The 144,179-nt window shown below is 39.1% G+C and overlaps 1 protein-coding gene, 1 long non-coding RNA gene, 1 other non-coding gene and 1 pseudogene across 4 annotated transcripts; 2 read left to right on the top strand and 2 right to left on the bottom strand.

The window, feature by feature from the left end:
* The first annotated feature begins 6,280 nt into the window (after nt 1–6,280).
* Nucleotides 6,281–6,427, top strand: LOC139033057 (U1 spliceosomal RNA; annotated as a pseudogene).
* A 6,110-nt stretch (nt 6,428–12,537) lies between these two features.
* Nucleotides 12,538–100,370, top strand: MOXD1 (monooxygenase DBH like 1). 2 transcript variants are annotated; one of them, XM_070461404.1, is made up of 12 exons: nt 12,538–12,886; nt 38,504–38,650; nt 40,354–40,521; nt 40,696–40,779; nt 77,280–77,459; nt 77,744–77,846; nt 79,227–79,393; nt 80,449–80,640; nt 82,155–82,214; nt 86,391–86,533; nt 98,461–98,629; nt 99,112–100,370. In XM_070461404.1, the coding sequence occupies exons 1-12, from the start codon at nt 12,623–12,625 to the stop codon at nt 99,277–99,279; spliced, it is 1,845 nt and encodes a 614-aa protein (XP_070317505.1). In that variant the 5' UTR covers nt 12,538–12,622; the 3' UTR covers nt 99,280–100,370. The 2 variants fall into 2 exon arrangements, with proteins under 2 accessions (XP_070317505.1, XP_070317506.1); XM_070461405.1 differs by lacking the exon at nt 12,538–12,886 and adding an exon at nt 17,094–17,198.
* Nucleotides 24,789–24,895, bottom strand: LOC139033064 (U6 spliceosomal RNA). Its single transcript, XR_011485701.1, has one exon. It is a non-coding gene; the product is annotated as a U6 spliceosomal RNA (small nuclear RNA).
* A 19,052-nt stretch (nt 100,371–119,422) lies between the features above and the next one.
* LOC139032965 (uncharacterized) lies at nt 119,423–128,172 on the bottom strand. Its single transcript, XR_011485581.1, has 3 exons — nt 127,622–128,172; nt 126,250–126,415; nt 119,423–121,576 (listed from the first exon to the last, which is right to left on the bottom strand). It is a non-coding gene; the product is annotated as an uncharacterized lncRNA (long non-coding RNA).
* Between the last annotated feature and the right edge of the window lie 16,007 nt (nt 128,173–144,179).

Raw genomic sequence — 144,179 nt, forward strand, 5'->3', positions numbered from 1 at the left:
GGTTTATAGGGTTGTGTAATCATGATGATTTCTTAGGAAGGTTTTGCTCTACTATACAGGTGAAAATCTTTTCATCTTCTCATGAGCATCCACTGCTCTGATAATTTTTATAATTTGATTTATTTATTTTGGCTGTGCCAAGTCTCTGTTGCTTCAGGGGCTCCTCTCCAGTTGCAGTCTGAGGGTTTCTCGTTGCGGTGACTTCCCTTGTTTCAGAGCATGGACGCCAGGGTGCGGGAGCTTCAGTAGCAGCACGTGGGTTCAGAGGTTGCAGCTCCTGGGTTCTAGAGCACAGTAGTTGTGCTCAGTAGTTGTGGAGCACAAGCTTTCTGTTCCATGGCATGTGGGATCTTCCTAGATCAGGGGTTGGATTTGTGTCTCCTGCAAGAGCAAGGGAATTCTTTACCACTGAGCCACCAGGGAAGACCTGATCATTTTTAATAATTGGTAAAAATCCAGAAACTTATAAATTCTGGTAGCTATTCACAAAAGACTGACTTAAAAAAAAAATCAAACTTCTCCATTAGAGAATGTCTGCTGTGAACATTTCTTTCTATTAAATATTTGAAAACTGGAAAATGTCAGTTTTTGTTCCCATCCCAAAGGAAGGCAATGTCAAAGAATGTTCAAACTACTATACCGTTGTGCTCATTTCACATGCTAGCAAGGTAATACTCAAAATCCTTCAAGTTAGCCTTCAATAGTAGGTGAACTGAAAACTTCCAGATGTACAAGCTAGATTCAGAAAATGCAGACGAATCAGATATCAAGTTGCCAACATTCTTTAAATCATGGAGAAAGCAAGGAAATTTTAGAAAAAAATCTGCTTCTGCTTCATTGGCTACTCACAAGCCTTTGACTGTGTGGATCACAGCAAACTATAGAAAATTCTTAGAGTTGGGAATACCAGACCACCTTACCTTCCCCTGTATGCACGTCAAGAAGCAATATTTAGAACTGGACATGGAACAACAAACTGGTTCAAACTTGACATCGGAGTACATTAAGGCTGTATATTTTCACTCTGCTTATTTAATTTCTATGCAGAGAACATCAAGCAAAATTCTAGGCAAGATGAATCACAAGCTGGAATCAAGATTGCCAGGAGAAATATCAGCAATCTCAGATATGCAGATGACACCACCTTTGTGGCAGAAAGTGAAGAGGAACTAAAGAGCCTCTTGATGAGGGTGAAAGGGGAGAGTGAAAAATCTGGCTTAAAACATTCAAAAACCTAAGATCATGGCATCCAGTCCCATCACTTCATGACAAATAGATGGGGAAAAATTGGAAACAGTGGCAGATTTTATTTTCCTGGGCTGTAAAATCACTGTGGACATTGACTGTGGCCATGAAATTAAAAGATGCTTGCTCCTTGAAGAAAAGCTATGACAAACCTAAACAGCATATTAAAAAGCAGAGACATTACTTTGCCAACAAAGGTTCATCTAGTCAAAGCTATGTTTTTTCCAATAATCAATTATAGATGTCAGAGTTGGATCATAAAGAAGGCTGAGCACTGAAGAATTGATGCTTTCAAATTATGCTGGAGAAGGTTCTTGAGAGTCCCTTGGACATCAAGAAGATCAAACCAGTCAATCACTGAATATTCACTGGAAAGACTGATGCTGAATCTCCAATACTTTGGCTACATGATAAGAAGAGCCGACTCATTGAAAAAGACCCTGATACTGGGAAAGATTGAGGGCAGGAGGAGCAGGGGGTGACAGAGAATGAGATGGTTGGATGGCATCACCAACTCAATGGACATGAGTTTGAGCAAACTCTGGGAGGTAGTGAAGGACAGGGAAGCCTGGAGTGTTGCAGTTCATGGGGTCTCAAAGAGTCAGATACAACTTAGCAGCTGAGCAACAAATATTTGAGTAGAATTTCTTAATGTTTTTGGTGAACAATTTTTATTTTATTATTATTTTTTAAATTTACTTTTAATTGGGGAATAGTTGCTTTACAATATTGTGTTGGCTTCTACCATACAACAAGGTGAATCAGCCATAAGTATACATATGTCCCTTCCCTCTTGAACCTCTCCCCACCCCCATGCTACCACACGCCTCTAGGTTGTCGCAGATTACCATGCTGAGCTCCCCGTTCTACACAGCAACTTCCCGTTAGCCATCTATGAATATTTTACATATGGTAATGTATATGTTTCATTGCTACTCTCTCAACTCATCCTACCTTCTCCTTCCTCAGCTGTGTCCAAATCTGTTCTCGGTCTGCACTTCTATTCCTGCCCTGCAAATAGGTTCATCAGTACCATTTTTCCAGATTCCATACATATGCATTGAAATACAACATTTGTTTTTCTCTTTCTGACTTACTTCACTCTGTATATCAGGCTCAAGGTTCATCTGCCTCACTAGAACTGACTCAAATGGCATTTCTTGATTTTATAATAAAATGTTCCTTCTATAAAAATCACAATTTTGTTAAGCTTTCAGATTTTAGAGTTCTGGTGCTCCTCGACCTAACATTTTTTTCTATCAATGGAAATCTTTCTTCTAACCAAAACTTCCTAGAGGACTCCTCACAAATCGGACATCACATCTCATATATATCTTGAATTTTATTTTAATCTTAACTTTCCTTTTCAGGCTGGATGTTTAGATAAGCTATATATGACAAACCCACAGCAAGCATCACCCTCAATGGTGAAAAATTGAAAACATTTCCCCTGAAATCAGGAACAAGACAAGGGTGCCCACTCTCACCACGACTATTCAACATAGTTTTGGAAGTTTTGGCCACAGCAATCAGGGAAGAAAAAGAAGTAAAAGGAATCCAGATAGGAAAAGAATAAGTGAAACTCTCTCCGTTTGCAGATGACATGATCCTCTACATAGAAAACCCTAAAGACTCTACCAGAAAATTACTAGAGCTAATCAACGAATACAGTAAAGTTTCAGGATATAAAATTAACACACAGAAATCTCTTGCATTCCTATACGCTAACAATGAGAAAACAGAAAGAGAAATTAAGGAAACAATACCATTCACCATTGCAACAAAAAGAATAAAATACTTAGGAGTATATCTACCTAAGATAGAAACAAAAGACCTATACATAGAAAACTATAAAACACTGATGAAAGAAATCAAAGAGGACACAAACAGATGGAGAAATATACTGTGTTCATGGATTGGAAGAATCAATATTATCAAAATGGCTATACTACCCAAAGCAATCTATAGATTCAATGCAATCCCTATCAAACTACCAACGGTATTTTTCACAGAACTAGAACAAATAATTTCACAATTTGTATGGAAATACAAAAAACCTCGAATAGCCAAAGTAACCTTGAGAAAGAAGAATGGAACTGGAGGAATCAACCTGCCTGACTTCAGACTATACTACAAAGCCACAGTCATCAAGACAGTATGGTACTGGCACAAAGACAGAAATATAGATCAATGGAACAGAATAGAAAGCCCAGAGATAAATCCACAAACCTATGGTCACCTTATCTTCGACAAAGGAGGCAAGGATATACAATGGAAAAAAGACAACCTCTTTAACAAGTGGTGCTGGGAAAACTGGTCAACCACCTGTAAAAGAATGAAACTAGAACACTTTCTAACACCATACACAAAAATAAACTCAAAATGGATTAAAGATCTAAATGTAAGACCAGAAACTATAAAACTCCTAGAGGAGAACATAGGCAAAACACTCTCCGACATAAATCACAGCAGGATCCTCTATGACCCACATCCCAGAATTTTAGAAACAAAAGCAAAAATAAACAAATGGGACCTAATGAAACTTAAAAGCTTTTGCACAACAAAGGAAACTATAAGCAAGGTGAAAAGACAGCCCTCAGATTGGGAGAAAATAATAGCAAACGAAGCAACAGACAAAGGATTAATCTCAAAAATATACAAGCAACTCCTCCAGCTCAACTCCAGAAAAATAAATGACCCAATCCAAAAATGGGCCAAAGAACTAAACAGACATTTCTCCAAGGAAGACATACAGATGGCTAACAAACACATGAAAAGATGCTCAACATCACTCATTATCAAAGAAATGCAAATCAAAACCACAATGAGGTACTATTATACGCCAGTCAGGATGGCTGATATCCAAAAGTCTACAAGCAATAAATGCTGGAGAGGGTGTGGAGAAAAGGGAACCCTCTTACACTGTTGGTGGGAATGCAAATTAGTACAGCCACTATGGAAAACAGTGTGGAGATTTCTTAAAAAGCTGGAAATAGAACTGCCATATGACCCAGCAATCCCGCTTCTGGGCATACACACCGAGGAAACCAGATCTGAAAGAGACACGTGCACCCCAATGTTCATCGCAGCACTGTTTATAATAGCCAGGACATGGAAGCAACCTAGATGCCCATCAGCAGACGAATGGATGAGGAAGCTGTGGTACATATACACCATGGAATATTACTCAGCCATTAAAAAGAATTCATTTGAATTAGTTCTAATGAGATGGATGAAACTGGAGCCCATTATACAGAGCGAAGTAAGCCAGAAAGATAAAGACCATTACAGTATACTAACACATATATATGGAATTTAGAAAGATGGTAACGATAACCCTATATGCAAAACAGAAAAAGAGACTCAGATGTATAGAACAGACTTGTGGACTCTGGGAGAAGGCGAGGGTGGGATGTTTCAAGAGAACAGCATTGAAACATGTATATTATCTAGGGTGAAACAGATCACCAGCCCAGGTTGGGTGCATGAGACAAGTGCTCGGGCCTGGTGCACTGGGAAGACCCAGAGGGATGGGGTGGAGAGGGAGGTGGGAGGGGGGACCGGGATGGGGAATACATGTAAATCCATGGCTAATTCATTTCAATGTATGACAAAAACCACTGCAATGATGTAAAGTAATTAGCCTCCAACTAATAAAAATAAATGGAAAAAAAAATTTTCAAATCAAAGCATTGGTTATGCTAGTTTAAAAAGTTTTTTTTTTTTTTTTAACAATATTACTTTAATTTCTCTGGTTTCTATCCAAATCATGAATTTTTAAACTCCCTTAGATTTTTTTTTTTTTTCTGATTTAACAGTTCAATTCAGTCGCTCAGTCATGTCCGACTCTTTGCAAGCCCATTGACTGCAGCACACCAGGCTTCCCTGTCCATCACCAACTCCCAGAGCTTGCTCAAACTCAGGTCCATCGAGTCAGTGATGCCGTCCAACCATCTCATCCTCTGTCATCCCCTTCTCCTCCTGCCTTCAATCTTTCCCAGCATCAGAGTTTTTTCCAATGAGACAGTTCTTCTCATCAGCTGGCCAAAGTACTGGAGCTTCAGCTTCAACATCTGTCCTTCCAATGAATATTCAGTACTGATTTCCTTTACATTTGATCTCCTTGCAGTTCAAGGGACTGATTTATAATCTGATTTAACAATCCTATAGTATAAGTAGCAATGTTTGTTAGTGTTTTTAACAATTTACAACAACAAAAAAACAAATTTTCCTTTTAGGATTAGGTTCTTACACTATTTTGCACTCACTAACTGGTTAATGCTGTATCACAGTCTCAGTTATTGAGAGAGTAAAAGCCTTTACTCTCCGGTGTCACTAGGAGACACAAAATATACCTACAACTTGAAAAAAAAAAAAGTGATCGTGGCAATTTTCTCTCCAAGTTTTTTCTGCTGTGAATTCTAAGCACTGACTATGTACTTGAGGAAGGGAACAGACTACCCCCGTTTTTCTAAGTTTTCATAACTTAGGAGACACCAACTCTCATTTTATCATGCATGAGAGTTTAAAATTCCAACATGTAAAGTTTTCCTTTCCTAACATCCGAAAAGCGGAAGGGAAAAATGGATTGATAATTATCATTCTGCCTCACAAGAATAGTTGAGTTACTTTAAGTTGTATCTGCAACTTTAAGTTGCTGTCCATGGGGTCTGCAAAGAGTCAGACACGACTGAGCGACTGAACTGAACTGAACTGAAGTTGTATCTGAGTAGATTGTGTGGAGAGAGAATAAAAGAGAAATGCCATTAAAATAAGATGACTTCCTTCAATTTCACTCAAAATTTCACTTCCTTTCTTCACCCTCACCATGACTTTTTAACATTCAATTTCATATGGTCCATTGCCATAGAACCGATTATAGTATAGAGCCAGTCCACAAGAAACTCAGTAACCACATACAGTTTTAGAAACTTGTGTCAAGAAAAGCTTCAAACATTTGTATCAAATTCATTTTTCCTGGAGTTTGTTCATTTTATTTATATTCTATAACAATACTAACAATAGAGTTGTTTAAGAGGTTACCTGGCAGGGGGGATACAATAATCACCAAGGTAATTTTCTCAGGGGAAGGCTTATCCATTGCCCCCTGGGATTTTCCCAAATGTGGGAAATTTGGCTGCATAATTTATGACAACGGGGGACTGTTTTGAACATTCCCCTGGGGGAAAAAAAAGGTATAAAAATGTTTCTAAGACATGAAAATCCATGCAGGTGGCGCTAGTGGTAAAGAACCCGCCTGCAAATACAGGAGACAAAAGAGACACAGGTTCAATCCCTGGGTTAAGAAGGTCCCCTGGAAGAGGAAACGACAACCCACTCCAGTATTCTTGCTTGGAGAATCCCATGAACAGAGGAGCCTGGCAGGCTACAGTCCATAGGCTTGAAAAGAGTTGGACATGACTGAAGTGACTTAGCATGCATGCAAGACATGTAATAGTTTATGGTAATTAACAAATATTTAGTATTATAAGAAATTTCTTCCTTTACAGTTGAGAGGAGATCCTGTTGTCTTTGCTTTTATATAAATTGTAAAGTATTTTTCACCCTCTGTTTCCTCCAAATAAGGAGGAAACAGCAATGTTACTGTAATGATTAAATGTGACAATTCATGTAACATTCCCACAGCACTTAATAAATGTTACTATTGTGACGACCATTATCATTACTATGATTTTACTGGAAGGTTAACAACACCTGGCTCTGTCCATTTCCTCATGTTCACAGTTACTTTTTATTCTTTTGGTGTCTCAAGCTCACTGTTTGGATTAGTTTTATGAAATATTAACTTCCATAAATTCATTGGAAGGCAAAGAGAAGAGATGAAGAGGTCCTTGTGAATACACTGAAATTCCCCTAATGTGTAGGGCTCCTTCTGTTCATGCTCCTGTGTTCTCATTACTATTAACGGTTTTACTCCTAAAGCTAATTTTCTAATGGCCTGGGGTTTTGATAGACTCGATTTGGGCAAATTCTGCTAAGTTGAGGTAGCAGCAATTATTTGGTCAAGTATAGCAGTGACAGTCAACTTGATTATTTGTTTGTAGTTACCTTTTGCTTAATTACCTAAAGAAAAAAAAAGATGATTTTGGAAGACTAAATTGTGTTTATGTAAGGCTAAGTTAATTAATCTTTAATTTCTAAGTGAATTAATCTTTAATTTCTTTAACTTCTAATCTGGATCTTTAAATGTGAAAAGTTCCAAAGACTTAAGACTAGAGTGTAGATTTAAAAATGAAAAATAAAATCTTGTAGCATGGGAAAGAAACGTACACATTTTCATTTTTTATTTAAGTATTGACTAGAGAAGGCCTTCCCAGGGGGTTCAGTCGTAAAGAATCCACCTGCTGATGCAGGAGACACAAGACACGGGTTGGATCCCTGTGTTGGGAAGATCTCCCAGAAAAGACAATGGCAACCCACTCCAGTATTCTTGCCTGGAGAATCCCATGGACAGAGGAGCCTGATGGGCTACATACAGTCCATGGGGTCACAAAGAATCAGGCAGGCAAAACTGAGTGACTAACACTTTCACTTTATAATACTATAGGCTAAGTGCTTATATAAATCAGTTTCTCCCCTACCACTTTATGGATATACACCATGGTTACGTATAAAGGTAAATTCTAAAAGATGGTCATTAGTGATAAAAGCGAGTAATTTTTTTATACTTTTATGCATTTATGGATTTAAGTTTCTGATTGCATTGGGTTTGTTGCTGTGCAGGCTTTTCTTTAGCTGTGGCGAGCGGGGGGCTGCTCTTCACCGCAGTGCGCAGGCTTCTCATTGTGGTAGCTTCTCTTGTGGAGCACTGGGCTCCATGTGAGCACTGGGCTCCATGGCTCACAGGCTTCGGTAGTTGCAGCCCATGGGCTCAGTACTTGTGGGTCCCGGGCTCTAGAGCACAGGCCCGGTAGCTGTGGCTCATGGGTTTAGTTGCTTCATGGTATGTGAAATTTTCGCAGACCAGGGAATGGAACCCATGTCTCCTGCATCGGCAGGCGCATTCTCTACTACTGAACCATCAGGGAAGCCCCAAGTGTGATTTTTTTTTTTTCTCTTCTAAGAACATTCTATTACTTTTCTAGTTGAAACAGTTTTATTTTAGAGCACAGTTTATAGACAATACCAAAATACAGATTTTGCAAACAGAAAGCAGTTTGCTTGTTGTTGTCTTCATATGGAAGAGCCTAAAAGTGATTTTTCAATCCCAACTGGCACTTATTTTCAAAGTAAGCTCAAGAACTCAATGAAAGCCATTTCAGTTGTTTAATAATGAAAGTAAAGGCACTATGGCCTCACCTTCTTCACCCACACTACTGTCATCATTAGTATCATCCATTATTAAAATAAAGAATATAATATTGGGCTAATAGCAGATCATGGCATCTTGCTTGTGTGAAAAATAACAGGCCAACTGAAAGTTTTGTGATGATGACATAGTGGCTTTAAAAATTATTTTTTTGTTGTTGAATATGAGGTGAGAGCTAGGGAAAGTATATAGTTTAAGAAAAAGAAAAAGAAAGTTCTATTTTTGGCTTTTCTACCACTGACTCACAGTGTTAACTTGAACCAGTGACCAACTTTTGTGTATTAACTAAGCCTATCCACACAAGAGGCTTAGTGAATAGACAAAAATGAGAAAATGCTTCAGCTTCCCTATTTGAGGGCTGGAGAACTGCTGAGATCACTTATATAAATATTTTTCTTTGAGCTCCCTAGAAGACAGGAACTTTATAAATATTTAGTCTTATTGTTGTACCTTAGGTACAAGTAGACAGGAAAATTATGATACTCCCATATTTAACTAAGAAATAACCTAGTTCAGACAATCCTGGTTCATACCAAGGACTTTGCACTGGCTTGTTAGGGTCTCTTGAGCTTTCATTTTTCCATCCCCCCCTCCCCCCCCCCCGCCCCTTGCAGTTGACAAATATGGAAATATAAATAAACCTTCCACAGCAGCGAGGGTTCCAAGGTAAGGAAGCCCAGCATGGATTCTGTCACACTGGCTGATGGCAAACTGTGTATCAGAATGGGTGAGGATTCAAAATAAACATCTCATTTAAAATTCCTGATTGAAAAGTGTGAGAAAATGACTCATTTTTAAGAATGAGTAATTTGGTTGAATGTACTGAACTCAAGTCAGACCTCACTGAATCTCTTTTCTGTTTCTTTTTCAGATACATGTGTGTAGAGAAGAAACCTAAAAAAAATGTGACTGGAACTGGCATGCTTAGAGTCATTCATTATTTCAAGTGGAGTTTTGCAAAATTAATTCACCTGTTTCTTTGCAAATTCCTTTTCAACAGGCTCTTCCTTCAATGTTTTAATGGCACTAGGTTCTGGAATGATGTTCTTGGAATGCATACAAGGGTTATTTTTGGATGGCGGAATTTCAGGTGATTTTTTTAAAGTTTGCTTTCTTACTCATATTTTCCTGTATTTCCTGACCTTTAGCTTTAAATAAGAAAGAAGTATTATTTTTACAAAAACAATGGTGAATAAATAAATTTGAAACCCCTTGCTACTGATTTTACTCTCTTCTTGGCCATATATCCTGAGTTTTTAATGGAGCAGTGCTTTCTTCCTGCTCTCTTTAAGGATTTAAAACAAGCAGTTGTACAGTAATTAATTTCCAACTGGGAAACAGAGTTTATGAAATTGAATGGGGAGATAATTTTGATCCAGGAAACCCACGCAGCGTATAAAGCACACTTAGATAAAATTGTCTCTTTTGTCTTCATTTACTGGGGTAATTCAGCCAAGGCAGAATGGATCTCTTAAAGCTAAATTATGCTAATAATGTTCTGTTGATCTAATCTCAAGATGATTCTATTAATTTTAATAGTTCTTGAGCACTCAGCATGCTTTAGATGCAATGCCAGTTACAGACAAGCAACAGGCAATAATTTCACATTCAACAATCTTACTTGATGAAAGAATAAAACCATTTATTTTTGTGTATCCATGTGTGGTCATCTCTTCTATTTTTGCCTTAATACCAGGGCAGAGCAGAGCATTTGATCACATCTAGGGGGCCAAGCTTTCCCTCCACAGCCTATCTTTGTTAAGAGGATGCTTCCAGAAGGATCTGAAATGCATCTATTTATTCTTTCTACAATTATTTATTAAGCACTTATTGCAAGGTGGTCCATATTTTGGGCAATGGGTTAGAATAAGGAACCAGAATCTGTTTCTGATCTAAAAGGCTGTTGAAGGAAACTGTCTACAAACAGACACTGAAATGTTAGGAGTACCATCATGAGGTCTGAAGCGAACATTCCATGGACATCACTACCACTGTGTAAGGGTCAACGCAATCTGATGGAAATGTGGGAAGGAGGATTAGAAAATACTTCAAAGAATGGAGAGAAGAAAAGGCAAGTGTGGCAGAGCATGAGCAATCTGAAAAGGCAGAGTGATGGGAGACAGCGGGGCTCTCTTTTAGGATTCTAGAGGCAATTTTTATGTGTCCTTCGAGTGGGAAATGAGTGGGTGATATGAGAGTGATTGATGGAAGGTAAAGCCAGAACAATAAACAGAGATCAGACTCTAGATGTGAATTTGGAATTTATCTAACACTCCTCCCCCCACCGAGGAAGTAGATGTAACCACATGTTCCAGGCTCCTCTATGCTAGGAATAAAAAGTAGGGTCACCAGAGAGGAAGTTTGCCTTTGATCATTCTGGAATGACATAGCTCCGTTGCAGTCCCTGTGTTTCATGCAGCACCGAGATTGGCTCTTCTTGGTCTCTGCGCCCACCATTTGTTCCTCCCTGCATACTCCTCTCCTCTTCCTGGCTAGAGCCACAGCAATAACCACACCCCTGTTCTTGTAAAATCTCAGTTCTAAGGAGGAAATTATTAGTTTGCTGAAGTTGATGCTGCTGCCTCGGATGTCTGCCCAGGGAGCTACTGTGGCTGCTCTCAACGGCTCAGTTCCTTTAAGTCTTCACAGGCTCTTATTTCTTGCCTTGTCCCAAGGTTTGAACACCACTCTTCTCTGGGCTATTGTCATTGGCTAAACCTAGAGATTTCTGTCCCCTCTCTCTTTGGGATGAGTCCCTTCTCAAGCAATTCCTTGAACTCCCTGGTAAGCAGATCTGCAGGAAGGCTGCCTTCTGGAATTAGTCAAATATGCCTGAATCTTTGGGAGAGCACAGTTCTGATGCAGAGCACAGTTCTGATGCATGCTGGTAACTCTGGGAAAGTCACGGGAAAAGGAGCGGGAAGAGAAAACAAGAGCAAGAAAAAACAGGCTGAAACCTGACTCTAAGAGAGAAAGTAGGCAGCTTGTGTGGGGCTTCCAAATGCAGGGCAAACAGCACCGTGTATATTCTTCTTGCCCATGCTGTTCTCATCTGCTATCTGCTCTTATTTTTATATTCTGTTTTATTTGTATCTTGTGAGCCACCTTAGAACGTTTTCTGAAACATGGCAGAATATAAATAAATGAATAAATAAAGAAGGTAATTTGCAGTTACACTGAGTAATTAGCATTCTGAAGGCAGGAGTGATGTGGGTAAAAGTGGAGGCAAAAACACTTTTTGACAAACACGAATATGACCAGAACTTGAAATAGGAAGACTTCAAATTAAACTCCCAAATGATGCTTCAACCTTGACCTACTCTGCTAATGACTGAGTATTTTGGCAGAATTTGTCAAAACCAAACCAAATCAAACAAAAACAAGGCATAACGAGGCAAGCGTCAGGTCACTGACTCGCGGCGTCAGGAACCAAAAGAGCTGAAGGAGGTGAACGGTGGGATTAAGGGCATCGCTGGTTACAATGGTTTCCCATGCAGCGAATATCGAGATGTTAAGCAGTTACCCTGGACGGGACTTTCTCTTGCTTGCTGCCCATCAAACCCAGGATTAGCCCTCTGATTACTCAGGTCCTCGCCTCCTCTGCTGAACTGAGTTTGCCCTCCCTCAGCAATCTCTGATTCTCTCCCGGGATCCCCGCCCTCTGTTCCCCGCGACGGGCCCACACTGCCCAGGCAAGCGCTAGGACTCCGCGCTCCTTTCTGCTGACCCCCGGCCCTCGGCTTCTGCCTCCTCCTCTCCTCTTCCAGGACGCCCGTCCCTGCGCTCCCCGCCGAGTCCGACCTCGGGGACCAAGTCGGGGGCGCGGGGCGGCAGGTGGATGGGCCGGAAGGGCGGGTCGCGGAGGGAGTCGGCGGGAGTCCGCCCGCGGACGGCGCGGGGCTGGGAGGCAGAGCGGGACTGCGGCCCCTCCCGGCGGGCGGGCCGGGGGGCGGTCCCAGGCCGTCCGCTCGCGCCGCCGCTCCGCGTGCGCCCTCCGCGCTCCAGTCGGCGGGAGCCCAGGTGCCGGTGGGCTGGACGCGCCCGAGGATGTGCGGCTGGCCGCTGCTCCTGCTCTGGGGGCTGCTCCCCCGCGCGGCGGCGGGGGGCTCGGGCTGGCCCTTCCCGCACCGCACGCTCCTCGACTCCGAGGGCAAGTACTGGCTGAGCTGGGGCCCGCGGGGCGGCCGGCTCGCCTTCCGCCTCGAGGTGCGGACCGCCGGCTACGTGGGCTTCGGCTTCTCGCCCACCGGGGCCATGGCCGAGGCCGACATCGTCGTGGGCGGGGTGGCCCGCGGGCGGCCCTACCTCCAGGTAAGCGCGAACAGACCCTCCTGCAGCCGCCCCGCCGAGCCCCCCGGCCGGTCCGGATTCCCGGCAGGCCGGCGCGGTTGGGGGGCGCCCCGGGCCACCCGGCTTTCTCTCCGGCGGAGGCTGGCCGCCCTCGCCCCCGTGGCTCCTCAGCCCCAGCCCGTCTTCCGCTACCCTTGCGATCCGCTCTGGCACCCCGGATCCCAAGGCCCCTGGGGCTGGACTCCCCAGCTCCGCCGCCGGGCCCCCGGCAAGCTGAACGAGGTAACCCGAGGCAGCTTTCCGTCTCTGAACACTTTCCTGTCCAGCGCCCCACTCAGTACACGCCCCACGTGCACACCTGCCCCGCACCACCCGTCATCCCTGATGGTTGAGAGGGACCCCGGCTTTGGGGATCTACGGACGGCTCTCGGGGTTGAAGGGACAGGAGAGATTTGGCATTTGCTGTCTGGAATCGCGGATCTCAGAAGGCTTTTCTGTAGCTTCCCAACTCTGGGGCTGGGTCAGCTACCTCATGCCAGCAATGAATGAAAGGTCCCCAAGAATCCTCAGGAACTTGCTATTGGGAGCTATTTAGGAAACTGCGAAAAACTACAAAACCTGAAGTCTTCAGGCAAAACCCCATCCGTTTCACTTACTTTCAGTTCAGTTCAGTCGCTCAGTCGTGTCCGACTCTTTGCGACCCCATGGACTGTACGCCAGGCTTCCCTGACCATCACCAACTCCTGTAACTTACTCAAACTCCTGTCCATCGAGTCGGTGATGCCACTTACTTTATTTAATAGCTAACAAAACTAAATTGACAGCTACCGTTTTGCTTTGACAGAGCCAGAGTAGAGTCGTTGCCCGTTCACATCTATTTTAATGAATAGGAAAAAAATTTAAAAAAAGAATTGAGATGATCGGAATGATTAGATGCTCAGGTTCTTGGACATTTTTGTCTGTTTGACTTTGACCAACATTTGAACACTTCTCCACTATGATGTAATATCGTGGTGAATATAGTGTTGCTTATCAAAGTTCATCCAAAATTACTGCCCTTTGCCAAAAGTCTCTTAATCCATATGAAAGCTAGTTCTTCTATGTATTAAGGCTTTGATGATATTAAAATCGATGCACCTGATGGATTCCAAAGAGCATTTCTCAGTAATTTTATTTCTAACGTCTAAGCTTGATTGCCACGATGTTCTGCCATCAATTTTTAATGCTAATTCTGGCAATGAGCTATTAACTCTGGCTAGAAATTTTTAAAATGACAGCAATAAAAACTTTAAAACCATTCTGTTGTCTATTTTTTCACAAATTAGTCTTTTCCTCCCCCAAATAAGCACAACTGCAATAAAGTAAAGTTTTATGAGAGTTACACTGTTGAAGTCATTGATGTATAAATTTACTCCTCCTGCAGCATCTCAGACATTAAATTTGTAAACCAAGAATTTGACTCCAAAGACAGGCCTCACTAGCTGAGTAACTAGCTCTCTTCTGATATGAAGTAAACAGTAAACTAATTTATTGAGCCACATCTTTTTGCTTGTCTATTTTTTATCTTAGGATGGGCAGGATCAAATGCCCCTTAACTATCCTTAAATGTTTTGTTGAAGGGAGCATGGAAAGTCTTACTTTAGTGATATGATAAAACATGTATACTTTAAAGATAACTTGATATTGTTTTTCTCAGAGTAGCGTTTCTAGAAAGCCCATCCAGTTTGATATCAAATGAAAGACTAAGAGCAGAATTCTGTTTCAACATGCTATAAGGGGCACACCGCAAACATAGTTTGTTAAACTACAGTATTTCCACACTGCGGGTAGCTCTTTGTAAAGATCACATAAGAACTAATTAAGTGCCCTTTAGATGGGTTTTGAAATGTTGAACTTAAAGTAACTGCTGAACACATAACACTGTTCAGTAAGCCTTGGATATGGACCTTTCCCCAATATATTTAATGAGCAAGAAGTAGAACTTTCCTCTCTATTTTTATTCCTAAGGAAATGGAATTTTTATTTTCATGTATAAAGGATTGTCATTTTCTCAGTTGACCGACATCCTTTACTACTCCATTTTTTTTAAGCACTGGTGGAGAATTTGCATGCCAGTGCAGGAAATTCGAGAGACTGGTTCGATCCTCTGGGTCAGGAAGATCCCCTGGAGTAGGAAATGGCAAGCCACTCCAGTATTGTTCCCTAGGGAGTCCCATGGACACAGAAGCCTGGGGCTTCAGTCTGTGGGGTTGCAAAGTGTTGGACACAACTGAACACATACACAGCACAGCCCAGCCCACTCATTTTAGGACCTATAATATACAATAAAAATTATGCTTGGCAGTTAAGTAGAAAGAAAATTTATTAAAAATCTTTTTAACAAAATGAAAGACCCCAGACACTAAAAATAAAAAGAAATGTATCAATTCCAGCTGGATCATCCAGGTTGGGAGATTCCATTTTCCAACACTTGAAATTGTGTCTTCTCCCAAAAGCTACTAATTTGAGATTCTTTGTACAGTGAGTGGTATCTTCAGTGCTACCAAAAGGTAAATAAAGTTCTTAAACATTGTGTATGTGATTCCATTAGGAAACTTTGATTTTCATGTAATTTTACTTCCAGTGAGAACAAACTTTGCATGAAACAATACAACAAAAAGCATTGCTTCTGGGGCAATGGCATTAAACTGAATGATGACTGATGACAACCTAAGTTGATGTCCAAGTCACCTTCCCTTGTGGCTACTTTCCATATGTATTATTTCATTCTTTCTTATTTAATTAGAACACTTCACCTTTAGGTATTTTATTGTTATTCTGACTTTTATTTTTTCTGATGACACTAAGACTCTTCAATAGAATTTTAACTCCTGGATAACTATGTAAGACTAAATCCCAACCAGCCAGGCAGAGAATTGTTGGTGAATGTCATAAACCCAAATCCATACAGAGGTCAGGAAGCAAATGTAAAACAGTGAGGAGACTCGAGTGGAAATGGCAGCATTGTGATGCAGAAGAGTAGAGGGGATGGAAGAAGCCCCAGTTTTCGCATGTGAATTACTGTTGTGTGGGAATGCAAATCAAGTATTGCCAGATCTTCTGTTTGTTTGTTTTTTGAGAGAAAACAGATGTGTGTGTGTGTGTGTGTGTGTGTGTGTGTACAAATCTATACAAATCTGATTAGTAAATAGCAGCCACAATTTAAGTTTGTATAACACACCCTGTTTTGCATGTATACACACATAATTTCAGTTGAGATATATCCCGTGGACAGCTTGATCTGGGACCAAGAGGGAAAAAGCTAAAGTGAATAAAGAATCAACCCAAATTATGAAAACTGGTGAAAGGCTGACAGGCAGTTTCCAATTCTCTTCAGGCCCCATTTATTCTGTGTTAGGAAATGTTCAGTGTTGGAGGGGACCTTGCCCCTCTTTTGGTTATCTATCACTGTGTAATAAACGACCCCCAAACATGGTGGTTGGTTTTGCTCACAAAGCTACTATTTGAGCAGGGCTTGGTGGTGCCAGGTCTTCTTTGCTTCACTTGGTGTCCACTCCAGGGTGAGTCACTGAATCATCTGGAGGCTCTCTCACTGGTTTTTCTGACTGGTGGCTGAGGCTGGCTGTTGGCTGGACCGCCCCAGGTACTGCGGTGGGAGCGTGGCCTGTCCATGCAGCTGCCCGCCTTCCTCCCAACAGTGGCTGAGTCCCAGCAGTGAACATCTCAAGAGGCCCAAGTAGAAACTGTGTGGCCCTTTATCATTTAGCCTTGGAGTCCTGGACTGTGTCTTTTGCTGTGGTCCCAGTGCCTCTGGATTCAAGAGGAAATGTAGATACCACCTCAACATCCCACGGTGAGGAGGTCACATGGGAGGAGAAAATATTAGTGTGGCCATCTTTGCAAAATCCATGCAACCACACTCATTCTCGCCAACCTGTCAATCTCCCTTCAACCACCACTTCGAGTACCTATTACCGTGTATCCACTCTCTCTACACTGCTGAGATGGGGAGGCAAGCGTTTACTTAGTCACCTCTTTTTTTACTCCCTCATGCTTACACACACACACACACACCACTCACAAGAAGTTAGTGAATAGTTGTCTTCCTCGTCCACACTCTTTCCACCCTCCCCCCGCCCCCCAAAAAGAGTTCTAAACCCCTGGCAACCCTAGATTTGTCAGTGGTTGCGTCACTAATTCAGGACTGGACCCAATGAGACTACCTCCAGGGGGCAGTGCGACATTTGCTTGTAGATGGAAATATCAGGTTTTGATTCCGTTGCCTCAAGGCAGTATACTGGCTTGGACACTCTTAAGACTACGCTGAGATGAGGTATTATGGAACTTGGCCTGCCCTTTTTGTAATCCTCCCACTCCGGAGCAGATGTTTCTTTAAAGGGCGTGTAACCAGGTACCATCAAAACGGGAAAGAAGAGAAACGTGATTGTGGAGTAAAGCAGGTCCCCGGGTGAGTTGTTCAGGTGGGGACCTGGTCCTCCTGGGATGATGCTGAGGTTGGCCTCCAGACGCTGTGTTTAGTTGCCAGGGGTGGGGGTGAGAAGCCGTCTTTCCTCTCGCCTTGGCTTTGGAAAGCCTCCCTCTTCTGTCTCAGTGAATTAACTCAGTGCTTACTTCCCGGATGGATTCTGTCCTCTTGTACTTTGCCCCTTTCTGACACAGAGCAATCCCACCCCCATCCAAGCCACTTAGCAACTCTTGAGTCGCCATTTGGGGGAAGTAATCCGGGTTGATGAATGCCTAGTTTGTGCGAGTTGGCGGAGAGGGCAGCATTGTCAGATGTGCCCGTTGAAATCTGCACAAAAATGAATTCACTCGTCCTTTGGGGGTGTAAATTGCTGGGGAATGGAGGCAGAAACCGATGTCATCATTTGTTACAACCTCGCTGGTTGGCTGTCGCCACCGAAACTTTGCTGTGATGAGGAGTCTCTTCAGCAGCGGGGTAATTGCTGCCGGGCTGCTTGCTGAGGAAGTGCTGGGAAATTGTGCTGTGATTTGGAATCACAGAAAGCAGTGAGCATTCTTTGTGGTTAACGATGTGCTTCTTTTAAGTGCACCGCAGCCAACGGCAACAAAGAAATGTTTGGAAAGCAAATTGAAAAGCTGTAAGGGGAAGACGAAGAGAGTATACAACCCTGACACAGATCAGCTGGGGCTTTGTTAAGAGGTATTTATAAATCTTCAGGTTATGCCCTGCCTCCTGCTCCCTCTTTGCCAGTTTCCAGATGACAAGGGAAGCTCCGCTCCAAGCTTCATGTTTGGTGTATTAGTAGGAAGTCCACATGCGCCAATGTAAGCGGGGACCAGGAATCACCAGGATGCTCTTCAGCTGTGTGGTCTCCCGGATGGAGCAAAAGATTTCAAGAAGCCAGCCCGAGGAGAAAGGACTAAGAGCCAGGAGAACAATGCACCTGAATTGACCGTCAAAGTTCAAGGCTTCAGGCGACCAACCGCCTATTTCTGGATTCTTGGAAAGAAAGCCAAGAGTCCATCCACTTCAAAGAAACTGAATGGTGGTTTATTGATTCATCATTCGTAATAGAGCCCTGTTAAAAGAGAGTTGCTGGCCAAAAGAATGAATTCATTATATATCATCTTGTTTCTGGAAATGTTTGATCTGTATGTAAAACAAACAAACAACTCTGCCTAAGGATGCCTCGTAATGTGGCTTATTGTAACTTTTAAAAGATAATTAGTACAGAACTTTTAAACAGAGAATTATTTCTCTAGAAAACCTCTTCTCCACTTCTGTCTTTTTTTAACCTGTTAAATTCTGGAGTAGACCAAAAATAAAGAAAAGCTTCGCCTAAGGACAGCATATAGTATGCACAGAAGCAGGAAATTCTGCAAAAATAAGGAAGCTTCAAATGTATTAATTTTTGTTAACAGTAAAAATGGGATTATATATGAGTGCTATGCAAATAATGTATAGTTCAAATTTAATTTACTATTGAGGTCTTTTGTATTCAACTAATGTAGCCAAATATTATGATAAATCTTTAAACAATGTTTGGTTTTACAAGTTGAATATTGATATTTTGGGCACTTACTTGTTGCTCTTCAGAGCTCAGAGTTCAGTTGATCCCCCTTAAATTTCCTAACTCTCCCACCTGAATTTAACAGTTAAGAAACTGGGCCTGACGTACCTATTCTGTGACCTGTTGGAAGCCATATAGATCAGTGGTCTGGATTCATTTCCTCTTGGTCCTGGTTTGATGTTCTTTCTTCTGCAGGCAGCTGGTGACTTATATAAAAACATTCCAATTTTCTTCCTCAATAGTGAAAGAACATGTTAATAAAAAGCAGTTTTAAAAAGATTGGTAAAATAAAATCATAGTATTTCTCTTACTATTTTTGTTGTACAAATGCCATAGATATATATTTCTGTAATGTGATTTTTCATTCATAGAGTTCTTAATATATGCCATACATTATAGCCCTTCAAGTGTGTTATCTCATGTAATTCTCACAATAGCCCTATGAGGTCAATATCTTATTTCTCCTATTTTGTAAACGTATAAATTTGAGGTTCCAGGCCATACAGCATGGGGATCATTTGTGAGTTTCACATGACTGTTTTAGTAAAGTACTCACTGATAATGTTGGAATGTTCATTCATTCATTCAACCAATATTGATTAAAGGTTTATTGAACAGTTCTAGATCCTGGGGACATAGCATTGACCGAGAGGAAATCAGTGGTCTCATGGAGCTCCCATTTTGATGGGGGGTAAACAAATAAGCAAGAAAAATATCAAAAAGTGATAAGTGTGTGCAGAGGTTTAAAATTGGGTGATATGATAAGGGGCAGTGGTGTGGCTATTTCAGATTGGGAGGCTTACACTTAAAACATGAAGGAAAACAAGTGTCCAAAGTTTTAAATGTTGTCTTTCAAGATTAACCATAGCATTTACCATTCAAAGTATTATATACTATGAGGAAGATTATCTGGCATGGGCTTCAAAGGACTTGGTAGACATTGGCTATTGGAGTCTGCCTACGTGGAAGAAATATAATTAAAGTGTCTGAACCGCCTGAGCTCTCTTTTCTGTTTCTGTAGCCTTGTTACACACTTGTTTAGTAAGCTCAGCTAGAGTCTTTCAGGCTTTGATCTAGAGAATCAGTGATTTTATAGGAGTTTCTTTCTTAATGCTAGGTGTGAATGCTTTTCTTTTATACTCTGCGTTCCTTCTCATCTTCAGTAACGTGAGAGAGCTAAAGGACTTTGAGAAGCTAGATCAACAAAACTACATGAGTCTGGGGAAGATTTCCATCTTTCAGGCAATTTGTAAACTAAAGCTTGAGAACCTCAGTTTCCTAGATACAACTAAATTGCTACTATTTTTTTTTCTCTCTAAAAACTTCATGCCCAGAAGCCCATTCATATAGGAAAACTCATGGTGGATGAAACCATGTCGAAGCAAGGCCTCCTGGTGTTTTGGACCTCCAAACCCCTTCAGACAGAGCCAAGATGGCAATGGCACATTGCACTCCACTGGTGAGCAGGCAGTGCTAATAGAGGACTGAGAACTGGGAAGATACTTCCCACATCAGAAATTCCGAAATTTGCACATTGGAATCACCTGGACATCTTTTAAAAATTTTAGCATCCAGTCATCCCCTCTCCCTCCTTCACACCATTAAATCACAGTCTCTAGAGGTCTACACAGGCCTTAGTGTATTTTAAAGTTTCTTAATTGATTCTGTGCAGTCAAGTTCAGGAACTACTGACCTTGTGTGGTCAGGCTCTTTGATCAGAATCAGGTAACTCCCATGTGGTCTGCCTACAGAAGCTTGGAAGATTCCAGAGTCTGGGCATGGAGATGCATTGCAGGATTCCCAACAAAGCAATTCAGAGTGACTGATGTTTGAAGCAAGGGTTAGCATGTGCTTGGATAGAGATTATTTTGTAAAGTAGAAAAGCCAAGTGGGTTTTTCTAGAATTGAAACACTTCTGAGATGTTTAACAAATGTGTCGATTGAAGTATTTTCTCAAAGTTACATGCTGAAATGAGAACAGCAATGGAAGAACTGTGGGTAGCGGTCTATTTTGAAATACTCTGAGCCAGAAATCTCCCTCCTCCTCATACCACCCCGCCATTCCTGCACACCTTTTGTCAGTTGGTACTAGCTGCTATATTCCTAAGCAACAGAAATATCTGCCCACACAAAGCCTAAAACTGGTAAGTTATATATGGTCACAGGGCATCAAAGGAATATTAATAAATGAAAGTCTCAGGTTAGTCTCAGCCTGCATGTAAGCCAAGAGATGTGTACTGCTCTCAAATCTTTTATTAGAATGAACAGTAACAAAATGACTCCTTTTGTATTTGGAAAAATTCTGAAGTGTATTTCTAGTTAGTGTAAAGTGTAAATAGATACTCTTTCCCTTCCCACTTTCACTTTCCAAGATTACTAATAAGCAGTGAAATGCCCTAAAGCTATAGTTGCATCAGGGAGAAGGAGGAAAAGGAGTTTGCGTAGTAGGTAATTAGTGTTTCCTTAGGGCGTGGATGGAACATCTACAAGCTGATGAGTGTCTCATCTTCCAGAAGAGGGTCCATTTGCCTGATGGGTCCTGACAGAATACCTGCTGAATAACTGCTGAGCAGTTAAGAGCAGGAAGCCCTGCTATGAGTCCCAACACTGCTTGCTGCTTATTCCTTGTGTGGCCCTAGGCCAACTCTTTAACCTTGCTCAGGTGACAGTTCCCCTTATGAAGAAGGAAACTATATCTACCCATGGCATTTTTGTGAGGACTCAATGAAATAGGCAGTTAAAGCTCTTAGTAGAGTAACAAGGTTTTGTTAGAATGAGTCCATCACTTAGTGAAATATCACAACTGTCAGATGATTGTGTGCATGTGTGTATGTTCAGTCACTCAATTGTGTCTGACTCATTGCAACACCATGGACTGTAGTCTGCCAGGCTCCTCTGTCTGTGGGATTTCTCAAGCAAGGATACTGGAGTGGGTTGCCATTTCCTGCTCCAGGGGATCTTCCCGACCCAGGGATCGAACCTATGTCTCCTGCATTGATGGGTGAATTCTTTACTACTGTGCCACCTGGGAAGTCCTTATCAGATGATTAGAAAAAGAAAGTAGAAAGTGAAGTCACTCTGTCGTGTCCGACTCTTTGCGACCCCACGGACTGCATGGTCTACTAGGCTCCTCTGTCCATGGGATTTTCCAGGCAAGAGTACTGGAGTGGGTTGCCATTTCCATGGAGACAAATGTCCCAGATTTTCAGCTTGGAGAAAAAATATCTACTAAGGGAAGAGTTAGGGGAGGTTGAGAGTCATTTGTGAAAACTCAAGGACAAACTTTAAGCAACAGACTTGTGAATGCTTTGCCTGAAGCAATTGGTTTGTGACTAGATGTCAGCGTGCTTTCAATAAACACAAATTATACTGACAAGACTGCATTTTCTTTGGCATTTGACTTGCTGGACCTGTAGTTCGGCTAATAAATAAATGTTGTGTCAGAATGATACTAAGGTAATTGGCAGGTTTCATATGATGTCACTGTAGAAGATGGACTAATAAAATTGAATTAGTTATTGTAAATATTTAAACATCCATACCCATGTTGATAACAGACTGCCTATATTAGGCTACAGAATAAGGACTCAAAAGATAGCAATATATTAAAAGAGAAAAAGAAAACTAAAAGTTAAAAATTCAGTGAGAATACAAATAAACACTCAATTTAATGTTTAATTCTGTATGTACAAAGTGTGTAAAATTGGTCTTAATTGGAATTCATATCAGGTCTAAGTTGAACACATGAATGCAGTATTAGTCTATAAATAATACATTGAAATCAAGGGAAGTAATACAGACATTGTAGTCTATACTAGGCTAATCATTCCAGAAGATACCTTCTAGAATAACTTTTTAAAAGATGCATGAGTGACCTGGATTGTTCTAAAGGAGAATTATAAAGATGATTGAAATCTCTGGAAATTGGGCTACTGAGGCAATGGGAAACATCTGGCAATGTTTGGAGAAAGAACAGTTAGAAAACACATGATCTTTGCCTTGAAATAGTGGACAGCCTTCCTCAAGAAAGATGGATTAGATGCTGCCTATTAGGCCCCAGAGGAAGAAAGAAGACCCAATTAGTATATTTTAAAGATAGAATCTTTCAGATTAGTATAAGAAATACATTTATACCATCAGAGTTATTAAAATTAAATGAGTTGCAGTATTTCCCTGGCCGTCCAATGGTTAAGACTCCACACTTCCAATGCAGGGAGCACAGGTTCAATTCCTGGGAGGGGAACTAAGATCCGTTATGGAGCAGCATGGTGAACCAAAAAATAAGCTAAAATAAAATTGAATGAGTTGCCTTGTGAGGTTGATATTGAGCATTGTGATCCTCTCCTAAAAACATTTTTTTAAAGAAATCTTTTGGTGGTGATTATGATTAGGTGTCATATCTTTTTGCCTTTTCATACTGTTCATGGCGTTGTTGAAGAATTGATACTTCTGAACTGTGTGCTGGAGAAGACTTGAGATTCTCTTGGACAAAAAGGAGATCAAACCAGTCAATCCTAAAGGAAATTAGTTCTGAATATTCGTTGGAAGGACTGATGCTGAAGCTGAAACGCTAATACTTTGGCCACCTGATTCATTGAAAAGGACCCTGATGCTGGGAAAGATTGAAGGCAAAAGAAGAGGGCAGTGGAGGATGAGATGGTTGGATGGCATCACCAGCTCAGTGGATGTGAATTTGAGCAAACTCAGGGAGATGGTGAAGGACAGGGAAGCCTGGCGTGCTGCAGTCCGTGGGGCCCCAGAGCCGGACACAACTTAACTGAACACCACCACACGTGGGTTAGGTATGCTTCAGGCTGCCTTCCAACTTGAGTGTGATGCTGGAAACAACTTCACTCCACAGTCATACTTTTAGATTATTCAGAAATTAATAGAAGAGAAAACATTATCAACTATGAAACTATGTGGGGTTTTTCGCCACTTTATTTTTTTAAAGGAAGGATAATTGCTTTACAGAATTTTGTGGTTTTCTGTCATACATTAGCAAGAATCAGCCTTAGGTAACCTGTGTCACCTCCCTCCTGAACGTCCCTCCCATCCCCCTCCCCATCCCATCCTTCTAGATTGTCACAGAGTCCTTGTTTGAATTCCCAGAGTCATACATACATACATACATACATAGCCAAATTCCCCTTGGCTATCTATTTTACATATGGTAATGTAAATTTGCATGTTACTCTCCACACATCTCACCCTCTCCCTCCTCCCCCTTCCCACTCCATGACCATAGGTCTGTTCTCTATGTCTGTTTCTTCATTGCTGCCCTGAAAATAAATTCATCAGTACCATCTTTCTAGATTCCATATATAGGTGTCAGTATATGATATTTATATTTCTCTTTCTGACTTACTTCACTTTGTATAATAGACTCTAGGTTCGTCCACTTCATTAGAACTGACTCAAATGTGTTCCTTTTCATGGCTGAGAAGTATTCCATTGTATATATGTACCATAGCTTCCTTATCCATTCATCTGCTGATGGATATCTAGGTTGCTTCTATGTTCTAACTATTGTAAATAGTTCTGCAACAGACATTGGGGTACATGTGTCTTTTTCAGTTTTGGTTTCCTCAGGGTAGATGCCTAGGAGTGGGATTGCTGCTGGGTCATATGGTAGTTTTATTCCTAGTTTTTTAAGGAATCTCCATACTGTCTTGCATAGTGGCTGTATCAATTTACATTCCCACCAGCAATGCAAGAGGTTTCCCTTTTCTCCACACCCTCTCCAGAATTTATTGTTTGTAGACTTTTTGATGATGGCCATTCTGACTGGTGTGAGGTGGTATCTCATTGTGGTTTTGATTTGCATTTCTCTAATAATGAGCGATGTTGAGCATCTTTTCATGTGTAAAAATATGGAACGCTTCATGAATTTGCTTGTCATCCTTGTGCTGGGGCCATGCTAATCTTTTCTGTATTGTTCCAATTTTAGTATATGTGCTGCTGAAGTGAGCACCTCTATGTTGTTTTTTAACCTGCTTCAAGAAGTTCTCCTGTCTCTGTGGATAGGTGTGCAGTGAATCTTTACAATTATTGTGAGAGTATTTCATTTCTTTCCCTACTATATATTTCAGTATATTTGAATTATATTAGTGAATATATGTTAATCCTATATAGTGAATATATATTCATTCTGAAACCTAAAAAATGAAGAAAAAGGAAAAAGAGAGTGTTTTATGACTTGTAAATACTCAAAAGAATTTGGAGGGCTTTACGAGCCTTTATATTCAATGCTGACTATAAAATAAGTAAATTTCTGAAACTTGGTTGATGCGTTATTTTGTTCTAAAGACAGTCTATATGTACTCTGCCTCTAGACTTTCTCACCTGGGTGTCTAGATAGCATCTTAAACCTGCTCCTTCCCCAGCCTTTCCCATCTCAGTAAATGGTATCTCCTGGTAGCTTCTGTCAAAAATTAGGGGTCATCCTTTTTTCTTCTCCTTCCTTCATCCCACATATAAAACCTGTATTCAGGTCTATTGGTGCTTCCTCCAAACTAAATGTAAAACCTGCCTACCTCCCTTCGGTTTTATCACCATCACTCAAGCTTGAACCCCTTGGACCACTGCTTGATTCCTGGCTTCTGACCATAGCTCTTCTTTCTTCTCTTCATTTTTACACGGCAGCCTCAGTAACACACACACACACTCTCTCTCTCACACACACACATTTGCACACTAGGCACACATATGCATATTTTCACATCAATCAAAAGATGGCACTTGCTGCTTAAGGCTCAAATGACTGTATAAGGTCAGTATTAAATTTGAGCTCCCTATATTGATTTGTAAAGCATCATAACATTTGGGGCATCAGCTGATTCCTGCTGACCTCATTTTTCTGTTTGGGGCACTAGAGTTCAGTCAAACTGACGTTTATTTGCTTCACCAAACTGGGTAAACCTTGCCCCTGCCTCTTCCCCTTCTAGATCCTTTCCAACAGTGCTATCTCTTCCTGGACCTACTTCCTCCAGACTTTTCATTGGCTGGCTCCTAAATGTAGTTTATTTCTCAAAATAAGTCTCATTGTCTCAGTGGTGACTTTTCTGATGCCTCCACTCCAGGCTTTCCAATCCATCTCTAGAATCTCTGTATTATTTTCCTATAGGCCGTTATTGTCAAAATATTTTTGGTTATTTATTAAGTTCAAAAATTGTTCATTCTGCAACTACACTATCAGTTTGATGATGATAGGGACTTTGTCTTATAGTGTATACTGTACAGTCGTGTGCTCTCAGCCCTACCACAGGGACTGAAGAATATCAACCATGCAATAAAATATGTGTTGGAAAAAAGGAGAAGAAGGAAGGGAGGGAAGGAGGAAGGAGGGAAGACAGAAAAGAAGGAGGCTTCCCTTCAAAATTTATTCCCGGCATAAAGTGGTCACTGGAGAAGGAAATGGCAACCCACTCCAGTATTCTTGGCTAGAAAATCCCATGGACGGAGGAGCACGTTCAGCTACAGTCTAGGGGGCCGCAAAGAGTCTGACACAACCATGCAAGTCCACAAACTGGTCACAGAGAGTTAAGAGAAACCATCTAAAAAATTTTTTTAAACTTAAGATGATGAAATAGGGTGAAAGTAAAAATATGTCAATGGTAAAATCTGAAATTCTTTTTTTCATTGAAGTCTATTCTTAGAGATCAAGTCAAAGTTTTAATTTTACACTTTATCTGATAATTCTATAATGATAGCAAAGTATTAAATTTCTTTCCATGAAAGCTAAAATGAGATGATTGGCTGTGGGAGAAAAATCAGGATGTGTATTTTCAGAAGGTAGCTCTTAAAGAACAACCAAATTGCTCAGGTGGCCCCTCCCTGGAACTTAAGCTTACAGGGCTCCTGTTTTGGTATTCTGGCGGCTACTTAACAGATCACTTCTTAGAACTAGAGAGTTTCAGTTTTATCTGAAGTGGTTCCTGGAAGGCAGTCTCCTTCTGTTTTGACATTCCTCTTAAATTTCCAAGATTAGCAAAGAAATAACTTATTAAAATCAGCTTATACTGAAATCTGAAGATTATATTTGTATGGTTTGTTTATAGGGTTTTATGGTTTTTTAGGATCAAAGATTCCCTTGAACAAAAAATATCTATTATTATACTATCAGTATTACTAAAGCACCATAACACTTATTACAGAAATGGATATTACAAACAGAAATGTTTGAAGTAACAAGGCTTTTGTGATTTAGAAAAAGAAGAAAAACTACAAGCACCTGTTGAAGAAAATGATGACAGATGGTCACATTTTTCTCAAGGTTCCCCGTGCAGCTGTGCTTACGTTCAGTTCCCCAGGCTGAACTGGGGTTTATTCATATCTTTTATTACACCCGTGAGAGTTTTCACTTCATCCTGTTTAACACAGCCCCAGTCAAAGCTCTTTGCTGTTAAAGAGATTTTATTCAAGAGAGAAAAGACTGACAATGAGTGAGGACCAATTTCACATCTGCGTAATCATGTTTTTTAATGAGTTTGTAGCCATCCTGTGGATTATCAAGGCTAGCATTTTGGGTATGTTATCTTAGTTTGAAGGTGGCAGTCATTACTCTGGCTGTCATGCGAAATGATAATGCCAACTTTTGTTGTTGTTGGCTTAGCTTTACTATTACCACACAGCATTTTGAAATCTCAGTAATATGCTTCATTTATTTCAGAGCATAACCTGTGCATAAGGAAAAATATCCCATGAGAATATGTTTCAAGAGTAAGATTTTTATGACACAACTGCAGATATTTTTTATTGCCAAAGTCTAATTATCAAAGCAGATTTTCAAGGGTAAAGCTAATATTTTATGTTTAAAAAATATAAACAAGGTTAATATATGATTCATATAATAATCTTCGATAAAAACAAAAAATAAAGCCTCAATGATAATTCATATTGAAACTTATCTTTATGCAGATATTTGAGTTCAAATATGATTGAAATCCACATAAAATCATTTTCTAGGAAAATATTACTTTCACATTTCACTTTACAGCATTAGAAATGAATAAGTAGAAAGAATGACTTTTGCATAACAGTTTTTATATATTACATAATTAAAACATCTACATATTTTTATTCTTAAATGCTTACAAAATCTCTATAAAATCATGATTCTCTGAATCGTCCTCAACCCTCCTGCCCTCATAAAGTCAATTTTTAATGATTAATCAGAGCCTACTTTTATTTATCAGTATTTTATGTTATATTTATAATTTATAAGTATATTTGATATTTATATCATACAATGAGACTTTTACAGTGGCTGTGATTTTTATAATCAGACCATGACAATGAGAGTGCACTGTGATCAATATTCCTGCTTTTACATTAAAAGTCCTGGAATATCAAGCACTATAGCGAGATGGCTAAGGAATGGCCTTCACCATGGATGTACAGTGAAGCTACATCTGGCCCCATTTGCTAAATTGGATGAGGAGTGAGAGGGAGGAGAGCCATTTGTTTCTAATCCTAAAAGTGAAAATCAAATAGTAAAAATGATCTGGAAAATTTCCTTAAATATCCCGTAAGTACTATACTATCTGGTTTTGTGAAGATAAATTTCTAGGTCATGTTATCAGTATTCAAATTCTTGTTTGAATGTTATTCGATGTTGTACTGTCATACTCCATTTTTTCCCCTAGACGATGATGGTAACAAAGTAAGTATTCCATTTAATTACCCACTTGAAAACATTTATCCCTTTGTCAAACTGTCAGGAAACACTTGAACTCACTAAATACACTTTTTTTTTTTTTTGGTTTAGCCAATTCGAAGGACCCATTCTCAAGATTGTTCTCTTAGTGACTCGCTTTCTTTTCCTCCTTCCTTCTTCCTTTTTTCCTCTTTCTTCTCTCCTTTTTCCCTGCTAGAATAATTGAAGGATAAGAAATTTGAGACCCAGATTTTTTTTGCCCTTTTGTCTCCTCTTGACTCACTTAATTGTGCTTTTAAAGTTTGCCAGTATGCCATTCTTTTATTGTATAATATTGACATCATTGAGCCTGTGTTTAATTATAGTTCATATAGTTCATATAGTTCTTTGTATAGGCTGAAGGAAGGAGGTAGCCACTACTGGGGAATATTTTGCTCCTACTAAATCAGAGTATTCCTATACCACAAAGATAATGAATATTGGAGGCTCATAGGTTCTTTTAGTTTCAAAATTACCCCCTCATTTAGATTTATCAAAAGGAAAGGCAGGATGTTACTTTCAAAATTGCACATAATGTGTTTAATGACTCCCCAATATGCAAGTCACTCCATTAGGCTCTGAGGACATAAATTAACATTAGAAAATATGCTAAAATAGGAGTTCTCTTTCTCAAATCTGTTTTTTTTTTTTTTCTTTCTTTAAAATAGGTAGGGAATATCCCCTAGAGTAAGGATCTCAGTGAACCGTTGTGTGCATAAACTCTTTTTCTAAATGTCGATGTCAGTTCCATGAGATTCATGTCTGTTTAAGGGCTAGAAGGTCGTAACAGCCTTCCCAGATGTGTCTGCATCACAGGTCATGCAGACCCAAACTCATTCTAGTATCTGGTTAAATGCATTCCACATCAGGTCTTAAACATATGTAAATACAATTAAGAACAAGTGGGAAAATAATCTATTGCTCCCCTTTTTTTGTTTCATTCACAATGTAAACAACTTTTTTAAAGGTGTAAATTTATAACTGGATTAGCAAGATTAGGTGTCTATTTCTAGGCAATTACTACTGGTTAGAAATACCAAGGGAATATTTCATGCAAAGATGGGCACAATAAACGACAGAAATGGTATAGACTTAACAGAAGCAGAAGATATCAAGAAGAGGTGGCAAGAATACACAGAAGAATTATACAAAAAAGATTATAATGACACAGATAACCACGATGGTGTGATCACTTACCTAGAGCCAGACATCATGGAATGTGAAATCAAGTGAGCCTTAGGAAGCATCACTACAAAAAAATCTAGTGGAAGTGATGAAATTCCAGCTGAGCTATTTCAAATCGTAAAAGATGATGCTGTCAAAGTGCTGTACTCAATATGCCAGCAAATTTGGAAAACTCAACAGTCACCACAGGATTAAAAAAGGTCAGTTTTCGTTCCAATCCCAAAGAAAGGCAATGCCAAAAAGTGTTCAAACTACTGCACAACTGCACTCATTTCACATGCTAGCAAAGTAATGCTCAAAATCCTTCAAGTTAAGTTTCAATAGTATGTGAACCGAGAACTTTCAGATGTTCAAGCTGGATTTCGAAAAGACCGAGGAACCAGAGATCAAATTGCCAACATCCACTGTATCAGAAAGAGCAAGCGAATTCCAGAAAAATATCTAGTGGGTCATTGACTAAGATAAAGCCTTTGGCTGTGTGGATCACAACAACTGGAAAATTCTTCAAGAGATGGGAATACCAGACCACCTTACCTGCCTCCTGAGAAACCTGAATGCAGGCCAAGAAGCAACAGTTAGAACTGGACCTAGATCTGTGGGCTGGTTCAAAATTGGGAAAGGAGTATGTCAAGGCTGTATATTGTCACCCTGCTCATTTAACTTACATGCAGAGTACAACATGCGAAATGGCAGGTTGGATGAAGCAGAAGCTGGAATCAAGATTGCCAGAAGAAATATCAATAACCTCATATATGCAGATGACACCACCCTTATGACAAAAAGCAAAGAGGAACTAAAGAGCCTCAGTGAGAGTGAAAGAGGAGAGTGAAAAACTGGTTTAAATCCAACATTCAAAAAATGAAGATCATGGCAAATAGATGGGAAAACAATGGAAACAGTGACAGACTTTAGTTTCTTGGCCTCCAAAATCACTGCAGATGGTGACTGCGGCCATGAAATTAAAAGACACCTGCTCCTTGAAAGAAAAGCTATGACAAACCTAGACACCATATTAAGCAGAGACATTACTTTGCCAACAAAGGTCCTTATAGGCAAAGTTATGGTTTTTCCAGTAGTCATGTATGGATGTGAGAGTTGAACCATAAAGAAGACTGAGTGCCGAAGAATTGATGCTTTTGAACTGTGGTGTTGGAGAAGACTCGAGAGTCTCTTGGACTGCAAAGAGATCAAACCAGTCAATCCTAAAGGAAATTAGTCCTGAATATTCATTGGAAGGCCCAATGCTGAAACCGAAGCTCCAATAGTTTGGCCACCTAATGCGAAGAGCCTACTCATTAGAAAAGACCCTGATGCTGGGAAAGATTGAAGACAGGAGGAGAAGGGGACAACAGAGGGTGAGATGGTTGGATGGCATCACCAACTCAATGGACATGAGTTTTAGCAAGCTCCAGGAGTTGGTGAAGGACAGGGAAGTCTGGAGTCCTGAAGTCTATGGGCTTGCAAAGAGTCAGACATGAGTGAGTAACTGAACAACAGCAAGTATAGAGGTTGAGAAGAGATGCTGTGCCTAGAGTATATTGCATGCTACACAGGGATGGAAATAGAGGAATAAAGATTTGGGGAGGGAATGATCACTTCCAGTTGGAATGATTGGAGAAAACTTTGTAGAAGAGATAGAATCACGAGTCTTGGAGAAAGAAAGCTTTTCAATGGAGTTGCTTCAGTGGGTGAAAGTAGTGGTGGATACATCAGTGGGGTGAAGACAGTAGGGGAGACAAGAAGAATATGAACAAAAGCAAAAACCTGGGCAAAGGCAGAAAAGTGGGTGTGGGTGTGCTCAGGCACTCAGTCTCGTCCGAGTCTTTGTGACCCTGTGGACTGTAGCTTGCTGGGTTCCTCTATCCATGCGATTTTCCAGGAGGATGCTAGAATGGGATTCCATTTCCTACTCCAGGCGATCTCCCTGACCATGGGATCCAATCCAAGACTCCTGCATTGGCAGGCAGTTTCTTCACCACTGAGCCACCAAGATTTGAAGGGAATAATAAATAGATACTAGAGATTATGTGGTGAGATTAATGATAGACACCCTGGAAAACCAGGCTAAACTTTAGAGAAATTTGAATCCAAATTATAGAACTTAGTACTCTATATTGTTGAATAAAATGTAATGGCACATTGAGCGTGATTTTCAAGGAAGACCTTGACAACAGTATGGAGTGATAGAATCAGAACTTACAAGTTGAATGGAGCAGACATAAAGGTGGGTTATTTTTGAAAATGAGGAATTGATAGGACCGGGGATTATGTGGAGTTGTGAGTAATAAAGGAAGAATTTAATAATACTGATTTTTTAATTTGGCTGGCTGGGAGAATGATAGTATAAGTAAATAAAAATACTTACAGATAAAAGGTGAATACAATTTTCATCTTACATTTGAAATGAAAGTAAAGAATTCCAAGTAATGGTATCCAATGGACTTTTGGATATGTGATGCTAAATAAGGGCTATGATTAGAAACTCTTGGAGTAGATGAGATTCCCAAAGGCTGAAATATGAAAACAGAGTAGTGTAATGTCAAGGATGGAACTTTGATGACTTAGTTAGGGAATGGGAATAATAGAGACAAACTGTCAGAGGTGGACAACCAACAATGGGCCCTTCTGAAAGTGAGGAGGTGGATATCCTTGCCTCATCCCAGGGCTTTCTTGTTCCCATACTTAGTGGGGAAGAATTCAGTCTTTCATCATTAAGTGTGATGTTATTAGGTTTGTATGCATGCATGTTAAGTCGCTTCAGTCTTGTCTGACTCTTTGCGACCTTGTGACCTATAGCCCTCGCGGTCCACTGTCCCTGAGATTCTCCAGGCAGGAATACTGAAGTGAGTTGCCCTGCTCTCCTCCAGGGGATCTTTCTGACCCAGGGATCAAACCCGCCTCTCTTATGTCTCCTGCTGGTAGGCGGGTTCTTTACCACTAGCGCCACCTGGGACGCCCTGAGGTTCTATAGACTCCTCCCTTGTAGCTCAGCTGGTAAAGAATCTGCCTGCAATGTGGGAGACCTGGGTTCGATCCCTGGGTTGGGAAGATCCCCTGAAGAAGGGAAAGGCTACCCATTCCAGAATCTGGCCTGGAGAAGTCCATGGGGTCAAAAAGGATTGGACACAACTGAGTAACTTTCACTTTTACTTATAAGGTTAAGGAAGTACCTTCTATTGCTAGTTTACTGAGAGATTTTACCATGAAATAATGTTTGAAATGGATCATTGCATGGCTTTTCTTTTTTTAGACTTTGATATAATGAGTTGCATTGATAATTTTCTAATATTGAACCAACTCTGAATGGCCATAATACAGTATCCTTTTTTAAAAAAAAAAATCACTGTGTTCTACTTGCTGTTATATATTTTTAAGAAAACTTGCACCTGGGCCTGTGAGAGATCATGATCTTTTTTTTTTTTTTATAATGTCTTTGATTTTGGTATCAGGGTAAGGCTAGCATCAAAAAGTGAGTTAGGAAGTATTCCCTCCTCTTTTCTCTTCTGGAAGAGTTTTTGAAAGATTGATATTACCTCTTCCTAAAATATTTGGAGACATTCCCAGTAAAATACATTTTGGCTTAGAATTTTCCTTGGAATAAAGTTTTTACCCCTAGGTTAGACTATAGGCCATTGAGTATCATTGTTTGGTTTTTTTTTTAAGCATTTTAATATATTTATTTTTCGTTGAAGGATGATTGCTTTGTAATATTGTGTTGGTTTTGGCCATACATCAACATGAATCAGCCATAAGTATGCATATGTCCCCTCCCTCCCACCTCCCACCCCATCCCACCCCTCTAGGTTGTAACAGGGACTTGGTTTGAGCTCCTGAGTCACAGCAAATGTCCACTGGCTGTTGGTTTTACGTAAGGCAGTGCATGTGTTTCCATGCTGCTGTCTTCATCATCACACCCTGTTCTTCCCCATAAGTCTGTTCTCTGTGTCTTCATTGCCGCCCTACAAATAGGTTCATCAGTACCATCTGTCTAGATTCCATATGTATGCCTTAGTATATGATATTTGTTTTTCTCTTTCTGATTTACTTCACTCTGTGTAATAAGCTCTAGGTTCATCCACCTCATTAGAACTGACTCCAATGTATTTCTTTTTATGGCTGAGTAACGTTGCATTCTCTGTAGGCACCACAGCTTCTTTATCCATTCATCTGTCAGTGGACATCTAGGTTGCTTCCATGTCCTGGGTATTGTAAATAGTGCTACAGTGAACACGGGGGTACACGTGTCTCTTTTGTTATTGTTTTCTCAGGGTATACTGGCTAGGAAGGTTCTTGGACCATACGGTAGTCTTTTCCTAGTTTTTTAAAGAATCTCCATATTGTCCTCTGTAGTGGTTAAATCAATTTACATTCCCACCAATAGGGCAAGAGAATTCCCTTTCCTCCACCCTCTCCAGCATTTATTGTTTGTAGATTTTTGATGATGGCCATTCTGACTGTGTGAGCTGATACCTCATTGTAGTTTTCATTTGTGTTGCTCTAATAATGAGCAACACTGAGCATCTTTTCATGTTGATTAGCCATCGTCTTTGGTGAAATATCTGTTTAGGTCTTCTGCCCCCTTTGTGATTGTGTTGTTTGTTTCCCTGGTATTGAGTTGCAGGAGCTGTTTGTATATTTTGGGAATTAATCCTTTGTCAGATGTTGCATTTGCTGTTATTTCCTCCCATTCTGAGGGTTGTCTTTTCACCTTGTGTAGTTTCCTTTGCTGTGCAAAAGCGTTTAAGTTTAATGAGTTCCCACTTGTTTATTTTTGTTTTTATTTCCATTATTCTAGGAGGTGGATCACAGAGGATCTTGCTGTGATTTATGTCATAGTGTGTTCTGCCTCTGTTTTCCTCTAAGAGTTTTATAGTTTCTGGTCATTAAGAGTATCTTTTATTGAATTTGTCTGTTTCTTACCTAAATTATTGAAGCTTTTTCCATCAAGATATATATAAAATTATTAACCTTTTAATGTCTGTAGGATCTATCGTAATATTTCTCTTTCATTTCAGTTACTTTTTGCTTTCTGTTTGTCCCATCTCCTCTTTGTTTTTTATTTCTGTTTTCCTGCTTTGGGATTGATTTTTATGATGCCATTAAGTGATACAATATTTAGAATAGACAGAAGGCAAGATGTGAGCTCACATGTATATCATAATTGAAATTCTCTCAGTGAAGGGAAAAGTCTGATCAAAAGCTGAGGGTGGGAAAATGTTGGCATCTTATATAGAGAGAGTTTAGAATATTTGTTCTAGGAAATCTCCCAGGAATAGTAAGAGATTAGCTTGTGGGTTTTCAAGCATTAGTAAGGACCCAGCTAAGTAAATATGTCCTGATAACACTATTTGGGTAGTTAAGGTGTACTGTGATCAAATCTGATCTCCAAACAGACCCAAAAAGTTGAAAAATGGGAAAAAAAAAATTATAATGAAATTACAGTGGTGATTAGGATATTTCACATTTCAACCTTGTATAAAGAAAGCTGAGCGCCGAAGAATTGATGCTTTTGAACTGTGGTGTTGGAGAAGGCTCTTGAGAGTCCCTTGGACTGCAAGGAAATCCAACCAATCAGTCCTAAAGGAAATCAGTCCTGAATATTCATTGGTAGGACTGATGCTGAAGCTGAAACTCCAATACATTAGCCACTTTATGTGAAGAACCGACTCATTGGAAAAGACCCTGATGCTGGGAAAGACTGAAGGCAGAACGAGAAGGCGACACCAGAGGATGAGATGGTTTGATGGCATCACCAACGCGATGGACATGAATTTTAGTAAGCTCTGGGAGTTGGTGATGGACAGGGAGGCCTGGCGTGCTGCAGTCCATGGGGTCACAGAGAGTCGGACACGACTGAACGACTGAACTGACTGAACTGAATGAACTGAACATTTCAACCTTAGTTTTATTCAAACCCATTTATGTTTCCCCTTGGTGAGGTTGAAGACACCAACTTCTTTTGGACAAGCACACTTTTCCGGAAGTGCAGAACTTTGACATCGTTGACAGCCGTCTTTTCTGAATATTGAACCCTCAGTGTTTCCCACAATGCAGATGAGCTCGAGGGACTTTCAGTGAGACCTGAGTGGACTTTCTCCCCTTTCCTCATAGTTAATTCTCCTTCGCTTTTCGCTTCTCTTCTTTTCACAGCTCTTTCTCATAGTTAAGTTATTTGAAAAGCCAGAAGAAGGTGGAATAACTGAAAACAATTGGTTTTGGTGAGTGGAAATAAAACAAATGGAAAATTGGCAAGCCAGCTGGATATTTTGTGGGACTAAGGCTTTGGAAACATATTTGCAAAACTCGGATAATTATTCTACTCTTTGAACTGATTGCATTTTGTATTGTATTCTGTTTGTTTGCAAAAACCTTGATTGCTTGAATCATGTAATGTAATGTGAGCTTGGTGTAAAGACAGAGTTAGTTTATCTAAATCCCTTGGCCACAGGCATTGTTATTTCATTTATATACTGAAAATCTATGTGATCAAAAGTGGGAAAAACACGGTTATCATTGGAATATTTCATTTGAATTGCTTTCACAATTACAGCTGGTTTTCAGAATACATTTTTGGATAGACTCTGACTTTAACAGAAAAAGTAACATTTTTTTTAAAGTAACTTTTTATATGAAAAAATACTTGATGTATATAGTTCTGTAGACAGAAGGATGTAAACTAACCCATCCTTTTCCAGCAGTGGCCACTATGGTGTAGAACAGTGAAGAAGGAGGCTCACATCAGACTGCCTGAGTTTCAATACTAGCTTTACCACTTACCAGCTGTATGATTCTGGCCTAGATGCTAACTTCTTTGTGCTTCAGTGAAATAGGAAAATCATTTTGTCTCATAGCCTTGATAGGAAGATTAAATGAGCTAATACATGTAATATGCTTAAACTGGTGCATATAATGTACTCAATGTGTTGTAATTGCTACCAGAGTGAAGTTAGTTAGGTTCTATGCATCACCAATAATGTGAGATTTGAACCATGTCAAGATGTGGTACCCTGAATGTCGTACACTGGAATGTACGTACACTAGATAGCTACCTTAGATAAGTGCTAGAAATAAAAACACCAAATGCCATCCATTTGAGAATGACCATTTCTTGTTCTTTTTTTTTTCACTCTTAAATGTTTAAGTGTATAATTACCAAGAACAAGGACATTCTCTTACATAACCATGATAATTGATGTTAGGTCATTTAACATTGTTATAATACTATTATCCGTATCCTAGAGTATGACAATTACAGACAACTTAAAGTTTTTCTCTTGTACAACTGTATTTTCTCTGTCAAGCATGCAATCATTTCTTCAAATGTAATTTTAGTGTTAGTAAAACTGATTATAATTTTATTTCAGCATGTATATTCTAAATCAATCCTTTGTGACTTATCAGAGATAAATACCATTATATGCTGAAAAACCAGTATAATTATGGCAAATATTATGTCTTCTATAAGTAATAAAAATGAACAACATCATTTTTATAACTCTCAACATAGAAAGCTAATTGTAAAAAGCACAGAGAATATTTTGGGGAAAAACTACTCTAATTGCAAAAGAGGGAAGAAGATAGGCATTGAGTGAGCTCTAACTATGGTTGGCAGTTTTTTCCCTTATATACTATTTCATGTATTTATCTTTCAGAATTCATACAATAAGCATGTATTATCTCAGTTTTGTTTTATTTCCTTTTTTAAATATTTTATTAGATATGGACCATTTTTAAAGTCTTTGTTGAATTTGTTACAATATTGCTTCTGGTTTATGTTTTGTTTTTATTTGGTCACGAGACACACGGGGTCTTAGCTCCTCCACCAGGGGTCGAGCCCATACCCCTTGCCCTGGAAGGTGAAGTCTTAACCACTGGACCATCAAGGAAGTCCCTATCTCGATTTTATTAATGTTAAAACAAAAGTTCAGAGTTTGATTTCAATAATTCGTCGACATTTTTGGAGTAGAACTGGGAGGTCAGATCCTAGTTATTTGATTGAAAGCTTATGCCCTTTCCATTGCATCTGTGTGCTTCTAAGAAGCGATCTTACACCACTGAACTAGTTTAGTATGAGAATTATAGCTGAACCACCAAAACAAAACATCCCTAGTTTTTCAGTGTCTTGTAATTCAACTAGAGTCATTTCTTTCCATATTTTCTCACTGCATTTCATTTTAATAAATGTATGCCATTAAAGCTCATCTAAAAAAAAAAAACCGATAACCTAAACATAAATCTCCTTGCTTTTAGAAGTGCAGAAGGTAAGCACCATAAGGTGTAATAGTGGAAAAAGTGCTGACACTGGGCTTGGTCCTGGTTTTGCTGTGAACTAGTTAGTCATTTCACTTTGGAACAAGTCATTTCCCTGTGTTGAAGTTCTTTTCATCTGTGGAAGGAGGAAAAAGTACTCGGTGATTACTCATTCCATCTCTTTCAATACTCTCTATTATAAATCCACACTGCCTTTTCCTGAAGGGCCAGAAGTTCAAATATGGATTAGTTTCCTAGGGAACTGTCCCTAGGGAGAACACTCCAGCCCCTTGGAAATTCCCAGGACTTAAAAAGATGACTGTAAATACAGGATTTTTTAATAAGCAAACCAGAATTATTTTTCAATGTTACATGTATATACTCTTAATCTAAATTCTTTTCACTCTGAATTTAGAACAGCTGGATTTTCCTTTTTCATATTTTCCACAGGATTATTTTACAAATGCAAACAGAGAACTGAGAAAAGATGCTCAGCAAGATTACCACCTAGAATATGCCATGGAAAATAGTACACACACAGTAATTGAATTTGCCAGAGAACTGCATACCTGTGACATAAATGACAAGAGTATAACGGTAAGAAGTCTATCAGTAAATGCATGCATGAACAGATTGTACATTTACAATTGGGAAATACTTTGCAGAATAAAAAAGAAAAATATTTAAAAATAACCCTTAGCAACAAAGTCACATAGTCTTTTGGGAATATTTTTGAATTCTTCTTAGAAGCCACAAGGGGGGGAAAACCACCTATGACTATAAACTTCAATAAAGGCAGTTTTTGTGTGAATCTAAAATTTTGAAGAGCTGCTTAAAGTATGTGTGGTTTTATCTATAAAAGATTGTAGCTTCTTTATACAGTTTGAAAATAAGCAATTGATAAAGGTTGGAAGAAATCATATTACATAAGAGAGAATTATGATACTGAATACTAGGCTATAATTCATCTGAATTGTTACTGATTCACTTTTGTAAATTTCTAAAGTCAAGATGAATAGTAGACTGATGAAAATTGCCTGTCAACATGTTATACAAGGTTTGTTATTGTCAGGCATCGTGCAAAAATTAACATCTTTGTGCATATGCAAATTAAACATTTAGAGGATCTATAATTCATGTGGTACTTTGAAACTGTCCATGAATTTCTTAAACCAATTTCATTTTGTATAGGCCAACAAAATTACCTTTTTTTTTTTTTGTCATTCAAAGCTTTAAAAATGGAAATGTAAAAATCTGAGGCAGTTTTGATTAACATTCTGCATAAAGAGTAAAAGAGGGAGAAAAATGTGTACAAAGACATGGACCACTTTTATGTAATATACAGTGCTCTTATACTTTAATTATAATAATAATTATAGTCATTTGACTTATTAAGAAATAATGTAACTTTTTAAATGAATAACTTTTGTTTTGTTATTTATTTTCAATGTTCTTATTATAAAGATCTGACAAAGGCGTCGTTGTGTGTGGGGGGACTGAACTATTTTTTTATATCCCAGCACACCCTCCCCATTGCCCCACCGCCCTTTGGGCAACCAGTTTCGCCTGACAGTACTTTCCCTAGTTGGAATGCCCCAGCCCCTTGAACATTCCCAGAGTTCATTAAATGATTACAGCTAGATTCTACGATAATAAACAACCCAGAATCAGAAGTTCCTCTTGCATTTTCACTTTCTCTAAATTCATACATGTGACTGGGCTAGAGTCTAGGAAAAATCTATTGTGAAAATTAAAATTCTGACCTGGGAAGTCATTTGAACTTTCATTATATTTATTTGTTTTCTTTAAAATGTTCCATAGCATTGAAACAGGTTTTAATTATCCTAAACTCCTGCTACTTAACGAGAGTATTGGCCTGGTAACTACTAGTATGTTTTCAGTAGTTTGGAGTTTTTGCATGACAATGATTTGCTATTGCTATCAGCATGAAAGGATTACTAATAAGTCACTTGTCCTTCATTCTATTGGGTTGGCCACAAAGTTCACCTGGGTTTTTCTGTTAACATCTTACTCTAAACCCAAACAAACTTTTTGACCAACCCAATGTTTTGGAACATATTATCTTGCATGGGAGAGATGATTTCTTTCAAAAAGGAACTCATCTATTTGGATTTTTAAGGCTTAATCAAACAATTATGTGAGAGACCATATTAAGACTCTGAATGTCATTCTCTTGTCTTTGCTTCTGTATCCTGCTTTAAGTAGCATTCATTAAACTCAACTCAGTGGTAGGGAAAGTGCTGTCATGAGACATAACCCTCCCCATTTCTGTTCACCAGGAGAGCACCGTAAGGGTGATCTGGGCCTACCACCATGAAGACGTGGGAGAAGCAGGTCCCAAGTACCATGAATCCAATCGTGGTACCAAGAGTCTGCGGTTATTGAATCCTGAAAAAACCAATGTGTTGTCTACAGCCGTGCCATACTTTGATCTGGTCAATCAAGACGTAAGTTATTTTGTTTTGTTTTCAGGTTTTTACGACTCTAGGGATGGGTTTATTGAAACCATATAATAGTTTTTGTGTTTTTTTTTTTAACTTAAATTATTGTTTTTAATAGAATGTCAAGACAATATGACTTTTGTCCCCTTCTCCTTTTTATTTATTTATTTTTTAAGACAGGTTCCCATTCCAAACAAAGGTACAACATACTGGTGCCAAATGTTTAAGATTCCCGTGCTCCAGGAGAAGCATCATGTCATAAAGGTATGTGACTCATTCACCAGCTAAACTTAATTTGTAGGCATGCAGGAGAAATTGTTGTTCTTAAAATGAAAATAATAAATTTATAGAAATGGTTTTCAGTTATTCCAAAGTTACCTAGAGAACAAGGAATCGGCTTATCTGAATCACCCACTGTCCTAAAGTCACTGAATTTAGCAAGAAACTTGGGTTGTAGCTAGTATTTTATGTTTTGTCTCCTAATTTTATATGCTTAAAGGTTAAAGTTTTGGGATGCATTTGTACACCTCTGGTTATTTCTTAGGGAACAGTTCAACAATTAGAATTTTTGGAATTGCAATTTAAAATAATATATTTGTATATCAATAAATTCTATCCAGGAGATTTACATTTCTCACAAATATTGTTTGATAATATCTGCTTCATTGAAAATACTGCATATTTTCATAAAAGTAATTGTTACAGTATTTTTTTTGAAAATAGGAAAATGAGAAAATTGTAGTGAATTTCTACAGTATTGAAAAACACAGAATTGAGTAATAAATAAAGCCTGATTTGCCTGTGACATCTAATTCTTATCTAATTCTCACTTCCTCCAGGGACAGGTCTCTCAAAACTTTTGCATCTAGTTAGTGAATGAACAGGTATTTTTAAAAACTTAGAGGACCTTGACTCTGTGCTAGGAATTGGGAAATTCCATAGAGGTTGAATATATGATCCATGCTCTCAAAGAACCTACAGTGAGATTGTGGGAGATGTGGACAAGACACAAGAAGGAATAAGATAGAATTGCATAGTGCACACAAACTACTACAGACCATCAGAAGGCCAGATACTGCTGACTTTTTGTCTTCCCCTAGACAATGTGGTAAAGCAGTGTAGATACGAGAAAGGGAGAAGCTTCTAGATTCTAGAATCTAGAAGGAAACATGCAGGTTTAAATAGCTCTTTATATGGTCTCTTTATGTAGTTAGTCTCAAGTAAGTCACTCTGGGGTAATGCTGCCTGCCCTGGGGTCCTCCTCTGTGAAAAGGCAGTCAGTCATTCCATTTTTCCTGCCAGCCTCAAAGCATTCTGGCAGAGATGGAAATATTGAGCACATTCTATAAAGTGATTTAAATTTAATTTCTAATATACTTCTCCAGTGGCACAAATCTGCCTATTGTTTATAGAATGACTCACAACTACTTAAAGAGGCAAGAGGGGTAGGTTGGGGAATGATTATTGAATTAAATAAGTAGTCCTAAATATTTGTAGGTTATTTTCACAATCAAATTTACCAACAGTGTGACTGTGGATGAGTCATTCACCTTCACGCAGTGTTTGTTTCTGTTTTTTGCATGTGAAAGGAGAATGCAAATTCTAGTCTTACAAGCTTAATAGTGCCTGAGTCCTTCCCTTAAACCAATGAAAAACCTTTCTCAGAAAAGAGAATGTTATGCATGCTATGTATCACTCTAGTAAGTTGAACTGGAACCTGGCTTAAAGGTCAAGTATAAAACTATTGGTTAAGCACATGTTTCACAAAACAGGTCCTTGATTCATTTTTCAGCAAATGTTAATTGATAGGATGTGAAGTTCTTAACCACTTACTTGAATGCATTTTTTTTTTCTTGTTTTTATTGATGCTAGTAATTAAGTTGAATGAAATAAAAACAACTGTCTGCACTGAAGGAGTGGCAGTATATGTTCTGACCCTCTGTGTGGGGTTTTTGCCTGGTACCTCATCTGAAAATTCTTAGTTTTCTCATTGCAAGCATATTATAGTAATTCTCAGATATGTGTGCATCTGTCATCTAAGGATATGCTTAGAATTAAGTCCTCTTGGGTTCACATTGCTGTTTCAGTGGTATGAAGAGGATTCTCAGTGAATTGAAAGACTTTGGGACAGCCTTTTTTCTTTTTCTTTTTTTCATGTTTGAAGATCTGTAAGAGGACAAAAATTCTTTACCCTGAACAAGAGGGGTTTTGAGTGAGGGAGGGTAGCAGGTTGGCAAGCAGGGCTTATACAAACTTTTGTGGTTGCAGGGCAGAAGGTTGGTGACTTAAATTTAAACTCAATTACTTCTCATGAATGAGGCTCCCTTGTTGCCTTAGTGGTAAAGAGTTTGCCTGCCAATGCAGCAGATGCAAGTTTGATCCCTGGGTTGGGAAGATCCCCTGCAGGAGGACATGGCAACTCATTCCAGTATTCTTGCCGGAAAATCTTATGGACAGAGGAGCCTGGTGGGCTATAGTCCACAGGGTCACAAAGAGTCGGACATGATTTAGTGACTGAACAACACAACAAAAGAATTATTTGCTACTAAAAGTATGAAATAGTAAGGTAAGTTATTTGTAAAATTATAAAATAAGAAAGGTAAATAACTTAATCTGCAGGAAAGATTGGGTTATGATATAAATTATTGATAGTTCCAGTTCACTTGTGATTTCATTTTGCTGATTTATATTTTGATGATAGTAAACAAAGTTGAAAATTATGACTTGAAAATGTTGATGTTGTCTGATGGCATATACGGAGATTGTGAAAAAAAAAATTCTTGGTAAATTATATTAAAACCACACGTCTCATAGGAGATCATCTTTGTGATTCCCTCTTGAGATTCACCCTCCAGCCCATCTCTTCATATGACCCTACTTGAGCTTTGCTAAATAGGTGACATTACCCCCAATTTAAAATTTTTTAGAGGAAGTGATTCTTTCCACTTTCTTTTGCTGTTGTTCAGTCAGTCAGTCATGTCCAACTCTGCTACCCCATGGATGCATCATGCCAGGCTTCCCTGTCCTTCACCCACTCCTGGAGCTTGCTCAAACATGTCCATTGAGTCAGTGATGCCATCCAACCAATCTTGTCCTCTGTTGTCCCCTTCTCCTCCTGCCTCCACTCTCTTTAGTCTGTATAATATCATATGCTATTTTTTTTTTCCTCTTGCCAACATGCGTAAAAAGGGAAGCCAATTACAAGTGCAAATAATGTATTCTTTTGTAACTCAAGTCTTGAAATGTTCTGTAGTGTTAAGCAAAGTCTCCTCTTGCTTGATACTAAATAAACTTTTGAAAGAAAAAAAATATAATTATCACAATTAATGATTGGATATACTCTGCTAGATGCTGGGGCTATCAATTTTTTTGAGGAGCTTTTCGTGTCAGGGGATTCTCCTCATAGATAAACTAAACTCCTCATTCATCTGTTTAAATCTGATGTCTTAATCAATTTAATGAATAGCTGTTGATGGCTTATTATTTTAAAGAGGAGGAAAAAGAAAAACATCCAGGTTGAATCATCATCCTTAGTCATCTCCCTCTAAAGGAGATGTCTCCCAAGTAGGAAGGCAGTAGGTAGGTTCTGCATTTGGATGGGCCAGTTTTGAATCCTTCTTTCCATTAGTCATTGAACAGAAGGAAAGTTATTCATCATGTATGCAAAACTCAGTTTCACCATTTAAGTAGGAACAATGCTTTTCTAATGGTATTGTTTAGAATAAAGATTAAATAACAAGCTTAAAAAATTTTATTAATACTTACTACAGTATCCAACACAGAGGATTCTTAATAAATTCGATTTCTATTATCAGTTTATATATTTTCAGTTTTGCTTTCCAAACAACTTTTCATTGAAGACTACTATTTTTGTCTGACAGCCCAGAAAAGGAAGAGCATCATTCTAAAAGGTTGACTATTGCTGAGTTTTAAGAGAGGATTTCTTTTATTAGTCGTGTGATCATGGGCAAATTATTTACTGTCCTGTTCCTCAGTTTTCTCATTGGAGAAATGGACATAGTGGTTCTCCTGTAAGAGAGATGTTATGACCATTAATCAAAGGAGTTTAGTATTTGTAATTTAGAATAGTGCCTGGCACATAGCATTTGTTAAATAACATAGCTAAATAAAATTATGTTGATCACTAGTGATACACAGTTGCTAATCTGTTGAACATCTTGTTAGGTTTCTGGGTTCCTGTGGGATTCCAAACCAGCCAACCTTTTCCAGACAGAATTCTAAATAAAACCTGGATTGTCACTTATTTCATTTAGGCAGGCCACTAGAGAACTTTCTTCTCTGGAAAAATTGAAATTGAGTGAAAAAAAAACCACTCTTATCTTTCTCTTCTTCAGCAGTAGACACAAGGAGGGAAATCCTATGCTTTCTGCTTGCTACTGGGCAGCATATCTTTCTTGCCATTAAGTTAGAAGCTGCTGCTCTTTTCCGTTGGTGGCATTCATAAATCTGTGTGGTTTAATTTGGGGGAATGTTCCCTGGGATAAGGAAATCTAAGCACAATAGACATTGAATACCCATGAAATGTCCTTCAAGCCAGAGTACTGTATACCCATGAAATGTCACTCAAAAATCAATTTTCCTATGCTAGACACACAGCATGAAACTGCGACTTTATACACGATATTAAGTGAACGCTGCTGCCCATTTTCCCTGTCTCATTCATTCCTTCTTCTTTCTTACATGAAAGGACACCATCAAATGGAGAAATTTAGCATTAACACATTCTGAAACATTAAGTGTGATAACGGGTCTCTATTTCTGAAAATGTGTAAGACATCAAAGCTAAATTTAGTAAAATGTGGGAATTCTCGGTGTCAAACTACATAATTTGACAACTGTTAGAGTGATTTCTTCTCAGTCTATCTTCTTCCTTTTTTTCCCCTGAAATGATATTTCAAAATATATTTTAATTGGTGTGATTTTTTTTTCCCCCTGATGGAAATAGCATTTTGGTTTGTCATCAGGATGCATTTATATGGATGCCATGCTTTAGTTCTCCTCCTTTCACTGTGTGTTTACCTTCTGTTTCACTTTATTCAGTGGCAGACTAGTAGGTATTTATTATTGACCGTTGACTGAACAATCGTTTGTACTTTCATCCATTTTCATTCCAACTCTATAGTACTTGTTCAGGCTTTCTGATGTTTCCCTTTGATCTTTTACTAATTCAACCATATTTCCTAAAGGCAAGCTTTTCTCTTCAGATAGATTTATTTAGTATGTTGAAAAAAATTGATTTTAAAAGTATGCTTTGTGTAAAAATACTTTGCATTCCTCTTAAATAGTTTGCAACACTGTATTTGGCTATTGATTTCTTAACATCAATGTATTACCATTGACATCTGTGAATTTTATCACGATTGACAAGACAGATGATTTTTGACCTTCTGGGGAAAAAAGATCATGTGGTAAAATCATAAGAATCCTCTTCTTTGGGATTTTGTCATCCAAAATTTACAAACACCAAAATAATTTTACCCTTATATCCAAATATATCTGAAATGTTATATATCTTTTATCTACCAGAGGAGAGATGAAAATACCTGGGCGTTTACAGTAACTGTCTGAAACTATAACTTGGAACCAAAGTTGATAGGAGCACCGCCCCTAACAATAATGAATTGACTCAAGTTAGCACATTTTAAAGATTGTTGACTTAGATTCTCAGTGTTGCCAAGTTCTTTCTAGATCCTCTTGGGTTACATAGACTTTACAGAAACATTGGAGATTGTCTAGCTACATGGGTGTTCTTAATAGCCACTTGAGAGTGGAGGTAATTGAATTCACTTTGAAAGCATGTCTTTTCATGGAAGTGATTTATTGCTAACTCTGTCACTAATTAGCTTTCTGACCCTAGAGAAAGTACTTAACCTTGCCCTGATCCTCAAATTCCTTGTCTATAAGATAAAGGGATTGGACCAGATGATTTCAATTGGCCCTTTTTTACTTCCAAGTATCTATGACTTGCTGAAAACTAAAACTGAAATCTGTGTGGGGGTTTGGATGCCCTGTGGTGTGACTTCCTGACACGCTTGATTCTCACCATCCCCGGGCAGGTGTTCCAGGGTGAAAATGCTTAGGACCCCGCTGCCGCCTTTGACGTTAAAAGTCCTCCTTCCTAAAGTTAAAAGTCTCCTTCTTTAGTCCCTCAGTCATGGGCTCTCTTAGTATATATTCTTTTTTTAAAATTAATTTTTATTGGAGTACAATTGCCTTACAGTGTTGTGTTAGTTTCTACTATATAGCAAAGTTAATCAGCTTTATACACACACACACACACACACACACACACACACATGTATATATCTCCCCTCTATCTGGGATTTCCTTCCCATTTAAGTCCCCAGAGAGAACTGAGTTCCCTGAACTGTACAGTAGGTTCTCATTAGTTGTCTATTTTATACATAATATCACTGGGTGTATATGTCAATCCCAACCTCCCAGTTCATCCCACCCCTTTCCCTCCCACCCTTTAGTGTTCTACGTTTGTTCTCTTCATCTGTGTCTCTATTTCTGCTTTGCAAATGAGATCATCTATACCATTTTTCTAGATTCTACATATATGCACTAATATACGATATTTGTTTTTCTCTTTCTGACTTACTTCACTCTGTATAACAGTCTCAAAGTCCATCCACATCTCTAACTCTTAGCATATATTCTGAGGCTTAGGTTTCCATCTGTAAAGAGGATAACAATAGTACTTGTCTCACATGGTAACTGTCATTATCAAATGAGACATTATATGTAACATTTTTATGTGTTTGGCATATATTAGGTAGCTCAGTAAATGCTAGTTATATTCCCAGTTTACTTTGGTTTTCAGATACCTCTAAATCTTGGAAATAATCCAAATAAAATAAATCTAAATAAATAAGCAATGAAATAAATCTAAATATTGGGAATAATGTCCTTTTAAAAATAATAAGGATTGTAATTAAGAATGGCAGGGTGAGGAAGGCTCATAGGTTGGCGCAGCGCCCAGGATAGACTCTGGAGATAGGTAGGGGTTGTGTTCTAATTCAGTTTTTCATTAGCTGAATGATCCTGGGCAAACTAAACTTTGTGTGCATCTTCAGTTGTGAGGTAGGAAACATAATTTCCAGTAAAGATGAAATGATTACAAGTGAAAACACCTGTTCCATAATCGACTCATAATTGCTTGTTTTCTTCTCTTGATGCGGATTATAGAGATGGATGACTATAAATTCATCTAGTATTTTCTCATACTTAAAGTCAGGATTGCCCTGAAACCGTGGTAGGCAGTAAATCTCTATTATATTTTGACAAAAAGATTCCTTGGGAATTAGATTTCATAGCTTGCTTCCATTATTCTAAACCAAATGAAATCTAAGCTAATTTCCTCCTGTTCTTGTCTTAGTAAGGATAAAAACCAGCTGGTGACTAACCTCTGGGAAATATTCTTTTACATTCTTAGATCACCCATTAACTTTCCACTCGATGGCCTTAAAACATTTTCCACAAACATAAAAATATAATTATTCTTCTTTGTTGCTCTTTTGCCATCCAACTCTATACCCAGTCTACTATATCTTTTTTTTTTAATAGTCCAAAAGGTTGGGTTGCAGAATTGAAAAGCATTAGCTCATTTATTGATAATTATTGGCTATAAAAATTGGTAAATATTGTGATTAACAGCACTTCTTTTGAAATAGTACTAAGAAGGAATTCCCTGGTGGTTCAGTCATTAGGACTCTGGGCTTTCACTGCAGGGGGCACAGGTTCCATCCCTGGTCAGGGTAACTAAGATCCATGCAGCCTTGGCAATAAATAAATAAAAATTTTTTTAAAGTGGAATACTAAAATATTTAGGTTGGATTCTAGATGTTGATGGCACAATAAGATTAAGAAATATGGAAATATTAATATATGAATGACTTTACTTATATACAAAGAAATATGTAAGTAAAATATTTTTTTTGCTACTTTAGATATATTATCTTGTTGGATTTTCACAGCCTCCCTCTAACACCGCTTTCCAGATGAACACAGTGAGGCATGGCATGCACAAAGAACTTGCTTAACATTACACAAGTTCTGTGAAACAGAGGCAAGATTGAACACAGGTCTTCATAGCAAAGCTAGCAGATCTTTCTCTCTACAATGCTACTAGCCCAGGCCTTATGGTTTTTCTGGGTGATCTATGCCAATGGGGGCCTCCCCAGTGCTCAGCAGTAAAGAATTTCCCCTGCAATGCAGGAGACCCAGCTTCAATCCCTGAGTCAGGAAGATCCCCTGGAGGAGGTCATGGCAACCCACTCCAGTATTCTTGCCTGGAGAATCCCCATGGACAGAGCCCATCTGTAGCATCTCAAAGAGTTGGACACGACTGAGTGAGCATACACGCAGGCATATTGCCAATGAAACATAAATTCTACTAGCCCAGGCTTTTCTAGGTAATATATGCCAATGGAACTTAATTTGAATAAGCTCCTCAGTATCCAGGCTACTTTTGTATCCTATAAGATCTGTTCCTAGACAGAACCTTCCAGAAATATCAGTATAAAGATCCTGGGAGCTGAGTTAGAAAAGATTTGCATTAGGTTGATTAGGTGAAGGATTATGCACATGGGTACAACAAGGCACAGAACGTTAGATCTCAGAGATGATGTTAGGGAGAAAGGAACTGGAAATAATTTCAGTGGGAAGAAATAATTTCAGCGGGAAGAAATGCTACCTGTCTTGTAGCATAAGGATAATTGGAAACAAGCCTATAGCCTTCTATATAAGCTGAGTTATAGTCCTCTTTGGAATTAAGTGAAAAAATGGTAATGACTTATTTTATTCTCTTTCACTGCATAAGAAGAGACTTGTGAGAAAAAAATACTAACATTTTCATTTGGAAGTTAAATGTATGGCAAAATGCCTAGAGAGTAAGTACCCTAGAAGCAAGAAGAGCCATGTCATTGGAGAGAGGTCTAGAAATGTTGGTATCTCTGAATGACCTAAGAATCAGTCTATGTGGATTCTAATCCTGCAGTAAACATTGGTCAGCTGATCAGTCATGTCTCTGCATCATAGTGCTTCTCAAAAGATAGAGTTCATGTAAACAACAGAACTCAAAGGCTATAAATCCGTATAACTGAGAGGTTGTCCTAAGTGATCTTGAACCCTTAAAATTCTATGGCTAGTTAAATATTTAAATGGAAAAAACTGGAAATGTATCAAGTAAATGGATACATTCATAAAGTTTGTAAGATAAGCTGTAATAAAAAGTTATGCTAAAAATTACAAAAGGAGTGAAGATAATTTGTGTATATTTCCATGGGATATAACACACCAATTTTGCTTTGATGTCTGTTTTCAATGTAAGGAATTGTATACTTATCAAATCAGGATGTCATCCATTAATGACATCCTTGTTAATGCAACACTGACATTTTTTATAGTTTTTATGAATGGAGCTTTTAGTAAAATGGCACTAGTGGTAAAGAATCTGCCTGCCAATGCAGGAGATGCAAGAGACACAGGTTTGGTCCCTGGGTCAGGAAGATCCTCTGGAGAAGGAAATGGCAACCCACTCCACTGTTATTACCTATAAAGTCCCATGGACAGAGGAGCTTGTTGGGCTATAGTCCATGGAATTGCAGAGTCAGACATGACTGAGTGACTGAACACATTACAACACAAAAAATTATGTATGTGCTAGAAATTAAGTTAAATAAGAGTTGTTTACTATTCAAGTTTATAAAGTCAAATTTGAGAATAGTTTTATACAATTCTAATCAAGTGGTAAAAGATTGCACTGTTGTGGATCTTTATCAAACCTCTCACTACATTTGAAATGAATGTATTTTTATGTCAAAAATTCAGAATATACCTGATTTTAATAATATATAAATTTTATGAAGAGGAATATTATGCTCATATATCAAAAAAAGTTATGGTTGAGTCTTGCTTCATTTAATAATTCTGTTTTTCTAGATTCATAACCTAGGGTACACATTAGAACCATCTGGATAGAATCTTTAGGGATGGAGTCCAGACTTTTATGTTGCTGTCATTTGCAAAAGTTCCCCAGATGACCTTGAAACAAACCCTGTGGTTGAGAACCAGTGTTTTATATTTATTAAAATTTCCCAGGAGACCATATTTAAATTATATTTTGTAGCACCTAGTAAAGTGCTCTTCATATTACATAGCATCCATGCATATTTTTATAGTTATACACTGTTTTAATGAACAACTATTGTAAAAATTGAACACACATCAAATGTCTCCTATTGAAATGCACTGTTGTCTGCACATGAAGAAGATTTAAGCAATTTATGGTTTTGAGATAGTTTGTTCCTGATGCATTGCATATTTCTTTGTGGAAGTGGAGAGGCGAAAACACCAGCTGTTTCCTGGAACCACAGCTGACTTTCATTATAAAATTTCAACGAACTAATTCAGATATAAGGGATACTTTCTTCTATGAAGGGAAAAATTTATGTTCTAGTGAAATATATACATCAAGCTAACTCTATACATTAACGTTTATAATGTAATGGATCTATTTTAGAAATTGTATATGGAAGGCCACCTTGCTGACTTTTGAATGCATTCCATTACCAACAAAGAGATATCTTTTCATACTGTAATCTCACTGAATTGTTCTGTGTGGAATCATAAATATTAACTAAAGTCCGGACCATGTAAATAATAAGTACATAAATGCTATCAAAAACCTCTCAGCCTTTCACTTAATGTGAGGAAGTCTTACAGATATAGAAGAGGTACTTTGTTCATGACACTGCAGAAATTAGGTGTGTACTTAATACACCATGTGCTTAATCAGTGAGAAGTAGCCCTTCAAACTATCCTCTAAATTGCAAAGAATTATCTGTGAATGTCTAGTGAGTACCTGATGCAGACAGTGCTGTGTCTTCTGTCAAATACAAGGTGATATAAGACATGACCTTTCACCCCAGTGACCTCCTAGCCTAGATGGGGAGAAGAGATGCCACATGAATAAGAGAGACCCCAAAGCTGGTAAGCGAACATTGCCGTCAAACGACATAGTACAGGCAGCCGAGGCGAAAAGAAAGGAGACAGGAGTGAAGTTCTGGGCACAGTCCCACGCCATATGGGAAGAATCATCTTGGGAGAGTACAACCAGATGGATCTTAGGTAAGAATCCAGGTGTGCTGAGGATGACCAGGAGACAACCTCTCTGTTATGTGCTTAAGCGCCAATTTAAAATTAGACGAAAGACATTTACTGAAAACATCACACATTCTGTGAGTCACCCATCCTCATAAAACAGCCTAGGAAATAGGTAGTGTTATTATCCTCATTTTACAGATGAGGAAACTGAAGCCCAGAGAAGTAAGTGGCTCATTGCTGGTACTTTTCCTGTTTGTATGCTTTTCCCTAAGAAAGAAAGTGTATTTTAAAAATAAACATGGACAAGCACTTTTGCTGAGTTAATCTCAAAATATGACTATTTAGGCCCATGGCAAAAAACAATCATTAGCTGAAAAATAGGATTCTTGCTTCAGCAGTAAAGTTTTGAAGTCGGTCTGTGCAGAAGTTTCCATCTGGTCCCACATGTGGCAAATAATCCTCGATGCTCCAGCCAACATCTGTCTGGACTACAGCTGGCCAGCAGCTGCCGACTGAACTTTAAATCCATAGTCTGGTTATGTTAGATTAGAATGCAGAATCCCAGAGGTTACTTGTTGTCAGGGTAACTGCATTTTTTGATCAGAGAATGCCTTCGCCACACCACACCAAAGCCCCTCGTGTGAAATATTGAAAGGGACTGTAGACTGTGGCTTTCACTACCTAAATGGGGTCACTGATTTTATCTTGAATGATACCATTGTGTAGCTTTATCCCCAGTCATGAACTTACAGTTTTACTTATGTTAAAACTCTGGGTAGTTGCGTCATGCCCTCCAAAATAGAAACCAAGGCTACCTCTTAATTGCACACACATGCATATAAGCATTTAGTTCTTTAAAGAAAAGCTGCAAACAGTTCCTCAGAAGAGAGTGATGGCCTTTCAGTTCTTGTAGAAATGAGAGGTCTTCCCTAGAGCTCCAGTCCCTGTAGGGTGGCTTGGCCATTGAGGTCGCTGGACATCCATTCCCATTGTCAATGTCAATCATGTTTCCTCAGTAGTTTACAAGTATGTAATATGTGTGGGCTTCTTTATACAAGAGGTTTGTATCACTTAGTTCCTTATTTTATAGAATCATGGACCTGGTAAGGATCTCAAGAGAGAGTTTATTCATTTATTGCCTGAGATTTGAAAAAAATACTGCTTTGAAACCACTCTCCAAACAAGAATATTTCTCATAGTTACTAAAAGTTTCCAAATTTATTTTTATTCTTGAAATTGGATATTTTCTCCATGATAGCTGATCTTAGCATCATAACTTCAAGGCAAAATTAGTTCTTTTGAATGGAAACAACATAGGTTTTCATCACATCAATAAACACGATGTTATTTGTTATGCTGTTATTGAATATGCTTCTCTTACCTTTTGTGATATTGGTGTCAGTGTATGTTGTTGTCAGTTACTAGGTCGTATCCGATTCTTTGCAACCCCATGAAATGCAGCACGCCAGGCTTCCCTGTCCTTCACTATTTCCCTGATTTTGCTCAAACTCATCCCATTGAGTCTGTGATGCCATCCAACCATCTCATCCTCTGTTGTCCCCTTCTCCTCCTGCCTTCAGTCTTTCCTAGCATCAGGATCTTTTCCAATGAGTCTGCTCTTCTTATCAAGTGGCCAAAATATTGGAGCTTCAGCACCAGTTCTGCAATGAATATTTAGGGTTCATTTCCTTTAGGATTGACTGGTTTGATCTCCTTGCTGTCCAAGGGACTCTCAAAAATCTTCTCCCCAACACAGTTCAAAAGCATCAATTTTTTGGCGCTCAGCCTTCTTTATGATCCAGCTCTGACATCCATACATGACTGCTGGAAAAACCACAGTTTTGACTGTATGGACCTGCAAAATGGAGATAATGATTCTTGTCTTTTCAATGTTATTTTGAAAGTGCTTTAAAAATACTGAATTTTAGAAAACAAATAAGTGTTGATTGGTCCTTACGTTCCAGCCACTGTGCTTTACTTGCTGTTAATAATTATAGTGTTTTGCAGAGGAGGAAACTAAGGTTCAGAAAATTTAGATGTCTTTCCTAATGTTACAGAGGATTTAGTATTATAAAACACATTCACTTAGCTAGCAGTGGGAGCTTACCTAATGTATTTAACTTATATGTACCAAAGTTTCAAGGACATTGTCTTCGCAGTCACTTAGAGCTGGTTTCAGATCCTGGCTCTCCCGTTTACCATTTGTGTGACCTTTGCTGTTGTTCAGTCTCTAAGTCACGTCTGACTTTTTGTGACTCCATGGACTGTGGTATGCCAGACTTCCATGTCCTTCACTGTCTCTTGGAGTTTACTCAAACTCATGTCCATTGAATTGGTAATACCATCCAACCATCTTGTCCTCTGTCATCCCCTTCTCCTGCTCCCATCAATCTTTCCCAGCATCAGGGCCTTTTCCAATGAGTTGGCTCTTTGTATCTGGTGGCCAAAGTATTGGAGCTTCAGCTTCAGCATCAGCCCTTCCAGTGAATAATCAGGATTGATTTCCTTTAGGATTGACTGGTTTGATCTTCTTGCTGTCCAAGAGCCTCTCAAGAGTCTTTCCCAGCACCACAATTTAAAAGCATCAATTATTCAGTGCTCAGCTTTCTTTATGATCTCTCACATTGGTACATGACTCCTGGAAAAACCATAGTTTTGACTATATGAACCTTTCTTGGCAAAGTGATATCTCTTCTTTTAAATACTCTGTCTAGGTTTGTCATAGCTTTCCTTCCAAGGGGCAAATGTCTTTATTTCATGGCTGCAGTCACCGTCCACAGTGATTTTTGAGCCCAAGAAAATAAAGTCTGTCATTCTTTTCACTGTTTCCCCATCTATTTGCCATGAAGTGATGGGACCAGATGCCGTGATCTTAGTTTTTGAATGTTGGGTTTTATGCCAGTTTTTAGCTTTCCTCTTTCACTCTCATCCAGCTCTTTAGTTCCTCTTCACTTTCTGTCATTAGGATGGTATCATCTTCATATCTGAAATTGTTGATTTTTCTCCCAACACTCTTGATTCCAGCTTGTGGTTTGTCCAGCCCACATGATGTACTCTGCATAGAAGTTAAATAAGCCAAGTGACAATATACAGCCCAATTTTGTTCTCCTTGCCCAATTTTGAGCCAGTCCACTGATCCATGGACTTTTCAAACTGTTACTCTTGTCCTGCATACAGATTTCTCAGGAGACAGGTAAGGTGGTCTGGTAATCCCATCTCTAAGAATTTTCCACAGTGTGACCTTGGGTGACTTAAACAGAATTCTGAACGTCACCTTCTTCATTGGCAAAATGGAGATACTACCTACTCACAGATTAATTATCTGAAAATGTGTATAAAGCACCTGATATTAAGGCATGGTATGGTTATTTTTTACTCTGACACTCTAAAACTTCTGTTTTTTCATCAACATTTATTTCATGGTTGCAGAAAATGAAGTCTCGTGAAAAAAAACTACCTTTCTCATCCAGTTAATTAATTGAAACTGGGATTCAAACTTAGGGCATAAATTCCAAATTGCTGTTACTTATCTCTATTTAAACATATGAAATAAAAAACAATTTTACAGTAAAAGATACACCCAGAATACACCCAAGGTTTGTAACCCTTTCTAATCTGTCATCTTTGAATAATTTCTAACGAAATAATTTATAGAGCTTTTGAAAAAGTTCTAAATTAATAAATAATTACATCCAAGTAATTTAGAGCAGTTGTGAAACTCAGTTTGATTTCATTGACTTTTTTGAAACATTAAAAAGAAGAGAACATTGAAATATATTTGTTTATATCCAAGTGGATTTCATATTATATATTAGTCCTTTATAATTTGCTGTTCACTATTTCTGCTATCTTCGCTTTTATTTCTGTATTCATTTTTAAGATAAAGCTTGGTTCTTACAAGAACTAGGCTGCCAAATGTATCTTATTTGTTACTTAAGGTAAACTCCCATTTCTAGAAGTTGTAAGATTCACAAATGAATCAAATTTACAAGGTTAGGGAACTAAATTCTTTTGTTTTTTTTTTTTTTTCACGATAAACAGGAAATGTCAGTACTCTGCGTAATATTTTCCACTCATATAGCAAATAAATTTTCCAACAGATTTTTGGATTGGTCACTTTATGTCAAAGTATATTTGTTCCAAGTGCTAAAAGATATTTTATAGAAAACTTTCTTCTTCTGCTTGAATTAATAACATATGATATTTATGTGACACGATGTCCTCCTGGACTGGCCTTTAATAATCTTCAAAAGAGATCACAACTGTTAAAATTTTGTCCCTCATTATTTGAAAGATTAAGGAGTTTGTTCTGTACAGTGTTTCTCAAGAGAACACTTTCGTTTTTTCTCCTTTCTTGGGGCCTGGTTTGTGTAATGTGTGCATTTACCTGTGCTGATTGAATATGAAATTTGAAAACTGAATTTAATGAGGTGAGGGGATGTTCTTATTTTTAATTTAAATGCTGAGAGTTTAAGAAAAAAATTTTGTAGGTCTTTTAAAAAAGATTTATTTACTTATTTTTTAGCAGTGCTGAATCTTCCTTGCTGCACGGGCATTCTATAGCTGTGATGCATAGCCTTCTCATTGTGGTGGCGTCTCTCATGGAACACAGGCTCCAGGCACTTGGGCTTCAGTAGTTGTGGCTTGCAGGCTCTAAAGTGCTGGGTCAGTAGCTCACCAATTTAGCTGTTCCGTGGCATATGGGACCTTCCTGGACCAGGGATTGAACCGTTGTCCATTGCATTGCAAGGTGGATTCTTAACCCCTGGACCACTAGGGAAGCCCTAGAGTTTTTTTTAAGTGTTTTCTAATTTGTGTATAAGTTTCTTTTTCAATGTAATAAAAGCTTGTTACAACAAGCAAAAAGAGTGAACTGTATAAAAGAAACTGTGGTTCCCCTTCTTCCAAATTCCACTTCTCTGAGGTAACCAATGTTAATAGATTTACTTGTTAATTTCTATAACTTTATACTCAGGAAAAAAATTACAGAATTAGATAAGGTTTTATTGAGTTAATATCCCTTCTTTTTTGAAACAGGAGTAGGATCACTATATATATTACTTTGAAATTTGCTTTTTCAAATTACCACCCTTATCATTGCAGGTCAAAATGTAATAACACATGCATTTTAATATTTAAATAATTAAGTCCCCTGTTACATATAAACTGCAGCTTTTGCAATGATCCATATTTGATGTATATATTCAAGGTGATTTAATTCTTTTGCTGCTATGAACAGTGCTTAAATAAATATTCTAGTAATTATATCCTTACATACTAATGATTTCATTTCTGTAGGAAAGATTCATAAATGCACTGAGTAAAGATTATCTGCATTCCAAATTTTAGTATATTCATTAGATTGCTTTCTAAATTTTACATACTAGCCCTGTGCAATATTTCCTTGTTTCCTCTCAAGTACTGAATATTTCAGTCTTTTAAATATATTGCCTACTGGTGGGTGGAAACTAGTATTTATGAGTGCTTTGATTTGCTTTGCTCAGACTACCAGTGGAAGACTGATGCTCTTTTTATTTATATTACCTCTTTGGTGAATTTGCTGTTCAATTACTTATCAATTCCTTTTAAGAAGTCCTTTTATTGAATTATATAAAAGTATACAAACCCTAGTATATGACTCATTGATTTTTCACAAAGTGAACTGACTCAAGGAATCAGAGTCAAGTTCAAGAAATTAGAATAGGACCACTCCCCCAGAAGTGGCCCAGGCCCCCTCCAGGCACCGTTTCTTTCCAGACATAACCACTATCCGGTCACTTTACTAACTTAGCTTGTTGTGAACATTGTGCAGAGAGAATCAGACAGTAGGACTGTTTTGTGTCTGTCTTCTTTACCTCGACATATTGTGAGTCAGTCATGCTTTTGCATGTATAAAATCATGTGTTCATTTTCATCTTTGGGTGGTACAGTGTTTAATAGTCTGTATATACCAGATTTTTTATTTGTTTCAGTTAGCTACTGCTGTGTCCCAAATCATCCCCAAATCAAAGGCTTTAAATAAATACACCTTTATTACAGTTTACAGATTAGTTGGCAGGTGTTCTCCCATTTGGGGCTTTGCTTACTCATAGTTCTGTAAGGAGCTTGGGTTGTGTAGGCAGTTCTTTAATGGTGGCTGGGCTCTCGCATATGGTTGGAAGTCAGCTCTTTGTAGGCTGGTCCAGGAGTCCTCAGCTGGGAAGCGAGTTCTACGTTATAGTATCTTGTTCTCCAGAAGTCTAGATTGAGCTCGTTCAAAGGTGGTGGCAAGGTTACAAACACATTTCTGTAAGGCCATTTAATGCCTGATCTCAAGATTGGCAAACCTTTACTTTTACCCCTAGAAAATAGTTTCAACCTAGATAGAAGACAGTTTTCAAAGTGTATAATGGTTCTAATTGCTCTGTATCCTTGTAAATCTTGATATTACCAGTGATTTCCATTTTTACGCATTTGGGTTCAATCCCTGGGTCAGGAAGATCCCCTGGAGGAGGGCATGGCAACCCACTCCAGCATTCTTGCCTGGAGAATCCATGGACAGAGGAACCTGGTGGGCTACAGTCCACTGTATTACAAAGAGTCTGACATGACTGATGCAGCTTAGCATACACACAGATGGAGCATGGTGATGTTGCATGGTGTGATTTTTAACAGGCTTTCTAAGATGTAACTGATGTCCAGTATCTGGAGAGTGCACACTATTCATTGTACACGCGTTATGTACTTAGTTATGTCTGAGTATTTGTGACCCCGTGGACTATATGTAGCTCACCGGGCTCCTCTGCCCATGGAGATTTTCTAGGCAAGAATACTGGAGTGGATTGCCATTTTCTCCTGCAGGACTCATTAAGCAAGTGCAAATTAAAATCACACTGGGATTAGCTATCACATATAAAGCTGCTTTGAACACTCTTACAGGTCTTTTTTGGACAGATGCTTTTATTACTCTTGGATGTATATCTAATAATAGAATAGCAATAGCTGGACTCCATGGTGTCCTTGTTTAAGAAACTGTCAAATAGTTTTTCAAAGTAATGTTGCCATTTTATATTTCCATCAGCAGTGTGTTAGAATTCCAGTTACTTCATATCTTTCCATCCCTCTCTGTATGTTCGCAGTCACTCAGTCATGTCTGACTCTTTGTGGCCCCATGGGCTATAACCTGCCAGACTCCTCTGTCCACAGAATTTCCCATGCAAGAGTACTGGGGCAGATTGCCATTTCCTACTTCCGGGGATCTTCCGGACCCAGGGATCAAACCCACGGCTCTTGCATCTCCTGCATTGGCAGACGGGTTCTTTACCATTAGCACCATCTGGGAAGCCCCTTTAATTTAGCTTTTTATACCTTTAGCTATTACTATTTAGTTTTTAACCCTTTAGCTATTCATATAGTTGTGTGGTGGACAACTGGTAAATGACAGAAATTTATTTCTCACAGTTCCAGAGGCCAGGAAATCCAAGATCAAGACACCAGCAATGTAGGTTTCATCCTGAGGCCTCCTCTTTTGGCTTATTGGCAGCTGCCCTCTCTTTGGGTGCCTGTATGACGTCTTTACAGGAAGAAAGAGAGGAGAAAGCAAACTCTCTGGTTTTTCTTATTAAAAATCTTTAATTCCAACATGAGGGTCCTACCCCTGTGACTTTATTTAACCCTAATTACCTCCCAAAGACTCCATCTTCAATATCATCACATTGGAGGTTATGACTTCAAGATATGAATTGAGGGGGAGGACTTATTAACCCAAATTTGTGGCATAAGCAAGTTTTTTCATTGGCTGTCTTTGCTAGCAGTTAGATTTTTCTAGTTTACCATTTTACTGGAGTTGTATCAAATTGAGGGTTCCAGGTTCTATGTCTAAATGGAGTTGGGGAAGAGTTCAGTGTCAAGTTCAGTCTCCCTCATAGCATTCCATTAGCTATCCTGTGACTGATATTCCCTGAGTCTCTGTGATCATAGTAGAGACACATATTCTCATAGGGGTCAGCTTCAGTTTTTGTCTGTCATTTTGATTTCAAATATTTGTATAAATTTACTTTTGAGAAATTTCCCTTTATTTCTTACTGAGCTTATCATTATGCTTGAAGGTGTGTTTAAGTTTTGAGGGTCCAGATGTTTTCCACCTGAGGGGTGTTTAAAACAGCTAACTATCTTGCTGCTTCTGCTAAGTCGCTTCAGTCGTGTCCGACTCTGTGTGACCCCATAGACGGCAGCCCACCAGGCTTGCCCATCCCTGGGATTCTCCAGGCAAGAACACCAGAGTGGGTTGCCATCTCCTTCTCCAAAGCATGAAAGTGAAAAGTAAAAGTGAAGTCGCTAACTATCCTAACAGAACTTAAATTCTGATGGATACAGTTCAGTTTTGCCAGATTCAGGTTTGAGAAGACTGGAATGCCATGACCATAGACGCCGAGAACAGATCTTCCTGGTACAGTTTGAGCGTCTTGTGACACTATCATATGGAGCACGGGTCGGAGGCTGAAAAGTGAATTTCTCCGGAAGCAAAGTGGAGCTGTTGGGTTCTGTCTAGAGGAATGGCATGATTTGTTGTTGAGATTTTAAAATACAAAAGATGAGAGGAAAGAGTTTAGCCCGGACAGGTTAGAATAGTGTATGTGAGAGGAAAAGAAAGCCTCCACTAGGAGAGTGGCTTTGGAATGAGAGAATACACGTGTGTTGTTGTAGAGGGAGAAGTTGAAATGCTTGGCAGCTCACTCAATGTTATAGGTTAAGACCTTATTAAAAAATTGAAAGAAGAGATGGTTCATGGGGGAGAGAAGATGATGAGTTCTGTCTTGGAATCAGTATCATAGCTTGATTTATCAAATCATTTTTAGATCTCTTCTTTCAACTGCCAAGAAAAGAGATTGGACACATTATTGAAACTGCACATTATTCTTGGACTATGAATACCTGTGAAGGCTGTGAATTATGAAGTGTAGATTGCGTGTGTCTTTTATCTGATTGAGAAGAATGTGAAATAAATCACCCAGGCTTGAGAGTTCCCTGGCGGTCCAGTGCTTATGACTTGGTATTCTCAGTGCTGAGGGCCCAGGTTCAATCCTTGGTCAGGGAACTAAGATTCCATAAGCCACAAGGTGCATGGCATGACCGAAAAAAGAAAAAAGCAAAATAAATCACCCATGCTTTTTATGTTTCTCTATAAGTAGGTCCATATAGCAGACCTAAGAATATTTAAATTCTGATAAAAAATACTGATTGCCAAATTTATTTGGGGTTTAATTTAAAGGAGATGATGGCCATGTTTAGGGAAAAAAAGGTCAGATTTGTTCAAACTGATGATGCCTGAGTTTTTCCTTGAGACTCTGAATGCCTGAGTTTGTCATTCAGGTCATCCTTGAGAACCTACTGAGAGTGGAGACATGTGCTGTGTTTAGTGGGGGCAAAAAGGAACAATGTAAAAATGACAATATGCTATTTAATTCTGGGTGGTTGTTATATAAATGGTTATATTATTTTCTCTGTGTATGAACTTCTCAAAATCAAAAGCAAGCAAATAGCTTCAAAGATAAGTGTTAACTCAGCCATAGCCTGAGTGAGACACTCTTCAGCTTATTGGTTTCCTCTTTTCTTGGAATTGCTCTGTAAATGAGGACTTCTTTTTATGGAGGTCTCATGTTTTGGCAACCCTACTCCAGTGTTCTTGCCTGGAGAATCCTAGGGACAGGAGCCTGGTGGGCTGCAGTCCATGGGGTCGCTAGGAGTCGGACATGACTGAACGACTTCACTTTCACTTTCCACTCTCATGCATTGGAGAAGGAAATGGCAACCCACTCCAGTGCTCCTGCCTGGAGAATCCCAGGGACGGGAGCCTGGTGGGCTGCTGTCTACAGGGTTGCACAGAGTCAGACACGACTGAAGTGACTTAACAACAGCAGCATGTTTAAATATGTAGAGAATAAGAAAGAAACAAAGAGAGGAGGAATAATTACCAAAGCCATCCACTGGTATTCATTTATTTGTTTAATTTTCCTGAAATGTAAAGATGATTCATGTATATTTCTTTTATTTTTAAAATTTTTTTGGTTGGTTGGCATATGGGATCTTAGTTCTCTGACCAGGGATCAAAACTGCGCCCCCTGTAGTGGAAGTGTAGAGTCCTCATCCCTGGACCTCCAGGGAAGACCCTGTAAGTATTTCTTAACTGATATCAATAATAATGGCTAGGGATTCCCAGGTAGCTCAGTGGTGAGGAATCTGCCCGCCAATGCAGGAGACATGGGTTCAATCCCTGGTCTGGGAAGATCCTACATCCTGGAGCAGCGAAGCCCATGCATGACAACTACTGAGGCTGTGCTCTAGAGTCTGGGATCCGCAACTATTGCAGCCCGAGGGCTGGAGCTTGTGCTCCACAAGCAGAGAAGCCACTGCAATGAGAGGCCCATGCACTGCAATAAAGAATAGCCCTCCTTGTCTGCAACTAGAGAAAAGCCCATGCAGGGGTGAAGACCCAGCATAGCCAATAATAATAATAATAATAATAATAATAATAATAATGGCTAGCCGCAAATTCTGTGAGGTCACCATCTTTTTTTTTTTTCATTATTTTTCTTTTCCAGCCAAAAGGCAAAACTTCATAAATAAAATCAAATGACTCTTTGAAACCGTACTGTGTTAAAGTACAAAATTATTTTTGAGCCTTATTCCAACTTCTTTTCTATACATAACTCCCCATTCAGACCCCCTCTGCAGCCTGTGTGGATAAGAAAGGGAGACACGAACAGTCCCCCAGAGAATGGGACTTAAGCCAGTCAGCCCTGTTGACTTAAGCCAATCCAAGCTTGCTACTCAGCAGCTATGTGAGTTCATTCCATTGACTTAATTGTTCTGTTGACTCAGTTCCCTTGTCTGTAAAATAAGGACATGATACCTGTCTCTGGATGGTATGAAGAAGAAATGAAATTAATCATCATGGTATGTGTCATAGTATGTGAAGAAAGCTGAGTGCCAAAGAATTGATGCTTTTGAACTGTGGTGTTGGAGAAGACTCTTGAGAGTCCGTTGGACTGCAAGGAGATCCAACCAGTCCATCCTAAGGGAGATCAGTCCTGGGTGTTCATTGGAAGGACTGATGCTGAAGCTGAAACTCCGATAGCTTGGCCACCTCATGCAAAGAGTTGACTCGTTGGAAAAGACCCTGATGCTGGGAGGGATTGGGGCCAGGAGGAGAAGGGGACGACAGAGGATGAGATGGCTGGATGGATCACCGACTCGACGGACATGAGTTTGAGTAAACTCTGGGAGTTGGTGATGGCCAAGGAGGCCTGGCGTGCTGCGGTTCATGGGGTCGCAAAGAGTCGGACACGACTGAGCGACTGAACTGAACTGACTGATGTGTAATGTCTTGGAGCATATAAATAGAAATGATGACTGTTACTGAATGCTATAATACTTATATATTTCCTATAGGACTCATCTTTCTTTTTTTTAATTGAAGGATAGTTGCTTTACAGAATTTTGTGGTTTTCTGTCATATAACAACAAGACTGACTTTAGAAGCTGAGCCCCGGGAAAATTGTGCTGTTCTCATCCTTAGACCTTCAATTCTGGGCAGTGGTGCTTGATGAATGTTTTTTGGATGAATGACTCAAATCTAAATTCAAGTCAGTGACAGTGAGTTATAAACAACGTTCAGATAAATCTCTTATCCGTGAAACAAATGAACTTTGAATGTGTGGCACTGTGGATTATGTTTGGAATTTAAGGGCTGAACTGAACTCTTCTGCTGTGCTACTTGCAGACACTTCATAGAAAGGGCCAAAATTAAATGAAATTAATTATTTTGGGGAAACCTACATTTATTACCAGCTCTAAAGTGATGTTATTTTGTATCTTACAGAAAAATACTTAACATCAGTTCCCCCTACTTTCATTACAAGATAAAATAGACTGTGCTTTAAACTTAAATTTAATTTAAAGAGCAGTGAATTCTAGACCTTTGGATAAAAGCCAACATAGAATTCTGCATCAGGCAAGTGTTATTCATTTGTATTGCTTACAATTATAGCTAATCTTTAAACTATGCCTGAAGGAATAAAAAAAATACCATGCAATGATTATTTTCCTCTTCCTAGAAGAAAAATAAGATGGCCTATTTATTAAATTTCTGCAGGAAACAAAATCCTTAAATTATGATGAATCAATGCTAAAATAATATACTTTATTTAAATAAGTCAAAAGTATTATGATAAATTATATAGAAACATATGTACTAGAAGTTTCAGGATGTGGAAATAAGTCTTGAAGTGAAAGTGAATGTGAAAGTCACTCAGTCGTGTCCAACTCTTTGTGACCCCATGGACTGTAGCCTGCCAGGCTCCTCTGTCCATGGAATTCTCCAGGCCAGAATACTGGAGTGGGTTGCCATTCCCTTCTCCAGGGGATCTTCCCAACCCAAGGATCAAACCCAGGTCTCTATCATTGTAGGTGGCTTCTTTATCATCTGAGTCACCAGGGAAACTCTCAGTTCAGTTCAGTTCAGTTGCTGTCATGTCTGAACTATTTGTGACCCCACGGACTGCAGCACGCCAGCCTTCCCTGTCTATCACCAACTCCCGGAGCTTGCTCAAACTCATGTCCATGGAGTCAGTGATGCCATCCAACCATCTCATCCTCTGTCATCCCCTTCTCCTTCTTCCTTCAATCTTGCCCAACATCAGGGTCTTTTTCAATGAGTCAGTTCTTCACATCAGGTGGTCTTCACATCAGGTGGCCAAAGTATTGGAGCTTCAGCTTCAGCATCAGTCCTTCCAATGAATATTCAGGGAAACCCTAATTAGTATTAAAATATGCAGAATTAAATCAGTTATATTTACATGTAAGTTGTATTGAGCTAAGTGAAAAACTAAGCTTTTTTCCCCCCTTAATTTAGGGCTATGGCATTTTATCGTGAAGATCATCTGTTAGTCATTGAGCTGTTCTTTCATGAATGGAATTATTAGGCCTTTAAACCTCAAAAAAACAAACACACATACACACATAACAGCAATAATAACAACAAAAAGCAGACTATCTACTGTAACTTCAAAGGAGACCAGAAAGCGGAAACAATCCAGGGAAACAGAAAATGTTTGGTGCAGAACCAAGAGAAGGTCTGGGTGTCTTTGCTGAGACTCTCCCAGAAGGAACTGTGTCTGTTCAGAGGTGAAACCAGCTCAGTGACATCTGCCAATGGGCTGCAAATTCTTGACAGCAGGGTTGGGGAGAAAACTCTTTTATTCTAAGGACCTAAAAATTTGGAGGCTGTAATTGGGTTTGCAGAGGAACAGTATGTTACTTCATCTTGGTCAGTTATCACTCTAAATAACTAATTTTGAATTAAAAATTCGTGAGAAGAAAAAAACTGTTTCCCTAATTCAAGATTAGGGAAAGAAATATTTTTGAAGATTTTGGAGGACTCCATATAATATATTTAAGTATAATAGCATAGTATAAATGCAATATATATGTAATAGTCAAGGAAGTATTATAGGCAGATTATGAATCAGAAATGTGAGAACTGACACTTGATGAACGGTTGTATACACTATGCACTATGTAGAAATTGGGCTTCCCAGGTGGTTCAGTGGGTAAAGAATCTGCTTGCGGTGCAGGAGACACAGGAGACGTGGGTTCAGTCCCTGAGTCAGGAAGATCCCCTGGAGGAGGGCATGAAAACTCACTTCAGTATTTTTGCCTGGAGAATTCTATGGACAGAGGAGCCTGGCAGGCTACAGTTCATGGGTTCACAGAGTTGGACACGATTGTGACCGATCATACTTCCATAAAGGCTCTGTCGCCAAACACAGTCACTTTGGGGGTTGAGACGTCAATGGATGAATTTTGAGAGATACAGCATTCAGTCCCTAATGCTCTCAGACATGGCCTTTTAACAAACTTCTAACATGTTGCCAATCTGATAGGTGAAAGAGTATGTTGTTTTCATTTCCATTTATTTAATTATGAATGACTTTCAACAACTTTTTCTCTGTTTGTAACCAGCTGTATTTCTTTGCTATGAACTTTTCATTCATGTAACTTTGCCTGTCTTTACTGGGTTTTTTTGTTTGTTTATCAGAGCTTTTTTATGTTAAGGGAATAGGCCCCTTTCTTGACATAAACGTTGCAAATACTTTCCTCATTATTTTGGTGATTTAATGTTTACTTATCTTTGCTCAGCCGAGCGTTGCTTCCAATTCTTTCCTCTATTAATCTTTAGTCTACTTCTCCACTGTAGGCAGATGGGTCACTTTAGATAAAATTGGAGCATTCGTGCATTTTTATTGCACTGTTCTGTCTTCCCTGTTAGTCTGTGATGTGGAACTATGTTCCTATCAGATATCCCCTATTTCTGCACTTTTGATTTTCCATAAAACATGTTGGTCCTTGTGTATCTCTCTACCCTGCAGAAATGCAGATACACTCACAGCTTTGATGTATGTATTGCCGCATTGAGTAGCACGCAGTGACTAACAGCACTGTGGGATGAGTTCTCTGAACCATTTTTCTGTACTAGGAAGCAGTAAATCATCACTATTTTATATAAAGAGTATCTACTTTCGATTCCATGAATTTCCAGAATCTGAAATGCAAGTTAACCTAAAATATTCAATTCATTGTTTAAAAACAGCTTACCCTTACAGGTAAGTTAGAAGTCGCTTGTCAAAGAGTAACTGGCAATATCTAGTCTTGACATTCTATTCTCTTAATTACAATATACAGAAATAATAAAGGCTTTGAAGAAGTCTACTCCCTGGAATGAATTGTCAGCAAGTGCTAAAACAATGAGTTGCAACTCCAGTTAAGCAGAAAAAACTCATATGAAATTATTGCATCCAGTAAAAAACGATAGATTGACTAAGTTGCACAGAACTGAGCAGAGTTTTAAGCATCGTACTGAGAGTCATGAGCTAGACATATTTTCCTTTACTTTTTATAATGGATTAGAAGGTGATTTGTATTTATATTTTATACATAAAAACCCCAAGTTTCAGTAAGGTTAAGCAATCTGCCTCTCAGGTCACACAGCTGGTAAGTGCTAGACATTGGATTCTAAACCAAGTCTTTCGTTTCAGTCTATGACATAGTATTGCCTCCTGAAAGAAGTTCAGAGAAACAAGACAAATATGAGCCAAAATAATCAGAGAAGGCTTCCGGGGAAAACAAAACCTGGGCTTTCAAGAATGAGGAAGATTTTAATAAGCAGAGTTGAGTAAGGGGGATGTATTGGGTGGAGAAAACGGTACTAATGAAATCATAGAGGGAAGAATGAACACAGTGCATAAAGAGAAGTGATTCCTATGGCTGGAAATTCATGCATATTGGGACTGTGTAAGTAACATGCAGCCAATGAATGAGAGCCCTTGATGTCAGAAACAGAAGTGTGGAGTTGATTGGCTATAAGACAGGTGGGGTGGGGCCATCCAATATTCAGATTAACAAGGTTAAAAGTGCTGATTTCTGAAGGTGGTTTGCCTGGGATAGGGTTGTTGTTCAGTCACTAAATTGTGTCCAACTCTGTGACCCCATGGACTGCAGCACACCAGGCTGCTCTTTCCTTCACTGTCTCCCAGAGTTTGATCTAATTCATGTCCACTGAGTCACTGATGCTGTCTAACCATCGCATACTCTGCCATCCCTTCTCTTCCTGCTCTCAATCTTTCCCAGCCTCAGGGTCTTTTTCAGCTCTTAGATTCAGGTGAGCAAAGTATTGGATATGGAGTGTGGTTCAGAAAGCAAACTTCTGTACATTCAAGAAAATAAGTGTGTGGCTATGGCTATAATTCAGGTAGGATGCATAGTAGGTGTGGACTAGGATGAATATTATGACAGGAAAGTTGCTTGAAGGGTATTTTATAGATGGGAAATACAAAATAGGATGAGCCATATTGCTTTGAAAGTGAAAGTTAGTTGCTCAGTCATGTCCAACTCTTTGTGACCCCATGGACTGTCCATAGAATTCTCCAGGGAAGAATACTGTAGTGGGTGCCAGGGATCTTCCTGACCCAGGGATCTAACCTGGATCTCCTGCATTACAGGCAGATTCTTTACTGTCTGAGCCACAAGAGAAGTTATATTGCTTTGGCATATTCTAAATATTTGGTGTTCTCATAAAAAAAAATTGGCTTTCACATATGTTATAGAACCCAAAACTCAGATGTTAGCTATTTTGGGAACTCATTTTTGCGTTTTTTTTCAGAAGTCTTAATTAACAGAGCTTCTAACTTAATCCAGATTGAGTGCTCATCTCAGTTTGCATTGTTTGTCTAAACAGAGGGAAGAAATGAAGGGTGACGGAAGAAAATTATTGTCATTGACAATTACTATCAGCACCAAACCGATTTTAATTTCAACTGAGCATTGCTTGTGTTGATTTCAGGCAAATCTGTTAGTCTGTAGATTTATGATGTTTCAAGAACTTCAGCTTCATTGAGTTTGGCCCTTACTATTCTGTTGTTTTCATCCTTGGCCTGTTTTCCCTCATGTTAGGAAAATGGCGGCCTCAACTCCCAACGTAACACTTTTTCTTTCACATCTTGGGGAAGGGAGAGGATGTCTCTTCCATCAGCCACCATGGAAAAGTCCCTGTGATTTGACCAATTTAAGTTCATATCAAGGATGGGATCACATAAATGAATTTAGGCCACGCAAGGGAAGTAGGAATCGTTCTTAGCCCAGTGGTATAGCTAAGCAATTCAGGATTCTGGTAGGAAAATCTTCTAGGGGGATCAATGCTGGGAGGCAACCAGAAATTATCATTCTCTGGTCTATACTTCTCTACCATTCTAGAACATGAACCGTATTGTTGCAGAAAGGGGGACCCCTTTCAGGGCCCTAAACAGGACTCTTGTCTAACACTCAGAAATGAATTGTCTGAGGAGACACATGTGCTGACAAAGCCAGAGATTTTATTGGGAAAGGACACCCAGGTGGGGAGCAGGAGGGTAAGGGAACCGGGGAGAACATCTTTGCCATGTGGCTGCTGTCTCGGGTTTTATGGTGATGGGATTAGTTTCCGGGTTGTCCTTAGCCAATCATTCTGACTCAGAGTCCTTCCTGGTGATGCACACCTTGTTCAGCCAAGATGGATGCCAGTGAGAAGGATTCTGGGAGGTGGTCAGACATGTTGACCTTTCCTGAACTCTTCCTGTTGGTGGTGGCTTATTAGTTCCGTGTTCCTTAGCAGGACCTCCTGTTGTAAAACAACTCATGCAGACAGTTACTATGGTGCCTGGCCAGGGTGGGCAGTTTCAATCAGTGTGCTTCCCTTAACAATATGACTGTCAGACTCATGTTTGATGCCTCTTTGCTTTCTCCTTTGAGACCTAACAGAGAGCGCACAGTAGACTAGATATAGGTGTGTGGTTTTTTGTGTTTTTTCTTAGTTGATTAGTTGAATGCATGACTAAATGGAGAGCATCTCTTTAAGAGAAAAGATTTTCAGAGCAAAACGATAAGGAATATTTCTATTAAAAACTGTACATAAACACCCTTAAGTGGCAATGTAGCTAAGTTTCTTTTGGAGGAAGGAGGGAGGCTGTAATTCAGAAAAAGATCTCTGTAGAGAAAATACATCTCAGTCTTACATATACGGATTTAAAATTCAAATCAAGCCTTTTAGTATGTGGTAGACCTTACATTTGAACAGTGTTATATGTCAAATATATTTAAAGAAAAATAAATAAGGTAGTAATGGGGAAAGATTCAAATCCAAGAAAATGTGGTCCAAAAATGCTCTTCCATTACACTACTGGTCTTAGATTGGGTTCCCAGAAGCAGTCCTTGGAGACAAGAATTTATGTAGGAAGGATTGATTAAGGAAGTACCAGGAGAAAACAGTAGGGGGCAGAGTAAGGCTAGGGAAGAGCCAAGCAAGGATATGATGGCCTTGTAGTTCCAGATTTGACTTGTTCTCAATGTCTTAGCCTGTTCGATCTCTTCTAACAGAATACCATAGACCAGGTGGCTCATAAACAAGAGAAATTTATTTCTCATAGTTCTGGAGGCCAGGAAGTCCAAGACCAAGGCACTTACAGCTCTTGTGTCTGGTGAGAACCTCTTCCTCAGAGGTGACTGTCTTTTTCACTGCGACCTCACATGGAGGAAGGGACAGGCAGCTCCCTGGGGTCGCTTACCAGCACAGTAATCCCGTCATGAGGATCTGCCTTCATGACCTAAACACCTCCCAAAGGCCTCACTTGTAATAAGCTTGGGGGTTAGGATTTTAATATATGAGTTTCAGGGTGAGGCACAAGTATTCAATTCATAGCACATGAAGTATGTTTAGAGCTGTCCCTCTTGACCCAAGATCACTAGACATTCATCCTCCCTTATTTTTCACCTTCCCTAGAGGCATGTACATTATCTTGCACTTCTTGCCATTGGCAAAGTGAAGTGCAAGATTATGCCTCCAAGGAGTCTCAGGTGAAGTAATTAGAAATTAGACAGCAGAATCTGGATGATGGGTATACAGTAAAGGCTACGGGGACCTGACGTGATCTCAGTGGAGCAGACACTCTGCCACCTACTACCCTCCCGATAAAGAGGCCAGTACCTCAGTCATTGTGGTTGCTAGGAGCACCGTCTCACAGTCCAGGCCATCAGAAGTTAAACAGGGCTTTGACACTTGGGCAAGTTTCTTAATTTGTGTTTTACTTTCCATTTATATAAAACATGTGATAATTCTGTTACCTAAGCTCATTATCTTGTTTTGAGGATTAAATGAATATAATGTTTATATGTCTAGTCCAACCTAGACAGCATATTAAAAACAGAGACATTACTTTGCTAACAAAGGTTCATCTAGTCAAAGCCAGCTTGAGTTAAGTATTCAAACCCTATGAAGACTGTCTTGTCTTTGGCACTTTGCTGTGTGCTTTTATTGTATTTCACCACATGCTGGCTTCTTCCGCAGTCTCCACCTTCTAGTAGACAATGCACTCTTTTTTCATAGTTTGAAAATCCAAAAAAAGGATTGATGTGTTGAGCACCCGCCCCTGAACTAGTCAATTGTGGCTGGCGGGGCACGGTCCTACATGAAGATGATGGTTCTTTGAGAATTCAAGATTGCAGTAGGGGATGAATTATTTCCCAGTGGTCTCCTCTCCCTCAGTTGCCCCCTTTTCTTCATTTCTTCTATTCATCTCCATCTGATTTGAACGTGATTTCCTGGGCTTTAGTTGCCAAATCCATTCAAGCTGTGGCCCCTTGATAACACATCAACAAGTTGGGTTTTGCTTTGAACCCTGAACTATTTCAGGCTGGATCACCTGTGGGACAATGATATCATTCTCTTGCTCAGTTTGGTTGCTTCTTAAAAGTCAGATATATTGTTATTCTCAAAGAGCTCTGCCCAGTGGGAATGGAGATAAGAAGGGAGAAAGTGAGGCAAATAGTCATATGACCTTATACTCATCTATCTGCACTGCTAGTTCTGGCTGAAATGTTCCCATAGGCTGCATCACTTTATCAACCAGATGCCCTTTGGCTAACCTTTGTTAGAAACGGTTTACCTGCTTTACATGGACAGCAACCTATGCCTCGGGTGGGTACATAGAATGGGATGCCGAGGACAAGAACAGGCAAGAAGAACAGTGATGGGGATTTACAAAATTTCCAGCTCATTACAGATCCCGCCCATCACCTCTTTCCTTTTGTTTTAATTTTTAATTTATTGAACTGCAAGTTGGCTTTGGAGAGCTGTGTTCCACACATGTTTTAACAAGTCACATCTTAAATGGGTAGACTTAGAAGAATAAATAAAGGAAAATTGCTCATAAGAGCTCTAATAACCTCCTGTTTTTCTCACTAAGCTCAGTATTCTTAGACCAGTCAAGAGGGGCATTTTATCTCCCTGTTTTTTTAACCCTCCTAGAATAAAATCAAAAGCAAGATGCACACATATTTGGCTATAGATAATGAATCTTTTTTTTTTTTTAACATTTTTTATTTTGAAATCATTTTAGACTTACAAAAAAATAGTTGTAAAAATAGTAGATTTTCCTAAATGGTAACATCTTATCTTCCTTAGTTTGATTATCAAAACCAGGAAATTACCCTTGAGACAATATTGTTAACTAACCTACATGCATGCTAAGTTGCTTCACTCGTGTCCAGCTCTTTGTGATCCTATGGACTGTAAACTGCCAGCCTCCTCTGTTCATGGGATTCTCCAGTTAAGAATACTGAAGTGGGCTTCCATGCCCTCCTCCAGGGGATCTTCCTGACCCAGGGATTGACACCACATCTCTTGCATCTTCTGCGTTGGCAGACGGGTTGTTTACCACTAATGCCACCTGGAAAGCCCCCAACTAACCTACAGACCTATTCAGATAAGAGGAAATGATGTATATTTGTGATAAGTTCATGTCACAAACAAGTGCAGAGACAGCCATGACCTAGCTACAAATGTGCACACCTGAAAATTGTTAGATTTTTATTTAAAAATTGAGATGGGAGGCTGTACTAGATCCCTAGAGCTAAACGACAACAAGCTGGGTAACTTGAAACAGCAGAAAGTTACTCTCTCAGAGCTCTGAAAGTCAGAAGTCCAAAATCAAGGTGTCGGCAGGGCCATGCTTTCTCAGAAGGCTCTAGCGGAGAATCCTTCCTTGGTCCTTCCAGCTTCTTATGCTTTCTGGGGTTACTTGGTTTCTGGTAACTTGACTCACATCTGCCTCTATCTTCAGATGGCCATCTTCCCTCTGTGTATCTAAGTCTGAATCTTCTCCTCTCTCTTCTATAAAGACACTAGTCATTGGATTTAGGACCCATCCTCAGCCAGTGTAAACTCATCTTAACTAATTACAGGTGCAAAGACCATATTTTCAAATAAAGTTACATTCTGAGGTTCTCGGTGGATGTGAATTTTGCAGGAACACTGCTTAACCCAGTACAGGGGAATTAAGCAAAAAATAATTTTATTTTGCAAGTGTTAGTATTGAGGTCATTGGTATTTGAAAGCTGAGAAAACATGGTTACACTCAGGTTACCTTTTTAAAATTCATTATTCATGTACTTATTTTTGGCTGTGCTGGGTCCTCGTTGCTGTGCATGGGCTTTCTCTAGTTGTGGTGTGTGGGCTTCTCACTGTGGTGGCGCCCAAGGTACAGAGATGGATCAGGGCTTGGACCTGTGTCCCCTGCATCGGCAGGCAGATTCTTAATCACTGGACCACCAGGAAAGTTCCTAGGTTACCTTTTAAAGGTAGCATTCACTAGACTTCCCCTGGAGAAGGAAATGACAACCCACTCCAGTACTCTTGCCTGGAAAATTCCATGGACTGAGGAGCCTGGTAGGCTACAGTCCATGGGGTCGCAAAGAGCCAGACATGACTGAGCGACTTCACTTTCTTTCACTAGACTTGGTGATTGCATCTCTGGCAGATGGTGAAGGAAGTGGGATGTCGCCTAGGTCACTGGAGTTGAGAAGATCAGGAAATTAGGAGGCAACGCGTTTGATGACTCAGCCTCCTTAACGTTGGCTGAATGGAAAAGGAAGTAGTAACTTCATTTCCATTCAATGAGTAGCTATTAAACAGTCAGTGTGTTGCAAGAACTTTGCTTTGACCTGGCTAAAGAGAGTAAAAGAGAAGATGGGTTTGTGAGGAGCAGTATAAGTATTTGCAGCTTTTTGATGTCCAGGAACATCAAAAACAGCAATCAGTAATACTGCTTTATGGTCAGTGTTAATTTTCATCTTGATCTTGGCTATGCTTAGCAGCTCATGTTTTTTCTCCTTTTTATTGCTAAGTCTTCTCAAGGATAACCCCCAAAGTTCCATTTTCTTGAACTAACTGAAGGGACTGTTTTACTCTTTAAAATCCTTCAGGTTAAAGACTCCCCCTCTTTTTATCTGTGTTTTGGTTCCTGGGCTGTTTTTTAGTTTGCACACAGGCTAACAGATAACCCACAGCTCTAGACCATCCTTGCTTGGCTTGTTGCACATGAAGGTGGGTGTACAGGCCTACCATCTGTTCTAGGTCTATAAATTTCGCTTATGTACAAGAACACAGTGATCAGTGACATAGTTTAATATTCGGTGTCATTGCTACCTACTTCCATAGGCACTTTTAAATAATATTTTTAAAAATTTATTTCTTCTGCCAAACTCATAATCAGCTTAAAAGCAAGACTCACTTAAATGTTCATTGCAGTCTCAGAAATACCAATTTATTTATATTTGTGTACTTTATCGTGCCATGACCTTCTGTGACAATATCTATCACTGCAATACTTTTCTGAATAGAGGAAACTTTTGGGATTCCCATTTTGATTGTGATGATAATGTGACATCTGTGAAGTAGGAATCAAAATAGGAGATCCTTTCTAAGTACTTCCCCTTATAGTAGTGATAGACAAATAAGCTTTACAGCCTTGTTTGTCTCCAAAATTTGTAAATGCAGAAGTATAGAACTCCACCATTGATTCAAATCGGGCAGTGATGCCAAAGGAAAATTCTTTCCCGTGGACTGTTACCAGGAGCCCAAGAAAGGGCAGTGCTGAATGCTTGTGTTCAGCCAACAAGCGAGAGTCACGGAGCTCTGTCTCCTTCCTCAGATGGTGCTGGCCAGTCTCTGCCTCACTCTTACTTGGTGTAAAGAAGGATATCACAGCAGGGGATAAAACACAAGTGCTGTGACTGCTTCAAATGTTTGTGAAATGGTCATGGCAGCAGAAGATAATACACAGTGGTCACTTGGTGGGAGATTCGTAGCCGTGGGCTGGCAGCACTAGGCTTTGTAAGAATGACAGGAAGCTTTATGGGAAATTCTATCCCATAGCGGGTGCTGTGAGCCAATGGGCCTGTCCTGCTCTCATCAAGGTGTTCACAGTCCCCAGAACCTTGGACTCTGTGCCAAGTGGGTTATTCCTGTCCAGAGGGATATTCTTGGTGTCTCACTTAATTATCCCCCATGGTCAACTCAAAATTCTCTATCAAGAAGTTCTCCTCTTTTCAAGAGTTTGAGAGCTCATATATTTTCTGGCGGCCTCTTGGCTCACACGGTAAAGAATCTGCCTGCAATGCAGGAGACCCGGGTTCTATCATTGGGTCAGGAAGATCTCCTGGAGAAAGAAATGGCAACCCACTCCAGTTTTCTTGCCTGGGGAATCCCATGGACAGAAAAGCCTGGCAAGCCCCAGTCCATGGGGTCACAAAGAGTTGGACACGACTGAGCGACCAACTTCAACACTTTATTCAGTAGTTATCCTTACATTTTATTCTCAGGCACTTCTCTTTCTCTGCCTCTCAATCTCAGAACAGGAAACAAACAAACAAACATCTTTTTTCTGAGGACTCTGCCTCTTCCAAGGCTTCTTATATTTCCCAATGAACAGTACCTGGGTTTGCATGCAGTAAGTTTCCTTGTTGCTTTGTGGGTGTATTTGTGGGAGGATTTCCTAGGAAATCCTCATTTTCTAGGCTGTACTATCAATTTGTAACCTGGGGGTTGGAATGCAACTCAATTCTCCTTGAAGCCTTCACGGGGTTTCTAGGAGAGACCTTGTTATTTGCCTTCCTTAGGAGAAAGCAGAAAGGCAGTCTGTCTCCTCTCCCTAGAGGCCAGGGCATGCGGACAGGGTGTTGAAAGAAGGCAGGAGACCTCAGGCATGAGGCTCCCCGCAGTGTGGCGCTGCTCGTTCCCTTGATGGCGGCACTGTGTGGGGATTTTCAGCAGTGGCTCCCGAAGCCTTTCCTGGGGCTGGCTCCCTGGTGTCATCACCCTCTTGCTGACAGCTGTGGGCAACTTGCCCACGTGAAACCTTTCATCTACCCACTCACTGGCAGTGAGTTCCAAGGTTGTTGGTGATCTCCAACGTATCTTCCTTCAATAGAGTGTTGCAATGAGAAGACTGCTAACTTACGGGTCAGACCAGCCTAGTTTCAAATCCCATCTACCACTTCCTAGCCATGGTTGGCTTTGCTGCAGAATCCTTCGATCAGCTTTCTCATCTGTCGAATGGAAACAATAACATTTACCTTACAGATTTGTTATAAATAGTAAGTGAAATATGTGAAATGACTTAATAGTGGCTGGCAGGTGAGTGAGTGAGTGAGTGAAGTCGCTCAGTCGTGTCCGACTCTTTGTGACCCCGTGGACTGTAGCCTACCAGGCTCCTCCGTCCATGAGATTCTCCAGGCAAGAATACTGGAGTGGGTTGCCATTTACGAGGTGCTAAATAAAAGACAGATGTTACTGTTATTGTTCCTAGAGTACTTTGTGAGCTTGGCAACGTGGTGTTGGTTTCAGCACTCGCTTTATATATAAAAAAGCACTTTTAAAATTAATTATACTGGAGTATAGTTGCTTTACAATGCTGTGTTAGTGTGTGTTGTACAGAAAAGTGAATCAGCCTTGTGTACACATATATCTCCTCTTTTTTGGATTTCCTTCCCATTTTGTTCACCACAGAGTACTGAGTACAGTTTCTTGAGCTATACAGTAGGTTCTCATTCGTTGTCTATTTTATGCATAAAAGTCACTTACTCTTAAAAGTTTTTTGTTTTTTCATTTTGAGAATTTTTGAAGTTATCTGAAGCTCCTTTAAGCACCTTCCAGCCTCACATACTCTGCCCGTGTGCTCTCTAGCGCCCTCCTGTGGTGCCCCAGTGAAAGCCACTAGTTTCTGTGGCTGCCTTGCTGTGTGCTGTGCTTAGTCACTCGGGCATGTCCCACTCTTTGCGACCCCAAGGACTGTAGCCCACCAGGCTCCTCTGTCCATGGGATTCTCCAGGCAAGAATACTGGAGTGGGTTGCCATGCCCTCCTCCAGGGAGTTTTCCCAACCAAGGGATCAAACCCAGGTCTTCTGAATTGCTAGTGGATTCTTTACCTTCTGAACCACTAGGGAAGCCCAGGGTAGCTGCCTTGGGAGCAGCCCATCCTCATTTGCCCTTAGGGGATTTATCCAGAACCTAGCTAGTAGAGCTCAGTACAGCCTACAGGGTTCGGCCTGAACTTAGAAGGCACATAGCAAAATCCTCACATGTGCCTGAATATTTAACTGAAGATGTATTAGCAGTTCCCTGTCCCCCTTGGAGTACTGAGGCACCCAAATAAGTATACTCTCAGCAAAAAAGTTCCTTCCCAGGTGGCTGGCTCAGTGGTAAAGAATCTGCCTGCCAAATGCAGGAGCTGCTGGAGACATGGGTTCGATCACTGGGTCGACCCAATGAGGAAAGGGCAACCCACTCCAGTATTCTTGCATGGAAAGTCCCATGGACAGAGGAGCCTGGCAGGCTACAGTCTATGGGGTTGCAAAGAGTTGGACATGACTGAGCGTGTGCGTGCGTGCACACACACACACACACACACACACAAATCAAATTTGATATGGAAACTACAATCTCAGAAAATCCTGGGCTGCCCTTCTGTGTCATTGTTATATATTACACAACTGTTTGAACAGTAACTGTCATTTTGAAGCAAAATAGAAAATAGATTCTGTCTTGAGGGCATGCAGTCCTCCAGAGATGAGTGCAAACACAGCTATCGTCAACTACACAACAGTTACACAATTGAGAAAACTATTCCTTTGAAAAACCGATGATCATTTATGCTAGTTTCACGCCTATCGGAGGGTGCTGTGGGGTGTTCTATTGACTGCCTCGTCCCTCTCACCCGTGCTTGTTTAGGTTGAGCCCGTGATTCAGCAAGGCCACGAGAGTCTGGTCCATCACATCCTGCTCTATCAGTGCAGCAGCGGCTTCAGCGACAGTGTCCTGGACCACGGGCACGAGTGCTACCACCCGAACATGCCCGATGCCTTCCTCACCTGCGAGACTGTCATCTTCGCCTGGGCCATAGGTGGAGAGGTGGGACCGCTGATTCCTGAGATGTAACAAAGTTAACTGATCGCTTTCGCCCCTACGATTCTAACACTTCGAAGTAAACCTCTATGTAGTCTTTTTGATATGCGGGTGGGTTCTTTTTCTTTCCACAGGAACTCATTCTTTCCTTAAGCCACTTTATTTGATCAACTATAGATGAATACAGTTGTAGAATGTTGAAATATCATTGGGAATGTTTGGTTTCTGAGTAGAGTAGAGCTCTGAGGGACTTTCACCAAACACTGTGTCATGGAATTTTGCTTGTTTAGGGATTTTCCTATCCACCTCATGTTGGATTATCCCTTGGCACTCCATTAGATCCTCATTATGTGCTCCTGGAAGTGCATTATGACAATCCAACATATAAGGAAGGTGAGTATTTTTTTATACATTCTACCTATGATTTTTTAAAGTTTTGTAACTTTTCCCTTTATTTTAACAGAGTTAAACAGACTTCAAATAAAATAGCATTTAATGTAAAAAAAAATTAACCTATGCATTTGTCATCCAAAGTAGGATACCATTTAGAGTAGAAAAGGCCACTATAAACAGTTACACTAGGACAGCAGCCACTGGCCAGCAATGAGCCAACAAATGGGCACATGTGGTCACTGATCTTAAAAAGCCATTTGGATGTTACTTACCAGAAAGTAGAAAAATAGACTTTTCCCTTTAGGGTGTAAATTAGTCTCAAATCCATGGTGCTTATGAAACATTTTCTTTCTAAAAGCACATACAAAAAGCTACCATTAGTCACACTAGAAAATATTAAGCATTGTGTTGTGTTGACACTGGTGTAATATGATGTTGAAATGAAGAGGGGCAAGCATTTACACCTGAATTTACTATGTAATATCCCAACACCAAAAACTTAGAGGATTCAGTATGAAATTATCAATAGAAGAAACTCAAGGTTATGATTTTACACTGATTTGTGCAATTTTTCAGCAAATGCTGAGCACCATGGATGTGCTGTATCTGTGCTTAATGACATAATGTCCCCACCTTCAGGGATATTATAGTGTAGTGGGGACGGCAAACAATAACGTAATCACAACAATTAATACAAAATTATTTAAATGCTAATTGACCCAATGGGTCATTTCACAGGTAGGTAAGTCTCTGTTGCAGAAAGGAGTCAGTTAGTTTCCAAGTGGGATGGATCTATGAAGTGTTTGGGGCCCATACTCTCCCTCCTCATGATAACCATCTCACAGCAAGAGATGTATCTTACCTTCCCTCCCCACCATGCCTGTTGTTATGTTGTTCACATCATAGATTCTTAATAATTGTTTGTTGATTATATGACTGATGAATTATTAAAAGACTGGTGATAAACTATAAAGTTAATTATTAATATTTTTCTCCATCATCACATGGTTTCCAGACCAAGTGGTTTTCACCTCTCTGTAAATGTTACTGAGCTTCACCTCAAAACAGTATCAAATAAAACTTCTGCTGAATTACTATATATTCTAATGAATGACTTAGAATTTTTATTTCTGTCTTCATGTTAGATAATTGTGGAATGTATCATTAGATAATACAAACATGTTTCCCATGGTACGTTGTGTAAGTTTTCTTTGTGAATCTGGATGTTGCCTTTCACTAATCTTTGCTTGTATTCCTTTCCCTTGTGAGTTTAAGGAAAATCAATAAACCATATTTTATTCAGTTCAGCTGAATATGGAAAACTTTTTCAAGTACTCAAGCTCACTTTTAATTTTTCTTGTCTAAATGCTCTTGTTCCAGGCTTAATAGATAATTCTGGATTGAGATTATTTTATACGGCAGATATAAGGAAATACGATGCTGGGGTGATTGAGGCTGGCCTCTGGGTAAGCCTCTTTCACACCATCCCTCCAGGCCTGCCCGACTTCCGGTCTGAGGGTCACTGCACCCTGGAATGCCTGGAAGAGGTATGGTGTGTCTGGGTCTGTGAGCTGCTTTTCTTAGATTAATCTATACTTGTAGAAACTATGTTTGGAAAATTCCAAGCTTATTACTAATCTTTTTCTTGTTGTCATGCTATAAAATGGTTGTTTACAATTTTAGCAAGACCTTTATTGCTGTTTAAAGTCCTGAAGGCTACAGGAGTAGAAGTCCAGTGTTTTCCTTCCCTTTTGTTTGTTTGTTTCATATTGGACACTTCATTTTATCTTTTGTGGTTTCAACCTTTGTGTAGTCCCCTTTTGCTTTCTCAACTTTGTTTTTTAATGCATATTTGGTTTTTCCATGATTTATTTTCATTTTTTCTCATTTTCTCTGATTTATAGCTACCGACTCTTCTTTAACCAAATAGCAAAATAACTAATATAAAATACATAATGGATAAGAGAAAACCATATATAAGTATTTTATAATGGCTGCTTCATTCATAGTTCTTTTTTTCTTGAATGAAAGTATTTCAACATGGATCATATTCTTTATAAATTATAGGATATTGTGGTTGTAGACAGTATCGAAGACTGGTAGAAGGGAAAGGTTATCTCTTCTGAATTATTTAGACCATTTAGACCATGAATTAAATTGCCATGACATCATTTTCTAGCTGTAGGACTGTGAGCAATTCATTTAATTTAATTCTCCCAGTTCAATTTTCTTATCTGGAAAAGCAGGAGTAGATTCTCCTTTTAAGAGTTTCAATTTTCAAGCTACCAAAATACTGGGTTCTTTTTGCCAGAAGCTTGAACTGTTTGCTCACCTCCTAAAAGAAGAAAAAAGAAAGATAATATGTAGACGTGATCAGTTGGTCCTCAGCAAGCATTACTTCCTCTTCTTTCCTCCCAGCCAGTATTGCTTCACAAAGATAGGAATAAGTCAGGAAAAACCCAGATTATAAATGTCTGGCAGCTCACGTGTTCATGTGAATTGTGTTAGCTTTTCTTCTCAGTCGTCCCTCCAACTCTGTTTTAAGGTGACCTGTCTGCGCTTGTTTGGAGACCTAACCAGGTCCCCCCTGTGTCTCCCATAGGCTTTGGAAGCTGAAAAGCCAAGTGGCATCCACGTGTTTGCTGTTCTGCTCCACGCTCACCTGGCAGGCAGAGGCATCCGGCTGCGTCATTTTCGCAAAGGGGAGGAAATGAGATTACTCGCTTACGATGATGATTTTGACTTCAATTTCCAGGAGTTTCAGTACCTAAAAGAAGAACAAACAATCTTACCAGTATGAATGCTTTTATTCTTTATCACTGAATGTCATCAAAATCCTGAGACATATACCTGCTGAGAATTAGCTAGGTTTCTCCTGGTGTAATGAATTGCTCACCCTATCCATAGCTTCAAAGCCACCCACCATGGCTGTTGCATAACTCTCACAGAATGTGTTTGATCTGTTTTCCAAAATTGAAACTTGTTTTTCTTACTATTCCCAGGGGCAACTCAAGTTGTTGATTTCAAAGGAAATAAAACTTAGGTTTTGTGCTCTAAGCACCATTTTTCTAGACTCCCCAGTTAATAATCCCTTGGCTTGCAGTTCTGGTAATGGTAAGATCAGAAGTTTGGAAAGTTTCATTTCAATAAAAGTGAATATAAGATCATTTTTTCTTTTGACTAAGGTATTAGGACATAGCTAATTATATTACTGTGTGTAATCCGGCTGGCAACCATACTTGAGGTTCTGATGGAACAACACAGAAAGGAATCTTATGCCTTCCAATGATGAACAATTTAAAATTTTTATGATGCTTCATTTTGTCAATTTTTTTATTTTGACATTGAGCTCAATAGTTATACAAGTTCCTACCCTAGTTTTCTTCTTAAAAGTCAGATATTTATACTATTTATGAAATGAGAGTAATAGCAATATCTTTTCTACATGCAGTAATTCCCTGGTATGCTCTGGGAGTAGAAAGATGAAATTTGAGTGATCTCAAGATTCTTAAAGACTTCACTCCATTTTATGATGTTGTCTGGTGTTGGGGCTCTCTAACCAGTTTTTTTGGGTTATCTCAGAGTTCCTCAACTGATATGTCGTGAGAAGATATAAATGTTGAAATACTGATTCCTGGTCCCTCTGAATATCCAGGCAGCGAGGACAAATCTGAGGGCTATTACCCAGAGCTTGCTGCTTCTGGTCTGTGAATAGCCTGTCCACTTACCTGACCGGGAGCCATAAAAAATTAGTTTCTTTTTGTGCAGTACTGTTCAAAAGGTTGAAAAGTACTGGAAAAAATAAGTTACTGGTAATTTGCCTCACAAGTCTGTTTTATGAAAATAAATACCTGACTAAGGACCTTTAAAGTAAATAATGTAAATAAGAAGATAATCACAGTAACTAGTATCTGTGGCCGACACTTAAGAAGTGTTTAATCTGTACTAAGAACTAAATGTGTGTTCTGTCATTTAATTTCCTCACAACAGCTGTGTGAGATAAGTGCTATTTTTATCATTATTTTTTAGTTGAACAAATTGTGCCCAGATGATTCATTTATTTCCTTACCTAAGGTCATGCAGCTAGAACATTGTGGAGTCTGGCCTGAACAAAGAGAGCCTTATTTGTTTGTTTGCTTGCTTATTATGCTAGCAAACCTAGAATTTAATAGATCAAAAGTCTACTCTTGAGTCAAATGACTTAATGCATGCATTCATATAGCAGATTAAACTGTTGGCCTACAGATGTGTTAGATAAATAAAACAGCATGAAACTCCAGTCTGAAAGCTTCCACTTTTATGTTTTAGGGAGATAATCTAATTACTGAGTGTCGCTACAACACAAAAGATAGAGCCCGGATGACTTGGGTAAGAAGAATTTTATTATTAAAATTTATTTGTGGAGGGGGAGGAATAAACTTTGATTTTAGAAAGAAAAAAATAAAAAGCATTCCTATTTGGAAGCAAAATTCCTGACTGTCTTGAACATGAAACATTGTAAAAGTGAAATCAGAGCTGTTTTAAGATTTTATCAGATTAACTAATGATATTATGGTAATATTTGCAATGCAATTTATTGACTCTTTCATGAAAAGCTATCCTTAATCTTTCAGTTTTTCCTCACCGAATATTATTAATAAAAGACCTGTGGTTACTAATGACCATGCACATGAGTCTGGACTTAGATGAATCAAAACTTCAAAAAGAAATGAATTCCATGACCTTAGGGCTTCTGACCCAAAGAGAAATCTGGTTCCAGCAGATTTACTGGGGAGTTCTGCCAAACATTCAAGAAATAAATCACTCATGTCTTCCTCAGTCTCTTCCAGGGAACACACAAAAAAATGGGGAAATGCTTTCTACCAACTCATTTTATGAAGTTAGCATAATCTTAGTACTGAAGCTTGACATGGGCAGTACAAGAAAGGTCCACAACACACAGCAGATGGAAGGCACTCTGACAACGTATTGGCAAACCGCATCTCTCACTATATAAAAATGTAAGTTAGGACTGACTTGGGTATAACTAAGTGATGTAAAATTGGTTTGAATTAGAAGATACATTAATGCCATTATACATGAAGAGATTGAAGGAAAAAGACTTATGATTACCTCAATCAGAGCAGAAAAAGCACTCATAAAATTTATCAGTCATGGGGGTTAAAAAGGACATTTATCAAACTAAGAATAAGAGAGAATTTCCTTACCCAGCTAAAGACTAGCTGTGAAAAATCTAGAGCAGTTTTCAAGCTAAATGAAATGCTAGGAGTATTTCTTCAAAATCAGGAAGAAAACAAGGATATTTATTATCACTGGTTTTATTCATTATCATAGTAGGAAAGAAATAAAATGAAATATAAAGATCAGAAAGGAAGAAGCAAAGAAGTAAAACACATTATTCACAGATATTGTCATTTTCCACATCAAAAACCTCCCCCAAATTGGTATACCTAAAGTTAGTTATATTTTAGTATGCAGTAAACTATCGCAATAAAATGTAATTTAAGACTATAAATTCTATAGAAATAAAATAACATTAGATGTGTTTGATCTCTGTGAAGAAAATTATTAGTTTTTAAGACATTAAAGATCACTTAAGAGATTGAGAGACTGTGTTCACAGATAGAAGGCTTGGGGGGAAAAATACAAGATAATCCTTCTTTATAAATTGGTTTATAAATTTCATATAATTCATAAAGATTTTATTATTTGGGTTTTGGTGTCTAACCAAGGAATCTTCCCTTAGCCAAAGGTTTTATACTATTTTAAAAATTTTTTTCTAAAAATTTCGCAACTTTAGCTTTTACACGGAGCAAGTTAATTATAAAATCTACATAAAAGAGCAAAGGGTTAAGAATTGGCAAGACACTACTAAAAGAATAAGATGAGAAACAAATTACTAGGTATGAAAACTTACTTTCAAGCTATGGTGATTAATAGTGTAGTTTGGGTCCAGAGTTAGAACAGTGGAATGGAATAGAGTTTCTGGAAACTTCAAACCCCCTGTATAGAAACTTGGTTTAAGATAGAAATTGGCATTCAGGTAAGTGGGACAGGATGGACTTTTCACTAAGAATTGCTGGTACAGTTGCCAGATGGCAAAAATAAAATTGCATCTTCATTTCCCACAATTCACACAAAAAATAATTTCCAGGTAAATTAAGTATTAACATGTGAAGAATAAAATTTTTAAAATCATTAGGAGAAGTAAATATATATATAAATAAATATATATATGAGATTATATATATATATAACTTTATGACTTTGGGGTAGGTAGGAACTTCTTAAAATATGAAATGTACAAACTCTAAATTAGAAGATTGATAAGTTTGTCTACTTTAACACTTTTGGTCACTTCAAAAACACTATTAGGTGAAAAGATAAGTTTTAAACTGAAAAAAAAATTGCAACACATAAAGCATCAGTATCCAACATTTAAAATAAATTCTATAAATCCATAAGACAAGCATAAGACAAACATACAACAGAAAATAAGCAAAGTGTGCCTTCACCGGATGTTGCTGTTGATATCAAGGGATGGTTCACTTAAAGTCATACTGTCTTCAGTGGCTGGTTGATGTGAGAATGCAAAAGCTTGATTCCCTTCCTACAATTTGGTGTAACTCTGAGTAACCATCCAAGCTCAAGGGTAGATTAAATATATTTACTGAGATGTCAGTTGCAGCCTCATTTGTAGATCAGCTTCTTCTTTTACCCAACCCTTCATAAAGTACAAGGCATGATGTTTTGCAATTTGTAAAATCATTGCATACTAGCCACTATGCTACATTAATGTATAGCTATGAACACTACTACTACATTTTTCATCTTCACTTTTGAAGGACAGAGGATTTGCTGGATACAAAATTCTTGAATAATTTCTTTTTTCTGGAGCACTTGAATATATAATTCCAGTATCGTTACTTCCATCATTTGTGATAAAATGCCAGTTGTCCATTGTATTGTTGATCCCTGTATGCAGTGTATCATTTTACTTTGCCACTTTTGAGATTTTCTTTTTGTCTTTGGCTTTCAGCAATGTGACTGTAAGGTGTCTAGGTATGACTCACTTCATAATTGTCTTTGGCATTTGTTGAGCTTCTTGGGTCTGTAAGTTAATGCTTTTCACTAAATATGTGAGGGTTTCCACCATTTTTTTCAAATAGTTTTTTCTACTCTCTTTTTCCTCTTCCTTCTCATTCTGGGCCTTCGGTTGCATGAAGTGAAAGTGAAAGTCACTCAGTTGTGTCCGACTCTTTGTGACCTCATGGACTATAAAGTCCATGGCGTTCTCCTGGCCAGAATACTGCAGTGGGTAGCCTTTCCTTTCTCCAGGGGATCTTCCCAACCCAAGGCTCGAACCCAGGTCTCCCGCATTGCAGGCGGATTCTTTACCATCTGAGCCACAGGTGAAGCCCAAGAATGCTGGAGTGGGTAGCCTATCCCTTCTCCAGCATATCTTACCATTCCAGGAATCAAACCAGGGTCTCCTGCATTGCAGGTGGATTCTTTACCAACTGAGCTATCAGGGAAGCCCATTTTGGTTGCATACATGGAATATTTAATATTTTCTTATAGCTCTCTTGGGTTGCTTTTTACTTACTTTAGTTTTTCTCTCTCTGTTCTTTGAGTTGGGAGATTTCTAGAGATCAATCTTCAAAATTCATTGCTTCCTTCCTCTGCCATCTAAAGTTGCTGTTGAGCTCATCCTGTGAACTTTTAATTTAGTTATAGTATCTTTCAAATCTAGAATTTCTATTTGGTTGTTTTTTGTGTGTTTTCCTTTCTCTGATGTTATTCCTTATTTTTTTTAACTCATTTTTAGCTTATTTATCCTTAATTGAACATCTTTCTTTAGCTCTTTAAACATGTGTATGTCTGTTTTTAAGTCTTTGCTAAATCCAGCATCTATATCCTTCACAATACATTTCTACTTCTGAATACAGGTCATAGTTTCCTGGTTCTTTTCATGTTTAATAACTTCTGGTTGAAAATTGGACATTGTAGATAATATACGGTAGCAATTCCAGATTCTGTTCTTTGGAGGGTCTTTGATCTTTTTTTAAATTAGTCCACTATTTATATGGATCTTTGATCTTTTTTTAAATTAGTCCACTATTTATATTTAGATTTAAAGTATGTAATCTGTTTCCCCTGTGGTATGCAGATGCTGATAATTATGACAACAAGATTATAGAAAATTCAATGCAATCAGGCAAAGATTCCAGCACACTGATTGGTATCATGTTGCTAAACATCCTCTGAAACGTTCACTATAGTGAGACTTTACACCATATAAACAGAACTTTGAGGAGATTATTAGGTTCTTTAAGAAAGATAACTTTTAAGGAGTTGGAAATATTTAAAAAGTGCTACTGTCTTTTTGAAAACCAAGTTGTCATTTAGGTGATTATTTTTCAGCTTTAAGATGGGTGACATTTCAATATTGGAAGAAACTGGGTAACATTTGTGGTTTGTGTGCTATAAGTATCAGAGTTGGTGGAACATATACTTTTCTAAATAAAATATCTCCGTTTTCAGGGAGGATTAAGCACCAGGAATGAAATGTGTCTCTCATACCTTCTTTATTACCCAAGAATTAATCTTACTCGATGTGCAAGTATCCCAGACATCATGGAGCAACTTCAGTTCATTGGTGTTAAGGAGATCTACAGGCCAGTCACGTAAGTAGTCAATGGATTTCATGATAGGGGTAAGGGTGGGCTTTATTTTCATTGAAGATTCATCACCATGTTATGGGATTCCTTTATGTGCTGTTCTAGTTGATTGTTTTCAGCTGAGCAGTCCAGGTGAGCATCTTGATTGCTATGTCCAGGGCCTTTAAGACTACTCTTAGGTTCACTAGTTTTCTAGGAAGACCTGAAGGATTCAGCAGCTAATTATATTCATGGCTAACATATATTACAGTGAAAGACTATAAAAAATGAACCAGAGGAAAAAGTACACGAGGCAAAACCCACAGGAAGCTAGATGCCAGTCTCCAAGGCGAGCTTTCAAGAAACCCCGCCCAGGGGAGCCTCACAGAATGTGCTTAATTCCACCAGCAGCAACTTACGAGAACACACATGAAGTGTTGTCAACTACAGAAGCTCATTAGAGACTCAGAGCTCAGAGCTTTTATTGGGGGCTGGTCACATAGGTTTCCTCTGCTTGGCAAATACCAAGATTCCAGACTCCCAGAAGGAAAGCAAGTATTCAACATAAGCAGCCTCATTTGAACAGACAGTCTAGGTATGGTAAATTATGCTTATCATTTAGAGAAAGTTTTGTGTTAGTGCAGAAAATTGTTGGCTATTTAAGTTCCCTGATGCCAGCCAAAGGTCAGCCTTCCAAGCAGGTGTTCCTAAGGATGTCAGACTCAGGCTTGCTGTGTTAATTCTTTCTGCATGGTTGTGTATGATAGGAATGACTTATGGCAAAATAATAAGCAAGATAAATATTATTCTTGCTCCCTTGAGATTGTATATTAGAGAGGGTAAGAAGTAATAAGCAAATATACATATAAAATTTCAGATGTTAAAAGATGTTATGAACATAACTGAGACAATGAAGGAAGTGTGTTGTTCTCAGCTGGGTGGTGAGAGCTTATCTGGGGAGCTGTCTGAGTCCCTTCTGCTTTAACTACCACAGACAAGGTAGTTTGAAAACAGTAGAAATTTATCTCTCACTGTTCTGGAGGTTGAGAAGTCCAGGATCAAGATTCTGCAGATTCAGTACCTGCTGAGGACCCAGACAGCCATCTTGTCACAGTGATCTCCCATGGCAGAAAGCGCCGGGGAGGTTTCTCAAGCTGCTTCTGTAAGGACAGTAATCCTGTTTATGAGGACAGACTCTTCCAAGAGCCCCACCTCCTAATAACATCACCTTGGGTGTTAGGATTTCAACATGTGAATTTGTGGGGTGGGGCGGGGACAAAAATATTCAGTCTATATCAGACGGTGATGTTTGAACAGAGACCTAAGTGTTGAGGAGCCAGTCATGGAAAGATCTACAAGTATACTCTGCAGAGAGAAAAGCCAGTGTAACAGGTGGTGAGTATGAGGCCAGCATGTTCAAAGAACAGCAAGAAGGTGAGTTTGGCTGAAGCAGAGGGAGATATGGTGGGCAATAAGTGGGAGGTATAAGAGCAAGTGGGACCAGACAGTGTAGGACTTTATAGGCAACATAAGGACTTTGGGTTTAAATGCAAAGAGAAGCTATTATAGGGTATGCTGCATGTGTGCTCAATTCTTTGGTCGTGTCCAACTCTTTGCAACCTCATGGACTGTAGCCCACCAGGCTTTTCTATCCATGGAATTTTCCAGACAAGAGTACTGGAGTGGGTTGCCATTTCCTACTCCAGGGAATCTCCACAACCCAGGGACTGAACCTGAATCTCTTTTGTCTCCCACATTGGCAGGCAGATTCTCTACCATTGTACCACCTGGGAAGCCCCCTTATAGGATCAGTTCAGTTGCTCAGTTATGTCCAACTCTTTGTGAACCCATGCACTGCAGCAAGCCAGGCTTCCCTGTTCATTACCAACTCCCAGAGCTTGCTCAAACTCACGTCCATCAAGTCAGTGATACCATCCAGCCATCTCATCCTCTGTCGTCCCCTTCTCCTCCTGCCTTCAATCTTTCCCAGCATCAGGGTCTTTTCCAATGAGTCAGTTCTTTGCATCAAGTGGCCAAAGTATTGGAGTTTCACCTTCAGCATCGGTCCTTCCAATGAATATTCAGGACTGATTTCTTTTAGGATTGACTGGTTTGATCGCCTTTCAGTCCAAGGGCCTCTCAAGAGTCCTATTAGAGGATATAGATATTCAAAATGTTAATTTAGTCACTATGTTGAGAAAAGACTCTAGGAGGGCAAGATTAGCAATAATATAATCAACCAGGAAATTTGTGATTGTCCAGTTGAAAGATGAGGGTGCTTTAGACCAGGATGGTGCCAGTAAAATTGGTGAGAAATGGTTCCAATCAGATTACCTTTTGAAGGTAGCCCTCACTGGACTTATTGATTAACTGCATCTCTGGGAAATGGTGAGGGAAAGAGAAGAGTAAAGGAAAAATAATGATGTCTGAATGGTGCAGGGAAACATGTTTGAAAAAGAAATTGAGAATTAAGTTTGATATAGAAAAAAAGGATTTTATCCATTCTTTGCGATACCACAAAGAAGAATTAGGATGGCTGGTGGAAAGTTTGAAGTGTAGATTTTATTTTTATGCAAGGAAGAATCTTCTAATGATTTGGATTTTTCAAAATTAATCAGTCAGTTACAAAAGGACTGATGTAATTAGGCAAAAGAGACACATAGATTTTTGAGGGGGTGTATTTAAGAAAAGATTAAATAAACACATAATGAGGATGTGGTAAAAACATAGATCTGAATGAGAATATAATTATGGCCTACTTTTTGTTCCAAAATTTTATAGGGATTATAAATTAGAAACTGCAAACACTCTTCTTTTTAAATTAAACCCACTATTCATAGATATGTTCTACTGAGTTCCTATTCAGTCAACACAATGACCACCATATTAGAGGTCTGTATCTGCTAAAATACAAATAACAAAATGCTGGTATAAACTAGGTTGTAGCTTCTGAAGTATTTTCACATACGTAATTTCGCTTAATTTATTTTCACACAGTTTTATTAGGTAGAGCAGTATTTGCAATCCCAGTTCAGAGAAGGAAATGGAAATTAAAGATTAAGAATCTGTTCAACTTCATAGATTATAGAATCAATGGAGGAGGTGAAATTTGTATTGTTGTTGCTATATATGTGCCTTTTTGTTCACAATAACTACATTTTGAACAAATAAAATGTCAATAAAAATCACAACAGCACATAAAATGTCACTCTAGAAGCAGTAGGATGTAGTCTTGTTTTTAAAATATCGAGATTGTATGTTTCTTGCGTTGGTGTTTAGTCACTTCAATCACGTCTGACTCTTTGGTACCCTATGGACCGTAGGCCACCAAACTCATTTGTCTATTGGATTTTCCAGGCAGTAATATGGAGTGGGTCGCCATTTACTTCTCCAAGGAATCTTCAGGACCCAAGGATCGAACCCAGGTGTCCTGCATTATAGGCATTCTTTACCATCTGAACCACCAGGGAAGCCCATATGGCTTCTTGCTAAGACTTAAATGGGCTTCCCAGATGGGTCAGACTGTTAAGGAGTCCGGCTGCAATGTGGGAGACCTGGGTTCAGTCCCTGGGTTGGAAAAATCCCCTGGAGGAGGGTGTGGCAACCCACTTCAGCACTCTTGCCTGGAGAATCCCAGGGACAGAGGAGCTTGGCAGGCTACAGTCCATGGGGTTGCAGTCAGACATGACTGAGTACAGCACAGCAAGACTTAAATAGCTTTGTTTTTTCCCCGTTAGAATATTTTTAACGTATTGACTAGAAAATTCCTAATCAAGAGAACGTTGGAGAGAATGTTAGATGAACATTCAAAGCTGTGTATTTACAAGATGAACAAACTGCATGCTATGATCCAGTTATTTTCTTTTCTGCTCAGCTTGTATAAAGCCTCTGAAAATGTTTGTCTCTGTGTCCCAGCAAGCTTTGTCTGTGTCCACTGGTTTGATCTCCTCCAGGAAATACTGAAGTTGGCATTTTCGTTACTTAGGGAGAATTGCTTCACAGAACAAGACTAGTTTTGAGATGTCATTGCCCACATAAAACATTTAACTACATGTTTGAGTACATTTATTCTACAAAAGTATGAATGAAAAATAACCTCTGTTATAAATACATGTTTGGACTTTAAATCAGACTTTTAAGTTTAGTTCATCATCATACTGACATAAATATTATTAAAAGCCAAACCAATAAGGTACTGGCAAAAAGAAAGAAAGAAAGAAAGAAAGGGTTTTGGGTGCTTTTTTTTTGTTTTGCTTATGAAAATATTGCTAATTTGGTTTTAGGATACAGTATTAAACAGAAATATCATATAACATATAACCTAGAATCTTCTATTTTTGCTTTTAATGTAAGGACTATTTAGGTGCCCCATTTTAAGGATTCTGTAGCAATTCTAGGATTAGAGGATACATTGGTAGAAAAACAGAGACATGTACATCCTGTCTCAAGATTTATCTGTTGTGGAGGGTGCAGTTTTCCTCTGCCTTCTACAGAGCTGGCAAGGCTTAAGGAAAAACAAAACCTCCCAAAGATCAGATAACAGAATAGATAATGAGTTTAGATAAATTTGTATTCCCTGCTGGACTACATCAACACTCTCCATGTGGTTCCAGTGAGGTTTCTGTGATGGAAAGTTCCTGCTTCATTTGTTCTGTTTCTTTAAAAAAAAATCAGGAGAGGTGATTTTTCTATTCTCTGCAGGAAAAAAAAAAAATCACTTCATGTTGATAAGGTGTTAAAATCACATAGGCTTATTATAGAGCATTTAGGTAATGCAGAAGAAGGTTTTAAAAAAGAGGACACAAGCTATCACTCAAAATTCTGTTAGAAATAAATAACACTGACATTAATTGAATGTCATTGGAGACATCTTTCTTATAGGTATTGACACAAAGATGAATAGGTCAGGGCTGTGAAAGTCTCTCAGTCATGTCCAGCCCTTTGCAACCCCACGGACTATATAGTCCGTGGAATTCAGGCAAGAATATTGTAGTGGGTAGCTGTTACCTTCTCCAGGGGATCGTCCCAATCCAGGGATCGAACCCACATCTCCTATATTGCAGGTGGATTCTTTACCAGCTGAACCACCAGGGAAGCCCAGATCAGTGTTAGAAAGATTATAATTTGTGTACTGCTTTAAACAAAAATCATAAAATTTAATTTTGTTTAAATTTATCAGAAGACTAAATTAAAATTGAATAATTGTTGAATAAATAAACTGCTGTTGTTTTTAATGACAAGAAATAATATTATATAAAGGAGCTCTCAGATGCTGAGAAAATAGAGCATAAAAGATATTAACGCTTTTTTAAACACTGTATTTCAGTTTTAGATCATAAAAATGAGAACATTCACACTTTCACATTTTTCTTCAAACCTCCCTTTTTGTACCTCCAAATATTTACTATTTATATTAGAATTTTTGTATTCTCAAGATTTTTAATTTTCATCTTTAATTCTGAAACATAATTTCTATAATATTTATTGCAGCTTTTATAGATTCCATGATAATTCCTAATCTTCATATGATTTCTGCATTTCTAGGTTCTTTGATTCCTTAGGATTTTGTCTTCAGTTACTTAATCAAGAAGGGCTTCCACACGCTTTATGTCCTTTATGTTTGAAATTTTCTGCATTTATATTTCTGTAGCATTTGGTTGGATATAGTAATTGGGAATCATAGCCCACCTCCCCCCACCTTCAGAGAGGTCTTTGGATAAGTGGGCTCATTCTTCCTCTGCCTGTAGAATTTGTAAGTTCAATTGAACATATTTCAGTGTTGAGTATATGAATCAAAATTTCTGGAAATACAAAGTGTTTTACATATTTACATATATAAATATTTGCATATTTTCTGGAAATATATATTCACTTCTTTTTTTCATAGCAAGGAAATTTTCTTATGTCTCCAAACTTTTTTCTATTTGAGATTTTTGTCAAGAGTTTCCCTCTAATTTTTTAGAAATGCTCTTCTGCCGCTTGCTTTTTTTTTCTTTAAACATACTTAGTGCTAAATTTGTTTTGTTTAAAAGTTATTTCCTTTGGTCCATCTCCTTTTTCATCTCATTCTGTTGTTTTATCATCCTGTATTTGAGCTCTTATTTAATCGCATTCATGTTCTTATTAAATAAACATAGCATGAAACACTTGTGGAAATTCTCTCCAGTATAATTAGTTTATGTCATCTTCTAGAATAGATTTTTTATCTCTCTCTCTCTTTTTTTTTTTTTTTTTTGGTCTTCACTGGATATTGAAATAATTGAAATGTGATATTATTTCCTTTCACCCTAAGTTTCATGGTTGTTTGGCCATTCCTTCTTTTGCTGAGCCAGTTCTGTCTAAAACTTCTCTTTGGTAAAACATAGGTGAGGTTTTGACTACTTTCTAAGCAAATTTGAGAGTAGTTTGCTTTCTCTCCACACCACAGTTTGAGATTTGGGTGATATATATATATATATATTTTTTTTTTTTTGGACAGGATATATTTTATGTGGGCTTCCCTTGTGGCTCAGCTGGTAAAGAATCTGCCTGCAATGCAGGAGACGTGGATTCAATCCCTGGGTTGGGAAGATAACCTGGAGAAGGAAAAGGCTACCCACTCCAGTATTCTGGCCTGGAGAATTCCATGGACTGTATAGGCTATGGGATCGCAAAGAGTCAGACACGACTGAGAGAATTTCATTTGTCCACTTGTTGATATTTTATGTATTTTCTCTTCTATATTTTGAGGGTAAAGGGCTGTGTGTGCAGAGGTGTAACTGTTCTCTATATTATAATAAGGCGGTTATTCCTTCCTCAGGTTTTATTAAAAGTCTATTAGAGGCTGTTTTCTAACTGGTTGGAGCTGACTGCCTTTCAGTAGAGGAATGTCCCAGGCCTTATTATGTCAGTCTGCCAAACCTGTTAGAGCTCACAAACCTCTGCTTCTGTCAGGGAGATTCAACTGCGCTTGATCCTTCCAAACGTTCATTTGCTCAGAGAGCCTGCAGAGGGTTAGGAGTTGTGCCTCATTCAGTCAGATTTCCTGGTCTCCGTCTTTAACCATCTGATTGGTAAAGTGTAGGTTGTATCTTTTTTGTCTGTTTGTTGATGAGTTTTATTTCTTGTTTGTTATTTATTTATTTGGGTCAAATTGTTTGAGATAGAGCTTACATCCAGTTAAATGCCTCGTTGTTAAGTATGGGCTTCCCAGGCGGCTCAGTGTTAAAGAACTCACCATCCAACACAGGAGATGCAGGAGACGTGGGTTCGATCCCTGGGTAGGAAAGATCCTCTAGAGAAGGAAATGGCAACCCACTCCAGTGTGCTTGCCTGGGAAATCCCATGGCCAGAGGAGCCTGGTGGGATACAGTTCCTGGAGTCGCAAGAGAGTTGGACAAGACCGAGCACCTGGGCAGGCACGTGTGCTAAGTATGCTGCTAGAAAGTTCTCTCAGGTGTGTTCCCCTGTTTAACCACATCACAGACGAGCTCTAGGGTGTTTTCATCACCACTGAGACTTCTGTCACACTCTGGAGACACCCACCTCCACACACAGCCCCAGGAAAGCATGAATCTGCTTTCTGTCACTATTAGTCTGATCGTCTCTAGATTTTATGAAAATAGGATCATATGGTATATACTCTTTTGTGCCTGGCTGCTTTACCTCAGAATGTTTTTGAGATTTGTCTATACTGAAATTCATCTACACATATATATGTATGTATGTATTTGTGTGTATGTATGTGTATCATCAACCCACTCCTTTTTATTGTTGAGTAGTATTCCCCAGTGTGTATATACCTAAAATTTCATTTATCTATTCACTAGTTGAAAGACATTTGGATTGTTTCCAGTTTGTGGCAATTATGAAGCAAGCTGCTATAAATATTATTGTATTCATCTTTGTATGGACATATGTTTTCAATTTCTGCTTTAATACCTAGTGGTGGAATCCTTGGATTGTACACTAAGTCTGTGTTTACAGCATTGAGACTCTCAAATGTTCTCCCAAATAACATACCTCTCTACATTCTCACTGATAACCTGTAAGATTTCCTACTACTTAATCTTCCCAGTGTTCTTTGTATTTTCTTTATTTTGAATTTCATCTATTGTAATGTGTATGCAGTGGTATCTTACTATAGTTTTATTTTCCATTTCCCCTGTGACAAATGATATCAAGCCTCTTTTCACATGCTGATTAGTCATTGATACATGTCCCTTTTTAATTGTTCAAATTCTTGTCCATTTAACTGAGTTTTTTTTTTATTATTGAGTTGTAAGAGTTCTTTATAATTGTAAAGAGTTTTTATACTTTACATATAAATTCTTTGTCAGGTGTATGTTTGCAAATAATTTTTTTTTCTGGTCTATGACTTGATTTTAATTTTTTAGCTATATTTTTCTGCAGTCCATTGTATTGTTTTTGGTTTGTTTTGTGCTTTTGATATCCCTTGTAAGAGACTGTCGCTTGCCCAAGGTTCTGAAGAGTTTCTCTCTTTTTTTTTTCCTAAAAGTTTTACAGTTTTAGCATGAGGTTGAAGATCCATTTTGAATAATTTTCTGTTTGTTGAATTTTCTGAGGTTTATTGTATTTCATACAGACATCAAGTTGTACAAGAACTGTTTGATGAAAAAAGCTACTTTTTCCCTAAATAATTACTCTGAAATGTTTGTTGCAAATCCATTCACCATATATTGCCAATTTCTGGACTCCGAGTGTTCTGTTCATTGTTACATGTTTCAGTTCAATTCAGTTCAGTTCAGTCGCTCAGTCGTGTCCGACTTTTTGCGACCCCATGAATCGCACCACGCCAGGCCTCCCTGGTACATGTTTAGTTTTACTATAATGCCACACAATTATTATTATTGTTTTATAGTAAATCTTGAAATGAGTGTGTAAATCCCCAAACTTTGCCGTTTTTTTCTTTTTCCAAAGTTATTTTGGATAGTCTTAAAGTTTATTTCATTTCTGTATATTTTTAAATCGACTAGCCAATTAAATTAAGCTTATAAAGGAAAATTGCTCATCAATATTAAAGCCTTTATTTTTGTCAACTACAGTGATATATAAATAATACCCTTCAATTTATATGTGGATCTGGGTAGTTATTTAGACACTGCCCAGATGTGCAGAAATGTAATAGTTTTACTTTCTAGAACATTCCTAAATTTCTAATAACTAAGTCCCAGTCCCAGTGAGAGCAGAACTTACTACCTGAACATTATCTATTTCTGGTTTAGATTGCAGTCTTTTAAGGAAAAATACTTAGGGTAAATATTTACTTTTTCAGGATTACTCCTCGTTCTGTCTTTTCCTTCTCTTCTTTCCAGTGGTAATCAGCAAGTGTGGTGTAGGACGGGCTGAAAGGTTAGAAAGTTTGTTAGTGTGATGTTATAAAGTAGGAGCCTGAACAAATTTAGTAGGAAGGGAAAGGAGACAATAAAAATGGGACAAGATGCCAGGTTAGGGAGGTCGTGACACTCTCCTCCCCACCCAGCCTGTCCTGCTGGTTCCAATAAAGGGTTCATTGGGCTTGCCCTTTTTAAAAATCCTTTTCTACATAATTATAATAAGTAAACATGTGTTTATACCTCTTCTGTAACTTTATACTGTGAAATCTCAAACAGATGCTAATTTGCTAATTTGTTCTAGCGGTAAACCTTTTTTTAAAGGTTTCCTTTATGTAATATACAATACATAAAGAACCCACCAGCCAATGCGGGAGACATAAGAGACGTGGGTTCGATCTCTAGGTCAGGAAGATCCCCTGGAGGAGGGCATGGCAACCCACTCCAGTATTCTTGCCTGGAGAATCCCATGGACAGAGGAGCCTGGTGGGCTACAGTCCACGGGGCGGCGAAGACTCAGACAGGACTGAAGTGACTGCACACACACGTTCACTCTTAACTAGCAAAGCTGCAGAAAACTTAGGGAGTTAGCAGAGATTCCAGTGCCCCCTTGTGGTGTTTTAGGAGATTATAGGCTGATGATCGCTCCACGCTACCCGCCCGGCATTTTCCTGGTTATAAAGTAGATTTTTCCTTTTCTCAAGGCAAATACCTTATCTCCTTGAAAAGTAAATTTTCTTTTTAGTATTTGATTTAAAGTTATTTTATATTTAATTAAACTTAGCTACTTTGGGGAGGCTGTGGTTGCTTCAGTTGTGTCTGTGACCCCGTGGACTATAGCCCACCAGGCTCCTCTGTCCACGGAATTTCCCGGGCAAGAATACTGGAGTGGGTTGTCATTTCCTTCTCCAGGGGATTTTCCCGATCCAGGGATGTAACAAGCATCTCCTGCATTGGCAGGCGAGTTCTTTACCCCTAGCACCTAGCTTTTAGTATATTTTAAATGACATGGTATGTAAATATAATGGGTCCCTTTCAAGTTAAATTTTTACTTTATGAAAGTTTTTACATGTACAGATTTTATTTTGTACTGATTCTGGATTGTACCTCTCTAAGTCTCCACAGAGTATTTAATTTGCGACGTTACAGATTTTAGGTCATTGCTGGATCTGTTTGCTGCAGTGTGATGGTGCTTGCTCATTCTTTATGGAACTTCAAGGTCTCTGTGCGTAACAGCGCATTTAAAACTCAGCAAAGATATATTGACTTTAATTAAAGAAGAAAGGTTAGAAATAAAGAATATAAAGATCCTCATATATGACCTATTGTATTATTCATTATCTCACTTATTAAAGTACAGAGGAAATGTTTTCATTTCAAACATAAAAAATTTATCTTCATAACTCTAAAAGACAATAAAGAATGTTTAATTTAATTAAAAAGATAATATTCAACATGCCTGAGTAGGTTATGTATGTAAGAGAGAGCGAGCTGATATGGCATAATTAAATGAAGAAATTACAAAGATCAAATATTAAAAATGTAGATTCCTCAGCTGGAGGTTAATTTGTTGTTAATTATTGAAAATCACTGGAACTTCCTCTTGGGGTATCAAGGGAGCCAAACCCCTACCAGTTACCCATGATAATCTGGATGGTTCATGGAACAGACCATGCAAATTTTTGAACTACACTTAAACACTTTTCCTTTTTTCAAGAATCGAGAATCCAAAACTTATATTTCTTGGACATTTAACATATATTTTTCTTCAGCAGCAAGTAGAAGCAGAGTGTATCATCTTCAAAGTATTTTTTTCTCAGTGAAATTTTAAAAACACTGGTTCAATTTAAAAAAAAAATGTTGCCACCTAGGTAAGCAAAAACTGGACAACCAACAGTGGTCAGGCTTTTCAAGAGTATGGAATTGAAATTTCCATCGTTGTTCAGTATCTTTTGATATTCTGCACACTTCTTCATTACATCATTAGTTTTGAAGTCTTCAGAACTGACGCCTATCAGTTATATTGTTAACCAAAGCCAAAACAATTATGTGAGGAATTGTGGGATTCCGGGGAAGCTTTCTAAGTCAAAACTATTTGTCTAAAAGTAACACTCATCTGCTACTAAACTGAGGAATTTTCTTAAAAACGACTTCTTATTTTATATGTATTTCTTCTAGTAACTGATTAAAAGTTCATTAGGACTTTCAATCAGGTTATCTATGTGTGTAAAAATGAACTAGTATGAAGTCTGTTTTAGAATACAATAAGTCCCCTACATCCAAATGCATTTCCTTCTGAGAGAGTGTCCCCAAGTCCAACAAAGTTTGCCTAGGTACCCAGCTGACATAACCGTCTGTATAGTACTGTACTGTCATAGGTTTATAGTACTTTTCACACAGATAATATGTAGATAAGTAGCGAACGCGTTTGTAACCTTACAATACCATCCTTGAAAAGTGCAGGGGTACACAACAGCTGGTATACAGGGGTATGTTTGCATCTTTAGCAGTTCACAACTTAAAAGCTCATATGTAGGGGACTTACGGTATTGAAAAGTAATGGAAACACAAAATGCTTTTGTTCTGAATATGACTCATTCTGGTTATTTATTTTATATTCAGGACCTGGCCTTTTATTATCAAAAGCCCTAAGCAGTATAAAAACCTTTCTTTCATGGATGCAATGAACAAGTTTAAATGGACTAAAAAGGAAGGTCTTGCCTTCAATAAGCTTGTCCTTAGCCTGCCGGTCAACGTGAGATGTTCCAAGACAGACAACGCAGAGTGGTCGGTAAGCCCCACTTTGTTTAAATCTTCAGGGAAAACAGATACTGGAGTTTACCGGAATCCACAACAGATAAAATGAGAGGAACAGACAGATATCCATAAATCCAGTTGTCTTTTGATAAGTCTAAGAATTTTTCAATGATTATGTAGATGCCCCAAAACTCCTGATTCTACTTCCTTCAAAGGAGGAAGTTTATTCTGAAACTAAAGTTGGGATGAAAAAGGAATAAGGTGGGATGAAAGCTTCAAAAAGAAACCCAAGAGAGCGTGTTTTATATCTCTTCTTTCCCGAAGGTGTGTCTGACCCTTTCTCCACCTTGCTGGGAATTCCTAGGGTTCTGACTGCCTGACGTCGGCCCACTTCAGCACCCGCTGCCCCCTCCCACCCTTTAGCCGCTGCAGAAGCGCAGGGCTGAGCAGGCTTGGCCACGGGCCTGATGTTCAATCACACATTCAGTGGCTTTGTTTCTGCTCTTTCCTTTTCAGATTCAAGGCATGACAGCATTACCTCCAGATATAGAAAGACCGTATCAAGCAGAGCCCTTGGTGTGCGGGGCGTCTTCCACCTCCCTGCATGGAAATGCCTGTCTTGAGCTGCTCCTGAGTTTCGTGGTCCTGGGCGGTGCACTCAGCCCCAGGAGCGTGTGCCCGTAATTCCCTCATGCTCGGTGACCACGGTTTTCCATGATCCGAGCCTGACGTTTCCCGTGCAGGCTAAGGACATTTATGGGGTGTGAAGGATGAGGGTGAAGACCTTGGAGACTTCCTCTCACAGGTTCCCTTCCTCCTGTCCCCTCTTCTTCCCCAGGCTTCCTGAGAGATGTCCATCTTTTCCTCAGAAATAGCTGATAAAATGAATGAATCGTTCAGTAAAGCAAAATTGACCTTACCTAACCTCTTAAAAAAATTGGACAAAGTCAAGTGGAAGTAAAAGACTTCTTTATCTCCTGTATTTCATTTTATTGAAATACTTGTTATCGCTATTTTACTTCTTGAAATGATTGATTTCATTTCTGTATTCCTCTTTTTAAATGTTTTTATCTTAAAGGTGTAAATGGAAGTACTGTCCATTCCAGTGTTCTTTCTCTTTACTGCTCTTTGCTGTGATTTCCCGAATGGAACAGTGGTTCTACTTTCTTGTAATATGCAGCTCTGTCTTTCTGTGAATCACCCGTGGGCCCCTGACCTCAACACTTTCTGATGGTGCCCATTCTAGCCTGCTCATTTACCCGAGTCTGCGTCCCAAACCACACTGAGCCCATCTTTTTTCCCCCCTTCTTGCTCAGCACTGGCCAGGTGAGTTTTTTCCTTGAGCTCTGTCACTATCCAAAGAAAAAGAGGCTGCAGGAAACATAGCAATGGTACATAACTGATAGTAGGCTAGGAGAAAATGTAGCTGGCTGCAAACTCAGTGCTGTGAGGGGCCTTTTGTGAAGGTCCAGGACAAAGGCCAGAGGGTGTGAACCAGCTGAGGAGGGTGTGAACCAGCTGAGGAGGGTGTGAGGGCCTCTCTGACCATGTTGGGTATCACACGTGTTGCATACTGGCTCAATCTGAGTCACAGTTGCTATTGTAGATTTATTTTTATATTAGTTAATAAACTAACTTTCCAAAATAAAATTGTCACCAGTTCTGTCACCTTTTTTGTTCTTTTGGTATAGATCAGCCAAATCTTATCTTGGGTCTTTTGCTCATTGTCTTAAGCTGTTTGTTTGGATCATATTAATAAACTAAATGAAATTAAATTTTTGTGTGATTATCTTGTATACTCCTTGAGAGAAGCAGGTGATTCAATACTGCCAGATTTGCCGGCCACATCAATTAAGAATGTTGTATTTTTCCATTTCATTTCTAAGCTGTTTCTCCCCGGCAAACAGCCTCTTAAACACAAACGATGCATGCCTGTGTGTTTAGTTGTTCAGTATGTGTGATTCTTTGCACCCTATGGACTTAGCCTGTCAGGCTTCTTTGTCCATGGGATTTTTCAGGCAAGAATACTGGGGTGGGTTGCTATTTCCTCCTCCAGGGGATCTTCCCTATGCAGGGATCAAACCCATGTCTCCTGCATTGCAGGTGGGATCTTCACCACTGAGCCACCTTGGAAGTCCCAACATAGACTATATTGTTTTCTAAGTAAATATTGTCTTTTGGAGTTTTTCCTTCTTGATTCTTTGAATTTGTCCACTTAATGGAATGTTTGTAATACTTATGAGGAGTATTTTACTGTTAAGTTTAATTCTTTATATTTTATAAGTGCTGTATCAGATTCAATGATTTTCCATCCAAATATTTATATAATATGACCATCCCAAACACTCCATATTTGAAATTTCATGTTTATTTTTAGTTCAGAATTTCTGAATCTGAGATGTCAAACAAAAATGATTTCCTTTGCAAATTGTGTAATATTATATTTGTTTTCATTGTTCTTGGTAAGGAAGCTGAATATACTGGCTAGAAAAGGATACACAACTTTTGGAAACTCAAATTTTTGGAGCCAGGAGAAATTTATTTTTCCAGTTGACGTTGCTAAGAATAAAGCAGGTATTCCTCTCATAGGAATCCTCATGAATATGTATATATATATATATATATATTATATATATATATAATTTTGAAGCACTGACTCTTTGAAATTAGGATAGGTTATCTGTTGTAATCAAATACAGCATAGTAAGCTGGTATTTTATGAGCAGAAAATGGTCAATTGAATAGACTCATGGCGGCATTCCCTACCCCCTGAGCCAGAGGAGTGTTCCATGGAAAATATGAAGAGCCATGGAAAATTGCTACAAATTTTAAAAGGCTTACTGTTGCACTTTTCAGAGTTTTGAATATATGACTGCATATTGGAAAGTTCAAGTTATATAATGTGAAACGTTTCCCAAACTCATTGACCACTTGAGCATGTTGTATTGGACCAGCGTTCCTCAAGGAACAAGCTTTGGGACATATACTTTTCCCAGCAGAGCATGTCCAGGTTTATGTAACAATTTTTCTAAAAATTTCAAGCTGTTCATGGTGAACTGCAAAGCATAGCCCAACAAACATGGGCCTTCCACTATGTTCACTAGTCTGTTCCTAATTTGCTGTTCTATTTTGCCAATACACTATTTTTTTAATTAACCTAGAGTCAGTACAATTTACAGAGATCATAGAAAAGGAAATTTACATTTTTAAAAGTAAAAAGTTCACTAAGCTGAATTATGTGGCATGAATAAAATATTTGAGAGGTATTGACAAATAAGGCTATATATTTTTGAAAAGTTTTAGACCTATAGACATAGACTAATGGTGTGGGACTGATGTAATGCAAAAAAATTTTTTTTGAAAATTGGGAGGAGTCATTCCATATTGCAAATATAGAATGCAAGTCTGATTTGAACCAATTTCTCTCAGTATTTTAAAATAAGCCCATTAAATACTGACAACCAAAATAATTCCATACATTTGTACAGTGTTTTGAAATTTGCAAAGTGCTTTCACAATATTTCTCACTTAGTGTTTAAAACTACTTTTCAAGTTGAGTACTTGTATGCAGAAATGCTAACCAGATAGCATAATGTACAGCAGTAATCATTGGAGACCTAAGTTTCAATCACTTTACAAACTTCACATGTATAAATTAAACCTAAATTACTTGCACTTACTAAGCTTTGTCTTCCTCTTGGTAAAGTAGAAATAATAGATTCTCACCTTATGAAGTTGCTTGTGGATTAAATGTGATGATGAAGGAAGAGCATCTGGCATAATGAACAGTCAATACTAGTTTTCTTCCTGCCTTTGCAAAATCTCCAATTTAAGGTAAACAGTATCTGATAACAAGTGCAGATTTTCCTCTCCTCCTTACAGGCATCATCAGCTGAAATTTGACTTTAACTGAACCACTTTTACTGAGTAAATGACACTTGTCAAGTGAATATTAGGTCTGAGTGAATTTGGCAATCGTGAGTTCATGCTCAGTTGCTAAGTCATGTCAGACTCTTTGCAGCCCATGGACTGAACCACCAGGCTTCCCCGTCCATGGAGTTTCCCAGGCAAGATGTTGCTATTTCCTTCTCCAGCGAATCTTCCTGACCCAGGGATCAAACCCACGACTCTTGCATTAGCAGATAGATGGGTTCTTTACTACTGAGCCACCAAGGAAGCCTGAATTTGGTAATCACTCCTTCAAAAAAAATTTTTTATTGACTGCCTGCTTGTTATGTTTTAAGTTTCTGAAGGGCAAAAATACTATGTTTTGCTCTTTTATTTCTGAAAATAATGTGTTCTTATTGAAACTAGTGATATTCAGATTAAAATGAACTGTTTCTTGTCTTTTATGTGGTTAGTTTTTAAGGTGAATAGCTTTAAAATTCTACACTGTTTTTTATTGCTTCATGAAAATTTTTCTTCCATATTTGATTACAGCAACTTCATTTCATGTTGAGAAATTATAAGTTGTCTTCTATTATTAAGATATTTCATGAAAAATATGTTCTTCCAAATAATTCTACTAAATATAATATTCTGTTAACCAAAATTAAGGAAAAGACGGGAAATAAAAAAGAATGAGGTGGAAGAGGTATCCATAGTAACAAGGAAAGTGTTTCTATTCACCACTAGATGGCGATCTGTGCATCTCTTTGTCAATCCTGTCAGCTCTGGAGGAGGTTTAAATGTGCTAGATTCCTCCAACAACCTGATCTGAGCCTTCACATCTTGGATTCTACTTCTTTCCGTGTTACTTTTATTTTTGTTCATTCTAAATTCAGCTACCCGAAATTTAAGCTTTATTTTTGAGAGTTTAGCTCTAGGATCAATCTTTAAGTTTTTTTAACCTTTTGCTGTAATTAATTCTAAGCCTCTTTCTAAAACTCCCAAATTGTTTTACTGTAGCTTGTGTTGTTTTATACTTCACCTTCTATTTGGGGTTTACTTTGATCTTAAATTTCTGTTCTGTCTCTCACTGTTTTGTTTTCATTTTTAAAATTGAATTGTTGTTCAGTTGTTAAGTTGTGTCTGACTTTTTGTGATCCCATGGGCTGCAGCACACCAGGCTTTGCTGTCCTTTCCTCTCTCCTGGAGTTTAGTCAAACTCATGTCCATCGAGTCAATGATGTCATCCAGCCATCTCATGCTTTGTTGCCTCCTTCTCCTCCTGCCTTCAATCTTTCCCAGCATCAGAGTCTTTTCCAATGAGTCAGCTCCTTGCATCAGGTGGCCAAAGTACTCAAGCTTCATCCTCAGCATCAGTCCTTCCAATGAATATTCAGGATTGATTTCCTTTAGGATTGACTGGTTTGATCTCTTTGCAGTCCAAGGGACTCTCAAGAGTCTTCTCCAGCACCACAGTTCAAAAGCATCAGTTCTTAACACTGCTCAGCCTTGTTTATGGTCCAATTCTCACATCCACACACAACTACTGGAAAAACCATAGCTTTCACTATGTGGACCTTTGTTGGCAAAGTGATGTCTCTGCTTTTTAATATGCTCTCTAGGGTTGTCATCGTTCTTCTTCCAAGTAGCAATTGTCTTTTAATTTCATGGCTGCAGTCACCGTCCACAGTGATTTTGAAGGCCAAGAAAATTAAATTAAATACTCAGTTTCAATTCTGATCTAACCATTTCAATCATTGCTTCTCAATTTCTTAATTGTTAAGTTCATTAGTCCTGTATTAATATATATATATGTGTGTGTGTGTATATATATAGATATATTTATATACTTCTTTAATAACAGTTTGATGTCTTTACGTGGGATTGTGAGCAGTAGTGAGAATGCTCTGTGTAAACAAGGGAAGTGGAGAATTTTTGCTCTGAAACTCTCTGCTTCTACATCACTGTCTTCTTGTAAAGGATTTCCCAAGAAAGATGAGGATAAGTCTTTGGTGCTTGCAGTCATTTGTTAATCTCTCTAGGGTCATAAACCCTATTGCTCAGACAGCATACTGGATTTGCAAGAATGATGGTGCTTTTCACAGACCACTTAGTGCTTGTATGAAGTACTCTGTTCTTTAAAACTCCATAGTCTCCAAATCATAAAAGCACCGGATTTGCAGTAAACTATTACAAGTTCATTCCCCTAGCCAGGAGCTGTATATGGGCAGTGCACTTGGAAGAGTGAGCAAATATGGTAACTAATCCTACTCATGGGGTTGCCCATTTTCTTTAGTCACTTTTGTGATTGCTAATGAGCTGTAAACTTTTTCTGTTTTTTCCTTCTAAAATTTTCCAGTTTATGACTAATAGGGATTCCTATAGTCTGTCCTTTGCATTATTGAGATGTGGTTGTACATATGAACTCTGTAAGAAATCCGAGTGCAGACTTTCAGTTCAGTTCAGTCGCTCAGTCGTGTCCAACTCTTTGCGACCCCATGGACTGCAGCATGCCAGGCCTCCCTGTCCATCACCGACTCCCAGAGTTTACCCAAACTCATGTCCATTGAGTCGGTGATGCCATCCAACCATCTCATCCTCTGTTGTCCCCTTCTCCTCCTGTTCTCAATGTTTCCCAGCATCAGGGTCTTTTCAAATGAGTCAGCTCTTCACATCATGTGGCCAAAGTATTGGAGTTTCAGCTTCAACATCAGACCTTCCAATGACACCCAGGACTGATCTACTTTAGGATGGACTGGTTGGATCTCCTTGCAGTCCAAGGGAGTCTCAAGAGTCTTCTTCAAAACCACAGTTCAAAAGCATCAATTCTTCAGTGCTCAGCTTTCTTTATAGTCCAACTCTCACATCCATACATGACCACTGGAAAAATCATAGCCTTGGCTAGACAGATCTTTGTTGGCAAAGTAATGTCTCTGCTTTTTAATATGCTGTCTAGTTTGGTCATAACTTTCCTTCCAAGGAGTAAGCGTCTTTTAATTTCATGGCTGCAATCACCATCTGCAGTGATTTTGGAGCCCCCCCCCCCAAAAAAATAGTCTCTCACTATTTCCACTGTTTCTCCATCTATTTGCCATGAAGTGATGGGACCAGATGCCATGATCTTAGTTTTATGAATGTTGAGTTTTAAGCCAACTTTTTCACTCTCTTACACTTTCATCAAGAGGCTCTTTAGTTCTTCACTTTCTGCCATAGGGTCATGTCATCTGCATATCTGAGGTTATTGATACTTCTCCCGGCAAACTTGATTCCAGCTTGTGCTTCATCCAGCCCAGCGTTTCTCATGATGTACTCTGCATATAAGTTAAATAAGCAGGGTGACAATATACAGCCTTGACATACTCCTTTTCCTGTTTGGACCCAGTGTGTTGTTCCACGTCCAGTTCTAACTGTTGCTTCCTGACCTGCATACAGGTTTCTCAAGAGGCAGGTCAGGTGGTCTAGTATTCCCATCTCTTTCAGAATTTTCCACAGTTTATTGTGATCCACACACTCAAAGGCTTTGGCATAGTCAATAAAGCAGAAATAGATGTTTTTCTGGAACTCTCTTGCTTTTTCGATGATCCAGTGGATGTTGGCAATTTGATCTCTGGTTCCTCTGCCTTTTCTAAAACCAGTTTGAACATCTGGGAGTTCATGGTTCATATATTGTTGAAGCCTGTCTTGGAGAATTTTGAACATTACTTTACTAGTGTGTGAGATGAAGTGAGTGCAATTGTGTGGTAGTTTGAGCATTCTTTGACATTGCCTTTCTTTAGGATTGGAATGAAAATTGACCTTTTCCAGTCCTGTGGCCACTGCTGAGTTTTCCAAATTTGCTGGCATATTGAGTGCAGCACTTTCACAGCATCATCTTTCAGGATTTGAAATAGCGCAACTGGAATTCCATCACAACCACTAGCTTTGTTCGTAGTGATGCTTCCTAAGGCCCACTTGACTTCACATTCCAGGATGTCTGGCTCTAGGTGACTGATCACACCATCATGATTATTTGGGTCATGAAGATCTTTTTTGTATAGTTCTTCTGTGTGCTCTTGCCACCTCTTAATATCTTCTGCTCTGTTAGGTCCATGCTATTTCTGTCCTTTATTGAGCCCATCTTTGCATGAAATGTTCCCTTGGTATCTCTAATTTTCTTGAAGAGATCTCTAGTCTTTCCCATTCTATTGTTTTCTTCTCTTTCTTTGCATTGATTGCTGAGAAAGGCTTTCTTATCTCTCCTTGACTTTAAACAATTTTAATTTTTCGTCTATCATTCACCCTTGAGCCAGACGCACTGCTACAGACATGAACTACACTGGCGAACAAGAGAGCTCAAGTTCAAATCTCAGGAGAAAAGCAGATTGTAGGCATGGCTTTAAGCAAATCTTTTTTTGTTTTTTTCTTTGCATAGCTAATACAGCATTAATTCTGATAGCTATAGGATATGGTATTTTTTCCTCTGTAGTTTACAGTTTTACTTATCCTAATGTTTGACTGTATATTGTTTACAACTAAGTATTATATTTGCCTTCAGTAGTGATATTTTTAGGACTATTATCTTATTTTATGTATTATCTACAGATGAATTTGAGTTCAACAGTTTACAAAATGGCTATACTACCCAAAGTAATCTATAGATTCAATGCAATCCCTATCAAACTACCAACAGTATTTTTCACAGAACTAGAACAAATAATTTCACAATTTGTATGGAAATACAAAAAACCTCGAATAGCCAAAGTAATCCTGAGAAAGAAGAATGGAACTGGAGGAATCAATCTGCCTGACTTCAGACTCTACTACAAAGCCACAGTCATCAAGACAGTATGGTACTGGCACAAAGACAGAAATATAGATCAATGGAACAGAATAGAAAGCCCAGAGATAAATCCACGAACCTATGGTCACCTTATCTTCGACAAAGGAGGCAAGGATATACAATGGAAAAAAGACAACCTCTTTAACAAGTGGTGCTGGGAAAACTGGTCAACCACCTGTAAAAGAATGAAACTAGAACACTTTCTAACACCATACACAAAAATAAACTCAAAATGGATTAAAGATCTAAATGTAAGACCAGAAACTATCAAAAAAGCTTCTTATAAGCAAGATATCCATTCAACTTTATAAATTATACTTGTGAGCACTCTGCTTACAAGAGTAAGGGGGGTGGAATGAGTGGGCAGAGATCCCTCAGAGAAGGGGCACTTGGTTATATCCTGTGGCTAATATTGCACATCTACAGAAAAACACTTTTACTTGGAATTGTTACACAATGCTAAATCTCTGGGTCATAGCAGCTCTTAGTAATTATTCTGATGTGTAGACTTGACATTAAACCAGATCTGAAAGAGACACGTGCACCCCAATGTTCATCGCAGCACTGTTTATAATAGCCAGGACATGGAAGCAACCTAGATGCCCATCAGCAGATGAATGGATAAGGAAGCTGTGATACATATACACTATGGAATATTACTCAGCCATTAAAAAGAATTCATTTGAATCAGTTCTAATGAGATGGATGAAACTGGAGCCCATTATACAGAGTGAAGTAAGCCAGAAAGATAAAGAACATTACAGCATACTAACATATATATATATGGGATTTAGAAAGATGGTAACAATAACCCTATATGCAAAACAGAAAAAGAGACACAGATGTACAGAACAGACTTTTGGACTCTGTGGGAGAAGGCGAGGGTGGGATGTTTCGAGAGAACAGCATGTATATTATCTATAGTGAAACAGATCACCAGCCCAGGCTGGATGCATGAGACAAGTGCTCGGGCCTGGTGCACTGGGAAGACCCAGAGGAATCGGGTGGAGAGGGAGGTGGGAGGGGGGATCGGGATGGGGAACACATGTAAATCCATGGCTGATTCATGTCAATGTATGACAAAACCCACTACAATATTGTAAAATAATTAGCCTCCAACTAATAAAAAAATAAATAAGAAGATTATTTAAAAATAAATAAATAAATAAATAAATAAATCTTCGCTTTACTTCATTACAGTGAATATAAGATTGATTTAAAGTTGACCTAAGTTCAGTGAAGAAGCTAGAAGAAAATACTAAAATTTCTAAAATACTCAAAGTCATTTTAAAATGCATGTCCATTAGACTGCCTAATGTGATTTAACTGAAAAGTTTTCATCATTTTCCTTTGTAACCCCTATAGAGTTTAGTATAGTGAGCAGCCTATAGTAATATACTTAAAGAATTCTGAAATATTTAATTTTTTAGTATCTCTAATTATGCTTTTAAAGTCTTTTTAAAATAGATTGCTAATTCCCAATAGGCTAAATATATTTAGTATTTAAAACTTCAAAAATTTTGAGTTTGTTTTGTACCAAAAGTGAGTAAAGTATGTAATGTAAGACTAAGTAAATCAAACTTTTTCACATAAAATTCTTTTATGGGATATCTTATTGTGGGTAGAAAAACACAGTAGCCAGAACTATGAGGCCATCTTCAGGGCATGTCTTGTAGGAGAGTCTTGCTTTGTAAATAGGCAACAGGATAACCATCATGTGACCTAAATTCATGAATTCAGATACTTATAGGATGAATATAAAAACTCTGCCTAGCTGGCTGTGTCTAAAAGGTGAAAAACAGAACATTATTATTTGATCATTGGAAAGCTAATATATTAAATTATTATTCCTTCCTAAGAGTGAAGGAACTTAATGCAATTTGATGGAGGTAAGAGGGTTGGAGGAGATGAACTGGGTGGAGTATTCGGCTTAAAGAATGGACAAGACTACCTTCCCAACTACACATGTGCAGAAAGGCTCCTTGGGGGTCAAAAAGGGAGGGGGTGCCACCCCATAGTGGGTGATGTCAATCTAGCCATAGGCCTCCTCCCTTGAACCCATCTTGGCTAAGAGATGCACATATGGGAGGACCATGAGATAAACCAGATTTGGATTCAGAGCCAGGTGAAGCAAGATGATTGGCCAGAGGAAACCCAGAAAAACTGCCACATAGAGGTGATTCAAACTACCATGAGGGCATGACTCTTTCTGAGTCCACCAGTATGTGTCTATTTACAAGTACTCTTTCATTACACAAACGCGTAGAGCTGCATAAGCTTCATAGAGCTTCACAGAGCTTATGAATTCCATGAAGACAATAAATTATAACCATCTTGATTATTGTTGTCTCATTTGTTTCTAACATACTACCAGGTACAGAGAAAACATTCAATAAACATTTTTAGGATAAAGGTATTCTTTCATAAATCATCACATGAAAAGTCGAGTTGCTTCTGAGACCAATCTTATCTAATGTCTCTGTTGTACTTAACACAATGATCTCCCTCTGTCTTCTTCATACTCCCCAGTACTCCCCTCCCTGCCAGCCCTCCTCCCCCATGCCCTTGGTTATGCATTACAATTCTTCCTTTTTTCTTTTCTGGACTTTTATCTTTTCTTAAATCCTACAGAGTCCTTGAATTGAGACAGAATCCATAACTATCGTAGCCAAGGAGATAATAAAAATAAGAATTGTATCTGATGATCAGAGGAAAACTTGGAATGAAGGGGTCTCTGTCCAAATTGGGGAACACAAGACTCAACTAAAAGTTTTACTTTTTTTTTTTTTAAGTAGGCCTTATAAAATGCAATTATGGGATTTAGTACCTTCCAGGCTAAATGTTGGTGCTCATTAGGGTTCTGTCTTTTCTGGGGTTCACTCATTATTTATGTCATGATAATCCCTGGCCTTAAACATATGGGACTAGACATAGAACATGGTATAATTATATGCATATAGAATTATATTGTACAGTTATATATAAGATCTATTATATATAGATACAATGATTATGGGATTTTTCCTATAGACAGGAACCTGGCAGGCTATAGTACATGGGGTCTCAAAAGAGTCCAACATGACTTAGCAACTAAACAACAACCCAATGATTATATAAAATATATATTTTGGTATATATGGTTATATATTTCGAATTTCAGATTTATTACATATCAAGTAGAAGTCTTCTTGCTCCAAAAGTTTGTGAAAGTCCCTTAGTCGTGCCCAACTCTTTGCAACCCTATGGACTATATACAGTCCATGGACTTCTCCAGGCCAGAATACTAGAGTGGGTAGCCATTCCCTTCTCCAGGGGATCTTCTCAACCCAGGTGTCAAATCCAGGTCTCCCACATTGCAGGCAGATTCTTTACCAGTTGAGCCACGTTCTTATCAATTTCCCTTTTTGTGAATTGGCAACACACTTCTCTCACTCACCTAAACTGGAATTCAAGTTCATCATCAATTTCAGCTATTTCTTCAGTCCTCATTGGATCTTTTTGCCATAGTTTTCTTGTCAGTGACTCCAAAACCTGAATGTGTATCAGAACCACCCTTGCAATTTTGTAAAAATATAGATCCCCAGTTCCAGTCGCAAGTCGTACCTATCGAAGCATAATCTCAGTGATCCACCTAGAACACTCACAATTTTTTCCCTTAGATCAAATGCAGTGGCTTCTTAAAAATGCTCATCAATACTCTAACTACTTTGTCATATAGGTCTTTTGTTGCTGTTGTTGTACAGTTGCTAAATCGTGTCTGACTCTTTGCGACCCCATGGACTGCAGCATGCCAGGCTCCTCTTTCCTTCACTACCTTCCAGAGCGTGATGAAAGTCTTGTCCATTGAGTCAATGATGCTATCTAACGATCTCATCCTCTGCCACCCCCTTCTCTTTTGCCTTCAATCTTTCCTAGCATAAGGGTCTTTCCCAGCATCAGGGTCTTTTCCAAAGAATCTGCTCTTGGCATCAAGTGGCCAAAATTTGAGTTTTAGCTTCAGCATCTGTCCTTCCAATGAATAGTCAGGGTTGATTTCCTTTAAGATTGCCTGATTTGATCTCCTTGCTGTTCAAGGGCTCCTCAAGAGTCTTCTCCAACACCACAGTTCAAAAGGATCAATTCTTTGGCGCTCAGCCTTCTTTATGGTCCAACTCTCACATCCATACGTGACTGAAATGTTGTTGCCGAATCACGCAAAGACGTCTGGGTTCTTGGCCTCTGGAGGAGAAGAATTCTATCTGGGGCCAGAGACGATGCTGGATCGATCAGAGGTTTTATGTAATAAACTTTTATTAAAGTATAAAGGAGATAGAGAAAGCTTCTGAAATAGACATCAGAAGAGGGTAGAAAGAGTACCCATTGGCTAGTGATAGCAATGGAGTTATATACTCTCCAAAGAATCCAAAGAATGTCTGGAGGTTTTAAGACCTCACCAGACCTACTCATATAATTTACATTTTAAGATAACAGAATTACCCAGAAAGTTTAATCGAGAGACTGTCCTCAGGCAGGGTACATTATTGTTATATAAACCTTGTAAAGACCAGACCCACTTCCACAATTTATGTTTTAAGAAAACAGAATTAGCCAGAAGGTTTCATCCAGAGACTGTCCTCAGGCAGGGTACATTATTGTTATATAATCCTTGTAAAGACCAGACCTACTGCCATAACTTACATTTTAAGATAACAGAATTAGCCAGAAAGTTTAATCCAGAGACTGTCCTCAGGCAGGATGCATCACTGTTATATAATCTTTGTAAAGACCAGACCTACTGCCATAATTTACATTTTAAGATAACAGAATTAGCCAGAAGGTTTAATCCAGAGACTGTCCTCTGGTAGGGTATATCATTGTTATATAATCCTTGTAAAGACCTGACCTATTCCCATAATTTGCATTTTAAAATAACAGAATTAGCCAGAAGGTTTAATCCAGAAAATGTCCTCAGGCAGGGTACATGTTGTTATATAATCCTTGTAAAGACAAAACCCACTTCCATAATTTACATTTTAAGATAACAGAATTAGCCAGAAGGTTTAATCCAGAGACTGTCCTCAGGCAGGGTACATCTTGTTAAATAATCCTTGTGAAGACCAGACCTATTCCCATAATTTTCATTTTAAGATAACAGAATTAGCCAGAAGGTTTAATCCAGAGACTGTCCTCTGGTAGGGTATATCATTGTTATATAATCCTTGTAAAGACCTGACCTACTCCCATAATTTGCATTTTAAGATAACAGAATTAGCCAGAAGGTTTAGTCCAGAGACTGTCCTCAGGCAGGGTACATCCTTGTTATATAATCCTAAGAAATTTGGAGGAAAAAAAGTAAAAAGTTTGTCCTATCTTCCTCCTTGAGAATTCCAGACCCCTCTTCCTTGGGGACCCCTAGACTTCTTATCAACCTGCCTAGGAAATGACTCTTTCATGACCACTGGAAAAACCATAGCTTTGACTTTATGGATCTTTGTCAGCAAGGTGACATCTCTGCTTTTTAATACACTCTCTAGGTTAGCCACAGCTTTCCTTTCAAGGAGTAAGCATCTTTTAATTTCTTTACTCCAGTCACCATCTGCTATGATTTTGGAGCCCAAGAAAATAAAATCTGTCACTGTTTCTACTTTTTCCCCTTCTATTTGCCACGAAGTGATGGGACCAAATGCCATGATCTTACTTTTTTATATCTTGAGTTTCAAGCCAGCTTTTTCACTCTCTTCTTTCACTTTCATCAAGAGGCTCTTTAGTTCTTCATTTTCTGCCATTAGAGGGTATAAGCTGCGTACCTGAGGTTGTTGATATTTTCCCCAGCAATATTGATTCCAGCTTGAGGTTCATCCTGCCCGACATTTTGCATGATGTACTCTGTGTATAAGTTAAATAAGCATGGTGACAATACACAGCCCTGACATACTCCTTTCCCAATTTGGAACCAGTCTGTTGTTCCATGTAAGGTTCTAACTGTTGTTTCTTGACCTGCATACAGGTTTCTCATGAGGCAGGTAAGGTGGTCTAATACTCCTATCTCTAAGAATTTTTCTACAGTTTGTTGTGATCTACACAGTCAAAGGCTTTATTTTAGTCAATGAAGCAGAAGTAGATGTTTTTCTGGAAATCTCCTTGCATTCTCCATGATCCAGTGAATGCTGGCAACTTGATCTCTGGTTCCTCTGTCATTTCTAAACTCAGCTTGTACATCTGGATGTTCTCAGGTCACATACTACTGAAGCCTAGCTTGACAGATTTTGAGCATAAACTTGCTAGCATGTGAAATGAGTGCCATTGTGTGGTAGTTTGAGCATTCTTTGGCATTGCCTTTCTTTGTGATTGGAATGAAAACTGACTTTTCCAGTCCTGTGGCCACTGCTGATCTTTCCAAATTTGCTGGCATATTGAGTGCAGCACTTTCACAGCATCATCTTTTAGGATTTGAAATAGCACAGCTGGAATTCCATCACATCCACTAGCTTTGTTGGTAGTGATGCTTCCTAAGACCCACTTCATCTTCCACTCCAGGATGTCCAGCTCTAGGAGTGACCACACCATCGTGGTTATCTGGGTCATAAAGACTTTTTTTTTTTTGTACAGTTCTTCTGTGTATTCTTGCCACCTCTTCTTAATCTCTTCTCTTTCTGTTAGTTCCTTACCATTTCTGTCCTTCATCGTGTCCCTTCCTTGCATGACATGTTCCCTTGATATCTCTAGTTTTCTTGAAGAGATCTCTGGCCTTTCCCATTCTATTGTTTTCCTCTATTTCTTTGCACTAGTCATTTAAAATGGCCTTCTTATCTCTCTTTGCTATTTTCTGGAACTTTGTATTCAGTTGGGTATATCTTTCCCTTTCTCTCGCCTTTCACTTCTCTTCTTTGCTCAGCTATTTGTAAAGCCCCCTCGGACAACCACTTTGCCTTCTTGCATTTCTTTTTTCTTTGGGATGGTTTTGGTCACTGCCTGCCATACCATGTTTTAAACCTTTGTCGGTAGTTCTTCAGGCACTCTTTCTACCAGATTCAATCCCTTGAATCTATTTATCATCTCCATTGTATAATCATAAGGGATTTTATTTAGGTCATACTTGTCTGGCTTAGTGGCTTTCCCTACTTTTTCAATTTAAGCCTGAATTTTGCAATAAGGAGCTCATAATCTGAGCCACAGTCAGCTCCCAGTCTTGCTTTTGCTGACTGTATAGAGCTTCTCGCTGCAAAGAACATAGTCAGCCTGATTTCAGTATTGACCATCTGGTGATGTCCATGTGTATAGTCATCTCTTGGGTTGTTGGGAAAAGATGTTTGTTATGACTGGCGTGTTCTCTTGGCAAAACTCTGTTAGCCTTTGCCCTGCTTCATTTTGTACTCCAAGACCAAACTTGCCTGTTATTCCAGATATCTGTTGACTTGCTAGTTTTGCATTCCAATCCTCTATGGTGAAAAAGACATCTTTTATTGTGTTAGTTCTGGAAGGTGTTGTAGGTCTTCATAGAACTGGTCAATTTCAGCTTCTTCAGCATCAGTGGTTAGGGCATAGACTCGGATTACTGTGATGTTGAATGGTTTACCGTGGAAACAAACTGAGATCATTCTGTTGTTTTTGAGATTTCACCCAAGTACTGCATTTCAGGCTCTTTTGTTGACTATGAGGGCTACTCCATTTCTAATATGGAATTCTTGCCCAGAGTTGTAGTATAATGGTCATCTGATTTATACTTTCCCATTCCTGTCCATTTTAGTTCACTGATTCTTAAGATGTCAATGTTCACTCTTGCCATCTCTTGCTTGACCACGTCCAATTTACCTTGACTCATGTACCTGACATTCCAAGTTCTTATCAATATGGTTCTTTACAGCACTGGACTTTACTGGACCACAGACACATCCACAACCGTCATTTCCACTTTGGCCCAGCTGCTTCATCCTTTCTGGAGCGATTAGAAATTGTCCACTGCTCTTCCCAGCAGACTCCTTCTGAGCTGGGGACTCATCTTCCGGGACCATATATTTTGCCTTTCCATGATGTTCACGGGGTTTTCCCAGCTCGAATGCTGGAGTGGTTTGCCATTTCCTCCTCGAGTGGATCACGTTCTGCCAGAACCCTTCACTATGACCTGTCTGTCTCCGGTGGCCCTGCGCATAGCCCTGGCTCAGAGCTTCCTTAAGTTACCCAAACCCCTTCATCTCAACAAGACTGTGGTCTATGATACTTACTTAACCGTTCACACCCATGCTGCGCTCTTCATTTCTCTTCCTCGACAGCGGAGCCCAGCACCCAAGTACGATGAAGAAGAAGCACAGTCCCAGGTGCCGCTATAGAGCCCAGAAGTGCCTCAGGCTTAAGGGCTTTCTTTAATGATGGAGAGTGCCAATCAAAAGTCACAGTGAAGGCAAGTGTTCCAGCTAGCAAATGATCCAGCTAACCTCAGAATAACCCAATTGTAACATTACATAATGAAATTATTTTCCTCAAAAAATAATTTATCTTCTTCATGTATGAAGCATTATTATTTGATGAAGTACTTCTGTTGGTTTTGTGGAGGGAGTTTTGACCTCATACTGGAAGCTAGGGACCGTGTGAATGAAACCCAGCCTTGCTTGTATTAAATGAACCTCTGCTCAGAGAGGAGAAAATCCCTCAAATAGAGTGAAGACAGCTCTCCATGTCATCTAACAGTTGATCATCTTTAACAGAAACCCACTGCTGAAAAATAGCAAATTTTCATAAGTAGGTAAAAAAATTTCTTCAGTTTCTTAAACTTCTACTTACAAGAAATAGTCATTTTTCAAAACTAGAGGGCTGATCACCAATCCAGGTTTAAAAAAGTCTCCGGGGCGGTCAGCACAGCTGTGATGGAAGGAGAGGTGCCCTCTTGTGGCACAAATGGAAAATGACCAAAGTGCTGACAAACCAATAGTTATCCCACTTGTTCTCTTGCCTTTGGAACTGTTGAGCTAATGACTTCTTCTTTTTATCTCCATTCCAATACAGAGCTTCTCCATCTTTGGCTGCAAAGAACATAATCAGCCTGATTTCAGTATGCAAATATTTCTTTTCCAGGACAGAGAGTTGTTTCAAATCCTGTTAATGTCTTAATATTGACTTAGAAGTACAGTGCTCCCTTGGGGTAGATCTGTCCTGTTGCAAAGAGAGTGGTAAACTTCTGTAGTCCGACTCCCAGCTTAAGAATTTTAAAGATTTAAATATTGCCTAAATGGTAGGTGAGCATTTGAGGAAATGCATAGATGTCTTGAATACAATCCTAATAGAATTTCACATTTTCTATTAACATTACGTAAGAAGAACAAGAAAGTTCCTCTTAATACAGCCTTTTAAAAAAACATTTGTTATAAATATTGGTTTTGAACCTAGTGATTCCTTTCCCTTGTCTTTTCTTGTCTTGCGTTTATTAAAAACAGTGACGTGGCTAAGTATTTCTAACTGCTTCAAATAGAAACAAAATGTCCTCAAATTTATTGTCTGTGATTATTGGTGAGAAATGCTCCTAAATTAAAATTTTCCATCTCAAGAACCTGAATGCTCAGCAGATGTTTGGCATAGTAAAAACATGTGGATTTCATTGGATTTATTTAATGAGTAAATTAAAAGCTTCACATTGTATTACTCCTATGCTAGAATTCAGATATCATATTTCTCATGGAAGAGATAGGTTAGGCAATGAAAGCTGTATAAATTAATTTTTATGTTTTAAATTCACTTGAAAGGAGTTTATTGTGTGAAAAAATGTATTCAGTGCCTGCTACCTGTCAGTATTGCAGCGCATACAAGTTGTATATAGAGAAAATACAGTCCTTATTTTCAAGGAGTACAGTGACCAATGAAGCAAATAACTACCATGTTTTACTTTTTAAAAATGAATTTTTAGGTTGTATATTTATTTTAAAATAAGCTATATATTAATTTAGTTTCTCCCCTGAAGAGTACCCCTGCTTTATTAGGTACTCTTTTATGGGTACCTTTCCTATTTTTTAAACTTACAAAATAAAGAGCATAAATAAAGTTTTAACTAAATATAAAATTGTTGGCACAACATGGCCATCCTATGAGGCCTGTATTAGGGTTCTCCAGAGCAACAGAACAAATAGGGTATACATAGATATTTACAAGTGGAAATTTATTATAGGGATTGACTCACAGGGTTATGGTGGCAGAGACGACTGTCTGCGGGCTGGAGAAGTTGAAAAGCTGCTGGTGTAATTCAGTCTGAGTCGGAAGGCCTGAGTCTTGGAGGTTGATAGTGTAACTTTCTACCCAAGGCCCAAGAACCTGGAATATGGATGGCCCAAGGGCAGGAGAAGATGTGGCATTCACCAGGCAGAGTACTGGAGAGGGTAGCCCTTCACCTTCAGCGGGTCTCCGATCGGGGATGGAACACCGGTCTCTTGCATTGCAGGCAGAGTCTTTATAGCCTGGGCCACCACGGAAGCCCCAGGGCAGATGCAACCCTCCTTTATGCTTTTGTTCTATTCAGGCCTCAGTGGATTGGGTGATGCAACCTTGATGAGAAAGATCTGCTTTTTCTCAGTTCACCAATCCTAATGCTAATCTCTTCCCTACACGCTCGCAAGCACTCCCAGGAGAGAGGCGACTGTCACACAGAAGGCTTGGAACCAGGGCTGCTCACTCAGGGGGCAGGCTGCCAGCTCCCAAGGCGCGAAGCCACCTTGTATGCCAGCCTCTGAACTGGGCTTGGCAATGAGGCCTCCCACCCCCTTCCCCAGATGCTTTATTGGAAAGAATGGCACCTTTACCCCCCACCCCCTCCCCCAGATGCTTTATTGGAAAGAATGGCACCTTTGCCCCCCACCCCCTCCCCCAGATGCTTTATTGGAAAGAATGGCACCTTTGCCCCAAAGTGCTAGTCGCTCAGTCATGTCCGACTCTTTGTGGCCCCATGGACTGTAGCCCACCAGTCTCCTCTCCGTGGGATTCTCTAGGCAAGAATACTGGAGTGGGTTGCCATGCCCTTTTCCAGGGGATCTTCCAGACCCAGGAATCGAACCCGGGTCTCCTGCATTGCAGACAGATTCTTTACCATCTGAACCACCAGGGAAGCCCCAAAGAGGCAATCCTGAAGATGGGGCCCAATAGATGCACACATCCCCATCAGGGGCTCTTATCTCACGAAGTTTCCTAGGACTCAGGCTGCAGATGCCAGGTGGGACCTGCGGAGGAATTCAGATAGTCAGAAACTGCGTTTGCTGAAATTTCCACTATTTGGTCATTACTAGAGAGCTACAGGTTTAAGACACAACGATGATAAATCCTCCAAAATGCCAAAGGTAACTTGCTCCAAAAATAGCAAGGAAAACTGCTGAAAAGGAGAAGGGAGCTGACTGTGTGGCCTCCCTCGTGCCAGGACTTGAGGAACTTCTGGGTAATTTTAGCACTTTTCTTAGTAGGAAACACCATGTGTCGGGGGCACCTCTCCAGTCCCGGCTGAAACGCAGCTGCAGAGATGAGGGGAGCCCTGCTCTTGTTTAATCTGGCTGATCAAGGAAGGAACGGAATGTGCTCCTTCCACAGCTGCAGACCCTCCTGTCGTGGCACTAGCTGCTCCAGGAGCAAGGCCTCGTCCAGCACTATTAATATTCCGGAAAGTTCTCTGACTCATAACACCAGAGAGGTCAGTACTCCTTTTCTCCCTATTACAGTAATGGATGATCACGATATGTTACAGTAAAGTGTGATTGGAAGCATGGGGCTTCCCTGGTAGCTCAGATGGTAAAGAGTCTGCCTGTCAATGCAGGAGACAGAGAAAACACAGGCTTGATCCCTGGGTGGGGAAGATCCCCTGGAGGAGAAAATGGCAACCTACTCCAGTATTCTTGCCTGAGAAATCCCAGGGGCAGAGGATCCTGACAGGCTACCATCCACGGGGTCACAGAAAGAATCAGACACGACTTAGCGACTAAACAACAACAGCAAAGAACAATTATAATATGACCAAGTTTCTCAACTTGGCCATGAGGAACCCTCAGAATGATCACAGTAGGTAAGAAACCACAGTGACAGGCAGGCCTTGGAGATATGATGGCCTTGGATCCAGATCACGGCAATAAAGCAGGTGTTATAATAAAGTGAGTCACATCAAGGTTTTGGGGGTTTATTTATATTTTTACTGTATTTAATTTTTTAATTTTTATTTTATATTGGAGTATAGTTGATTAACAATGTTTTGTTAGATTTATACATATACAAGTATCTATTTTTTCCCATTTAGGCTATTAAAGAATATTGAGCAGAGTTCCCTGTTGTATACAGTAGGTCTGTTTTGGTTATCCATTTTAAATATGATAGGAATCACATCAAGTTTTTGGCTCCCCAGTGCATATAAAAGTTGTGTTGACAGTATGATATAGTCTTTTAAATGTGTGACAGTATTATGTTTGAAAACACAGTGTGTAGATTTTAATTTAAAAATGATGCTGTTGGGAAAATGGTGCTGAATAGACTTTCAGACTTAAAGTTTGTAAAAAATGGAGTATCTGTTAAGTGGCATATAACAAAATATGCTGGTATAAGGCATTGAGAAGGAATTTAGAGAATCTAATTGACTTTCTCCAGCTCTATTACCAGTCCAAGAGATAGGCTTTCTTAGCTGTCTGAGTTCCTTATTCGGCAGGATTGAGTCAGATCTGTACTCTCCAGCAGAGAGGAGCCCATTAACTGATGATGTCTCCTATGCATGTTGGGTCACGTGGAGTGATGCTAGCTGTGCTGTGTGGCATACCTAGTTTTATACCAGTTTGTTGAAAAGAAGCCTTTCCTTTTGCTTAGGTAAAATTTGAGATCGTAGGAGTGCACTCTTATAGCTCCAAAGACACATTCATAGAAAATTTCTAAGAAGAAATATGAACAGAGGAGGACAAAGATGAAGAGATTTAGAAGTGTATTCCCATATGATATCTGAAAAAGGGAAGGCAATCCAAATAAAGTTTTTTAACTGGTGATATTATATGAATGTTATTCACAAGCATTTACATCCTCACATTTTACCTGCAGCCAGATATACAGTTACTATTATATGTACTAGAATTCACAGATTTATTCAAAATGGAAAAATATTTTTAATCAGCTGTACTAAATATTAGATTCACTTCTGAACATTATGTAATTACTTATAATCAGCTGCTGATAAAGACATATCTGAAGTCGAATTATCTCTAATGTAACATTGCTTCTTGAATGTTAGCAGAAGCAGAAGTAGCTTACCTTCATTTCTGACTGACCTCCTTTACTTAAAACTAGAAATTTATCTTGTAGGAAAAAGTAAACTATATCCAAATTTCTGACTGATTCAATATGATTTTTGAAAACTAATATACTATAGTTTTTTTTTAACTCTAAAAGAGTGTATTCTAAAAAACAAAGCAAATTCATTTCCTCACCTCCTCCTTCTGCTTCAAAAACAAGCAACAGAGAAACAAAGAAATAAACGAAACACATTTCCTGCACGCACTTGTGTCTTCATTAGAAGAATAACAGGAACTGTCAATTCCCATTAACTAGTGAGTAGCAAGCAAAGTATAAGCAGAAAATTTGAGAAGTGTCAAAAGAGTACTATTATTTTACAGACCATATTTTCTCTCTATTTTGAAAAGTCTGGGAAGATATGAGCCTGCCATCCCACTATACAGATAGTAGCTTCAAGTAGGCAGTTGGACCCTACTCTGGGAAAGAAAAGGGTTGCGGGAAGAAGGCTAGTAGCTACTGATGAGCTGTGTTTATCTACACTGAGCTAGCAAATATAACCGAGGCAATACTTCCTGATTTTGGGGAATTGCCAGGTGCATGTGGATAAAGAGAAAACTTGGGGACACAGGAAGAAGAAAGGCCAATATTTGCTCTGGGTGTTGGGCTGTTAACACAATTGACGCAGATCACACTGGCTGATTAAGAAGAGGCCGGGGGCTGAGGTGCATGGAGGGGAATGGTCTCAGGATGTGGGGGGAGTTTTCACATCCTGTTACACTTGTATTTTTTTTTTTTTTTTTCAGTAAAGCTGTGGAAAATACTGGAAGGCTTGGGCAGGCAGTTGGAAAACAAAAGTTGTGCTCCTTGTAACTGTACACCTGCCTCTTCGCCAGCCGGCGTGTGCAGAAGAGAAGCAGCCCAGATGAAGATCATTTCCTCTTGTTCCCATGCCCATTTGCAATGACTGATTCTTAAAGGTCACCAGATGGCTCGCCAGCACATCTTTGTACAAGGAGTCCAGGTTTCTGTTTTGACGTTAGTCAGATATGCATGATATGCATGTGGCACCTGAGGAACAAAGAGAAGATGGGGAAGAATCAGATTTTCTTTTGGCTCAATCACTGTCAACTTGGAAACTCTGACGTGTCGGAGAGCCTTATTTGGCCTAGAGAGCCTCAACCTGGCAAAAAATTCTTTTGTAATATTTTTATACCAGAGTTTTAAAATTTTACCCCGGTTTCCCACTGTTTTAAACTTTTCCATTTTCTTCCTTCCTTTTCCTTCTTCCTTTCTCAAACCTTTTCTAGGCCCTTACTATATGCTCCAGCTGTGCAACGGCTGGGAGTGTATACAGGGCTTCCCCCGTGGCTCAGATGGTAAAGAATCTGCATGCAATTCAGGAGACCTGAGTTCAGTCCCTGGGTCGGGAAGATCCCCTGGAGGAGGGCATGGGAACCTACTCTAGTATTCTTGCCTGGAGAATCCCCATGACACAGGAGCCTGGCGGGCTCCAGTTTATAGAGTCACAAAGAGTTGGACACAACTGAGCTGCTAAGCATAGCATTATATATAAAACAGTCCTGGTATCAAGAGGGTTTACAGTATGATGAAAAATTTGGAAACAACTAGTAGCAAAACAACCTTATAAATGCCATAATTGACTCATGTACAAAGTGACATGTGTCCTAGACCATGACCTGCAAAACATTGAAAGTTCACACTGATTGATGTGTTTAGTTGCTAAGTTATGTCTGACTCTTTGTTACCCTATGGGGCTGTAGTCCGCCAGGCTCCTCTGTCCATGGGATTCTCCAGGTAAAAATATAGGAGTAGGTAGCTTTTCCATTCTCCAGGGGATCTTCCTGACTTAGGGATTGAACCTGCATCTCCTGTGTCTCCTGCATTGGCAGGAGGTGAATTGCTTGCCCACTGAGCTGTTGGACACTAACTGATATTCTAATACAACTCACCATTCAAAAAACGAACATCATGGCATCCAGTCCCATCATTTCATGGTGAATAGATGGGAAACAATGGAAACAGTGTCAGACTCTATTTTTCTGGGCTCCAAAATCACTGCAGATGGTGACTGCAGCCATGAAATTAAAAGACACTGGCTCCTTGGAAGAAAAGCTATGACCAACCTAGACAACATATTAAAAAGCAGAGACATTACTTTGCTGACAAAGGTCTGTATAGTCAAAGCTATGTTTTTTCCAGTAGTCATTATAGATGTGAGAGTTGGACCATAAACAAGGCTGAGTGCTGAAGAATTGATGCTTTTGAATTGTGGTGCCGGAGAAGACTTTTCTTTTTTTTTTGGAGAAGACTTTTGAGAGTCCCTTGGACTGCAAGGAGATCCAGTCAGTCAAATCCTAAAGGAAATCAATCCTGAATACTCGTTGGAAGGACTAATGCTGAAGCTGAAGCTCCAATAGTTTGGCCACATGATGTGAAGAGCTGAATCATTAGAAAAGTCTCTGAGAAAAGGGCCTGGGAAAGATTGAAGGCAGGAGAAGGAGGGGACAACAGAGAACAAGATGGCTGGTTGGCATCACTGACTCAACGGACATGAGTTTGAGCAAGGTCCAGGAGACGGTGAAGGACAGGGAAGCCTGGAGTGCTGCAGTTCAAGGGGTCGCAAAGAGTCAGACATGATTGATCAACTAAACAACAATACAATTAGTTCTGGTTTCTTTATTTATCTATATATTTATCAAATTTATATATTTGATCAATAAGTGGTTTTTGAGGCTTTTAATTTTTACCTTTCCATTCTTTTTAGGAAGTTCACTTTTGGAAGATTGCCTTGACTGATTTCTTTCAACCAAGATGTATTGGTTATTGTGTGCAAGCCAGGCATAGTGCTAGGATTACAGGGTTACAAATGGCTAAAAAATGTCCTTGACTTAAAATCATTCATGGTATTATGGATGAGACAGATTTTCAAAGCAATACTAGATAATTCAGTAGGTCATTTCTAGAAGTTATAGATGAGGTACTGTGGCAACACAGAGCAAGAAAAGGTTACTTTTCAGAGAAAACTTTAATTAAAAAAGATACATGCACCCTAATGTTCACAGCAGCACTATTTAAAATAGTCAAAACATGGAGGCAACCTAAGTGTCTCTAGACATTAGAGGAATGGATAAGGAAGATGGTAATATATACAATGGAACATTACTCAGTCATAAAAAGAGTGAAATAATGCTACTTGCAGCAACATAGGTGAACCTAGAGATTATCATACTAAATAGCTTATTTAGCTTATTTGCAGAGTACATCATGAGAAATTCTTGACTGGGCAAAGCTCAAGCTGGAATCAAGATTGCCAGGAGAATTATCAATAATCTCATATATGCAGATGACATCACCCTTATGGCAGAAAGCAAAGAAGAACTAAAGAGCCTCTTGATGATAGTAAAAGAGGAGAGTGAAAAAGTTGGCTTTACTCAACACTCAGAAAACTAAGATCATGGCATCTGGTCCCATCAATTCATGGCAAACAGATGGGGAAGCAATGGAACCAGTGATAGACTTTATCTTTTTGGGCTCCAAAATCACTGCAGATGGTGACTGCAACCATGAAATTAAAGATGCTTACTCCTTGGAAGAAAAGTTATGACCAACCTAGACAGCATACTAAAAAGCAGAGACATTACTTTGCCAGCAAAGGTCCATCTGGTCAAAGCTATGGTTTTTTTCCAGTAGTCATGTACGGCTGTGAGAGTTGGACTATAAAGAAAGCTGAGTGCCGAAGAATGGATGTTTGTGAACTGTGGTGTTGGAGAAGACTCCTGAGAGTCCCTTGGACTGCAGGGAGATCCAACCAGTCAATCTAAAGGAATCAGTCCTGAATATTCATTGGAAGGACTGATGTTAAAGCTGAAGCTCCAATATTTTGGCCACCTGATGCGAAGAACTGACTCATTTGAAAAGACCCTGTTGCTGGGAAAGATTGAAGAGAGGAGAAGGGAGGAGAAGGGGACAACAGAGGATGAGATGGTTGGATGGCATCACCGACTCAATGGACATGTGTTTGAGCAAGCTCTGGGTGTTGGTGATGGACAGGGAAGCCTGAAGTGCTGCAGTCCATGGGGTCGCAGAGTCAGACACAACTGAGTGACTGAACTGAACTAAACTGAAAGTAAATCATATGATATGATACTTGCTTTTATCATATGACATTGCTTAAATGTGGAATCTAAAAAAAATGATACAAATGATCTTATTTTCAAAACAGAAATAGACTCACAAACATAGACAAGAAACTTACGGTTAACAAAAGGGGAATGGGGGACGGATAAATTAGGAGTTTGGGACTAAAATGTAAAGACTACCATATATAAAATAGATTACAAGGACTAACTGTATAGCACAAGGAACTCTACTTAATATCTTGGAATAACCTATAATGGAAAAAAAATCTAAGAAAGAATATACACACACACACACACACACACACACACACACAAAACTGAATCACTTTGTTGTATACCTGAAGCTAACACAACATTGTAGATCAACTGTATTTTAATCAAAATTGAAGAAAAGAGGAAAGTTTACTTTTCTCTGATGAACTTCTTGGGAGACGAGTGGATTAGGTAAAGTCACAAAGCACAGATGACATTTGAGTTAAGTCTTGAAAATGATTGTGTCCACTAGACTGGTGGCACTGTGTTTATTTCAGATTGTACCCAAGTTTGGGTACGATGCAGTGACTTTTTTTTTTAATGGCTGTGGAATGCCATAAATAACTGAAAATTAATTATTGCCTATCCTTGTTCTTAAGTCTTCCGGTTGCCCTTACCTCTCTAGTCACGTGACTCAGATCCATCCCTTTCTTGGTTCCCAGGTGGTGGCAATGCAAGAGATGCAAGAGACACCAGCTTTAACTCTGAATTGGGAAGATCCCTTGGAGAAGGAAATGGAAACCCACTCCTGTATTCTTGCCTGAAAATTCCATGGACTGAGAAGCTTGGTGGGCTATAGTCCAAAGAATCTCAGAGTTGGACATGACTGATTGACTAAGCATATCAAGAGACAGACATGACTGAGAGCACGCACACACACACGCACACACGCACACAGATGCACACATGCATGCACACAGACGCACACACACATGCAGATGCATGCACACATGCACACACACACGCACACACACGCACACATAGACACACACACACACACACCCCTTTCTTAAGGCCCCCCTCACCTCATTCTACTCTGCACTTTCCTGACCCAGCATCTTTTAATAGTGTCTTTCAAGTTAACCCTTCACAATCTACTCACCTCTGAGCCTCATCTTATCTCCAAAAGACTCATTCATATACAGCAATGACCAAAGAACTAACTAAAGACCTCATCATACAGCAGAGGCTTTAAAATGTCAGCCTCCCCACTCTCCAACATCTTCTATAAGTGGAAGAGAACAGACCAGAAATGTATTGTTTCACTATGAATTATCCAAACAACTCCTCTACTAGTTTTCATTTTTAATCGTTTTCTTTCCTGTGAATTATTCTTGACTCCTGATGTCATATTTTTCTAGGTATGTTTATACCAGTATCACTTGTTCCTGTTGATTTGTAATTCATAGCACATATTACATTATATCACCTCTCTACAATATGTTGTTATATCACATCCCTACAATATATCATTAGGTCACATTCTTATGTGGCTGCTAAGTTGCTTCCATCATGTCCAACTCTGTGACCCCGTGGACTGAAACTCACCAGTCTCCTCTATCCACGGGATTCTCCACACAAGAATACTGGAGGGAGTAGCCAAGCCTTCTTCCAAGGGATCTTCCCAATCCAGGGATCAAACCAGCATCTCTATGTCTCCTGCATTGGCATGTGGGTTCTTTACCACTAGCACCACTGGGAAGCCATCAGATCCCTACAGTAAGACACAAATGCAATTATTGCGTACCCTGCCTGATTATCACATGCTGGTCAGAAATTATTCTACTGCCAAGCTCCCAATTTTCTTTCTTTTTTTTTTTTTTTGCTCCCAATTTTCTTAAACAGAAAGCTGAAAAGAGCAATGGAGCCTCTCAGGCTAATATTTTGTAAACTATCAAGACCAGTCTTGACTGGTCAGAACAAGTGACAATAAGGTAGGTTAGTTAACAGCAGGGAACATAAGTGCTTGGATGGTACTGAGTCTAAAGTTTGATAGGTTACCGTTGGTCAAGTTAGTTACAACCATAAATGCTGCTATTGCCTTTATTCTTTAGAGAGGCTGAACTGAAGAGACCCAACTGTTTTTCAGTTCTGAGAAGAAGCAGGCCAAGTACATTTTTAGGGCAGCTGCATTTTCTGAACTTTTCCTAAATTTTCTCTTTGAAAGTAGAGAAAATATTGCTTTCTGAGAAAAGATATGTTCTTGGAACAACTGCCGAAAGCTAAAAATAGTGGCAATTGAACATAAGAACGCCTGGAGGGGAGAAAGCCAAACTGTAGATTCGAGTTACTATATTTGACTTAAAACATACCCCCCAAAAGGAAGAAAACAAAATTCTCATAAGTTATATTAAAATTCCAGTTGCTGTTATTTGAAAAGCAGCTGTCTTTTATAGTATGAGCTTTATTTCCCTTAAAACACATAATTTCATGTTATTTATTTTTCTGAGAACTCAGTACCAATTCAACTAATACAAGACACCAGACACTACTGGTTAGATCACTAAATTTAGTTTTATGCAGGTAATCATAAAATAAAAATCAGAACATTTTACCTCAAAGTGTAAATTAACTTTCTTCACAGTTTTTAAGAATGCCAGGTTTCTTTCCAGTTTATAAAAATCATTCTTAGCATAAAGCTCGTAAAACTTCAAATGAAAAAAGTCAGCCTTGCTGATTGAAAATGGCTAATGATTTATCTGAATCCAGTGTCCTGCCCCTTTGGAATTTACTGTTTGAGTATGAAAGAGAGGATAATGACATTTTTATTTATCTGCTGGGAGACAATATCTGTGAAGCCATATATTCTATTGATGAAGCCAGAATGATCCTTTGTTTTTAAATCTTTAATCTAAGCTCACATTCTTTGTTTATCATAGTATCCTTTTTTTAGTTAATTAAGTATTGATCAATCAATTACCTTTCGGTTGCCCTGGGTCTTTGTTGCTGTGCACGGGCTTTCTCCAGTTGCCAAGAGTGAGGGCTGCTCTTTGCTGTGGTGTGTGGGCTTCTAGCTGCGGTGATCTTTGTTAAGGAGCAGAGGCTTTGGTGCATCGGCTTCACTAGTTGCAGATGTGGGCTCAGAGGTTGTGGGGCATGGCAGTAGTTGCCCTGTGGCATATGGAATCTTCCTGGACCAGGGATTGAACTTATGTCTCAGGCAATGGCCAGTGGATTTCTAGCCGCTGTACCACTAGGGAAGTCCTAAGACAATATTCTTTCATTTTGACAGTAAGTGACACTGTGAACAACATTCTAGCTGCACATTTATCTTCAGACTAATCCAGTGGATGCCATTAATCTTTGGACAGTAGCGATAACACTGGCAGTTCTCCTGCTGTTCCATGCTGGTTGCTTCTGAGCTCAATGATGTATTTTCTTTGCTATGGAAACAAATAGATTCTGAGGGTCCAAGGAAATGAAGCATGATATTTGTCCCAGGAGTTCACAGTTTATTGCCTGGGTTTTTTGTTAATGGATCATTCATCTCTGTCATTGACTGGGGTAATTCAGTAAAGCCATCATTCATGCTCTTAATCCTTCCCCACCTAGCACCCACTTAATCATTTGGGCCATCTTATTTTTTGAAAGGGCTTCCCTGGTGGCTCAGATGGTAAAGAGTCTGTCTGCAATACAGAAAACCCAGGTTCAGTCTCTGGGTTAGGAAGATCACCTGGAGAAGGAAATGGCAGCCCACTCCAGAATTCTTGCCTGGACAAGAATTCTTGCCACGACAGAGGAACCTGGCAAGCTACAGTTCATGGGATTGCAAAGAGTCAGACATGACTGTGAGAGACTAACACTTTTCCACTTTTCATTTTTGAAAGCAAGTCACGTTTAAATTTTGGATGAGACATCAAAGTGGGTGCAATGTAATATTAGGTAAAATTTATTATACTGTTAAAGAGCCATGTGAGAAATCTGTGGTTTATCAGGGATTGATAATGTATTCAAAACCATGGGGGTTAGGTAGAGTACAAGGTCCATTTGTAAAGTATCCAATAAAATAGCTCAAGGGGTTGCGGGCATTTAAAGTAGGGCTTCATCCACTGAACGCTTTTGGTTAATCTTTAAATAATGGGAATTATAAATGTTGTCAAAAGCCTAATTTGTTTTCTTGAGCAATCCCAGTTTCAATGGTAGAAACATTTTCTTTATATATTAGGAGTGCCTTAGAAGCAAAGGCACTCCTTATTCCTCATTTGTGGCTCAGCTGGTAAAAATCTACCTGCAATGTGGGAGACCTGGGTCCCCTGGAGAAGGGAAAGGCTACCCACCCCAGTATTCTGGCCTGGAGAAATCCATGGACTAAGTCCATGGGATCGCAAAGAGTCGGACAGGACTGAGCAACTTTCACACTTTCACTTGCTTCTAAGGCACTCCTTAGTCCTCATTTATTAAAATACACCCTCTCTTGTGATCATAAACCAGATGCAGTGACTATTAATAAGGAGATAAAAAATATCTAACTCTCAATACATTCCTGTGAAAGAAGCAGGTGACATATACCATTACCTATTTTAACTAAAAGATGAATGTTACCATTTATTCACTGAATACCCATTAATGTGTGACAGAAATCTTAGATGTTGGAGATACACATCTCTGATTCGAGAAGAACTAAAAATCAGAGATACACTTCTCTGATTCGAGAAGAACTAAAATTCAGTGCAGAGTCTAGTGTGGAGATTATAAAATGATAAACCATGGTAAGATGTAGGCATCACAAATGTTTGTTTTGATCCGCATAGATTAAAAAAATACTGATATAGTTGAAATAGATACTTTTCTCTCCAAATCCAGATTTCCAGACTTTTATTGAAAACCTAACATTGGGCTACTGCCTAGGGGAGACATGTGTTCTTCAGTTTCTTCCACTTCCTGGCAAATACACCAGCCCACTTCCTTAATTTATATGCAATAGGAATGCAAAGGCGTGAGGGTGAGAACCTGTAACACTCAGGGATTCAAGTGAAAGGTGATAGGGAGGCTAGTAAGCATAATTTCAGGATGGTTCCAAGATGCTCACCTCCTGATATCATTCCTGTGATTATGTTCTGTTATATGACAAAGGGGAGATGATCCAGATTGTGCTAGTCTAATCACACAAGTCCTTGAAAAACAGAGTTTTCTCTACCAGGGAGCAGAGGAGAAAATCAGAAGGATTTAAAGAATGAGAAGCACTCCACCCATAAAGATGGGCGCTGCCATTTGAAGATGGAAGGGCAGAGGTGAGGGCTGCCTCTAGAAGCTACAAGTGGCTCCCAGCTATCAACCAGCAAGAGGATGATGACCTCTGTCCTGAAGCTGTGAGCAACTGAATTCAGCCAACAACTTGCATGAGTCTGGACTGAGATTCTTCATCCAGAGCCTCCAAAAAGAGCCAGTCCAGCAAGTACCTTGATTTCAGCCTTGTGAGACCCGGAGCAGAAAACTAAGGGGAGCTCAGTGAGACTTCTGACCTACCAATCAGTAGGACAATAGATGGGTGTTGTTATAAACCACCGAGTCTGTGGTCAAGTATTGTAACAGTAGTCGCAAAACAATTCAAGTGAGGAAATAGCTAAAGTCAACTTGGGTGATTAGAAACATATCTCACTTTAAGTGAGATAGTGAACATAAGAGATGAAATCAGATCAAAAAACCCCCAAAAACTATGGTTCAATTTTGCTTTGGAATCAGATCCTTGAAAGAGCCATGCAGTTTTATTCACTCATTAATTCAAAAGTATTTATGGTGCATATACTAAGCACTGGGTTTGGTTTAGTGGATACTGATAAAATTGACCTATATCCAATTTCCCACACATAGTAAGCACTCAGTGTTACACTGAACTAAATGCTTTTAAGAAGCCTGAGTTTGGTGCCTTAAAATTCTTAGGTTATACAGTGAATAAATATCTGTATCATCACAACCCCTACCCCCACTCCCACCAAGCTGCTTTTATCACTTTCTTATTTTTTTTCACATGTATTTATCTCATTTACTCCTGAACACAGAAACACAGTAGTTTATTTTTTTTACTCTCAATTTAGGCATTATACTGTGTGTATGTTTGAAAATTGTAAGTTCACCTTTCATTCATTCAATTCTGAATGGCGAATTCAATGCAATTCACCTTGGACTGATGGACTGGACAGACTGGGTTCTCTTGTCTGCAGGCTGTTCCTCTGCCTAAAATCCACAGCAGAGGGTAGGCCCTGGATTGCATCCCCTGATGGGCCATCACGATGCATCCATAGAGATACATCAAGCTGGTCAGGAAAGGATCTTATGCCATACTAAAGGGTTTTTTTTTGTTTGTTTGTTTTATATATTTACATTGCAACAGGAAAGATATAGGGCTCTTTGCAAGACTTCCCTTGGGGTTCTGTTTCAGATTCACTGGAAATTTTGTTTTGGTATGGAGAAAGACTCCAGATCTCTTAAGATTTACTTGGATCATGAATTTCTCTAACCATTATTGGTATAAAAACTAACAATGAATAGCAAATAAAAAATTGGGGGAAAAAGGCATAGTCACATGTTCCTGCCTTCATGATCTTCTTGTCTTACTCCAGCTTGTCTTAAATCATTTGGTACCTCTATTTTCATTAGACTGTTTTAATAGAAATGGAATTTTTTAAAAGGAGAATTTTGGTTCCTAAAATTTGACTTAATCCAATTAGAGAAAGGAATGTGTGTGCAAGCGTGAGTGCTCAGTTGTGTCCAATCTTCATGATCCCATGGAAAAGTTGCCTGGCAGACTCCTCTGTCCATGGAAACTTCCAAGCAAGAATACTGGAGTGGGTTGCCATTTCCTACTTCAGGGGATCTTCCCGACCCAGGGATTGAACCTGTGTCTCCTATGGCTCCTGCACTGGGAGGCAGATTTGTTACCACGGTGCCACCAAAGCAAGGAATAGAAACAGACAAAAGAGATTTTAAAATAAACGCATAAACAATCTCACTGAAACATATAATTATTAAGTAGCCTTTCAGTTCAGTTCAGTCGCTCAGTCGTGTCCGACTCTTTGCGACCCCATGAATCGCAGCACGCCAGGCCTCCCTGTCCCTCACCAACTCCTGGAGTTTACTCAAACTCATGTCCATTGAGTCGGTGATGCCATCCAGCCATCTCATCCTCTGTCATGCCCTTCTCCTCCTGCCCCAAATCCCTCCCAGCATCAGGGTTTTTTCCAATGAGTCAGCTCTTCGCATCAGGTGGCCAAAGTACTAGAGTTTCAGCTTCAGCATCAGTCCTTCCAACGAACACCCAGGACTGATCTCCTTTAGGATGGACTGGTTGGATCTCCTTGCAGTCCAAGGGACTCTCAAGAGTCTTCTCCAACATCACAGTTCAAAAGCATCAATTTTTCAGTGCTCACCCTTCTTCAGTCCAACTCTCACATCCATACATGACCACTGGAAAAACCATAGCTTTAACTAGACGGACCTTTGTTGCCCTTAGAGTACTGCAAATTAGCAATGTTTTAAAAAGTTACACAGAATGTTTATAGGTAATAATAGAATGGTATGACAATTATATAAATTAATAGGCATCTTGATAATATTGAAAAATATTTGAAAATAGGCGTATGTAAATATGGATATCTTAAAGCCATTTACAAACACTCATTGAAAGAAAAGCTAAGACTCTCGCAGCATCTTCATAACTGCCTTCTCCCCATTTACCATGTCAGAAAAGACTCTTCAGTTAATTATGCAAAACATTAACCTTCTCCAAACTTGTGTCCTATATTCTAGACTCATATTATTCTGTCTTTTCCATAGTTTATCAATAACAGAAAAATTCACATTTATGCTTCTGTTTTAGTATTTTTTGTTCATGGTCTCCAATTCCCGAATAGAATATGAACTCCTTGAAGAAGTTTTTCCTTTCCACATTTAATCACCAATGTCTAATACCTAGCAGATATAAACAATTATTTGTGCATAGATTAACTTGCTTTTCAGATATGGTAAATAATTTTGCCAAACATATAAAAAGGTATAAAAATTAGAAATAGACAAAATCACGAAGATATAATTCTTTAATCTCTTTGTTTTGGTGTAGTAGAAAAAGTAGTATATTTAGAATATGTGTTACTGGTTTGTCCATCTATCCAGCCATCCATCCAGCCATCCAGCCAAGGAACATGTACTGAGAACTAGCAAATGCAGACACCCCTCCCTTTCTTTCACTTACTTGTTTAATTTACAATCTGGTTGGAAATTTTTTCTTTTCTATAAGACAGTGACAAGGATCCCCATGTATTTCTTCCAGGAAGTCTATGTGAGAGTGCTTTGAAAACTGTTGTTACCCTATAATAGTAAAATATATTATTATTATGACTAACATGTTATCACTAGAAATGAATATATTCATATAAATGGGGGCCAGAAATTCATGGACTTGTATTCAGATATTTCCACAGCTCTCATATATGCTCAGGCAAAAGGAGGGTAAAGATAAATGTCTGTAAAATTTTTCATGAAAGAACAAATCATATACTATGTGATGGATAAAGCTTCACTGTTCATTTATTTTAAAGTTCACTTATTTTACAAATAAGTATTGTACCAAGACTACATACAAAACATTATGTAAGACTTCCCATGTGAAATGAGCTTTTAGAGAAGGCAATTTAAGCATCAGCCTGTGCTATTCCAAATCTTTAAAAGATCAATTGATCAAGTGATTTCAAATAGTTTCACATTCCTAATTATTTAAACAAAGTCTAATTATCGTCTTGCTCCCACTTTCAACCCAGGATTCTAACATCATATAATGCTGATAGTAGGTCACAGTTTTAGAATACTTCATTTGTGTCAGTAATGAGTATTTCTCTACTTGCATTATAACATTTAATATGTGCAACAAATCTAAAGGATAAATATTCTCATCTCATATGTTGGCAACAATGCCTTTAAAGACACATTCTTAGCCACTATTTTGCACTACCTCAGGTTTGTTCTCTGAATGCTTATATACCTGATTTCATATATAGATTAGTGGCTAACAGCATGATATGTCATTGGTAATTGCTCTCCTGATGGAGCCCAGGTCCTAACTTGTGCATATAGATCAGAGAAACATACAGTAACCAGAATTCTGTAAACATAGGAAACTTTCCAACTTGTCTTTCCCGTATATCACATTTTTGGCAGCATAAAAAAGTGGATCCATTTTATGTGGAAAATATAATAATACCTCTGCAAAGCTTGGACTGTTTCAAAGCTTTTCAAGCCAAAGCCTGCAGCAAATGCTTCTTTGACATCACACAGCTGAGGGTATCCTAGCATGTCTGCCTCTAATGTGTTCAACAAGAGTGATATCGATCACACTACCTTCTGTGCTCGGGAAGCTTGCTGGATTCAGCAATGGGTCTTCCTCCTCACTTATTGCTCATGCGCAAATGCAACAATCATTCAAAAAATAGGAAGAATGTCCTGGGCTTCCCAGGTGGCTCAGTGGGTAAAGAATCCGCCTGTAATGCAGAAGACACAGGTTCGATCCCTGGGTCGGGAAGATCCCCTGGAGGGGGGATGGCATGGCAACCTACTCCAGTATTTTTGCCTGGAGAATCCTGTAGACAGAGAAACCTGGTGGGTTACAGTCCATAGGGTTGCAAAGAGCCAAACAGGACCTAAGTCTCTGAGCGCACTCACACACACACACACACACACACACACACACACACACACACAAGCATGTCCTAGTTCTAATAAGAGAACCATTATAAGAAGGAAATTCTCCATAGCTCAATATGATAAAAATCAGATGTGATGTTTTCCTATTAACATAAGTAGAACTTTCATTGAAATCCTTGCCGGAGAGAGATAAGAACAGATAATGGTTGCACAGAAGTTGGCTTTGCTGAAACTGAGATAAGCCAAGAAGGACGTTATCTATTAGCGGCCTCATTTGAAGCCTGCGCCAGAGGTTCCTTGTGCAAAGTGGAGTACTATGTCTGTAGTTGCTACCTGTTCAAGGGTGAAATAAGTTCATTTCAGTTCAATTCAGTCGCTCAGTCGTTATCTGACTCTTTGCCACCCCATGGCCTGCAGCATGCCAGGCTTCCTTGTCCATCACCAACTCCCAGAGCTTGCTCAAACTCATGTCCATCGAGTCAGTGATGCCATCCAACTATCTCATCCTCTGTTGTCCCCTTCTCCTCCTGCCTTCAATCTTTCCCAGCATCAGAGACTCTTCCAGTGAGTCAGTTCTTCGCATTAGGTGGCTAAAGTATCGGGGTTTCAGCTTCAGCAAGTTCAGAATTCATCTAATCAGTAGCATAAAACGAAGAATACACAAATAAGGATGCTATAATGACCTATGGTAATGGAGTACACAATAGTATAGTTGCATTATGTAACCGTATGAAACAAACTTCGAGCTTTTTTTTTTTTTTTAAGTTTATTTACTTAGAAAAGGAAGAACTACATGAAGGCTTTAGGAGTACTTCCGAGTAGAAGAAACACATCCGTTTAAGACGTTTTTAGATGTTGCCACAAGGTGGCGCAAGTCCAGTTCGGCTTGGTTGCCTTGCAACAAGCAGAGGACTGAGGAAGCTTGGAAGCGCAAAGAGCCCCCTCGGAGAAGGTGAAGCCGAGGCCTGGAGCAGCCTGTGGGGGACGTGGTGGTGCTGGAGTCGGGCGGGGAAGTGATGGAAAGTTTGTTTACAAACAGGGAAACTTGGGACCCGCCTGTGGTGTTTTCTCCAGAGGCGAGCTCCTCTCTTCAGGACAGAGTTGCTTCTTGCACCTCTTCCTCCTAACACGAATCTCTGTTTTCCTTCCTAAACCTCTCTCTGAGATGCCTTTCTGGTCTTCAGAAGTGACCACACGATGTATACACCCTGCGGAGCGCAAGGTTTCTCCTTCAGTCATAACACATTTTTGAGGTGAGTCCATGAATACTTTCATAGACCGTGAACTGCCCCAGGACTGGAACCTGTAACCAGTGATCCAAACAGACTACTTCCCACTGATCAGGTGTTCTGCCTTTAACCCACATTCCTCCCTTCTTCGCTGGAGGGAACTGGGAGAGTACGTGGAAGGGTAGTTACATCAAAGCAACGTTCCACAGGCTTGACGTCTTTGGAGGAGCATCCAGGTGTTTCAACATTTTCCGTCTGCGTTGTCAGTTAGCGTTGCCAGAGCAGGGCAACCCCTGAGGAAGTCAACCTGGAGGGTCCCCTGTGGGGTGTTGGTTTTCCTTTTCCCAGAGAAAGATCTGGGGGTGAGACAAAGTCCTGCTGTTGTGACTGAGTCACCTTCTTTGAGGTGGTTGGCGTTCCTACTGATGTGCATAGTTGAGATTTAGCAGCCTAAAACAGCACTTAGAAAACTTCATTTTTTTTTTTCTGGTAAACATTACTCACTCTCATAGCAAGTGTTCCTCTGTTAGATTACTATTAAGCGGGGCTATTCCCCCAAAATAACTGATATATAATTTTGGAGTGAAAGAGCTGCCTCATAAATACACACATGTCTTGGCTCAGTTCAAAGCTGGTGTTTGACCGGTCTTCGTGCTTTTGGGCCTGGTGATCAATACAGTGGGTCTTGCCATCCTCTGAGCTTTTCCCTGTAGCTGCAGTGGCAGGTACAGCAAGATAAACACCAAAAGAAAAGCTGGTCAAAGTCCTCCTGCTGTTTTAAAGAGGAGTTCTGTTACATTTAGGAAATGTCTCTGCAGGAAGTAGAATTCAAAATGGATCATGGGTATGGAGCATGTGCAGAGACTGAGTTCCAGGTTTGCAATCATGATGTTAATAAAAGCCAACATTCACTGAACGCTCAATATGTGCTAAGCATGGTGCTGTGGACGCCACACATTTACTCTTCACAGCAGCCCCGTGAATTAGGTACTTTCATTACCTTATTTTATAGAGAAGATGATCATGGCACAGGAAGGTCAAACAGCCTGTCTGAAATCACGTAGCTGCTAAATGGTTGAGAAAGGATGTGCAAGCTGCCAGGTCATGTTACATAACCCAGTCTCTTACCACACAGTACAAGCTCTGTCTGGAATTCTGCAGATAAATGTAATTGTACAGGAATGGGGTAAATGAGCTTATTGCTTTAGTACCTAGTCTATTAAGGAATTCATCCTTTTGGTAACCTTTTATTTTTGGAATATAATTGCAAACCAGGAATTAAAAAATACAGCAGCTGTGGGCTCCTAAAAACACACCCAATCAAGGCACTAAGGCGCAGTTTCAGGATTCTTGGGAGGGCATAGCTGGCCCTCACTTCAACTGTATTTACTGTTATCACACATACATCACAGTTATTACCATATCACACAACTTATCTATGGCTGCTATAGACGTAAATAGTTTCCAAATTGAAAGCAATTCAGATGTGTAGTCTTTTACATGCTCAGACTTTTACATGTTCATAAGAGAGTGAGTCATTGACTTCTATATGCATAGAAAATGATGAGAAAAAAGCTAAATGAGAAAAAAAATTTATAGGTTTAGTGCAAAGGCCCAAATCCTTATCAATTTTAATAAACACCGGAGCCATTATATCCTTGCAATAAAGCTTATTTAGAAATGTTCGTGTGGGTGACAGTAAGTGATGAAGAAAATCTCAAATGATGTTTGATTACTGGTTCAAAAAGAAGAAAACATAAGATACTGTTTGGAAAGATTTCTATTTAAGTTGGTTACTTTTGAAACTGACATGTTATACTTAAGGGAATAAACGCCCTGTTACAACCTAAGTTCATCTGTCCACTGTGATGTTCCCTCTGGGGTCCGTGTGGTTAGGGTTGATTGTGTTTTTCGCTTCTATAAGACAGCAGACCTTCTGAAACAAATGTCCTTCCTCGTGACTTTGCACAGGGAGAGTTGTGCCTGTTGGGTACACAGGACCATCTCGTCAAGTGGGGTTGCCGGCAGGAAGGGACCTTTTAGGGTAAATCCAGCTCAGAAAGCCCCATCAGGGGGTGGGGCTGATGGGAGGTGGTGTTTCTGTCTACAGAACTTCAAAGAAGCTTCTTTTACCGTGATAGATGTAAAAAAAAAAACAACAACAAAAAAAAAAACCATGATTCACACATTACCAAACAGATGTGCATACATTATTTTATGTTTAAAGCCTCAGGATTCAGACTTATCTTGCCAGCAACTGATAAAGTTTTTGTTAAAATGCTGACTCTCTTAATAAGGCACTAGAAGTCTCAGCCTGAGAAGCAAAACTATACAAGCACATTTCTCTTCATCACTTTAAAAACAGGCATCCTAGTATAGATTTTAGTAGTGTCTTTACTATTACATAGGAAGCAAAAATGTGAGAAACATTCTCTTGATACTTGGCTCTATTTCACATACTTACTCTGAACCCTGAAATTTTGGGAAATGAGTACTTTTTTTTTTTTTTTTTTTTAACAAATAATTGCATCAAAATATCCATAAAAAATCTACTTTATTCTGCTTTTTTCCATCACAACTCTCAAGTTTTCTGAAAAAAACATAACAGTTAAATGTCACTCTGGGAGTTTATGTAGTAAAACTAGATGGAAACTTCTTATTAATTTGTTTTTATGTGACAACCAGAAAACTTTGCTGTTAAGCTGAATACTGAGTCTAGAACACAGAGAAGGCTTTTTTTTTTTTCTTTCCTCTCGAGAAGAGAAACATGTCAACAAACACTCAGGACCTACTGTAGATCCTTCTAGATTCTAGTCCTACACCACGCACAGAGAATACACTAGTGAGGAAACGGGAGAAGCTGTAGGTTCAGAGTCTGATGGGAGGCAAATATGTGCCTAATTGCCTAAGAGCTTAGGAAGTATCTTTCAGGTAGCCTACTGCCAGGAAGAAAGGAGCTCGAGAACACGGAGAAGAAGCAAGTTGCTCTCTGGGCAGGAAGTGGGGAGGGAGGGGATCTCGAGGTATAGAAGTTAAGATCCAAAAAATAAAAAAGAAGTTAAGATCCACAAGTGTGCTCTCTATTTGTGTGTCTCCGTTCCTTCCCTGCAAACAGGTTTATCAGCCCCATTTAAAAAAATATTTTAAAGTGGGATGAATGGAGGAAGTAGCATGGACATATATACACCGTGCATGCATGCTAAGTTGCTTCAGTTGTGCCTGACTCTGTGCAACGCTATGGACTGTAGCCCACCAGATGTCTCAGTCCATGAGATTCTCCAGGCAAGAATACTGGAGTGTGTTGCCATTTCCTCCTCCAGAGGATCTTCCCGACCCAGGGATTGAACCTGCATCTCCTGCATTGCCAGTTGGGTTCTTTACAACCTGTGCCACCTGGGAAGCCCATATATACACTACCATGTGTAAAATAGATAGCTGGTGATAAGCTGCAGTGTAACACAGGGAGCCCAGGCCAGTGCTCTGTGATGACCTAGGGGTGTGGGAATGGTTGTGGGGGGTTGACTCAGGAGGAAGATGATATATGTCTAAGTACGGCTGATTTGCACTATTGTATAGTAGAAACCAACACAAACATTGTAAAGCAATTTTCCTCCAATTAAAAAGTAAATTAAAAAAATAAACAGAGGCAAAGAAAACAAACAAACAAACAAACAAAAGGTTAAGATCCCAGTTCTGAATTCAGCCAACAGACATGGCTGAAACCCAGCCCTCCAACTTCATAGTAAGGGAACTGTGGGCAAATTACTTATCTTCTCTGTGCCTTTTCTATAATATGGGAATAATGACAGGACCCTCCTCCTTGGGTTGTTTTGAACAGTAAATGAGATCATGTGTGGAAAATGGGAGCTAGGTACCAGTATAGGGTTGCCCTTAATAAATGTGAATCAAAAATAAAGGGAAAAAGGGCTCTTTCTACAGAGGAAGAGACTTGAGTTTGGTTGAAGGATGGCTAGATGGACAAAAGTGAAGACAGAGGAATATGAGGAAGAAAAGTACATGGAAGGAATTGTTTGGGAAAAAAGCAATATGTCTGCGGGCTTCCCTGGTGGTTCAGTGGGAAAGAATTCATCTGCCATTGCAAGAGGTGCGCATTAGATCCCTGGGTCAAGAAGATCCCCTGGAGAAGGAAATAGTGACCCTTTCCAGTATTCTTGCCTGGGAAATCCCACGGACAGAGGAGCCTGGTGGGCTGTCGTCCACGGGTTCTCAAAAAAGTCAGACACGACTTAGGGACTAAATAGCAACACAAAATGCCTATAGTAACTGGTATATAGCCTGCATAAGGCAAGGAGAAGTGACCCTAGTGGTAAAGAACCTGCCTGCCAAAGCAGGAGACATAAGAGATGCAGGTTCGATCCCTGGGTTGAGAAGATCCCCTGGAGTAGGAAATGGCAACCCAGTCCAGTATTCTTGGCAAGAGTCTCTGTCTTTGGGGAGAACCCCAAAGAGGGAGGCTGGCGGGCTATAGTCCATAGGGTTGCAAAGAGTCAGATATGACTGAAGTGATTTAGCATGCACACATAAATTAATAATGCCAGTGAAAATAAAAATTTGGTGCATCACCACCCACACTTACAATTTAGAGGGAAAAAATATCAAGTAAAAGTTATGGGCTTGATTATGTGCCTGAGTGCCTAGCACTGACTGGGCATAAAATAGATGTTTATAGTAACTATAAATTGGGAATTTAAATATAGCAGCTATAAATCTTAGACTTCCTTTCAGGCTGTACTCTGTGTGATATGACCAACATCCGACAGGAATAATCATCCCTTTATGGTTTCTTCCCTTGATTTCCAGGATACTGCACATTCATGTTTTTCTTCTTATTGCCATGTTAGCTGTGTCTGATTTTGTCACATTCAACAAGGAGATACTGGCAGCTCTCCGTTTGGGAAGAATCTACCATACAAAACACCATGGAACTTGGACACTTTGTCCCCTTCTCTGCAAGGCTTCTCTAACGACCAGTTTACACACTGCTCTCTCCTGGTGTGTTGGTTATTCTACCTGCCCACCTCCATCCACTTATCGTCTGACTTTCTTGCCTTTTATCCCCTATATCCTGGGCCGTCGTATCTCTTCTTTTTTCAGTCTTCTGTGATTCCAAGCAAGCCATATAAGATGTAATTTCAATAGAATCAAAAGGATTATGGGATGAAGCTGTGTAAGCAGCGTGGTTGCATGGAGCACAGATGCAGAATGACTTCCCATGGCGTCGGCTTCTCACTCTGGGGCAAAGAGCCTGGAAAACTAGCACTTGCCTATATAGGGAATGTAATCTCAGCAGTCTGCCACAATTCTGGCTTATCTTCCTCACCCATCATGAAATCACTCCCTATAATATCAGAAGATTTATAAATGTATGTCTTTTAAGTCTCTGGTATTCTGTGATAGCAGTCTGGGCTTTGGTCTTCCAAGGTCACTCCAGTCTCTGTAATCTGCCTCCCTTGTCTCTCTCTGACTTTGGCACTTTGGCTGCCTTGTATAAGGATTCCTGTGGTTACAATGGGTCCACCAGGATAATCTCCTCATCTGAAGATCTTTAGCTGAATCATACCCACAAAGTCCTTCCTTCGGTATCAGATAAAGTAACCTTTGCATACGTGTGTGCTCAGTCACGTCCAACTCTGTCCATGGGATTTCCCAAGCAAGAGTACTGGAATCGGCTGCCGTTCCCTCCTCCAGGGGATCTTCCCAACCCAGGGGTCGAAACTGTGGCTCCTGTATCTCCTGCATTGGCAGGTTGACTTTACTACTGGGCCACCTGGGAAGTAATCTACCCAAATTCTGGGGACTGGGACATGGGCAACTTTTTTTTTTTTTTGGTGATGGGGGTGTTATTCTATCTTCCATAGTGTCTTAGTGTGAAATACTAAAGTTTAATATCCAGTAGACCCAGACCATCCAACAGAAACCATGAGGAAACCAGTTTTCCATAGTTAACCTTTTATTGAGTAGCGACAATGTGCCAAGCTGGATAAGATTTGTGGGAAATGTAGAACCATAGCAACAGCAAACAATAACAAATACCACAGCCACCCAAACGTGAAGGACTTTTACATACCAAGCAGTTGAAATAAATTCTCTCTAAGTTTCACAAGAATTCTAAAAGATTTTATCTCCATTTTACAAGTGCAGAAGCCAAAGCTCAAAATGGATGAAACAGCAAGAACTGGAATTTGAACATGGATTTTCTTACTTCCAAATGTAAACCTTGGAACTAAAATATAAAGTTTTTTGCCTTTCCCCTCACTTTTTTTCCATCAAGATACCTGAGGGCTTTTCCTATGTCCACGTCAATAAAGAACTACTTTTATTCATTCATTCATCAACTCGCTGTGTATGAAGATGTGGGTTCAACAGATCTGACCCCTGCTCTCACATGAGTTATAGTTTGGTCTAGCCTGAATGTGAATGTTACTGCAGCAACATAATTCTTTTTTGCTTTGTCCCTTTCTTTAATTTTCTAGATTAAAATATATTTTTAAAAATTTTTTGGTGAGATTTGACTATTTCCTGAAGGGAAGGAGAACAACCTGCTGGTAAGTCAGGTTTTGATTATACCATGGTATAAAACCTATTTTTCAAGTAATAGTTGAGGTCACAGGTAGTGACTTGGAAAAAGAGACAGAAATTTTGTTTTGAACTAGAGAGAGTTATCACTAAAGAGATGGTGACCATTCAGCAAGATATATGTGTGCAAAAGAATTAGAATCTCATTAATATGAAATTTCCTTCTGACTCAATGAATGGAGACTTTGTAAGAGAATTAGTTTGCTTTGTAGACAATAGAGAAATAAATTATTTCTTGAGCCTAGGATTTATAACTGCTCTGTTTAAAGAAAGTTAACTGATATCTGTTAAGGATCTTATATGTGCTGAGAAAAGTCCTAGGCAATTTGACATAATCTCATAAATCAATATCTTTCACGTGATGTTTGAAATTCCAGATGGAAGTTGGGAGTGGTAAAGCACTAAACCATGATCTTCCTTCAGTTGGAATTTTACTTCTTGCTTATGTTAAAAAATGGTCTGAAGGTGTGAAATATACAACTGAGAAATAAATTATTTTCTAACTAACCAAGTTCACTGGAGTGTTATTTATTTCTCATCGACTAATATGCGTCATTGAAAGAGATAGTATGCTCTGGGGAGGAGAGTTGAATAGATTAGAAGAGGTTTGTTAAAGTTGGGATTTGTGTATTAAAAGCTATCATGGGTTGAATTATGTTCCCCTCAAAATTAAATCTTAATCTCCAATACTTCAGAATGTGAATTTATTTGGAAACAGAGTCACACACACAGGTAGAACTCCACGTGAATATCAAGGCAGAGATTGGAGTGATGTGTTTAGAAGATATAGGATAGTGTGCAGGCTCAGTTGTGTCTGATTCTGCAACCCCATGGGCTATAGCCCACCAGGCTCCTGCGTCCTTGGGATTTTCCAGGCAAGGATACTGGAGACTCTGTGGGAGAAGGCGAGGGTGGGATGATTTGAGAGAATAGCATTGAAACAAGTATATTATCATATGTGAAACGGATCGCCAGCCCAGGTTGGATGCATGAGACAGGGTGCTCAGGGCTGGTGCACTGGGATGGCCCTGAGGATGGGATGGGGAAGGAGGTGGGAGGGGGGTTCAGGATGGGGAACACATGTACACCCATGGCAGATTCACGTCAATGTATGGCAAAAACCACCACAATATTGTAAAGTAATTAGCCTCCAATTAAAATAAATTAAAAAAAGAACACTGGAGGAGGTTGCCCTTTCCTCCCCCAGGGGATCTTCCCGACCTAGGGATCGAATCTGTGTCTCCTGTGTTTCCTGCATTAGCAGGCAGATTCTTTACCACTGGGAAGGATGCCAAAGATTCCTGACAAACCATGAGAAGAGGAGGGGGACAAGGAAGAGATTCTTTCTTACAACCCTCAGAAGAAATCAGCGCATCTGACGCCTTGGTCTTGGACTTCTAGCTCTAGAACTGTGAGACACTAAATTTCTGTTGTTTAGCCCATTGAGTCTGTAATGTGTTGTTACAGCAACCCTCAGAAACTAATGCAATAGTTGAACTTTTTAGGGTAGAAGTGTTTGATTTAATAAAATCCTGTTAAATCTACACAACCCAGCCCCAAATCATTTTATTGGGGTAGCTAAAAACTTTCTCCTTCTTTTCTGTCAATTTTGGTTTTTACTATTACCATCTCAGTCAGTGGCAAAACTCTAGATCTTGGATTTTCCCATGGCAAGTCAATGGTGGTATACAAAGCCACTGATTTTTCTCTGTGTAATACCAAAATCACTTTATAATGCGGTAATGGTTTTGGTGGCATTATCCTTGGGGCTAAGGCAAACTATAGCAACTGAGAAACAGTAACACATGTAGATAGATTGTATCTTTAAAGAGGCTAAAGGCAAGACAGATGTTAATTGGGCTGTTAAAATTCAGAGCAACTAAAATTTTATACTTATTTGTAGATTAATATAATGATGGGATTATTTTCTTTACAAAGCAATTTATTGCTCCATTGAAGTAGCCAAAGCCTTATGACCTAAGAGAAGGAAATATGGATTAGAGCAATTCATTTTTGGGG

The sequence above is a fragment of the Odocoileus virginianus genome, chromosome 34 (assembly GCF_023699985.2).
Source record: "Odocoileus virginianus isolate 20LAN1187 ecotype Illinois chromosome 34, Ovbor_1.2, whole genome shotgun sequence".
Lineage (NCBI taxonomy): Eukaryota > Metazoa > Chordata > Mammalia > Artiodactyla > Cervidae > Odocoileus > Odocoileus virginianus.

What these genes read in the sequence shown, in the direction of transcription:
- MOXD1 (XM_070461404.1), top strand. Translation starts at nt 12,623, where the DNA reads ATGTGCGGCTGGCCGCTGCTCCTGCTCTGGGGGCTGCTCCCCCGCGCG. An exon ending in TAAATGACAAGAGTATAACG is followed by an intron (nt 38,651 to 40,353) that starts GTAAGAAGTCTA and finishes TCTGTTCACCAG; the next exon opens with GAGAGCACCGTAAGGGTGAT. An exon ending in CAGACAACGCAGAGTGGTCG is followed by an intron (nt 98,630 to 99,111) that starts GTAAGCCCCACT and finishes TTTCCTTTTCAG; the next exon opens with ATTCAAGGCATGACAGCATT.